Source organism: Hydra vulgaris, chromosome 15, assembly GCF_038396675.1.
Source record: "Hydra vulgaris chromosome 15, alternate assembly HydraT2T_AEP".
Lineage (NCBI taxonomy): Eukaryota > Metazoa > Cnidaria > Hydrozoa > Anthoathecata > Hydridae > Hydra > Hydra vulgaris.
The window spans coordinates 43,209,697-43,342,500 of NC_088934.1; the positions used below are offsets into that span (position 1 = coordinate 43,209,697).

General features: G+C 28.3%; 7 protein-coding genes across 15 annotated transcripts in view; 3 read left to right on the forward strand and 4 right to left on the reverse strand.

The window, feature by feature from the left end:
* The first annotated feature begins 7,538 nt into the window (after window positions 1-7,538).
* On the forward strand, window positions 7,539-13,642 carry LOC105845971 (N-acetyllactosaminide beta-1,3-N-acetylglucosaminyltransferase 4). The gene is made up of 3 exons (XM_065818985.1): window positions 7,539-7,609; window positions 12,114-13,142; window positions 13,405-13,642. The coding sequence occupies exons 2-3, from the start codon at window positions 12,131-12,133 to the stop codon at window positions 13,605-13,607; spliced, it is 1,215 nt and encodes a 404-aa protein (XP_065675057.1). The 5' UTR covers window positions 7,539-7,609; window positions 12,114-12,130; the 3' UTR covers window positions 13,608-13,642.
* Window positions 13,643-18,718: 5,076 nt separating this feature from the next.
* Window positions 18,719-61,042, reverse strand: LOC100202383 (probable tubulin polyglutamylase TTLL9). 6 transcript variants are annotated; one of them, XM_065819294.1, is made up of 22 exons: window positions 60,962-61,042; window positions 59,255-59,292; window positions 59,087-59,179; window positions 55,872-55,983; window positions 55,666-55,751; window positions 55,534-55,567; window positions 53,304-53,369; window positions 53,138-53,206; window positions 48,643-48,669; window positions 48,495-48,564; window positions 45,442-45,482; window positions 45,004-45,091; window positions 39,642-39,697; window positions 39,465-39,527; window positions 36,625-36,719; window positions 35,742-35,780; window positions 35,547-35,660; window positions 34,621-34,748; window positions 29,847-29,941; window positions 29,298-29,331; window positions 18,953-19,047; window positions 18,719-18,840 (listed from the first exon to the last, which is right to left on the reverse strand). In XM_065819294.1, the coding sequence occupies exons 2-21, from the start codon at window positions 59,290-59,292 to the stop codon at window positions 19,031-19,033; spliced, it is 1,365 nt and encodes a 454-aa protein (XP_065675366.1). In that variant the 5' UTR covers window positions 60,962-61,042; the 3' UTR covers window positions 18,719-18,840; window positions 18,953-19,030. The 6 variants fall into 6 exon arrangements, with proteins under 6 accessions (XP_065675366.1, XP_065675365.1, XP_065675362.1 ...); XM_065819293.1 differs by lacking the exons at window positions 18,719-18,840; window positions 18,953-19,047 and adding an exon at window positions 27,593-28,732; XM_065819290.1 differs by lacking the exons at window positions 18,719-18,840; window positions 18,953-19,047 and having other exon boundaries at window positions 29,110-29,331.
* A 129-nt stretch (window positions 61,043-61,171) lies between these two features.
* Window positions 61,172-62,671, forward strand: LOC136073676 (AN1-type zinc finger protein 2B-like). Its single transcript, XM_065819296.1, has 5 exons — window positions 61,172-61,307; window positions 61,410-61,464; window positions 61,651-61,725; window positions 61,799-61,938; window positions 62,143-62,671. Exons 1-5 carry the CDS (start codon window positions 61,189-61,191, stop codon window positions 62,204-62,206), a joined length of 453 nt encoding a protein of 150 aa, XP_065675368.1. The 5' UTR covers window positions 61,172-61,188; the 3' UTR covers window positions 62,207-62,671.
* Window positions 62,672-64,733: 2,062 nt separating this feature from the next.
* LOC136091975 (uncharacterized) lies at window positions 64,734-66,722 on the reverse strand. Its single transcript, XM_065819695.1, has one exon. It carries the CDS (start codon window positions 66,720-66,722, stop codon window positions 64,734-64,736), a length of 1,989 nt encoding a protein of 662 aa, XP_065675767.1.
* A 4,037-nt stretch (window positions 66,723-70,759) lies between these two features.
* Window positions 70,760-80,562, reverse strand: LOC100209560 (protein LSM14 homolog). Of its 2 annotated transcripts, none has more exons than XM_065819297.1 (7): window positions 80,302-80,562; window positions 79,891-80,039; window positions 78,791-79,598; window positions 71,883-72,058; window positions 71,639-71,793; window positions 71,314-71,558; window positions 70,760-71,169 (listed from the first exon to the last, which is right to left on the reverse strand). In XM_065819297.1, exons 1-7 carry the CDS (start codon window positions 80,420-80,422, stop codon window positions 71,162-71,164), a joined length of 1,662 nt encoding a protein of 553 aa, XP_065675369.1. In that variant the 5' UTR covers window positions 80,423-80,562; the 3' UTR covers window positions 70,760-71,161. The 2 variants fall into 2 exon arrangements, with proteins under 2 accessions (XP_065675369.1, XP_065675370.1); XM_065819298.1 differs by having other exon boundaries at window positions 71,031-71,169; window positions 71,309-71,558.
* Window positions 80,563-82,699: 2,137 nt separating this feature from the next.
* LOC136091976 (uncharacterized) lies at window positions 82,700-83,293 on the forward strand. The gene is made up of 2 exons (XM_065819696.1): window positions 82,700-82,871; window positions 82,944-83,293. Exons 1-2 carry the CDS (start codon window positions 82,700-82,702, stop codon window positions 83,291-83,293), a joined length of 522 nt encoding a protein of 173 aa, XP_065675768.1.
* A 22,448-nt stretch (window positions 83,294-105,741) lies between these two features.
* The window catches only part of LOC100208049 (high choriolytic enzyme 1), a 64,955-nt gene continuing 37,892 nt past the window's right edge, over window positions 105,742-132,804 (reverse strand). For all 3 annotated transcript variants that reach the window (XM_065818717.1, XM_065818718.1, XM_065818719.1), the window contains exons 6-10: window positions 131,818-131,924; window positions 118,695-118,857; window positions 114,259-114,409; window positions 106,166-106,224; window positions 105,742-105,963 (exon numbers count right to left, since the gene is read on the reverse strand). In XM_065818717.1, the coding sequence (XP_065674789.1) occupies window positions 105,900-105,963; window positions 106,166-106,224; window positions 114,259-114,409; window positions 118,695-118,857; window positions 131,818-131,924 (544 nt within the window). In that variant the 3' untranslated portion in view covers window positions 105,742-105,899. The remainder of the gene's footprint in view (window positions 105,964-106,165; window positions 106,225-114,258; window positions 114,410-118,694; window positions 118,858-131,817; window positions 131,925-132,804) is intronic.

Genomic DNA, 132,804 nt, shown 5'->3' on the forward strand with positions numbered 1-132,804 from the left:
GCGTTAACTCAATGCTAACTTTTTCATATAACTTTTGACCTTGTTGGTTTGATAAGAAAAGTTTTATTAATAAAAAATACCTTTTCTTTTCACCATTCGCCAGGGTTTAGAATTCGTTCGATGTCCATATAATTTAGCAAATTAATTATGATTGTTCTAAGTTTATCCTTTACATTTTTTTTTTTTTTTTTTTGATAAAACGCCTAAAGTAATTATGATACGTCTTTTCTATCGGTGTGCTTTTTCATTTGTTATGTGCTTTTTTAACTTTCAATCATATGTAACTTTTTTTTAAACTATTTTTTTTTTACTTGTTCCCATGCTTTTTTAGTTATTTTCTTTAATTTTCTTGTTGTTTTTTTAATTTCACTATCAATCCTAATACATTTTCTTTTTTTCTTATTTTCAGGTTTTATGAATTTCTTTTAGAACATCACTTTACTTTTCAATGCCCTATCTATTTTCCAGCTTTCTTGAATTACTTTTAGAACATCACTTTACTTGTTTTTTAATGTATTATCTAATTTAAGATTGTAATTTCTGTATTTAACAATGTTTAGTTTTTAAAACTGCATTAACTCAATATTTTTATTTTTTTCAATGTAAAAAGAAACTTGTCATTAATTGTTATTGCCTCAACATAAATCAGCTAAAACAGAGTTGCAAACGATATTTACATAAACTCGTTTATTTTTATATTGGTTCTCTACAGTGTCTGTTTCCATATTTGCATTATTACATCCTGAAATAGATGCTTATCATTATGTTAAGTAATTGTACTTTATTGCCCTCACTATAAAATAATTCTTTTTTTTTCAACAAGATAATTTTCGATTTTGGCCAGACCTTTTTTTTTTCCACAGTGCTTCGAATTAGGTACATCTCGTGCGAATTTCAACTTTCTAACAACACTTGCATTATGTTTGATCCTAGGACGGCAGTGTGAATTTTATTGAGATCAAACCTTAATTGCTAATTCGTAAGTCTTTGCTTCAGTTTTCAGGTTTTAAAGGGCTGTAGAAATCTTTATTGTTAGTTTAAATAGGTGCAATCATTAGTAATGTTGCACTATGTACAGAATGTTGCACTATGTACAGTGCAGTTAATATCAGAGTATTTTAGTTTACTACTACACCTTATATTAAAGGTGATTAAATGCAAAAAAAAAGCTGTTGAATAAATTACAACAGCTTTTTTTTTGCTAATAAATCAAAAATTATGAAATTTTATAATTTAATAGTGTGTAAGTATGTACACATATTTAACATTGTATGTATATTAATAAAAAACTCTAAATGCTAATTATTGAATACTGTTTGTTGTTAAGTTCAAGGAATGTATATAATTTAAAATGATTAAAAATGATGACAATGCCATTTTAAAATTATGCAGCTAATTGGAAATACACAGTTTACACACTTATATTAAAAGCCATTAAACCTTGCATTCAATATACAGTTTCATATAATGTTAAAAAGAAAAAATAATTTAATTAAAAACTTCATAGATGTAATTCATGTTTTGTCTTTCGTCTGTTAATTCTATAAAAATAAAAAAGCATGCTAGAGAACTTGGGTAATGTTTCTGATGTTAAATAACGTTTAAATAATTTTTAACAAAAAGTTTATGGTCGCATAAAAAGCATTATTGACTATATATAAGAAACCAAAAAACTATCAGGTGTAATAAATATATACAATTTATATCTGGAATGATAAGCTATAAAATTATTAATACAAAGGTTTACTTATTAGCATTATGTTAGAAATAAATCATTAATAAAAACAATAAATCTAGTGGTTCCAATGCTTGCGCCGCGAGCACCAGCTATATAAGCAATAAAAATAGTAATAAGGGTGAGCCCAGCCAACATTGACATAGGGGTACCGTATGGTTTTTGTCTAAACTTACGGGAACGGGATATATAGCATATATTTTATGGCGCGATGGGAGAGGCGGGTAAAGATATTTTTTCTTATTACAATATGTGAGAAGTTTAATGTTGGATGACTTTTAAAATTAAAAGAAAATGAAAAACTTTTTTTTCCTGAAAAGTTTAAAGTAGTAGCTAGTCAGAAAACAAAACATTAATAGTAACAGCTAGCCAATTAAGAAAGCATTTTACCTTATTTAAAAAATGACAGGTTAAACAAAAGAGAGAGATTTTTTAGATATTTTTACAAATTTCGAACCAGTTGAAATTGAGCTAAAATGTTTTTAAACAAAAGATATTTTATAAGTCGTCGCAGACGTTAAAGTTTTCCGCTCAAAATTAGATTTTGAACATGTTTATTTAAACATGTTTTATTTAAGCATGTTTTATTTACAATTATTTTATTTAATCACAAATATTTGTTATTTTTATAACTCAAGTTAAACACTTTTAGGTTTTTAAAATGTTAGATGCTGTGTTTATTTATAAAACATAACATACTCACAGAAAAAACTCTAACAACTCCGCCACGGAGTAGCCGTGGCGCAGTGCACAGTGGGCCAAAATTCACTTTTACTGGACAAAATTCATAACTAATTTAATATTAGGGCTATATTGACTAAAATAAGGATGAGTGATAATATGATGTCTGCGCTACTTATGAAGGTATTTTTTTTTAATTCGTTGCTATGGATACTGAATTTCAGATAGCAAAAATCTAGTTTTGGTATTTGAAATATTTTTACGAGTGCGATGTTTACCAAATTTTACATAAGTACCAATATGAGGTCGCGCTTTTTAAAAAAGTGAATATATTTTTTATTTAGTTGCTATGGATACCTAATTTTGCTTAGCAGCAACTAACTTTTATTAGTTGCATATGTTTTATTTGTGCTATGTACACTATTTACATACACATTTTACATACATATTTACATATATGTACGCTATGTACAGTATCTAGCACGTGTTTTATTATGAGATCCTCGCTCGTGAAAAGCAAAAGTTATTTAAGTTTAATATGATTAACTAGTGTTATTACACATGCTATTACATGTTGCTAGATAAACTTGTTTTCCTGTAGAAAAAAAATATATTCAAGCTTAATTAATTAGTTTTTCTAATTAGCAGATTTTACGAGCGTCTACAGAATTTTTAAAATTTGTATGGTTATATTGTTCCCATGCATTCACAATCACCAAAAATCTTTGACAATGCATGCTACAAGTAGTACAAGCTTGGCAAACAATAACTTAAAAGAATTTGAAGCTGACAAAGTTACAACTTTTCTTTTCTTTGTTTTTAATTATGATTCTTGAAATGGTAATGTAGGTCTGACGTAGGTCTAATGTAGGTCTAATGTGGTATTAAAATCATTTTCTAGTTAAGCTGAATTCTTTCTTATAAACTTTGCACCGGTTAGTTTACTTTGAATCCATCTCTTACCATAATCAAAATAGATAAACGAAATTGACTTTCAAACTTTTCGCTTTGAAACTCCAAATCTAGCTCTTTAATAAAGTCGTATACAAGTATACTGTCTTCTTTTTCATGTATTGACAAACTGTTGAGTCAAATAAATTAGTGAATTTTGTTTAAGCCTTAATAAAAACATTTCAACATCTAAAATGAGTAGCCACAACTAAACCAACCAAAATAGATTATTAAACCCATTCGGTTTGACAAGCGCTAAATTAATAAGAACATAATTTAAATTAGAATATATTTATATATATATATATATATATATATATATATATATATATATATATATATATATATATATATATATATATATATATATATATATTATTGTTCAGTAATACGTTTATTATGAGTGAGACTGTATTATATGTTTTCCGCATTTTTTAAAATTTTGTGCAAATAAAATATTTTGAGTGCAATTTCAGATTTTTTGTTAGCTAAATGAGTTCAAACGTAAAAGAAAACCAAAGTGGCGCTTAGTGGCAGACAGATTTATGAAATTATTAAAGCAAACATATATGAGCTTTAAAATATCTGAGTATAAAAGCAAGATGTAGCAATAAAAAAAAATATATTGTCAATTAAAAGCAAAAGTTAGACATTAAAATATAACATATTAAGCATATTTAAAATTGCTATAAATATGTTAACTACTTACAAATTTTAGTCTAACAACTTTTAAGATCTAGGTAATATATAGAGTTATAATATAATATTTTAAAAAGTGCAATATTTTATGTAAATGTTGTTTATTTCCATTGATTTTTTAAACAACATTTTTCTCTTTCTTATTTTTTTTTCTAATTTACATTCGCGTCTACTTCAACCACAGCATTGGTATATTTATTAAAACTTTAAGTGTATAAAAACGGTTTTAAATTGTTTTATAATATCGGTATAATGGTTTAAAACCATTTAGACATCAAAATTCTGATTTTGGTTTTTATACCTTTGTCCAGTCACTGGCCCACTCTGCAGTGGTTAGAGTTCTGGCTAAGAACCCAGGGTCCGAGGTTCGACGCTGGCTCCAGCCCAATAAGCGACATTAGTAAGGAAGGAGGCGTGAACTTCTAGTTAAATCCTCTGTCGCGGAGCTCTGTGATAAGACCGTAAGGACTTCTGGAAGCACCTAAATAACCTAATAAAAAAAAATAATAATAAAAAAATAACGTGTATAAAATACCATGAAAAACGAACAAAATTTTGGGGGTCGTCCATAAAGTACGTACGCTCATATGAGTGAGGGGGGAGGTCTTTAAAAAGCGTACGAAAGCGTATGGTAGGGGAGGGTTCAATTTAAAAGTACGTACTTCGATTTTCTAATTTATCACAATTAACCAGCTAATCAATAGAAAAGTTAAAATTCTGGCTAAAGATCCTAGCTTGCCGACATAAAAAGATGTATGGTATAAGGAGTAGAGGGTAAAGTTACATATACTACGCACAAACATGCATCGGCGCCAGCAGGATTTTTTGATATTCTAGATAGGACACTTTCACACCTTGTGCAAACTCCAAACTTAAGTATGTTTATACCTATGCCAAATTAGGAGGCCTTGAATAAAAAATAAATATATATATTTATCTGTTATCCTATTTTATCTCCTTATCTTTTATTCTGTTAAACTATTAAAGTTGCCCAAACATAGACAAACTATATTTATATATCTTGGCAAATTGGATCCGCAAAGTTTATAGAAAATGTTTATAATTTTCGTATTCCAGAGGTCTAAGTAAATTACAAACATCAATTATAGTATTTAATTAGTAACAACTTATTTAATTAAAGTTTACCATTAACCATTTCATTAGTTTTTTAGTAAAAACAAACTGTCAATGACTCAGCATGGTTTTGCATTTTTATCATTTAACATTTCCAAATTGAAAATATCAACAGTAATATCAACGTCGTTACTTTTACCAGATTATAAAAACTAAACATAAAAACTAAAATCAATTGAAGTAAAGCCATTAACAAAAAAACTATTTAAAACAAGTTTTAACTTCAAATTTAGTCAACAGTTTAATTTTCTTAAGTTCCAATAGTAAATCGTTATACACTCATTGATCATTTTAAACTTATGTTGTATTTTACCTCGTGGTTGTTATGATAAAATACAACATAAGGTTAAAAGATCCAATAATAGAAAACTCTGACTCTGGCGTGCCGAAATGATTATGAAAGAAATGCTTTCTCAGATAATAAAACACTTTCCTTTGATGATTACACACCTAGAAAGTACAAAGTAGCAATAAAAGTATTATTAGAAAGTATAAAGTAACAATAGTATTTTCAAAGATTGGATTAATACTTTAAAGTAAAATGTAATAATTATTACATTTTATTAGAATTGTAAGAACTAATAAACCAGTATTTATGCTTTATTACATTTAACTAAAATATTAAAAAAATGATGAACTGTAAAGATTAGATTTTTTTTTGTTTGTTGATAAAATTGACACATAGGGTTACTAAAAGCATATAATTCTCCCCCTCTCCTTTACATATAATGCTCCCCTCTCCTTTACATATACAAACTTACATATACAAAATTGCAAAAATTTAATATAATTCATTATCGAGGTTTATAAAATATAAACAAAAACTATTTTCAAGTAATTTTTTTGATTTATTTTTTATTATTCCCGTATGCATAAATGCTGTGGTGCTAGCCCTCTAAAGAAAGATTTGAAAAAGTAGCGAAAGACGTGTTTGTCTAATATTGTAATAACCTTATTAAGAATAGGAGTTATGATTTATGACTTTTAAAATAAGACATAAAATTCATTTTTTAAAATAAAAATTCATTGTTGATAAAGTTAGTCATAATTATAAAATTTTAATCGTAATTACAAATTATAATTAGTTTTTCCAATTTTAAAAACGTTTTAAATATTATGAGAGCAGAAATTACAACTTGACACCTGTTAAACTTGACATCTGCTGTTAATCAAGTTTAGCAATAATGTGCAACAGCTACATATTTATTGAAAAGTTAATCAAAGTTTTTATAATTATTAAACAAGAAATATATCACTGCAAAATGTGATTTACCAAAAAAGAGTTTAAACAAATATCGTTTACAATTGAGTTATTCAAAACTACTCTCGGAAGCTGAACCACTTTAAATTTTGTTCACTAAATCCAATATTTTCCGACTTATTAAATCAGAAAAATGCAATTTTTTTTTTTTGCTTTGCTTTTTCTTTAAATTTGATGTGACACATTTGCAGAACCTCTTTCCCGAATATTATTTTAAAGGGCATTTTTTTTTGAAAACTATGTGATTGTTGTCAAGTTAAATATTTCAAAAAACTTTTATATTATTATTATCATTTTTTAATTTATTTTTTTAACTTGAAATATTAACTTATATAAATTGCATCTTAATCAATTCATATAAATTAACTTTTGCTTTAGTTAAATTAACATAAATTAATTTATACGGTTTAGTCTAGTTTTTTTGGTTAAATGATTTTGATTTTCTACACGTATTATTTTTGACTGTAGTTTCCAAGGTTCCAAGGATTATTGCAAACTTGTTTCTGGAGAAGTATAGTTGGTGAAAAGATATAAGCGTTTGTCTGGTTGCAAAAAATGTCTAACGCGTGAACTTAGTAAGCAACAAGTTATGCAAATTTGCAACCGACTAAAGCTAAGTTTTCGTCCAACGTTTGATAGAGATCATTATCATTATCAAGCGTCCTAACGCTGACTGAGATTTTTTAATCTTTTTTGAAACAGTTAAATTGTTTTACAAAATAGCTGTTACGTAACTTTAATTTAGATATAACTCAAAATAATTAAAAAAATAAATGTAGCAGAATCGTGCTTTAAATTTGAATCACTAATTAATTTAAATATACACTAATAATCTTTTAAAAATTAATGAAAATAAGTATATAAAACTGAAAATAAGTTTATAAAAAGTTTTTTTATCTTTTTTGTTTTTATACCTTTTACCGTTTATACAGGCTTATAGGCTCATTAAACTGTTTTTCTAATTTTGAAGAAAAAAAAGATTTGAATTAGTTAAAAACGGAAACTGCAGACCGAAGTTACAAGCGGATTTGGTTGCGTAACTGAAAACTGTAAAATCGTTCTTTTTGTTTATTAAACTTTTTTTTATTTTATTATTATTTGTTGAAGATCGTTTTTCTTTAAAAGTTACGTCTAAATTATAATAGGTTGTAAGTACTATTTAGTTCAATATATTTTAAAAAGAAAATAATTTTAAAACTAATTGATCAAGTTAAACTTTTAAACTAATCGCACGATTCATCAAAAAAGAATAAGTTAATTTAATTATAAATTAATTAGATTATAAAGATATATATGATTTTTATATATATTATATATCTATATGTTGTTTTTTCATATTTAAATGAATTTGATCATATTAAAAAATTCAAGACTTGTATGAGCTTTTATTACATTAATTATACTTTTTTTTAACAGAGATATATTTATTGAAAGTGAATCTTTGTGTCAAACTATTTTTTATTTAGTGGCGATGTATTTTTTGGGGTTCGGTGATAAGACTAAGTTTGTCTTATTTGAGCCATGGTCATGTACTTATTATTTTTAAATTACGATTGTAAACGATTTTTTTTCTTATTGGTTAAGTATAACTCTATAGAAAAAAAAAGTTAGAATATTATATATATATAATATATATATATATATATATATATATATATATATATATATATATATATATATATATATATATATATTCTTGATTTATACCCTCAATTGATCTAAAAATGCCGCATTCGTTATTGTAATATACGAGTATATTACAATTAGCACAGTAAATAAGATTTTCTCAAAGATTAAGATAAATAAACGTAGATGTCATCATTTCATGAGCACATGAAATGTCGACATTTCATGTGCTCATGAAATGCTCATGACGACATCTACGTTTATTTATAGTTGTTATCACATTATTTTTAATAACCGACTTGACGCTCTCAGACGATAAAATAAATTTAAAAAAGAAAACTATAAAAAAATATTATTTTAGAAAAAATCTTATCTTAAACTTTAATTATGCTTTTGTTAATTAACGTCAAATTTTTCTTTGTTTGCTCTCGCATCATCCAATAGTATTACAAGCAGATGTCTTGTCTGTAACTTAATTTATTTCATAACATTTATATTCAGGGTGCAGATTTACTTAAACAATTTTATGACATGCAAAAACTTAAATAAATCGTAAAATTTATTTAAGTTTTTGCATGTCATAAAACGTTCTAAGCTTTGGAAAAGGTTATCTTAAAATACTGCTCAGCTCAGGCAACTTCTCCAACCTTCCTCTCCACACACACCCACACACACACACACACACACACACACACACACACACACACACACACACACACACACACACACACACACACACACACACACACACACACACGCACGCACACACACACACACGAGGAGAACGAAACTAAAAATCGTTTAAAATTGTAGTACCGTCTTTGTTGTATAATTATTCCAGCGGCAAGTCAAAATAGCGTCTTTGCGTCGAAAAAGGAAAATTTTGAAATGTAGTTTGTAACCTTTGTAAGCTGTAATTAAAATGGATTACTCCCTTAAAAGATGACCTTTTAACAACTGTTCCAACTATCAAGTAGTTTTTTACAACAAAAATCATGATCTACGTAAAGTTATTATTTTTTAAATAACTAAATATTAGGAATAAATATCAAAGTTTTAGACATTAAATTTATCTCTACTACTTGGTTAAACCTTATCTTTGGCTTCCCCGTTTAGCTTAAGGTTTGCTACGTTCTTAAAGAACGTTTTTTTTGGCAAGGAACCTATTATATTTCTCCAGGATTTTATTTTGTATTTTAGTATTTTTACTGGATTTAAAAACAAATTTCTATATTCTAAATGTAGAGATTTATTAATTCTAGAAATTAAAAATAATTAATCTAGAAATTTAATATTAGTCGTTGAAGAAGCACAACATAAAAAAATAACAATTAACTAACTCTAAACATTGTTTACGAATTTTTTAAACTTCCATCTTTTATTTGCAATGCTTCAATTGCTTATGACGTTTTGAAACAATATCGTTGGATAAGTTTTGTTAAAAGTGGAATGTGATTAGCTGACTTTAAATTATGATAATTACGCGGTGTTTAATAGAAAAATATGTTGCTGTTTTTTTAAAATTTAATTTAGGTGCCCCAAGAAGTCTTTACAGTCTTATCACAGAGCACCGCGGAAGAGCATTTGAAAAGAAGCTCACGCCTCCTTCCTTACAGATGTTATAAAACTTGCCCAAAGGTGGCGTTGAACCACGGATCTCCGCAGCACAATGGTTAGCACGGCAAGCGCGCTAACCATTGTGCTGCGGCTGCTCTAAATACTCTAAATACTACGGTTACTACTAAGACTGTTCCTTGAAAAATGACGTATTTTAACTTCGTTCTCCCTCTAGTCTATTATACCTCTTTGGTCTAACCTCCTTAGTTAGATCGATGTAAGTTTAAGCTTTTCTAACAATTTTGTTTTGACATATCTTTAAAAAAGCTTTGGTATTTTTTAAACATTCATTTCAATCCAACAAATGTGAAATCAATTAACTAATGCTATTAAACAGGGATGCGGAGTTCTTAAAAGGACTCCAGCTTTATATTCTTCTCTATTTTTCCTGGTCTCTGGTCTGTATAAGAAAAAATTCATGAGATTTAATTGCTTGGAACTTATTGTTTTTAACCCCAGAGTCCCGGAGCCCTTGCCAGCATTATACCTAAGGACTCCGAGTTCAAAAATGTATTATTCCTCTATCCTTAAAGTCCTAATTTTTTTCTAAATAGAAAAATTCATAAAATTTCATAAAAAAGTTCATAAAATTTTGAAAATTTTTAAAGCTCCTGAATACTAAAAACTAGGAAAAAGTTTTCTAGCTCTTAGTAATATATTTGCTTAATTGTAAAAAAGTTAAGACCATCCTTTTTTGTAAATATATTATTTAAGAAGTTCTTCATGTTCTCTTATACCTTTTGTCTCACAACGGTTATAAAAAACAAAATAAGCATATCTAGCAGTGGATGGTTTTCTAGTTTAAGGTCAATTGTTTTCCCAATTGTATGGACCATAGTGCTTCAAGGTAACCAAAAGCGCATTCTAATTAAATTCTTGGAACTTGAATTATTGTATTAAAATAGTAGTTGTTTGTTTTGGCAATGTATATAGTCTTTCAAAGAGAAAACTAAAAAAAAAGTTTGATCACCAACTTGGCATAAACTGGATCACCTAATATTTAGAAATTTTTGTGACTTTTTTTTTAATTTTTTTTAGGCACCTCTTGAAGTCCTTACGGTCTTAATTGGAAGTTCACGCCGCCTTCTTAATCGATGTCGCAAAACTTGCCCAGAGGTGGGGTTTGAATCAGGGATCCTTTTTTCTTAGGCAAGTGCACTACCACTGCGCCATGACTGCTCCGTAAAAAAACTAGGACTTTTATGTTAGAGGAACAATTACTTTTTGAACTCGGAGCCCTTAGGTATACTTTCAAATCCAGAGTCCTTTATGGGACTCCGCATCCGTGCAATTAATTAATGTTAATCATTTATTAAATAATACTTTTTTCTTTGTTTTACCGAGCTCATGAGTTATTGAAGATTTAATTGTATATAATTAAAAAAATGAACTTTTCCAGGGATGAAACTTAAACTTAAATAACTAAGACCATTAAGCTATTACACTGGGTTTACAACAATAATCTTAATATTATTTGAAAGCCACAGCTTTGAAAATTAAAAAGCTTGAAAATTAAAATTTAGTCCGGAAAATGTGTTTAACTTTGGCAAAAAGCCATTTGTATAACTAACTCTTTTATGTACCTGACCCAGTGTACACGGTACGTTTTTAAAACGTTTTTATAAGGTTTAAACCTAAAAAAAATCTAAACAAACTAATAACATTATCTTCATTTTTTTTTTTTTTTTGGTTTATTAAAAAGTGTCAGGCAAACTTTTTGATTTTCCTTTTTGCTTTGAAGGACGAGGAAATGACATTAAAACATCAGATGTGTTTTCTTTATAATTTACGGACATCTTTTTGTTTAAGAGCGCATTTATGTGCTTCTTTAACATAGCTGCGTTAATGGCTGTTACTTTTTTTAAGTAACAGGTGGTTAAAATCTGCGTTAGTGCGTTAGTAATTAAAAAATACATATCAAATATAATAAAAACACAGACATTTGTCAATAATTTAAAAATTTTCTTTTTAAAATTTGTCTCATTTAAGTTTTTCTTTTCTTACGTGTAAGAAAATTATTCTTTTCTTACGCAAAGGCAATTCTTATCTTTACGCCAACAATTCCCAAACCATAGTAATTTTCCTAGCTTTGAGGGTTTGCATTTAAAACTTATATATATATATATATATATATATATATATATATATATATTTTTAATAATATAAAGTATGTTGTTTAAGTCATAAATTAAACTTCTAATTTCCTCATGGTAATTAATTATGACATAAATGTATAAACTACGTAATCTAAATGTCTAATAACGTTTGACCACATAATAATTACATACTTTTATAAGTTTATGATTTTAGTGAAAACGTTTAACCAAACTAAAAAACAGCGGTTTTTAAGTGTTGTTTACGCTTAGCAAACTAAAATAAAAATCGTTGTCTTTTTGTTTTTAATTTTAGGAACCAAACTTTGAAACATGGATATGAGAAAAAATGCTTTTTTGTCAATGCGTAAAATAAAAATGGTTTGCTCAGTGCTCACAACTTTATTGGTTTTGGCACTCTTTCTAACAAGTACTCAAATAAAAGAACTAAATGTAAAAAGTAAAGCACTATTCATTAATGCGCCAGAAAGCATCATTTATGAGACAAAAGAAATTGAAGATAAAGGTCTAACACAATTAACCAGAATGCATCATAAACATTTTTTGTTAAAAAATGTTTTAGAAAAATTAAACAAAACAAATAATGTAAACACCTATAGAGGTCCAACACTATCGAAAAACGTAATGCATCATAAAAATCATCGAAATAAAAGCAAAATCTCAGAAAAAAACTTAAACAAAGAAAGCGAGGCACTCGAAAAAATAATTTTTGATTTTGTTAAAAAAAACAGTTCAATCATTTATACAACAGTTATTCTGATCTCTTCGCGAGTGAATCATACGGAAAGAAGAAATTTAATTCGAGAATCGTGGGGAAGTTCTTCTTTTTGGAGCACAAATGAAAAATATTTAATCGTATTTGTTGTGGGCATAGTAACAGCAAAAAAAACAGTGAAGAAAATGCTAGAAGAGGCAAAAGTAACAAAAGATATCCTTTATTTAAATGTTGCAGAAGATTTTTACTTGCTCGCTGAAAAAGTTATTATTGGATTAACATGGACTAAGAACAACCTTAAATTTAGATCTATTTTAAAAGGCGATGATGATACTTTCATGAACATAGATAACATTATAAAATTTATAAAACTTAATCACGTGAAAAACGGGTATTTTGGAAATAAAATAACTGGTGCACAAGTTATACGAACTGGTCGGTACATGGTAACTAAAGAAGATTGGAACCGAGACTACTACTACCCATACTGTTCTGGGGGCGGTTTTTTATTGACAAACTCAAGTGTTTTTAAAATGATACCGACATTTGATTTACAAAAAATATTTCGAATAGATGATGCTTTTATTGGTGAGGTTGCATTTCAAGCAGGTATGTGATGTCGCTGTGAATTAAAGTGCGTAATTATAATTTTGTTGCCTTTTAAATTTTATTTAAGTTTTTACAACTTTTTATTATTAGCGTGAATAACAAAAAGATATATAATTAATTAAAGTAGTTATATATATATTTAAAGTAATTTTAAATATATTAAAGTAAATATATTTTTTAAAGTATTTTAATAAAGAAGCTTGTTAAAGCTATGAAAGGTTTTTTTTAAAGAATTTAATACGTTTCGTTTTTTATTTGTTAGGAATAACAGTGCATGGAGTAAACGGTTTTTATATGTTCAACTTTGGGTGTGAGTTCAGAAAAGATATTATGGTTTCACACCCTTCATCAGATCTTGGATGTAACAGCTTTCTTCTGAAGAGGCATTTAATTGACAATAAAAAAATTCCAAGAGATGTAAAACTTGAAAGTATTAAGTGTTACAGAAATGTTTCAGATTGTTAGTATTTGTTAATTCTTTATGTTCGTTACTGTTTAGTTTTATGTTTTTAAAAAAAAGAACTCTGTTTTAAGTATATATAATTTTTAGTAAAATATATATACATATTTATACCTCTTCTTCTTTTCTACAAACACTTTCATCGTTGATGCTCAAACAAGCTATCATTTCTCGTTTCATCAAGGAAAACTCATTCTCGCATCATTCCTGATTCATCAAAGTCGCATCACTTTACTGTATTTTTCCTTTTATGATCTGAGTATTTTTATTCATGTAGCTTCGTTCTCCGCACAACAACGTTTTTTGAATAAAATTTTTTATATCGCCCGACAAACATTCGGAAAACATATGGAGTCAAAATTTTTCAATTCAGCTCCATCGCCTATACTTTATTTGTTCGTCGTGGTCCATGATCTGTCTTTTAGAAAGCAGGAGAGGTTATGAAGTCAAGTATATATATATATATATATAAATATATATTATATACACACATGTATACATATATATATATATATATATATATATATATATATATATATATATATATATATATATATATATATATATATATATATATATATATATATATGAATTATTTTTATACCCGGCTATCCGTCCGGATATGAATAAAATAAGTGGCGCAAAATAAAGTTTTATAAACGAACCGAGCAAAACCACATCAATTGATGTAAAAAACATACAATTTTTTTTAGAGTTTATTTCAAGAGTTTTTTGCGCATTAATTTGAGTTATAGTGACAACGGGCACAATAACTTGAATTCATAACCTCTCCTGCTTTCTGAAAGACATATCATGGACCACGGCGAACAAATAAAGTATAGGCGATGGGGCTGAACTGAAAAGTTTTGATTCCAAAAATGTTTTCCAAATTTTTTTGGGGCGATATAAAAACTTTTGCTGCCCAAATTTGAAAAAACTTCAATTTTGAAATTTCTTTTCAAAGAATATTGTTAAAGAGAAGAAAAACAGTTGACAGAAGGCTTAAGAAACTGTAAACTGAATGAGATGGAAAACATAAAACTGAAGAGAGTTCCATTTTATTCCAAAAAAGTTGTTGTGCGGAGAAAGAAGCTACATGAATAAAAATACTTAGATCATAAAAGGAACAATACAGTAAAGTGATGCGACTTTGATGAATCAGGAATCATGCGAGAATGAGTTTTCCTTAATGAAACGAGAAATGAGAGCTTTTTTGAGCATCAACCATTATAGTGTTCGTAGAAAAGAGGAAGAGATACAACAAGAAGGGAGTAACTCAAATTAGGCAGAAAAAGTCTAAATATGTTTGTAATACTTTTTTGGACTTTGTCAGGAAATAAAATGGTATCATTAGAAGAAACAGCCTAAATATTACAACCATATTCCATACAAGGATAAAGTATGGATTCAGGAGTTAGAAAATGGCGAGCGCAATAAAGAGAAGGTAAACTTTAGCAGATGCTAATTTTATAATTGTTGCATATATGGTTTCTATGAGAGATAAAGATTAAAAACCATATTGATCTTCAGAGAGTCAAGATGGGACATTAAAAATTTGTTAAAAATTAATGACTTTAAGATCTTGCTAGTAATAGAGAGAAGGCTGATTGAACAAAAGTTTGAGGATTGAAAGCTTATTGGACGATAGTTAGAGGGTTGAAGGCTGATTGGATAATAATTAAAGGGATCGGAGTTTTCTCCAGAGTTTTTAAAAACGAAAACCACAGATGCCAATTTCCTGCAGGCAGGAAAACAAGGTTCAGTCAAGCACTTATTAAGTAGTTTAGAGAGAATTAAAGAGAGTCCTTGAGAAGACTTTTATAAGAATACAGGAATGTTGTTAGGACCACAAGACTATGATAGGAATGTTGTCACAAGCAGTAAATGAGTTTAAGAGAGAAATAACTTTAACAATGGAAGTGGAGTGGTTTGGAAGTCTAACAATGGATTAATATATTTCTCTGCAATGACAGGAAGAGTGTGGCCATTAGATTCAAGAGTATAATTATAGGAAAGGTTATTTGTAAACAGTTTTGCCTTATCTATTGGAAGGGTATTAGACCAGATCTATGTATTAGAGGTGGAATGTTTGACTTACTTAATGTAAGTATTAATGACACTAAGTATTAATTGTGTTGACGCTGTTTTAGATTTTGCAAAAGTCTCGAAAACCTAACTTCTTAAATAAAATACACGACTTAAAAAGCTTAGAATATCCAATTTAGAGAATCTTTAGAATGATGAAAGTTTGCTAAATCTGGCCAAAATAAATAGTTAAAGCCTCCATGATACTTGTGAATTAATGAAGTTGTTTTTCTAAACGTTCATTAATATAGATCGATGAATTAATTGCTAAAGCCTTGGAAGTGCAAAACAATGGCTCGGACATACCACGTTTAGATATGACTATCCGCGTTATTAATACTTCTGGAAATTTCTCTTTTCCTATAAAAGGAACACTTTCTGGGCATGTTTTTTTTTGTTTGTGTAGTATTCAGAATTTCCAGGCATGTTAATCCCTGCAAAACAAAAGTAATTTTTGTCATTGATGACCAGAAGCGATTTTGTGTTATAGAGTTGCTTAACTAGTTTCGTACTCCTTTTCTTTACCTTTAAATGTTGTTTTATAGTGTATTTTGGAGTTTTTTCACGTTTTCTATATTTAATATTCTTTTTTTAAAACTGACAACCAATTGTTGATTGATTTGCACCGAATTTAAAACTATTTTTCTCTGACAGACCCCTTTTCGATTGTTGACAAGTCTCCTTAATTCGGCTTTAGTTTCTCTAGTCCAGGATGTTGGATGACCAGAGTGCTCTCTATCAGAAAAGAATTAAACAGTTTCAAGTCTTTTTAGGTTATTATATATTGTACTATGAGCGAATCCTTCCTTTTCAAAATGATTTACGATATCTTCTTTTTTATATATTCGGTTTGTTTACAAAAATACATTATGAGTCGCTTTCGAAAAGATTCTCGTTCAGCTGCATTTAACCTCATTTTAAATTGTGCTTCAAATAATAAAGTTTATATTTTATAGAACTTTTATGCCTACGCATAAAAACACAAAAAAAAATTACTATGCTCAAATAATTAAATTCAGATTTGTCTAATAACTTCCGCATCTACCTTTAAAAAGACGCTTTTAAGAGAGTAATAAAAAAGATGAAAAAGTTAATTAAAATTTCAATTACCAGCTTCACAAGAAAATGAAAACTAAAAGAGAATAAGAATTTATCTGAAACTGACAAAAAAGGAGTAAAACTATCCGTACCTTCCTTTATCCAAGAGATAACTTATGAAACGCATTCATCAGCAGAGAGACAAAAGATATCTCGCAAGGTTTGTCACAAAAAAAATTAAGAAAAGAATCCTATTCAGCTTTAGTACTAATTCCGGTCCGAAAAAGAATTACAAGGATAAATGATTTATAAAAATCATAGTGTAGTCCAACCATTTAAAGTAGAACAAGGATAAACAAATCAAAGAGTGAAAATAAGTGATTAAAGTTGTCTGGAAAACGGCAATATTTTAACTATCCTAGTAAAAATTTAAGAAATACCAAAGTTATAAGTTTTAGCATAGTAGGGTCAGTGGAGCTAGAGCCATTTAGTGTAATAAGCATTAAACTCACCAATAACAACGATATAGGCTAGACTAGACCATTGCTAGGGGCCCCCAAGGATCAAGGACCCAAAAGTTGTATATTTCCAATTTAAACATCTTGTTTTTATAATTGATTAATGTTTAGACAAGTTTTATTATGTGTTAATATTGCAAGTAATTTAGACAATGAGTTAATTATGCAAGTAGTTTTTATGCACTATTTTTAATATATAAAATTTTACTTAGAGTGTTCTCAATAAAAAATGAGACAGAATGATTTTTTCTAAAAAAGCCAAAAAAATTAATTTTTTCTCAAATATTTTTTAACTTTATTTAAAATGTCAAATAATAACTTCTATTACATAATATTTGTCATTAAAAATAAAAAAAAGTCAATAAAACAGTTAGACTATCACAAAACTGTGGAATTAGTAAAAATCAACTGAAATAGGAAAATTCAACTTTTTTAAAAAAAGTATGGTAAAATTGAGTATGTTTTCTAATTTTTTACATCTATGTTTTTTATATATAGAATGCTTAATGCAATTACATTTTCCCTTGATACAACTAAATAGAAATTCAATCATTTTTAAGTATAATATTCATTTTTAATATTTGGTCGCACAACCTTTTGCATCAATTGCTTGGCATCTGTGGGGCATGCTTTCGACTAGTTTTGTTAACAAGCTAACTCCCAGTGAATTTCAACCTTTTAAAAGTGTCAAAAATAATTCATTTTCATTACAAGGCTTTCTGTCTTTTAGTTTAGAATCTAATAAAGACCACAGGTTTTCAATTGGATTAAGATCAGGTGACTGTACCGGCCACTCAAAGGTAGGTGTACCAGTCTTTTTTATACATCTTTTTTTTTTTTTTGCTGTATGCTTTGGGTCATTGTCTTGCTGAAATATGTAGTTTTCATCTGGAAATAGATGTGTTATACTAGGTTTATAAAAAGTCAAATCACAATTTTTAATTGGTGAACTAAAATATAATGGTACTTATGTTGGTCCATAATTCCTTCAACTCTGAACAGGTTTCCCATTCCATTAGCAGCAAATGCACCCCAAACCATGTTTTTTTTTTTCATGTTTTATTGTGGTACCTGTGCACCCTAGATTATATGGTTCACCTTTTTTTTTATTCTTTCTCGATTACCATATTGTAGCACAAAAGGTGACTCAACCGTCCATATGACACGTTTCCATTGATCTGAAGTCCAGCTTTAATGATATTTATACCTTTTTAATCTCTTAACACGATTTTTCTCGTTTATAAACGGCTTTTTTGTTTGCCACCCTGAAGTAAACTCTTCACTTTTCTTTATTCTTGCAACAATTGTATTGTTACATAAGTGTTCAAGATTTAAATTCTGCTTTATCTGACTCACTGATACCCTACGATTCTTCATTACTTCTCTCACAATCAATCAATCTTCTCTTTCTGTCATTTTTCGCTTTCTTCCAGACTCTGACTTTCTTCTAACTGAATTTTGAGAAATAAATCTGGACACAACTCTTTGAACTGTCGATTTACCACATCCAACTTCTTTGGAAATATTACGCAAAGACCAATCTGCATTGTGCATTTGAATTATTCTACCTTTATCAGAGTCTGAAACGTGTTTTTTCCTAAATTAGTAAATATGAATTTTAACTGATAAACAAATGATATAGTTCAAACTAAATGCTAAAATACTATAAGTATGTCTTATAAGAATAAGACTATAAGAATGTCTTATACCTATTTGACGGTTGAATTTTTGTAGTAGTAGAATCAAAAGCATCTAACTTTGCCATTGTTGCCATTTAATTATATTTTCTAATTATATAAAATTGCTAAAAAAATTAATTTAAATTAAATAATAAAATTTTTTTTGAGTCATTAAGATATGAAAAGTTAAAAACAAATTTACTTTGCAAAAAAACAACATAAAATCACATGTAACACTTTACAATGAGGAAAACTTTAATGGGAAATATAAAATATAATGTTAAAGATATCCTTTTTTACCTGTTGTTAATTTGAGGGCCCACCTCCTTTTTTTTCAATTTCTTTTCATTTTAGATATTAAAATAGTGTAAGTATATAAAGTATCTAACATTGAAAACCAAAAATTTTTTTAAATTTTATGGTACAATTAACTTTACTTTATTATAAAAAATAAATTTTTTTATTTATGTTAGTTTTCTATTAATTCTGCAGTTTAGTTGAATTTTAAAAGTTTATTCAATTATTTTCGTTTTTTTATTAAATAGTATAGTTCGCTATTTGTTCTAATTTTATAATTAAAAAAAAATTTTAAATTTTAAATAAGTGATACAAAATTAATTTTTATGCTTAAAACAAAAAAGTCATGCTGTCCCATTTTTTTTGAGGACACTGTAGTTAAAAACAAATAAAATGTAATACATTTTAACATGAAGAAAAATTAAAAATAAAAAAAAAACATAAAAAAAAATGTTTTTAAATGTTTCAATGCTTAGGGCTTCGGTTTTCCTTAATCCGGCACTGACAAGAAGTAAAAAAGAAAAATGTAACTGAGTAAATGGAAGCGAATAAAAGAATGATCAAAGCATTTAAAACTGATTTCAATACAAATAGGTGAATTGATGCGTAGTATACGCCTAAGCCAAGCATGTGACTATTGGAAATGAATCAAAAGATAGTAGCCATCAACACTGAGATCCAAAGATAAAACTCCCGAGTTCAAATTATTTTCAAAAAGAGCAAGAATGTCTGGTGAATTTTACAATTCGAGAAAAGTTACATAATTCAAGTCAACTTAAATTATTAAAAAATTTGACTCAATCATAAATAGTGCATGGTCGTACACTCAATCATAAATAGTGTATGGTCATACACTCAATCATAAATAGTGTATGGTTGTACACTCAATCATAAACCAATCATGCACCTCAAACAACAAATTATGTAGTTGCCTCAGTCGCAGTCTCAATTAATTTAAAGTCCTAACAAAGAGCTTTTTATTTGGTTTTATTTGGAACTGTACCCTCGTTTGGAGATAACAGGAAGTGTTGCACAGCCACTATCATAAAGGCGCAAGCAAATTCTTATGAGTTGAGTCAAAAAGATTCAAAATTCATCATCCTCGGCAAGAAACAATATAACACAGGTTTACATCTGCGCCAACCTAGTAGTTGAAAAAGAAGTATGTGTAAACAGAAAAATTCTGTTTACCCATAAAGTCTTTACATTGGAGATTTTTTACAAAACAGTAGCTGGATGCTGTAATCAAAAAAAGCAACAAATTTTCCCAAAATGGGTATTTTTATTGAGTATTTAAATTCTACAAGGTAGTAGGACATGGGGTAGGTTGTACTAGATTTCATGTTACCAGTAGCAGGGTGATCACGATAATCCTGAACCTGAAGTAGATAAAAAAAAAGGTAATGGTAACTAAGTACTTTTGTAAACAAAGTTCTGAAAAATTGCTCAGAAGATTTTGAATATACATTAGGAAAAAGATAGAGTTTTCATAGCAGTAAATAAACTATACCCAGTAAATGTTTTTGAAAAGGATTTTCAGTGAACCTATATAGACATTTTGAGCAGTTCATTGGAGTTTTGCTCATTGGAAACTTAATGGAGCATTAGTAGCACCCGCTATAAGTGGTTAGTTGATAACCTTCTAATATTATTATATAGTGACAAGTCATCACCATGCCACTTTTTGCGGCTGCTACACATAGTTCAATAAATTACTGATAAGTAAAACTCTATAAATATATACCAGAGCTTCGCAATACAAACTAGGTTACTAATTGCTAGGTAGTCAGTCAATTAGTTAACACCACACAAGAGGTTCAAACAGAACATAAATATGCATATAGTAACTTATAGGTCATTTAACACCCCGCCAGAGGTTCTAAGAGAACACAAACATACAACTAGCCACTTACGGGTGAGTCAATACCACGCCAGATGTTAAAACAAAAAACAAACATAAGTTTAAAATATAAGAACAATATATAAAATATAAACAAATATAATTTAAAATATAACATATAATATAAGTTTTAGTACACAACAACTAAGACATTTTTACCTATATAACTGATCAAAGTAGAATATGTATATTTTTCGGCAATAATTATAGCATATTTCAGCCACAGTTTGCCAATTCGACCCTACCCTCAAATTGAGGACAAAAAAAATGACAATATGTCTAGTAATCTAAAGACACTCGCGGTTTAATTGGCATAAAAGTAATAGTTACACCGTCCAAGAGAGAAAATTGAGTTAGAAATTAGATGGTCTTTGCAACATTTTAAACATAAAAAATATGCCGGTTGAATAAAATATCTGTCAATGTTTCATTTAGAGATTTAAGTATGATTTTTCATAGATTTTATATATTGTTGTTAAAATAAAACCAATGTTTTGTTCCTATTTTAGGCTCAAATATATCAACTAGAAAACAAAATTTTATACGTCATTTTTAGCACTATCAGTTTTTATACAAATAGCATCACAACTTTTAAAACTGTATAAGGACATAAAGTATTCAAAAGGTTTTCAGTAGAAAAAAGAAAGAAGCAATTATCTTTTCATTTGAGTGATTTATAGTGTTTCAAAGTGAGGCTACTAGAAGAACCGCTTTTACTGGTTTTGAAGAAATTTTTCTTAATTCTTTCAGTCTTGGATAGTTTTTGCGCCTGTAATTGTATTTTTTGCTTAATAAAGTTTTTCTGTTTTGATTAAAATAAAATTTTTACTGTGTTGAGAGTTTTTAAAATAGGTTTTTTTTAGTATATACTTAGTATATACCTATAATATAATTTTAAAGTTCCTCAAATCAAACAATTTTCAAAACTTAGTTCTCTACCTTGTGGAAGCAAGATTTTATCAAAAAAAGCACAATTTTAGATTTCCTTACCTTGGTGTTCCTGATGATGTTTGGAAAAATGGTAACCCATTTAAAAAACGCTATTACTTATAATTACTTTGAGTGACTTTTTGGTGTAACTTTTGCAAAATCAATCAATTTTTAAAAACTCGAAAAACTCAATGCATTAAAATTTTATTTGAATACTAGTTACCCAATTGAGTGAATTAATAAAAATATTTGATCACCTTTTAGGAAGAAGTTTGGAAACTTTTACTTATTTTAAAATGCAAGGTATTGAATAGATTTAGTGCTCCATTACAGGAAAAATGTCCAACTTTCCAAAACCTCATGACTGGCTGTAGAAGAACTGTCTACTTTCTGTGCATTAAAAAATGTGACAGATAAGTTACAGATTTCATGAAGGGGAGAATCAAGGCCCTGCTCAAACAACATATTGTATTCACTGATTCCAAGGTTTCATCAGGAATTTCAACTTTTTCAGAACAAACTTGCAAAAACTAGACAGTGACCAAATCAGCGGTAAACTCCCCAGACTGCCCGATTTTCAAAGCATAAAGATCACAAGAAAGTCCCCTAATTGTTCATGCTTCATTTGTCGAGTTGACAAAGTAAAGCATAGCATCAGGCTCCCCCTGACAAAGCAAAGCATCAGGCTCCCCCTGTTCATCATGTGCACCAAGCAGTAGTCCACAAAGTTCTTACCAGGCACAGGAAAAGATGTGCTCTTTTTACCTGACAATGCTCAAAAAGGGGTTTCCTCACCGGTGCACAAAACGTTCAAAATTTAAAAAATTGGAAAAAAGTGGTGCAGACTGACTCTAAAGTGGAAGAAAAACTGGCTGCATCTATCATTGAGCAAAATAATGCCTCGCCTAATGAAACTAAACGACTGATAAGAGCACAAGGTGGAAGACCAATGCTCCTTACTCTTGGACCTTTCAAGCAAAACTTAGAAAGGAAACCCATACTCTCAACAAGCGACATGGTTAAGATTCAAATCAACACTAGTCTTTCCAACAACAAAATTATCAACTTTTTCCAACAACATGCATCAACTCTCAACACGTCATATGTAGCAAGGTTGGTGAAATTAAACTTCAGGGATGAGTTTGCCAGTATCAGAAAGAAGTTAGAGTCCTTATTCGCCACAACAATATTCATGATGCTTCAAAAAAAGACTTATACACCACCAAGGTCATGCTTTGCATCAGTCTGTCTGAGTTTTTTACCTTGGTGTCAGAAGCAAGAGGAGTTTCCAAATCAGGCAGCATCACCGGGATTGTTGGTGGTGGAAACTTTTCGAAGTTTAGCTTGAGCATCATTGACACAAAGAAATTCCACGCACAGACTACAAATTAAAGGACAAAAACCCTCACAATTTCCACATCTCTGGATTCTGGTGTCAAGCAGTAACTAATTGTGGCTATATACAAAAACCTTACAGAAAACTACAAGAACCTCAAATCAATCCTTGTTCTTTTGGGAACTGTGAGCACACCATGCTTCATTGCGTGCGACATGAAAGTTGCTAACATTCTATATGGAATCCAGTCTCATTCCAGTTTACACCCCTCCTGCTGGTGGACATCACCTAAGAAAATTTGCAGTCGAAAAGAAAACCAAGAACAATCGAGGCAATAAAAACTCAACTCACAATTCACATTTAAGAGGAAGAAATTTGCAGACAAAGAAGTACTTGAAAGAATTTATGAGCCTCTCATCCGAGCATAGGATACTTCCAAAGCTGTTGGGGAACTTATTCCTCCAATGGAACTCCACCTTTTGTATTGTTGAGAAGAATTGAATGTTCAAACGGCCTTCAAAAATGCGTTTGAACATTCAATCCTTCTCAACAATACAGATCTTTTTAGTGAGCTTGTGACTAAACATCAAGTTGAACCTGAATTTTGTCAAAGCTTTTTAATAATTAAGAACTTTTTCAAGGCCAAGAACTTTGTCAAGGCTTTTAAATAGTTTTGAAGTGTTGTTTATTCTTGTTTTGGAAACAATCTGTCCCTAGATTTTGAGATTCACATCAACACATTTTAAGAATGCTACGTGACTCCGCCGGTCACAGTGACTCCAAAAGTTCAAGTTGTTTTCCACCAAATCAAAGAGCTTATCAAAATTTACATTACCGGGCTTGGTCGTTTTAGTGGGCATCTGAGACACTTTATTCAGTCTTCAGCTCCCACTGGGAAAAATACAAAAGAAGTTTGGACAACCCCAACATAGAGCAGTTATTTGACTGTATGCTAACTACAACAACAAGCATCTTTAGATTAAAAGCTGAAAAAGATAAATATCTTTGATTCAAATTTTTACAATATAAAATACAGAATATTTTATATGTGAAATTGCAATTATTGTTTTTGTAAAGCGTGTTTTGTTCAAAACAATTTAAAATCAGTTTTGTTGTAAGAAAAACGTTTTTATGTATTTTTAGAATTATTTATGATCAGAAGGAAAAAATAAAACTTTTCATGATGCCTTCGTTACTATGACTCAAGTTTTTATTGTGTACAAGCAAACCTGTTAAACCTGTTACTTAAAAAGCAATGAATAAAGCAGTAGACACCCCAAGTTTTTATTTTCCCGTATTTTTGTATCCTATTAAGCAAAAAATACAATTACAGGCACAAAAACTATCAAAGGCTGAAAGAATTAAGAAAGATTTCTTTAGAAACAGTAAAAACGATTCCTTTAGTAGCCTCACTTTGAAGCCCCGTAAAGCAGCTAAATGAAAAGATAATTGCCGATTCCTTTTTCTACTGAAAACCCTTTAAATACTCTCTGTCCTTGTTGTTGTTTTTACATTGACGAGGCATGATTGTGCCCAAATTTGTAAAAAAATTTTTGCATAAACGGCTGTTTTGTTAACTAATTGATCCCTATTCTCCCTTAAAAAAAACATAAATGATATTAAATTGTTGTATATTCAGCCCTTTTGTTTAGAGGTGAACCTTTGTATCATTTATTTCACAAAGGACACATTGTAATGTGATATATATATATCACATTACAATGTGATATATATATATATATATATATATATATATATATATATATATATATATATATATATATATATATATGTATATATATATATATATATATATGTATATATATATATATATATATATATATATCACATTGTAATATTACAAGTTTAACATCCAAATAACACATGTCAATATCACACATTTAAGATTAATTAATTACTTATTAAGAATTTTTATAACTTATTAATTATAATTTACTAAATAGCAAACAACAAAAATTATTTTGAGTAAAATTTATTCACACGACTCTTAAATATACTTATGTTAAATTTTATCATTACTCTCCAGTAGCGTAGCAAGGGTGGAATCGGGCCGCCCCAAACGGTGCTGTTTTATGGGTGGCAAATTTATTTTTTTTAAATCTAAAATTTATCTGTTATCATCTCAACCCGAATACTATAACACAGTACTTTTGGTTTACTTGACATTTTGGTTTAAAAAGCATCAAACTAGTTATTTTTATCTACAGTTTATTTTTTTAACCTCAACGACTTTGAAAACTTCTTTTTTTCCCCAGCGAAAATTTAAAACAAAAAGTAAAAACTTAAATAGGTAAAAGAAAAGAACAGAACATAGAAAAATTACTCAAAAATCTTAAAAGCAATTTACTTAAGAAGAAGAAAACAGATGTATTAGATACTAAACAGATGTACTAAATATTGAGGTACCCAAGAATTTAGTACATCTGTTTAAAATTTAGTACATCTGTATGCAATCATTTTTATTTTGCGTTTTTTCAGATTGTGGGAGTTGGTCCTTTGAGAAATAAATGATGCAAAGGTCTACCTCTAAACAAAATGATTGAATACACAACAATTTAATTTCATATATATTTTTTAAGAGAGAATAGTAATCTATTAGTTAATAAAGCAGTTGTTTATACAAAAAAATTTGTGATAATCTGGGCACAATCACGGATCGTTAATGTAAAAAAAAAGAAAAGCAGATAGCAGACGAAGAATTACATGATGCATCATTGTCGTATAAAAATGAGCTAAGAAGAGAAATATTTTTTCCTTTACTAGAATGATCTAGGAAACTGTTACAAGGTTTGAACAGCTTTATGTTTTTGCTGAAAAATAAGCCATTCTAATTCTATCAAATCCTAATTTCTGGGTTGCTAGACCATGATTACATTAATAGAGAAGAGTTCCTCTCTGAAAGGAAAAGACTTGAAGGTTTTGATTTTGTCGCCGAGATAAGATCACAAGATAAAACTAACATGGATGGATGGTGGTCCACTTAAACATGGATGGTGGTCCGTTAACTTTTGCAGTTCATTTTAAATTATAATTTTGAAAACTCAGTTCCTAATATAGTTATAATCCCACGAATTATTTCTTAGTTTTTAAAAGCAAAAACAGACAAAATATTACCTTAAATCTGCAATGAGTAGGGGAGACTGGTTCTCCTAGGGACGTTTTTAGGTTAATGAGTGTAATTTTTCATCGGGATTATAACTATATGAATATAATTGAACTTTTGAAAACTGTATATGAAAGTATGGTCCTTTGTGCACTTTTGATGAGAATCTCTGCTTTATAATATAATTTTTTAGTACTTTTTTCAAGCCGCAAAATGAGGTCTGACTTTGTCCCTAGGTAAAACATGGGGTTGTACCTAGGGACATAGGGGGTTGTACCTAGATACGGCGGTTGTACCTAGGGATGCTGGGTAATCGAATACTCAGATTGGCTTCTATTGAGCTAATATTTATAAATAAAAAAGAACCTGTAAAAAATCCTTAAAGGAAACTAAAACAATGATACAGATCGTTAAAAGAACAACTTATTTGTTGTGAAATTCAAAATAGTTATAAAAACTACACTAAAGTATATAAAAAATAGTGAGATCAATTTTTCCAGAACAAACAAATATTTAAATTGTAAATAAACATTATATTTAAAATAGTTAACACTAGTAGATGAAAAAAAGTGATATCAATTTTTCCAGTACAAAAAATGATTGAATTGAGAAGCAGCAATATATTTTGAATAGTTAAAACTTATAGATAAAAATGTAACATCAGCATATCCAGGGCAAAAATATTTTAATTAAGAAACAACAGTGTTTGAAATAAAATAGTTAACAATTATAGGTCAAAAATTTTTCCAGAATAAAAAATACTTTAATTAAGAAGAATCTTAATTAAAAGACTGGTTCGTTGGGTTGTAATCTTCATCTGCAGCACTATCGTCGCTAATAGCATTTAAACATCTTTTACAAATAAATTCAAATGGCACAATACCAGGCCCTGCACATTTTACACAAACTGCATTTCGGCAGACTATGCATTTAATCCATTTATCATCATTTTGTATTATATTGTGACAAACACAGCAAAATACTTATTTCGAGGAACATGAAGATGATCCCACTAAACGGATTGTGTTTTTTGTTTTCGATTTATACTTTTTAAAAAACTTTATTTTTCGGCGGTATTTCCCGTTTTTGTTTTTTCGATTTATCGTTACAAGTTGTTTTCTTTCTTTTCCTCTCCTCTATTTCCTTTTTTTCTGGCGTGTCAGTAACAATACGTGCTTTACCCTTACGGGAAGGTTTATTGTTTGTCCTTGGATCAGCTTTAGGTAATGGCATTATATCGAAAGGAGACACAGATTTTAGATTTGTACAATCAGATTTTGGCGGTGTTGAAAGAAGTGAGCCCTAAGACGACGTAGGTGAGTTATTATCTTCTGATGTTAGTGGTCTATAAATCATACTTGATGGCAAAAGTGAGCCCTGAGACGATGTAGATGGGTTATTATCTTCTGATGTTAGTGGTCTATCAGTCACGCTTGATGGCAAAAAGTCTTCCTCCGAAAATATATCGGGATTCAGTGGATAGAGGCCACAAACTTTGAAACCATTTATTATATTGGATGATGTAAACGCTTTTGTGTATGCCATTCCAGCCAGTTCTGCAATGTGATAAATAGTAATAGGCTTTCCTGCGTTTTCTGATGATATCATAAAATTGGTTACAGCGTTATTGTAATGTGTTTTAAATGGACTAAAGGCGGTTTTATCTAACGGCTGCATCTTATGTGTAGTATGCGGGTAAAATGTCACCAAATGAATGCCATTTTCTTTGGCTTTGCCAATAGCATCAATAGAAATGTGACTCGCGTGATTGTCCATTAATAAAACTACCTGGTTATCCTTACTTGGATGAGCATGCGCTATGAAATGATCCAAAAATTCACTAAATGTCCTTTCGTTCGACCAACCAGAGGGATTTGCTGCCCCAATTGATCCTGGAGGAGCTCCTCTCATCATTGTCATTTGTATATATTTGACTCGAGCTTCTTTGTTGTTAATCCAAAATGAAGTTGAGAAGCTTTTTGAACATACTCAAGCAGTAAACACTCTTCGCTATGAGTAAAAACTTTCCAATGTGTATAATTTGTTTCATACGAGTAATTTTCAGCTCCAGATTCCTTAAATTTTTTGACTTGGCGGCAAAGCATCGATCTTGATATTCCATATTTTTTTGCTGCGCCTCTGACTGTATTTTTATTTGCAATTATTTCCTTCACAGCCTACTCCACAACTTCTTCAGCAAACAAAATAACGTATTCGTATAAACTAGGAAATATTTTGTTAAATATATTATAAGAGCGAAATTAAAAAAGAAAAATGTTAAAAAACTTACGTAAAAAAGTTGTAAAATCAATTTTTAATCACCACTTTGCAACGCTTCAAACCAACACGATGACACTTCGGCTGTCAACTGACCTCAAGAGGTGGAGTGTTGCCAAAAAATGCAAAAAATATTATGCTCTCCTACAAAATTCTCAAAATATTTGAGAGGCCCTAGGTACATGGCGTCCCAAGGAGAACCAGTATCCCCTACCCTGCATTTATTCAAAGTAAATTTTTTACGATTAAAAATCATGTTATAATAATCATATATCTAAATAACTGTTTTGATAAATGTTGTTCTTTTTATGAAGGGCGGCGAAAATCAGACTCCACCTCGAGCGGCATAAACCCTTGTTACGCCACTGTTACTTTCAGAGTTCGCTTATTCGAAATACCTATAATTCTATATATATACATTTAGAATTATTTCTATGTTAATAAAAGTTTAATTTTTTAATACAGGTATATTCAGGTATAGGCAATTTTTTTACTACAGGTGTATTCATACCTATTTTTCCGTTTTCCCCATGCATGAAAGTTATCTAAAACATTAAAAATTGCCACGTATATCCATCAGAAGTTTTAAAAATAACTTTTTAAAAACGAAAAAAATATCACGCAAAATAAATATTAGTCTGAACTTTTATAACAAAATATTATGTATGTATATGAGGAGTGGACTTGCAAAACCTGATAATTCACTTTTTTGTCATTTCGAGATAATTGGCAAAAACAAAAAATAAATTATCAGGTTTTGCATGGACTACTTAATTTTAACCACTGAATTTGTGATAGAAATATTGGATTCTGCATGTCCTGAATTATTTTCCTGATGCAAACTTACAAGAGCTATCCAGTGGTGTGCGCAAGTCCGATTTTTTGAAAAAGTGAATTATCACGTTTTGCAAGTCCATTCCTCATATGTTTAATGTCAAAATATTATTTTTACATAAAACAAATCTTTATTAAAGAAGAAAGAAAAATTTGTATTTTGATAGAACTTTTTATTTCAATAAATAATTATAAGTTAAAAAATCTCAAAAGAAGAAAATCAAACATTTATTTTTTGACAATCTTGGAGCTCAGAATGCTTTACGACTTGTGCATTTTTCCATAATGATTTCAACTGCTCGGTTCTGTTGTTATAGCAACCTGAAATTAAAACAATTTTAAATGAGGTCGGACATAAAATTACGTCACGAACTAGGAGGAGAAGGTATTCGACTTTGTAACGAAACAATTGTTTAATTATTAATTGTAACAAGTTTATGAGCAAAAAAGTTCAGAAGTTCAAAACTTTTTCTATTTACATGCTTAAAAGTTCACAAACAATAAATCAATTTAATTTCCCTAAGTATACATTACCTACAAAAAGAAAGAAAAGAAAGCTACTGCCACGATGGCGACCCGTAGTAATAAACCTAAAAATAAAGCTTTGCATGAGCATTTTTTATATTTGCCTTTTTCAATTTTTTGTTAAAAGTTGCGTTTAATTATGCAATTTTGCTTTCATTGCAAACATTAAATTACAACACTGCAATGCGTTTTCCTATTGGAACTATAATAAAATATTACTTAGTATTAAATTTCTTTCTGATTCCTTTAACTATTGCCCAATCAGACTTTTTATTACTAAACAACGTCATTAAAATTTAATGACAAATTTTTAATATCTCATTTTGAGCATAACAATTCTATTGTGCATTAGATGGAAGTGGTGACGCAAATGTTTGGCATGTTTGACTTCTTCTTAAACTTTTTTTTAAACGGTGTATCTAGGAAAGATTTTGAAACCATTGAATCATTTCCTTTTAATTGTAGTATCAAGGTCGTCCTTATTGGACAACATTTATTTTTAGTAACTTCTAGGGTACAACAACGTTTTATTCTTCGTCCTGCGCTGTTTCTCATTAGTATAGGTAATCATCCTGAAAATCTTATCTCTGAAGTGGTTTATGTCATTTAGCTTTGACAATAAGTCGTCACTTTTTGATTATTTAAAACAGACAGCTAGTTATGAATTTGATCTTTCTTCAGTGACTGGTGAACTTTAACCCAAACAATACTAAGCAGTGAATTGGCATATATATATATATATATATATATATATATATATATATATATATATATATATATATATATATATATATATATATATATATATATATATATATATATATATATATATATATAATTAAATCAAAAAACCATTGACCCTGCAGGTCAATGGTTTTTTGATTTAATTTACGGTCTGTGTCACATTCCTTTGACTTACATCACCTTTGATCCACTTTTCCATCCCTTTAAAAGGAATCTTAGCTACCTTGAACAGGATCCAGTTCTGAAAATCTACGTTCAGTAAGTTCAGTAAAAATAAGTTCAGTAAGCATTTTTGACCTACATATAATAACTGTTAGCTTCGGTCTTCCAATATAAAACTGTTGAGGAACATCATATTTGACCATCTTCTCCAACGTTTTCTTTATCTCCTCTTGAAAATCATTGTCAGCTAGGACCAATATAATTAACTGTTTTGTTAAACACTTAACATAGTGTGCATTGTGTACAAAAGACCTTCTTAGTTTTGGGTAGTATTCCCTAATTTCAAACAATAATTTAAAAGCAGCACAATCCTTTAAAAATTAGACATCATAGCATATAGAAATAAAGAATCCCACCATCTTTACCATCTTTTTCTTTTCCTTATTCATTACTGGGACTATAATCTCAGTTATGCTCGTGTTCGGCGAGTATAGAGCATCTGCCATGAGCCATTAGAATAAACTATTATTAAGTATATAAGAAAAACTAAAAAACAAGTTTTCCCTTAAAACAAAAATTATTGATAATATACTTTAACTGTATCTGGCATGTAAATGGATCTAGCTTCTTGGCAGAATAATGAAAATGAAACCCAAATACACTTACTCTTAAAATGACAACAAGCAGTCAACGACCTCTATCAACGCCCTCTTGCCTAACTACAGTGTATCCCTAGCAAGGTTGTACAAGGATGATCTAATCTGTGGCTCATTCCAATCAAACCTGGTGATTTCCACAAACAACTTTTTTTTAATTGACCTAAGACGTGTTACATTTTGTTATTATTTTAAGCATAAAAACATGATATAAGTACAAGATAAGCATAATGTTTAGTTTTACTCTAAATAATGCATGCTTTTGAGCACAAATCGATTAATACTCCTGAAGGTACTCACTTCATGCATGAAAACCATTTCATTGCGCTGCAAAATAAAAACATGTACATGTTCATTTTGAAAGCTTTAGCCTCCTAAATTTTTTGCATAAGCATACCAAAACCTGTTTCCTAGATTTCATAAGCTTATAAAAAATTAAGCACGAATCACATTAATAATAATATTATAAACTTAGGAATTATCAATATGTTTATTAAAAAGTATAATATAAAACTGTCCATACAAATTAATCAAAAATTGACATTTTGAGCCTCAGATTTTAATTTTGAACCTCAGAGGACTTGAGAGAATGTGAAAAATTTAAGAGCCATCCTAAAGAAAAATGTTTATACATATGACCACATTAAGTATTGTAACTTCAAACAATTTGCGAAAAAAAGAGCTAAACATTTGTTAAAACTTGAAACTATTTTTTTTGTTCTTCGTCTCCCCAATGTCAGGGGATCACTACAGTCAAGAAGGCTACTTTTATTTTTATTCAGTCTTTTTTTATTTTGGTTACTACACTTTCTGAACCATTTAACTCCGGAACAGAATTCCTGCAGAATAACTGCAGAATTTTTTTTAATCAGGATAATTCTTTATTTTTAAATATATTGTTTTAGGTTAATACTAATGGCTAAAAACTTATATGCATCGAGTGACTTGACTAGACCATGAATAGATTATATCTAATAGACAAAAATTCCATTAAATTTTTCTTCGTCACTTTAATACCCTTAATATATCATATTTTTTTTAAATTTAATTTAAAATTGGTTTTTTAAACCAATTCTCATCTTGTGTAAAAATGCATCAAATGAGAAACTTTGTTATCTAAAAGTTTTAATTTTTTTCTTTTTAAATAAATGCCATTAATATGGCTGATCTGATTCTAAATAAATGCCATTGGCTGATCTGATTCTAAATAAATGCCATTGGCTGATCTGGCTGATATGACTGATCTGATTCTAAATTATATCATTTTTTCCTTTTTTGTTGAAAAAACCATTTAGATAATTTCACACCAGATGATGGCCTATAAAGTTTTACCTTACAATCTTTTTTCCTTTTTTTAGCTTCTTAAAAAAAGTTAAAAATCTCTTCTTATTAGTTGGTATTGCAAGTCAGGTTGCCTGCCGATATTTTAATACAGTTTTTCCTGATTTCCCCTGTTATTTCCCTACCTGTTTATCGTGATTTAATTTTAAGCTACCAAAACATAACTCCAGAAAAAACAGAATTAGATCCTTTTAGAAATCGCTCTTCTATTGCAAAAATATAAAATTTTATATTACTTGTATGATATACAACTTACATAAATCACGTAAGTTTGATGATGAGCCATTCTCCCTGATAACTCCATTATATTTCCAAAATTCAACACAATTTCCCTGATTGTTCCCTGGTTTTTTTTGCAGATACCTGAACCTTCTGACTTTTCCCTTTTTTTCCCAGATCTGGCAGACACTGCAAAAAATGCTCTATGTATTTTGCATCCAATGCAAAAAATGTTTTATGTATTTTGCAACCAATACATTGTAGAAGAAACAAATTGTTGTTCATTACATTCGAAATATTTTTTTGGTATTGCTGCTAACAAACATCTACTTGTTTGGCAGCATGTCATCACACTGAGTTTATTTCAATAACTTTGTTTAAGAAAAACAAAGGACACACTGATTGGATAGAAGAAAAAAAACTAAATCTCATGTTCAATTCATGGGAAAATATGCAGAAGAATACCTCTATATTATTTCACACAGTAACATCTGCTTTCCTTGGATTAATAAAAAATAATAGTTTTAATATATAAATTTTATTTCAAAAACTTATTTATACAGAACAAATTAAGGCCATATGTGATCTTAATTCGTTCCATATAAGTAAAATACAAGTAAATAATATCAGGAAGGAGTGAACCGGAAAAAGCTTTACAAGCTGTTACAAGGGAGGAGTGAAAAAAGAAACTGGCAATAATTGGGTGGTGTAATTGCTGGACAACCTCTAATACTTATGAACTTTAAATACCTTTCAAACTATGTATTATTATTTATTATTTTATTTATTAAAAACAATATTTATTAGTTTAAAATATTTCTGCTTACTTTGAATATTACGCATAAAACTTTAGATAGAGTTGTTAGAAATCATAGTAAAATATTTAAGTTAAAGCAAACAAGAATTATCATATTTTTAAAAATTAAAGCTAATAAATTATAGAGTTGTTAATGAATAATAAGTGTCTAAAAGAATAATGGGTGTCAACGTTACCTCATAGGGTGTCACACAAAGGATATAAAATTGGAGTAATTGTAATAACATTTATGTGTGACAAGAGTGAACATAGCTCTATGTAAGAGACAACGATTACAAATTAATATTATTAAGTATAGCACTACATAAAAACAAGTATTTTGATTAGTCTATGTATAGAAATGGAGGTCTATTATAGAAAATATGCCTCATTGGAGATGTCTAACAAAGCAGATGTAAGTGTACTATACCATATATACTAAATATAAATATGGCTCACTTTTGTAATTAAACTACAATTAGGAAAAAAAAAATTTTGAAAATAATGAATTCTTTTTCGGAAAACAATAGTCTTAAAAAATAAAAAAATTTCAATACCTAGAAATGTGTTTGAAATGGGCAACAAAGAAGACCCAAAATCATTTATAGGTAAATCATCAGGAAAAACAGGTCCATCATTCCACATTAGGTCAAATCCACCAACACGCTTCTCTTTTCCAGTAAGTCTAAACACACACATAACAGATCGAATAATGTTAAATGGCCTTACAAACAAAGTGAAATATCAAAATAACTAATGAAATAATATAATAATATCACTATATTATAGTTATAAATGTAAATTAAAATTTTAAAAATAAAATTTAATTGTTAAAGTTTGATACCAGGTCTATCTGTAGTAAAATGTAAGATCAAAATAAGGCGTTAATTATTTCATGCAAAACAACAGCAAAAAAAAAAAAAAAAGATTTAAACTTTTTACAAGCACAAAAAAACTCAAATCCAATGGTGTATTGCTTAAAAAAACTTTTTGTGAAACATTCAAAAAAAAATTTCACAACTGAGTCGCACACAACATTTTTACACTTTCATTTATTGCAGTCACACACAACATTTCTTTAATCATTGTGAAATTGTTCAGTCTAATTAACGTATTCAAATTAGTCATACTTATTGCGTTTTTAAAATTTGATTTATGAATAAACAATTGAAAAATTTAGATTTAAAATTTCCAGTATTATTAAATTGCTCATTAAACTTGTTTTTTATTTGATTAACACTGATTATTTTTAGTTTAAGATAAATTAAGTTAGATAAATTTCATATTTTCTGTTAATATTAACTTTAGTAACTCTGGACCTAAAAAAATAGGTATTCATCCCCAATTACTTTTTTTTTGACATAAATACAATTCATTCAATGTGTATTTTGAATTATACAGCTAATGATCTGCATTTACAATAGAAGCAATGTGAAACACAAACTATTGTTTCACAACTAAAACCAATAAGTATGAAACTAGCCTTCCTTCCATGTCAAGAACATTGAGAACATCAGACAACATGGCTACTTTTATATTATAATCAGTTTGATTACTAGCAGTTAAGGAGGGTGAAGCATTGATTTCACAAAGCCAACTAAAAAAGAAGTAGTAACATTTTAACCATATACTTAAAAAAACAAAAGACAAGTTACAACAAGATTACTAAATGACTTACGGCTTAAGGTCAGCGTCTATTAAAATATCATATCCATACCTTTTTGTACATAGTTAAGATGTTAAGAAAAACTTATAATCAAACCTGCTAAACTAAAAACTATAAAATTATAAATGTTTGTTTATATAAGCAGTGTAACATCATACTGAAATAACCTACTGCCACAGGGCTTTAGTACACAGATCATTTATCTTATAGCTTCTTGCCACTACATTAACTGAGGGTTTGGGATGGGGCAGCATTCTTTCTTTTATTATTCTTTTTTTTTTTCTTTTTCTAAAAAAGGTCTATGCAATAAAGATAAGCAAAGCTAGTAAGCAATTGCTTATTTATACACTTTATAGTAAATGCATGATGATACATTATACTGAAAAAGCCATAAGTTTCTATACATAAATCAAATTAGGGTTTAGGTACAAAAACATCCATTACAAAAAAAAAAATTCATTCTTTTTTAATTTCAAAAAGTGTAGAGATCAAGGTCTGCAATTTGGTTAATTAATAGCCAGCAGGAAATATAAGTATCATGTCAACCTTAATATGCAGAGTAGATATTGCTTAATAAGAAGATAAATCAATTTCATACATAATAAACTTTCATATAACGTGACTATTTAAAATAAATATTTTTGAAAGTAAAATTTGTAAACAAAACAAACACTTAATACCTTAAAATAATTACACTTAACACCGTTCAATAATTACACCTAACACTCTTAAATAATTACTTAAAACAATTTAATTTAACTTGGAATTTTAAATAAGAAGCAATTATTCAAATAAAAATTTTTTTTAAAAGAATCAAATCATATCAAGCACTATAAATCAATGTTTCTCACTCACAAGTTTTTCTTTCTGTTTCATCTTCAATAAAAAAAGATACAACTCAAAGCAATGCTTGTCATTAATCATCACTCGCTGCACACTTTGTAAACTTTTTATAAATATAATATCCATCAAACGAAACAAATCCTTGACCTAAAATTCAAAATCAAAACTTTTACTCAAAAAATTTTTTTATCAGTTTTCAAAAAACATTTTTTGACAATATCTTATATCTTTTAACTTTTTGCAATAACAATAAAATCGTGAATAAATGTTGTTTTTGTAGCATCATTAACAACATCTATGTTATTGATTGATGCAATACATTCTTTTAGAATAATGATTGCTAGATTTTATAACTCTGACCTTATTGGCTGTGCCTTTTTGTTAGTGGCACTTAGCAACTCTTTCTATTATCTCCTAATAAGAGTTCTAAATCTCAGGTAAATGAGTCTAAAGCCAACAGATGGTAAGGTTTTCTAACTCTGTGATAGCTCTTAAAGAAGCTGATTACATCAACAGGTTAAAATACCAGAATATTTACAGTGAAATGTTGCACATGGACCCTGATAGAACTTTTGGTATGCAATGTCAAAACCACAAAAAGAACCATATGTTATGACTTTGAGTTAATTAGCTGGAATGAAGCAAATGCATAGCTTATTGCCTAGGGTGTTATGCACAATCTGTGATTAACTTAAATTCTCTATTAAATAAAAACATGAATAAACTACCTAAAAATATTAAAACAACTAAAACAACATTACCACCAAATTGTTCAAACCTATCTTTTACAAATACTTGTTTTCTTCAAAGTAAATTTTAAAAATTTTACCATCTGCAAAATTCATTAGAGCTACTTGCTTTGTGAAAGTGATTTAAATCTGGCTGTTTTATTGCCTGGGCCATTTAGCAACCTTAAAAGTAATTATTCAAAACAATCGTGATTGCTAATTTTTATATTTCTGAGTAAAAGTTTTTATGAAAAAAATTTTCATCATGTTTTATGACAATGTTTAGACAAAATAACATTGCTAGCCAAATAATAATTTTGGTTATTTGACTGTTAGGTCAGGCAAAGCCAATTTTTAAAATTACAGTGTGTACACTTTTAGACAAGAAATTATCAAGAAATGCTTATCTTTAAAATTTGTCTATTTGTAAACACTTTTGAAGTTGATTAAATAAGTAATGTACTTTATTTACTTCATTTTTATTATTTTTTAAATTTGGCATATAATAAGTGCTTTTATCTTGTATTTGTATTAGTTGAATAAACAACTGTTTTATACAAATAATATACAAAACATGCTAGTTATGAGAATCTTAGTGAACTTTATCACTTTTGTTGCACTAAATTTTATTTCTGCAGAAAATTTTCTTTATCTGGTAAGTCAGAGTTAATTTGCACTGTAGCTTAGAACAGGCAGCCAATAAGAATCTCTCATTTTTGGCAAAAAGATTACACTGGCTGGCAAATTTTAATCCAAACAAAACTCAGTTGCTTACTGTTAATAATTATTGTAATTTTGTTGACACTCCATTGACTCCTATATTGACGAACTGCATTTCTGCCATCTACTTAGATTATCCTTTACTACTAACCTCTCCACCATTTTTAATTGTAACAATTGTAATTGTAATTGTAATATTCAATTGATTGCAAAGTTAACATCTGTTAAAGTTTCTTTATAGCACTCACCATTTTCTTTATGCCAGCTAAGAAACCCCAAAAGTTCAAAAGATAAAAAGAATTCACTGTCTTTGTATTTCATTTGTATCACAGCATTTTCTTGCAGCAGTAGTTTAAAAGATTCTTGTTCAGCTTCATCAACTTTCTTTAAAGAGAAAATATTGAATAAACCGAAATGGCTTTCCATACTGCAATTTCCATCATCTTGGAAGTTTAATGAGACTGCAAGTTAACCAGCGCTTTAAATAATATTCCATACTCAATCAGTTATGCTAGTTTATTATCATAATGAAATTAAGACATAGACCTTTAAGATGACTTGAAATCTCATTTGTTCCTAAAAATACTTAAGTATCTTTCTGTAGATTCCTAGATGTTTTTATATACACCTCCAAATTTGTTATATATATAGGTGTTGTTATGTTATCATTTGGTACACCTCCTTTATTTTTATCTACTAATTAATTGAAAAATTGATGCCAACAAAACAACTTTTGTTTTTAATAACAATCTTATAAAAAGTAATAAAAATTTATGAAATTGTTATTAAATCCTTTATTTTATTAAAAGGATTTTTTTTAACAATCCTTTTATTAAATATGCTGCACAAAACCGCATTTTTGATTAACTTAGTTTATATCTTCTTTGATTAACTTAGTTTATATCTTCTAACTTAGAATAATAAGTTCTTGCTCTAATATTTTATGACTTGGAATGATCAGTTCTGATTCTATCATCCAGAATACCCTGTTTGAAGATCTTATTACAAATGCTAAAAAGTTGATTTAATTCTGTGAGAAAATTTTGTTTAAACACTAACAGCTTATCAGGTATCCCAGTTTAGAAAAACAATTTTTTTAAATATTTTTATATTCTAAATGAAGTTTAATTTTTTCAGTTTTTATGATGTATCCAGAAATTTCTTTCACAATTTTCTTACCAAACCCAGCATTAGCCCAAATTTTTTAAACTTTACATCCCAAATAATGTTATTCCTGTTAACTTCACAAAATGTATAAAAGTCTAAAAACTTCTTATAAACTTACAAAGTAACAATTCTAGTTAAACTGGTAATATTAGAAAACTGGAAAATTATTGTTAACAGGAAAGAAACTTAATGATAGTGTTGTTCACAATAAAAAAATTGGAACACCCTATTTTTTTTTTATAGATAAAAAATATTTAAATAGATTTGTAAATTTTACCGCTTGCACACCATGTTTAGCAGTTAGGTACAAACGAAGCTGATGTATTGACCATTTTGAACCCTATGATGATGTAACGAGGAAATATAAATAAATGTATAAGTAAACTTTATATAAAAAGGAAATTAAAAAAAAAATCACTGTCAGATATAAAAGATTATAAGATAAAAAAAATACCTCAGGATCATAGTCTGGAGCTGTTTTTTGTATAGCTACATTAGTTAAATGAACAACTATAAAAAGTTAAGGAATAAATAACTATTAAACAGAAATATATATATAATCAAGATCAACAATAGAAAGTGCACAAAACAGGTTTCAAACATAACAGTTTTCAGAACTCCATTTTAATGATAAGCTGATTTTTTTTTTAATAAAAAGTTTTCAAAACTGTATAGCAATAAACAATGCATTTGTAAAAACATTAGAGAATGTAACAGTTCTTAAAATTGTATGTAGTAAACATAATAGTTCTTAGAATAGCTTTCTTTACAAACAACTTCAAATGATCTAACCTATAAGTTTCTTGTTGCATTTTTAATAAAAAGCATATGAAAATCATGTTTGCACTCGCCAATCATGTTCAACAAATTTTGAATTTTGTTTGTTGCTTTATTGCTTTTAGATTAAAACATAAATTTATTAAGTAACTTCTGTAATACAACTCCATAAGTAACTTCTGTAATACAACTCCATAAGTAACTTTTGCAATACAACTTTATGTTCAAAACTCATTTTGAAAAGAATATGAAGAAGACAAAGAATGTTGTCCGAGATATATTTATACTTCTTGCAAAACAAATTTACATAATTTGAACAAATTTTTTATTTTTAAAAAAACAAACAATTTTTAGGCATAAATTTTGTTAAGGTTATTAGCATTATTACCATAATTGAGCAGGCAAATTAGAAATGCTCATCATTACCACTAGAGGCTAAAAGAAACGCTCATCATTACCACTAGAGGCTAGAGGAAATGCTCATCGCTACAATTATCAGGTATGGAAACAATAAAAGCATTTAAAACACTATGCAAAACAGCATTAAAAAATTGTTATAGAATTTGCATTAAACAGTTTAAAGTAGTTTTCTCTTCTTTTTTTTTTTTTCAATTTTCATTTCTCTTTTTTTTTTTTCAATTTCTTGTCATTTTATCGTTAGTTTTATTAAAATCAAAACCATCAATTATAAAAATTAATTATTGTTTATAAAATTCTAAGAAATTACAAATTAAAAGTATTTTTTGGTATAGCATTTTAAAAGTTATATTAAAACACTTTCCAAAACTCAAGAAAAAATAATTAACTAAAAAAAGTTAGAGTGAACCCAAAATATCCCTGGCATTTTTAGGAAAGATTTTTTGAAGAAAGTTTGCTTGATCTTGATCTATGTAACTAATTTAAAATTTGTTACATTTCCACCAAGATAAAAAACAACAAGCTGGCAAAGATTTTTATAATCACCTCTTGCAAAAGAATTTTTGAGCAGAGCTTTTAAACAGAAAGTAAGGGCATCTTTTGCAAAAGTGTACAACACTGAATCAACTTCTAGGTTATCCCAACTCATTTTTAGAGTGTATTAACATCCCTTTAACAGGGTTGTTATGCAGGCATCACATATATGAGCTGCATATGTCTCACTTCATGGAAGTACTCACAAGAAAGATAAAAGGTCCCCATAGAGCATTATATAGAGCGTTCACTTCTGTACAAACATTGTTCCACATTTTTTTTAACTATAAATATAATGCTCTATGGGGACCTTTTGTCTTTCCTGTGAGTACTTTCATGAAGTGAGACATGCAGCTCATATATGTGATGTCGGCATAACAACCATGTTAATAGGGATGTTAAGTTTTTCGCTCAGCAATTGAATTGCTCAAGCATATTTCCCTATGTTACTACTGGTTGTATCACAGCAGCAACCAAACAGTTGATTATCACACGCGTAATATTCTTATAATTTTATTAGTTCAAATGCCTGACATGCTCCAGTACCATTTTTAAATTAGACAAGCCCAAGCAATATATCGTCGCAATCTGGAGCATCAGGACAACTAACTCTCACAGCCGATCTGTGATAAAAACAAATATTTATTTTCTGTGAAAAGAAGACCTAGAGATGTTTATTTCTTTAAAATTACCATTAGATTTGGAAAGAATGGCAGACATAATTGCGGTCTGAGGTCGTATTCCAATATTATATCTTGCTGCCACAATTAATGTTGCTTTAATAAGCTCATCAGGAGTAAGCTCGATGATTATTTTAGTCATTTTCTTTAATTTAAAAGTGTTTAATAAATAAATTTTTTATTTAAATTTGTTGTTGAGTTAATATGCTTCTATTAATTATAAAATTGTTCTGGAAATACAATCAATACTTGATTATATACAAAAATTATTTTTAATAACGTAGTAGTTCACTACCTACGTAGTTAATTACCTTTTTTTTTTCTTTATTAGTTTTTCGTCAAAGTCATTATCTGTTGAAATGTCAAATTTGCAGTCGGCTGTTTCAAATCCAATTTTCACTACATATTTATATACTAATATCCAGGCTTCCTTGAACTCTACGAACCTCTTTTTTGTTTTTGTTTTTCTATAAATAAAAACCTCTTTTCAGTTCTAGCGTCACCTCTTTTCAGTTCTAGCTCTTTAAGCTGCATCATCTTGTTCTTCAATGAGCATTTTCCTTTCATTCATTTGGTCTTTTAAAAAATCTAGATCATTTTTAACTACTTTTAGATCATTATTAGATGCTCATATTTTCTGCTCAAAATCCATTTTTGAAATATTCAAAAAGATTTTAATAAACTTCTTTATTTTGTCCCTAAGTAAATAATAATAAAAAATTATTTTATCAATAACAATTACAGTTAAGCAAACAAAAAACGAGTACAAACTGAAAAAATAGTATTTTAAATGTTACTAATTACCTTACTTGAGCTCCCTTCTGAATATAATCTCCAAAACCCGCTTTGATCCATACAAAAATAACTTCGGCAACAACACAATTGATCCCAAAATGATTAACACAAACTCCTTTAAAGCACACAAGTTCAAATCCAAGTTGTTTTTGCAGACACGCAGTGTGAAACTTTGATGGCTTGAACTGTAACTTTTTTCAGCATTTAAAAATAGATAATATCTCAACACATTTCCCACAGAAGGAAATTGGTTTGTTGGCTATTTGTTTATAGGATAATTAAAAAAGTAAACAGTTCTTCTAGGACTAATAGAGCAGTTGAATTTTCTCTTTGCACCTTGCTTTATTTTCATTTTTGAACATTCTATGTTAAAAAAAATAAAAATTGATATTGTGAACACTTCTGCACAAGTTAAAATTATTTAACAAATAAATCTATTGGAAAAATTTATAAACATTCTTAAGCTTATCTAATAAGTCTTTCTGTACGATTTTATCAACAATGCTTTTTTCATGACAATTATTACAAAAGCCAAAGTAATAAAAATACAGAAAAAATTGTTATATCCAAATTTTCAAAATATACATCTTGCAATTGTAGACTAAATGAACCATAACATATGGGTATTTTCTTTTTCTACAGACCAAATCTCAAACACGAGGGTATAGTCTTCTTTTTTTTTTTTGAACACTCTGTTGCATAACTAAATTAAAAAGGCTAGTGAAGATTTAAATTTGTATCACATTGTTTCCTGCTTATGATGATGAATCTCCTTAACTCTTCCTAAAGTTATGTGCTTGTGCCTCTCTGTTAATAGGAAAGCAGCTCAAAGCAAGCTGTGCCCTCATTAGGAGTTAACTCCTAATGAGGGGTGCAGCTCTAAAATTTGTTTTAATTGTTCAGAAGCCAGATTATAGTATAGTTATCTAAACTCTATGGTAGATCTCAGATAAGCTGATTCAACAGCTAAAAAACATCAAAGTATTAACAGTACCATGTTGCACATAAATAATGCCCTTTTTAATGCTTGTATGAAGGGATAGTACCCTTTTTTATGAGGTTTGATAAGAAACATTCCAAAAAAAATCACAACAAGAATTTTAATGAGCCTAAAGATAAAAGTTGATAAAAGAGATGAAAGTTTTGGTGAGATTGTATCATGGTCTGAACCGCCTAAATAAAAAAGAGGAGAACCTGAACACAAACTAGGGTTAGTGAAAAGACACAAATCAAGGAGTAAAAGTGATTTTGGAACAAAAAAAATCTTTCCAGAGGAAAACAGAAAGTTGGCTTGAGATTGAGAGGTAAAAGTTTCAACAACTTTTGAAATCTTTTTCATAAGAACAGCTCTCGGAAGAACAAACATCTATTATTATGGCAAAAATTAATGCATAAAGGTATTGTTTTATAATAAGGTTCAGTATTTTCAGATTTCTAAATCTCAAATAAATCTTAATAAGTTAGGAAAAAAAAAAAAAGACTTTAGGAAAATGTTTAACAATTCTATTAATAAAATCAAATCTAACACTCCACTCATGCATGAATCTGGTCTAACTACTTCTCCCAAAAATTAATCATAGACATTTTCAATGAATTTTTCCTCTAACTCGTCTCTTGAATTTAATGTCAGCACTCTTCCTGTCATTCCAAAGAACAGATTCATCCATGATAGACAGCCAAATAACTGTTTCTTTTGCAGAAATTATTTCCCACTTAAACTCTTCTACTGCTTGTGTTTCAGATGACATTCTTGTTACATATAAAAGTGTCCTCCTTATTACTCTCTTAAATAATTAACAAGTAATTAACTAAATCTTGTTTTTCTTCCCGCTGGAAAATAACATTCTGTGGTTCCAGTTATAAAAAAACCCTGGAGATTATTAAGACCCCTCTAACTATTGTCCAATCAGTCTTGTTACTACTATTAGCAAATACTTTAAATCTTTAATAAACTTTCAATTATTTTTATTAATTATTATACTATTAATTTTATTATTATTTTATTAATTAGTTAATTATCTTGAGTCTAACAACTTACTTTTTAATACCAATATGGATTTCGATGCTTTTGTTCTACTGCTGAATTGTTAACTATTATAACAAAAGTGTGCCATACTAGTCTTTGTTATAGATTAGAACATGCAGTTGCTGATTAATTTTAACCCAAACAAAACTCACGTATTTACTACTAACATTAATGGAAATATTCCTTTATTGGTGAATGGCAACACACTTACTGAGTCCTCTACTTTATGTCTTGTTTCTTCTAAGGGATCCTTCATCAATTATGCAACGCAAAATATATTTTAAAAAAAAGAAGTAGGAGATATTAAACTCTTTTACACGACAGATTTTATTAAACTTTATGGGTTGTTTTGATTTTTCATTTAATTTAAGACTCTGCGTCGGAAAACTTTTGATCTTTTTTGTTTTGTTTATTGCAAAAGTTTGCATTACATAATTTACGGACGATCCCTAATGAACTTCTCTCTCTCTTTTAGACTATTTCTAAAATCTCGTTGTAACTTTTGCTGGAACTGCTATAAAACAATAAATATTTATCTCACACAGAAAAAGTTGGACATATTATAATCATACAAATAGAAAAGATACATTGGTCATCTATTGAGTTTAAATTATACCGGGAATTAGTCAAGCGTGCAAACCCTTCTCTGTATAGCCATGCCTTCATTGGTGTGTACTAAAGAAAAGAGAACTAAAGAAATATAGAAGAAAAAAAGGTAGCCTCTCTGTAAATAAAATGCCTGAAAAAACAGAAATTTATCTCTCTTTAGTTTCTGGTTCCATAAAACTTTCTAATTTTAATAGAAATTTTTAACTTCTCTCTATAATAATAGAAATATATTTCTATAACTACTATTCTTTCTAGTTTCCAAAATATAATATCCTTACATATTTTCATATAATTTTTATACAAATATATATTATTATTACTTTTTTTGTTAATAAAAGCAACTAAAAAATGTTTTGAAGATGATATAAAAAAAGTAGCATAAAACAAGTTTTCTAAAATATTTATTCACAACTTACAGAAGTGACTAAAACATAAACTCTCAGATCAAATTTTCTTCCTAAAAAAATAAATTATTATAGATATTTTTAATGACATAATTATAAAAAAAATTGGGAAAAATTGTTGTTAAAAATCATTATACTTTATTATATAGACATTCTGAGCAGTTAAATTTTATAAAGATATGAATCTCTTGAGAAATTTCATAACAATGTTTATAATAATAATTATGACATTTCATTAGGATACATGTTTTCTGAATATTGAATTAACAACTTTTCATATTAGGGATGACAATGCCGGGATCCCATGCAAAGTATTGTACTCAAGATCCCCAGATCTGAGACCTCCAAACTCTTAAAAATTTTAATTTAAAATTTTTAAAACTTTAATTTTTACTATTTTTTTATTTCATACATTGGAATTGAAATGAAGACAAAAAGTTAAAGTTAATGTATTTCTTCTATTTTTTTTAAATTAATTTTTTAAATTAATTATTTTGCTCTTGCCATCGGCAAACATTACAATTTTATCTACTTTTAATACTATATTTCCTTTTAATATTATAACTTATACATATATTTATATACATATGTTTTATAATAGATATTATGCAGGAAATTTGTTTTTTGTTTTTTTATTTCGATGAAACAGAGAGACAAAAAATGAAGAACATTCCAAAGAGAACTAAATAGCAAAATCAAACAAAAACAGCAAAAAAACTGGTTGTGGCAGCTAACAGATGTGAAACTGAAAACAAAGATGTTGCAAGCAAAAAAAACAAGATAGTTAATGAAGACTTTGAAGTGCTAACAATAACAAAAAGACTTAACAACCTAAATAATTTTGTTGTTTTGTTAATTAACTGTATAGCGCATGTACAAACATGTATCAATTTTATCCAATAACTATTTTATTTAAGAAGCTAATCAAAGTTGAAAAACATTGATTAGCTCTTTAAATAATAAATATAAATTAATAAAATTAAAAAAAAAGAATTAAAAAAATTCAAATTAAAAAAAAATCATATCATAAAATCGCATAAGTTTGGTCACTTAAGCTTCGAATATTTATTACACGTAAATAAAAAATTTTGAATTTTTTTTTCCTGAAACATACAGAAAATTATATTGATAATTGATATTAAAATAAAAAAAAATAAAAAAATGAAAAATAAAAACTAGTACTCAATATTTAATCTATAATAAAAACATCTTTAATTTAAAATGAAAACATACTTTGACCGAACTTTCAATACAATATCTCATAAGTTCGGTCGCTATACAAATACTAATAACAAACTTAACATCACAAATAATGTAAACTAATTTTAAAATTTTGTTTTATTATAAAATTATGATATAAATTCAGATTATACCAGCAAGGAGGGCGTTACCCGGGGCTCAAAAAAAAAGGCTTTTGGGGCACCAAAGAAAACAAGAAGGAATACATAAAAAAAGGCTTTTTTAAATATAAGTAGTAGTATTTTTAATTTTTATTGTAATTAGTCAACTATTTTATTACTTTGACCATTTTCACATTTGCTACAACACTGCTTAATAAAATTAAAAATATACTTTTTAATTAATTTAAAAAGATTTATTCAATTAACAAGAAACACTACTTTACTTTAAATGAGTTTTGTATGTTTATTGGCAATTCTTGAATATCGTTGACCATAGTAGAACAGCAATATCCACACAACCATTCATCACAAAATTCGCAACGCATTCATAATTGTCGTTGAGCTGTAATTTTATCTCCAAAAAAAATATCACAAGCTTGATATTTATTAGAACTCAAAGATCCATTAGTTAATTTTGAAATTATGAACAAATTTTTTATTCAAATAAAATACCATGGTGTGTATCCATTATAAAAATGTCAAAACTTACTGGTAAATTTACAGGTAAAGTTACCTGTAAATTTTACATTTGCAACACTTATCAACATTTCACAATATTACTGCTGTCTTCTTTGTTGTCTATCCATGAATGACCGAAGTTAGAGTATTTCAAAATTTCACTAATTTTTATAGAAAAAGTAGTTAATTTTCAAAAATTAATAATTTTTTTTTGTAAATATAATTAATTTAGTGATTCTTAATAATACTAAGATTAAATTTAATCATTTATTTTAATAATTTGCTTATTTTAGATTTTAAGAGTATGCATTTTTTCAAATTGTTGTTTTGCTAAAAAATTATTTTAGCAGGTTACATATAAACATTAATCTTTTTATAGATTCATATTTACGAAATAATTAGAAATATTATTTAAGAAAAAAAGTTTGTAAAACTTGAATTTTGCATGCTTTTTTAATATTTTTTCTTAAATGACCGAAGTTACATGGTGACCGAACTTAGGTGATTTTAAGGTATTTTAAAAAAAATTAAATAAAAAAAAAAAAAAATTTTACTGAAATAATACTAATTTGAAAAATAAATCATAAGTTTCAACAAAATTTAGATCTGTACAATATAAAGCACTCCAGCTGTATATATTTTTCCAAAAAAGAAAATAAAAGCTGTGGCTAGTGTCCAAACCAGCATAGGTCTTTGAATTAATAAAATTTCCAGCAAGTATATATATATATATATATATATATATATATATATATATATATATATATATATATATATATATATATATATATATATATATATATATACATATATATATATATATATAATATTAATAAACTAAAGCAGTGACAAATAATTAAATAGTAAATAATTGGTTTATTTTTTATCGATTTGATTCAATGTTAGTCATTTGATTCTATTTAATTTCATTTAATGTAAGTGATTTGATTTAATGTTATTAGTTTGATCTAATGTTAGCGATTTAATTTAATGCTAGTGATTTGACACACAATGGAGTTTGTTAAATACTTTTTAACAAAAAGCAATTAAAATAATATGTAAATATAAATTAAGAAATGTTATGATCAAGAAGTTAGTAAATTTTTGAGATGGAGAGAATTAAAAGTTTTTTTAAATGCTCTGCTCTCTTGCATCTCTGATCACAAATGGAAAATCCATAAAAATCTGAACACTTAAAAATTTTACCATTAATTAAATATGGATTATCGATGTATCTTTGTACAATGTATGCTTCTGGTTGTTCTTTTTCTTCTTTCTATAAAAGTTACAAATTATTTTACAATATAAATAAATCGCACAGGAAACTATAAATTTAATATAAATTTCAAACTACCTTGTCATCAACACTATAGTAGTCCTCCTGAAAAAAAAATCAAATAAAAATTACAATAATATAGTATAAATATATAGTATAATATAGTATACAATAAAATAATATAGTATACAATAGCATAGTATAAAGTATGAATAACTAGTCTTTAAATAATAACAAATAAACAAAGCAAACAAAATAAACAAATAAACAAAGAAAAGAAGTAAAAAAAATTTAGTTTAAAGTGTTTTAAAATTTTTATTATTGCAATGACAACTATTATTATAATATGTTATTATCAATTTAATGCCAATTTAAAAAAATCAGCATTTTAAAAAAAAGTCTTTAGGGATGCTGCATGGCCCAGAAACAATTGAAAGGTCCCTATTATTATTGACAACAAAAGATTATAATTTTAGATTTTGTTGCAATAAAATTTTATAGTTTTATAAACTATAAAAAAATTAAAATTGTTTTAACATCTAAATGTTTAAAACATAAGCATAGTGTTTTTGTAAAAAAATGACTTCTGATAACTTTATAAAACTTTTTTCCTTTAAATAAATCTTTTAATTGATTAATTTAATACTACTCCTACAACTTTTTTAAAAATATTTATTTTTGCTTGTGGTTTTATTTTTTTCAGTTACTCCTACAACTTTTTGAAAAATATTCATTTTTTGCTTGTGGTTTTATATTTTTCAGTTACTCCTACAACTTTTTTAAAAATATTTACTTTTAGCTTGTGGTTTTAAATTATTCAGTTACTCGTACAACTTTTTTAAAAACATTTACTTTTAGCTTGTGGTTTTATATTTTTCAGTTACTACAAAAACTTTTTTAAATATATTTACTTTTAGCTAATGGCTATATATTTTTCAGTACTTTAACATGAAGTTTCATTCAAAAATCTGCAATGACTAAACACAAAGGAAAAACTTTTTGTCGTAAATTACTGATGTTTTATGAAGTATTTTTGCAATGAATATTTCAAAAATATTTAAAATAGAAAAAAAAATGTAAGAACATTCTTTTAGTAACAATTTTGATGTACTAGTTAGTAGTTATTAATTAACATTTAAAAAAATCAAACAATTATCAATTTAAGAAGAAATCTAAAAATATATATATAAAAATAAAAATAAATATTTATTTCAAAAATTTATTAGCAATGTCAATAAGAGATATCCATCTTAAGTATGCTTAATTAAGGAATATTCATTTCTATTCCATGACTTTTTTTTATTGAAAACAAAATTGTTACCTGCAAATAAATTGGAGAAAACAAAAATATTTATATAACTATTTTGTTGTTAAAAATAGTAATATAACTATTTTAAGTTGTTATATTATAACAACTTATATTAATATAATATAACATAATATATTTTTTAAAAAAGCTTTGAATAAAGCTTCGTATACAGCTTATGTAATAGATGATCTATATTCAAAAAAAATTATTTCTAAAAATGAGTATTGTTTGAAATCCAAATATTTTGATCTGGTCATCATGATTTTTAACCCTCACAAAGAAGAAGTTTGCAGGTACAAGACAGAAAAATGGTTACTTTAATTATGTTTTTTTTAATTCTTCTTTTATCATTAAACTCAATAACATTTAACTGATTACTAGGTAGTTGTAAACAAATTTTGCAGTTTAGAAAACTTTTTTACTTTAAACAATGATGGAGCATAAATTTTACCAATTTTTAATGGGTTATTTGTAAGATTTATGTCTACTTTATTTTTAAACAAATCACTCCAAACAAGGCTGCAAGCAACTACTAATTAACTTGCAATCAACCACTAATTAAGTTAGGAACAAAAAATAAAAAGGGAGTTAAAAATCTGAAAAAAAATATACAGGAGAATTAAAAAATAGTAAATTGTGTGAGTTAGGAAAAAAAGAAGTGAATTCTAAAGCACTTATGTTTGAGAAAAAAAACTCTATGAACAAAACTTTTTTGAGCATGTAGGAAGAGTTACAGTAAAAGGACTTTAATGAATGAAAAGTTTTGGTAGATGGAACAAGCAATAATTGTTCGCTTAGGCAGCGACCATGGTAGTATTTGTAAAAAAGAGAAAGAGATGCAACCTTACAACAAATGGACGCACTCAAGCTTTTGTATTTACAGTAAAAAATATATATATATATATAAAAAACCTGCTACTATAGTTGAGAAAACATTTTATTTTTTTAATTTTCTCTTCTTGTTTACCAAGCAAGCCCTCTACCATTGCTAAAGCTCTTTTAAGTAATTTAAAATATAACTTTCAATAATTGAAGTTTGAACTACTACTAAATTTATTTGATGTTTAAATTGAATTTCTTTGCAGTTTACCATAAACTTATTTGGAACTTTTTATCTTTTGAGTTTGAAGTTCATTTTGATGAAGACTGCAACCTATTATTTGAAGTTTCCTCAAACATTCTTGATTAACTACCTAACTTTCTCCAACCGTTGTTTGTATTGTCTAAAACAATAACACAAATGCTCTTTACGCTGTGCAATACAGACCTAATCCAGAGAAGTTCTCTTTAAGGATAAGAACATTTAGCCCTGCTGCTACAGACTTTTTGGTTATCATTGATTTATAACAGTGTACTATTCAATTGATCTATCTTGGCTAGATAGATCAATTGAATAGTACACTGTTAGATTTTGAAGAACATCCACCTCCGACCAGCTCCATAATATATCATGGAAACTTTGAAAGACTATAATCAGCATGAGTTTTCTTGCTTGGTTGCCATTTATCATGTCACTTAAATAAAAAAATAACAAATTTAAGAAAAGTTTAAAGATCCTGCTTTTAAATGGTTGTCTTGTATATAAACTCTTTCTTCAATAGGAAATGAGGCTTTAGGGCATATAAAAATTATGTGTATTATAGAAGCAGGTATGTCAAATAGTTTATCAAATTTAAAGTTGAGGCTTTGATTGATATTTGCTTTTATCATTTTACGATTTATTTATTTCAGATTTGCAAATAGATTTTTAACTTTTGTTTCAAATATATTTATTATTAACTAAAGGGAATTGTTTGTTGATTTGCAACTTGGATTTTAAACCATATGAAACACACTTAACAATTGCACAAAAGTTTAGCTAAAAGTTAGAACAGTCTTGGTAGTAATAAAATTAAAACATTGTTAGCAAGAGATTGGATCTTGTGATAACTAAAGTGTTAGTAAAAGATTGGATCTTGTGATAACTAAAGTGTTAGTAAAAGATTGGATCTTGTGATAACTAAAGTGTTAATAAAAGATTGGATCTTGTGATAACTAAATCAAAAGAAATCAGACTAATAGTCATACTTTTCTTCTTCTTTTTCTCTTTTTCTTTCCCCTTTTTCTTATTTTTTTTTAACTTCCTTTTCTTTCCCTCGTTGTTTTTTTTTTGGCAGATTTTTATTTTCTAAATCCAAAAATTTTATTTGCATTATTTTTTTAGCTGATATATAAAACAATCGAAAAAAATTAGCAGCATTTTAATAAAATGTTAAACAATTTAAATTTCAAACAAAATACTAACAAACATTTTTGATAGTCTTTACACAGCCAGTAAAATGTGCTTATTATCAACACAGTCAGCAAAATGTGCTTATTATCAACAGTCAGCAAAATGTGCTTATTTTCAACACAGTCAGCAAAATGTGCTTATTATTAACACATTCAGTAAAATGTGCTTATTATCAACACAGTTAGTAAAATGTGCTTTTATCAACACAGTCAGTAAAATGTGCTTATTATCAACACAGTCAGTAAAATGTGCTTATTATCAAAACAGTCAGCAAAATGTGCTTATTATCAACATAGTCAGCAAAATGTGCTTATCATCAGTAAATTATTAACTACAGCTACTACTTGTAGTAATTATTATTACCAGTAAAACTCATTGTTTACTTGAATCTATTCTAACTACATAATAACATTTTGCAAAAGTAACATTTATAAACCATAACAAGTTAAGCTTGTAAATTCAGTTACAAGCCTGTAACCAGGATTTTTTGATGCACAAGATATGACGCTTGCAAGCATAGCGCAAAACCAAATATTGGGTATGTTGATGCTTATCTCAAATGAGAATGTTTTTATTAAATAATCTATTAGTGTTCAAAAGTTATGAATATGTAAAATTTACAACCTCTCATTTTGGAGAGGGTGGAAACTTCTCATGGTCATAACTTTTGAGTGCTAGAAGATTTAAAAGTGTTGATAAATTTTAATTTAATTTAGTGATTTAAAATATTCTATTAACTCTTTGCCCTCACATTTGGGGAGGGGGTGATTACTTTTATGGGCATTTTTGTTCCTAGGCTCTTTTCAACACGATTTTAGGGAAAACATTCTCATTTGAAATAAGAAACAGCATACTTAAATTTGAAGTTTTTTACTTAAATTTAAAGTTTTTTCTTAACTTTTTTTCTGTTAACTCCCAACTTTGTGGTTTTGTGGTTGCTTACAGCCTTGTTCCAAGTTAGTTTGTTTTTAAAAAAAAGTTTATAGGTGTACCTTTCTCCAATCAGTTATATCTTTTAGTTTTTTAAACAAGAATATTCCTTTTCCTTGAGACTTGGCTATCTAAACCAGAAATAAAATAAATGAAAAGCAGATAAAAAAAATAACTTGGTCATTCTTAGATTTAAAACTATTCAATTTAATTTTTAAAAAATCATACTGGTTTCATTATCCATAACTTTCCTGGATTTCGCTTAAACTCCTCAACAAACATATGGTATTCACCCTAGATAATAAATACATCCATCAAAAATTATTTTAAAAAAAAACTACTTTTTAAAATAACATTTAAAATATATATGTAACACATTCTGTTATTCAAGTTTTATATAAAACAAAGTATGTGTTAATGATTATTATCGCCAACATCATTATCACATTCTCATCAATGCCACCAGATTTTTACCAAACAAATAGTTTCAGTTTAAATAATAATGATTTTCACTAAACAATTGGTTTCAGGTGAGATGATAAAGAAAAAGTCACGTTAATGGTTTAAATGATTCTGTGTCTATCCATTAAGTCACTCTGACGCCAAATGAAAACAATCGCATCAGCAGTCATGTTGAATGAGGTGATAACATTGCAAAAAATAAGAGAAAATCCTTAAAGAATTTTTGATAATTAAGAATGTTATAAGAAAATCATTATGAAGACATGCCAAAAAAATAAGATTTTTATTCCAGTCAAGAAATATGTACTAACATTTACATTATGCATTATTACAGCATAGTTTCTTTTTTTTTTAGAATTGAAAATTGATTTGCAATAGGCTGTTTTTCAGTTAGATGTATGAGAGCTAGAAAGAACGTATCACGTAAAAAAGTTAAGAAAGATTGAATTACGTGAAGAAGTGGTTATTAAAGTATTAAGAAAGATTGTATCACGTGAAAAAGTGCTTATTAAAACATTAAGAAAGATTGTATCACGTGAAGAAGTGGTTACAAAAGAGTTATGAGATCACGCAAAGAAGTGGATATAAAAGAACCAAGAAGTTGATAAGAATTGATAATAAAAATGCTAAAAATCTGTTGTGTTTAAAATTGTTCAAACAACAACATAATGTAAAGCAATGTAAAGATTTATCTTAATCACTTCTTTACTTTTTTTGCCTTTTAAATTTGAATTCTATACAACTTTTTTGCGTAAATTAACCGCCTAACTGTTTATAATAAATTAAAGATATTTTATACAGAAGGTCGTTTATTTTTTATTATTGCTAAATTTTGACATGCTTAAAAATGTACATACAATATAAACATACAATGATATAACAAATTATTCATTGAACAATGCTTAAAACATTTTACTAAAAGAGTTACTTACTAATTTATCATTTACTGAAGCTCAATTAGGTACTTAGAAATAAAAAGCAGCGTAAAAAATGTTAACATTGTTATTATAACTCAAATAGAAAAAAATAATTTAAGCGATTTTTTTAAAAGTTTTTTTAATGTTTACGTTTTCAGAACCATTCACGGCTTCTACCTAACCAACCTCGACCTAATCCATACATTATTAACTTATATCTGTATTACATCTGAATTAGATGATGAGTTTAGGTATGATGGATGATGAGTTTAGGTATTGCACAATTTTATTTTTGCCATAACTTGAGACAAAAAAGATTATACTCTACTATTTCTTTTATAGCCTAAAATTAAATAAAATTTCGGCTGGTTGCTAAGATCCCTTAGCAACATTTTACTTGAGATAAATGTATAATAATGGTCAAATTTTTGGACAATTTTAAAACAATCTTTCAAATAGTCTTAACTCGCTAATGCTATTTTATAGGGAAAACCTTAAGAATTTAAAAAAAAAAACTTTCAATTTTTAGATTTAACAATAACCTTCTTTTATAAACTTTATTTAAAAGGAATTATATAAAAAATTTCTTTTTTAAACTATTTTGTTGATGCATCAACAATAAACAAACAAAAAAAAGATACAAATTAAAAATGAAAGAAAAAACAGAGAAAAAATTAAAATTAAAAGAAATAAATTTTTAAATTGAGAAATGATAGAGCACTTGTGACAAGAATAACAGGTTATAGGAATAAGAAGTAATAGGAAAATTTTCCACCATCTATTGGGTTGTGTAGAAAAAAACTTGTTTCTTCCTGATCTATCTAAAACATATTTTAACACAAAAAGGGATCGATATTGAACACTTCTATATCTCCCAAATGTGTGTTAGAGACATAAAAAAGTATCAGCTCTTGAAAAAACAATTTATTATGAAATAAAAATTTTATTTTTGAATATTTTTAATTAATACAATTTTTGTTTTCAAAAATCTCGTTTAAAAAACATTTAAAATAACAAAAAATATTTTGAAAAAAAAAACAATTAATTATTATAAAAACATAAAAACATTTGAAACTTACAGGAAGTTCAAAGGTAGCAGGGAAAAAATCACAACTAAAAAAAACATTAGTAATACGTTAACATAAGATGTATATTTAATTTCTATTTGTAAATCATATAGACATACCTATTTGTAAATCATATATACATACCTATTTGCTTCCATTTTCCCTTGCTCTCGCTCTATATGTTTTTTTAGTCGTTTCAAATTTTTTGCCATTAAATTTTTTCTTGTCAGCTAAAAAATGATAACAAATTTAAGAAATTAGAAGAACTTTCTAAAGTAAAGAAAATTATCTTCTGTAATTTTAATGCTGATTTCTGATGCTGATAATAAAAATTGTAAAAAAATTTTTACCTCATAGTGGTTTCGAAAGTGATTCAGTTTTACATGTTCATCTAAATATTGATTGTCATATATTTCATGAATGCCACACTTGTCACTCCAAATAAAATCCCAGTCTCCGTCACTAGAAAAAAGTACCCAAAATTACAAAAAAATACCCAAATTATTTTTGATAGAAATCTTAGTACTAAAAAATTCTTATTAAAAAAAAAACGTCAGCAAAATAGAAAAAAAATGGAAAGAAAATAACTAGACAAAAAAATGTGGACTTTAAAACATACAGTTTTCTAGAAAAACATAAACTAATCTTGCAAAGAGTAACTTTGGCAACCTAAACAATAAGCTTATTGCAGTTGCCTTACAAGTTTAATAATGCCAAAGTTGTAATGAGAGGGTTCACGTGTAACTACAACAATTAAAACCAAAAAGCACAAACAGTAACACAATCCATGCGCACCATCACAATTTAATACTCAAATATTTTACAGCTGCTGATGGAGTCAGCTTAAGCGCTAACACAGCGTTCAATAAAACTACTGAATAAACTAATCAATGGAAAATAATTCTGATAATTTATTTCTATTATTTGTTATTTAATGCATTAGCTTTCAGATGTGAATTTTTAAACTGCGATGAAATGTTTGAAGCAAACAATATTAAATTTAAAATATTAAAAAGTACTAAAATGTAAACTTAGTTATGAAAATAAATAATTAGAAATTAAAAGTTTGTTCAGACAAAGACATTTGTCTCTTTGAAAAAGAGAAAACTCAAAATAAAAAGGTTTTTACAGTATTTAGAAGTTTTAAAATGATTTCAGAAAAACTTTTAAAAAAACTCTTTGAGTTTACATAAGAAAAGGATTTAAAGATTTCTTTAAAACTCAAAACCTCAAACTTTCTATTTTTTTTTTAAACTAAATTTACCTCTCTGAGAAATTTCTACAAAATTATTTAATATAAAAAATTATCTTAGAACTTAAGATTATCAATAATTTTTTTAAGACCCTATTCCCACAAACAATAATTGTTTTTACTATTTTCATTCAACATAAACTTGGGTGGAAAAAAAAATGAAAACAGATTGAGGTATAAAATTTTTGGTATGTATATACTATTTAGGAGACATGATTGGATCCAGGGTTGTTATCTGTCAAATATGTCTGAGACATATTTTCTGCCGACATAAAATATGTCCCACATATTTTCTATCGACATATTTTGACATATTTTTATGTCTGAATTATTTTCTGCTGACATAAAATATGTCAGACATATTTTCTGTCGACATATTTTGACATAATTTTATGTCTGAATTATTTTCTGCTGACATAAAATATGTCAGACATATTTTCTGTCGACATATTTTGACATAATTTTATGTCTGAATTATTTTCTGCTGACATAAAATATGTCAGACATATTTTCTATCGACATATTTTGACATAATTTTATGTCTGAATTATTTTCTGCTGACATAAAATATGTCAGACATATTTTCTATCGACATATTTTGACATAATTTTATATCTGAATTATTTGCTGTTTGATATTCTTGAAGAAAAAATTAATCTAACAAATTTATTGCGCATTTCAACTTAATTTACAGAGTTAAGTGAAAATAGTTTAACAAATTTGTTGCTTTTTTGCAATCAATTATGCTTCATAAAACTTTTACTTTAAACCCTATAAGCAAACATCAGTTGTTTCATAAAGGTCTTTTTCTGCCCTTTTTAGCGATGTATCATTTGATAGTATTGACTAATATTGGCATTTATTGACTTATTTATTGATTACAATTTATTTATTGATTATGACTAATATTGACATTGATAGTATTGACTAATATTGACATTTGATAGTATTGACTAATATTGACTAGTTTTGAGGCATCATTTGATAGTATTTGATAGTATTGATTAGTATTGATTAGTATTGGCGCTTTTCCTTATTAGAATGTAAAAGCCATCTCAAGCTGAGTTTTTATTACTGAAAGTGGTTTTTATTAGTATGACAAAACTTAAAACTATTTCTTTGATTAAAATAATAATAAAAAAAAAACTTTTTCAGTTATTTTTAATTACTAGTTGACCCTGAAAAAGATCTCATTATGAAAAATTGAAAAATAATTCAGACATAAAATTATGTCAAAATATGTCGACAGAAAATATGTCTGACATATTTTGTCAGCAGAAAATAATTCAGACATAAAATTATGTCAAAATATATCGACAGAAAATATGTCTGACATATTTTATGTCAGCAGAAAATAATTCAGACATAAAATTATGTCAAAATATGTCGATCGAAAATATGTCTGACATATTTTATGTCAGCAGAAAATAATTCAGACATAAAAATATGTCAAAATATGTCGATAGAAAATATGTCTGACATATTTTATGTCAGCAGAAAATAATTCAGACATAAAATTATGTCAAAATATGTCGATAGAAAATATGTCTGACATATTTAATGTCAGCAAAAAATAATTCAGACATAAAATTATGTCAAAATATGTCAATCGAAAATATGTGGGACATATTTTATGTCGGCAGAAAATATGTCTGAAAATATGTCGACAGATCTGCCAGACATATTATGTCGTGACAACTCTGATTGGATCAATTTGTGGAGTAAATTATAAATCATAAAATCAGGAAAGTGGTTTTTGGCATAGAGGAAAATACAGGTAATTGGGTATCAACATTTTTTTCTGGAGATTAGCTGTATAACAAACAAAATGGTAAACTAGATAAGAAAAATAAAACAAGATGGAGAGTATTAAAGAAATGGAATAAATGGAATAGCTCGAAACCACCTAACAAAAAAGAAGTGCTAAAAAATTTTTTTTTAAATAATGATGGATAGTGATGATGACAACGAGGATGACAACGACGACGACGACGACGATGATGATGATGATGATGATGATGATGATGATGATGATGATGATGATGATGATGATGATGATGATGATGATGATGATGATGATGATGATGATGATGATGATGATGATGATGATGATGATGATGATAAATTTATTCATAAATTTGTTTCCATAATAAATCCCAAAAACATTAATTTTAATCAGCCACAGCAACAAAACCTGGCTATAAATTGAACTATATTTTTCTTTGATTTACTAGTTTAAGTTTATATATAGAAATTGATTAACTAAAAGAAAAAGAAAATGATTACTAAACAATTATTCACTTAATAAATTACCTAGAAGCTTCTACCCAGCCTTTTCTATTTTTGAGAACATCATAAATTGTATTTTGCATAGCACAGCGAAATCGTATAGGTTGGCCATCAGCACTAAAAGTTTTTAAAATCACAAAAACATGAAAGTAACTTTTAAAAAATATATTTACTCACTTTTTATCAACTTACAACTTATTTATCTTTTGAGATGACTTCTGTGCTGGCATCTATAAAAAAAAATTATATTTTGTTTAAATTTGAAGTTTAAATTTTATTAATTATGTTTATTTTTTATTTACTACTTAAAAATAAATATAATTTTAACTTTAAAGAAAAAAAATTCTACAACTATACAAATAACCAAGCAGCAATATCTTACTTTTTAATTCAATTAAATCATAGACAAAATTACTACATATTACATTTACAATGCAAAGTACTGAGATACTTAAATAGTTAAAAGTTAATCACCCTAAAATGAACATAAAAAGTAACAAGCTAAAAAAAACAAAAAAAGAGCCAAATTTATTTCAAAAACAAAAAAATAAGATTTACAAACGAAAAAACAAAAACAATAAAAAATTAAAAAGGAAAATCATAAATGGTTAACAAAAAAGTGTCGAACATATATCTTGAAGTAATGACTAACAGAATACAGCCTTAACAGAAAAAAAAAAATTAAGATAAGGAACCTTGTCTAATTTTTTTAATTTAAAAACTAAATTTTCAAAAATCAGGTTTACTTGTGTTTTTAGCAATTAAGCTCTTCTTATTTTTAACTTTAATTTTTCAATGCTAAATTTGATTTTTTTTTTTTTTCTTACTTTTATTTTTATATAATTTTCAAAAGAGCACCTGTTAAAAAAACTTTTTTGAATTAAAAACCTGTCAATAAAATTTCAAAAAGTATAGGAATATTGAACAAAAGAAGAAATGGTTTTAAATAATATTAGTGAGCAGGGAACGTAAAAAAGACACCTTTTGAACATTTAAAAGATGTCTTTTTAAAGTTTCGTGCCCACTGGGAACACGCTTTAGTTTAACTGCATAACTATTTTATTAACAAAAACATTTAGCACATCTTATACATTTTAAAGACAATTATATTTGTGCCATGACTTAATTAGTTGAAATAAAAATACTTTACATATGTGAACTTTATATTTTAAACATTATATTTTAAACATTTTTCGTTTTGTGTTTGAATGTAAAATTAATTTGTCCTGCTTTCCTGTTGTCCAAAAACTTCAAAAAATGTTGAGAGACTTATATATAAAAGAAAAATTGATATTCTTTTTAAAAACTGTATAAGCAATTTGATTTTACAATAATTGATTCATATAATTTTACAAATTATAAAAATCAATTATTTAAATAATTTTAATATCTAAATTTCATTTTTTATGTCAATTTTCTTATTTCGCAACATTATAAAGTTTACAAATTTTATTTGAAAGCAGTAAACGTAGTTTGATTATAGCTGGAATTTGTAACATGTATTTAAATATTTGAAAAGTAGTCCATTAAGTCTTAATTTACTGATTCAAAAAGAAAATTTTTTAATTCTATATAGTTTATATATATATATATATATATATATATATATATATATATATATATATATATATATATATATATATATATATATATATATATATATATATATACTAATTTTTAAATTTTTTTTTTTACTTCTTAATTGCTCTAACATACCTTAGAGTCTAAGGTATGTTTTTCTTATTATTTCTCGTGAGAAGATAAGACAAAAAAGTTTACAAGTTTATGTTAAAAACATAAAATAAATATGTTCTGTCTTTGACTCTGTTCTGACAATTAGTTTAAAGATATTGATAATATATAATAATAATAAAGCAATAAAAATATTATTAGTGTTACTTTTTTATTGCTTTGTTTATAGTTTTCTCGCTTTACTTTGTTTTTACTAGCAATCGAGCAAAGTTTCTGAAGTGTTCTAGAAGCGATTGAAAAATTAGCACTGCGTAGTCATCGTGACGATGAATTACGTCTTCAATGACGTACTGCATCGTCACGATGATCCATGCTATTACGAAAGGATATAAATGTCATGAAAGTTTGTTCTTTTTAATGTTTTATAGTTTAAAATGATGGCAAACTCTTTAAAAAGTGACCTTATGTCGTTTGGAATGCATTGCTCTTACCCATTTTGTAGAAGACTTGACTTTCTCCCATTTAAATGCGATACTTGTGAAGTATTTTATTGGTAGGTAACTAATCAATATCATTTTTCATTTTTGAACTTGAAAAGTTTAAAACTTGCCCAATTAAATGTTTACTTACTAACATTGTTTTCCATTTGTTATAGCGTGAATCATTTCAGACCCGTGCAGCATAATTGTCAAAAGCAGCAAATAAGAGAAGTATATATTTGTCTTGTAACATAATCAGTTTCAAATCAAATTTCTTTTAAAAATTAGATGCATATATATATATATATATATATATATATATATATATATATATATATATATATATATATATATATATATATATATATATATATATATATATATAACTTTAAAACTATTTATTTAAATATAATTTAGAATTATTTACCACAATGTCCATTGTGTTTCCAATACGTTGTCAAAGGAATTAATGGAAACAATGACAATACACAAGTAAAAATTTATTTATTTATTTTTGAAGATTTGATTTAACGTTTTAAAATTAGTTTTCTACAAATATTTTTAGGTAGAGCGCCATATTGAAAGTGGGTGTAAAACTCTTATACAAGAAAAAAGAAAGAAAAACAAATGCAGTCGAAACGGCTGCAAATTAACAAGTTTAATCCCTATTCAGTGCAATAATTGTTATCAAAGCTATTGCGTGGGGTAAAACAACTTTTTATATCTTCTTCTATACATTTTGTTTGTTATTTCCTTCATAAAGAATTAAAGTTCATGACAAGTTATTAGTAGTCACTTCATAATTTTTACTAAGGTCCTGCAACTTTTTAACAACGTAAACTTTTTCCCAAGAGGTATTCAGGGAGTTTATCAAACCAATAAATTATTTTTTAAACAATTCTTATTTAGACATCGGCACCCAGCCGATCATCGATGTGTTGGTCTAAAGAATTTACAACTAGTAGGAGCTTAAAACAATATTTAGTAAAACTACAATACAATGGCTATTTGGTTCAGAAAAATTTAAAACAAAATGTTTAAAGACGTTGGATCCATTTCCAGACTAAGCGCCAAAACAAAGTTCGTTTACTCGGTAATGGTAAACAACGTTCTTGAAAACTACAAAAATTCGACAAAATTTGGTTTTATGATTCACAACGTAGTAAATTCGATTTGGTGACCGGTGATATTGACCGGTGTCTACAAGTCTACAAGTTATGAAATTAAAAGTCATCACCCAGCGGGGTTGTTTAACACTGGACGAAGAATGTCTATGCTGGACGAGCCAGAGCATAAATTTAAAAAAAATTATGCTCAATATTTAAATCAAACTTTGGATAGTCTTCTTTCTAAAACAATCAAAAAAAAAAAGGGTTTTTAATTTTGATATTTCCATAATATACATTATATTACACTTTATTAAAATTTATTTATGTAATTCTGGAGTATTTATTCTTTTTTTTTTTTTTTTTTTTTTTTTACATTGGTTGGTCGTATAACATTTATATATTGTTAAAAGTAAAAATAACTAACTTCCACAAACTTTTGATAAACGATATAACAAATATAAAAAGGTATTTGAAAGAAGATCAAAGGATCTTGTCGTCAGAAGAATAGATAAAAAAAACATTATATTGTTTGACATAAATAAAATATATTGAAACCTCCAAGTAATGAGATAAATATAGACTTAAAAGATAATATATTTTTTGTTTTATTTTGTTTGGTGCTTGACTAAATCAAATTACAGATTCTGGAGATTATCATTGAATAGTTTAATCATTTGTATTTAGTGTTAATAGTGTTGTTATATTTTGTCTATGGCTACAATTACCTTATAAAATCCTCTCAGGGTCTCGGTTTTTTTTGTAGGACAAGAGAAGCACTGCTAATATAAATAGTATTGTTTATATGAGAAATTTAACCAAGTTAACATATTTGGTTATTTCAATCAAATATGTTTTGAAATAACATCCAACATTTGAACGAAATTAACAAAAGTACAAACACAAAAGTACTTTAATTTATATTAGTTCACTAGCCAGCTCTGGGCTTATATGCATCACTGATAAGGAAAGAGGCTTAAACTTGGTTTTCCCTGATAAGGTTTGAACTGGCCATATATGGAGCACTGATAAGGAAAGAATACCTGATTATTCCACGGTGCTCAGTGATAAATATGTTAGGACTTCTCAGAGCTGCTAAATAACTAAAAAAAACAAAGATATGAACATATAAAATATTTCTTCTTGAATCCCGAATAAAGCGAAATTATTACCGAATTTATCTCTTAATGGAGATAACTTTGACTTTGCTAATTTATACAGTTACCAATAACTCAAAAATATAGTGCAAAGAAGTATAATCTTTAATCTAAAACTAAAAGTAGATTATTTTGATTTTACTGCGTCCCTACTCAGCATCAATATCAGAATCCCTACTGCGTCCCTACTTGCACTTCACCTTTTTGTTAGTTGACAATTCACTCGACTATGCATTACACTACAATTATTTATCAAAATAGGCTAATAAATAAAGAAGCATTCAAGATATTGAAGTGGTTTTCTTACAAGACATCGAGTTTTGTTTTTATTTCTAAATTTATAACAAAAATATTTGATTTTTTCAAAAAACACGTTCTGATGTTAATATATATTTTAAATAGCTTGTGGCTATTTAAATTCAACGCAAAACAGTTTATCAGTATGGTTCTTCATTTTGGTTCATGATATAAGTCTTTTTTTTTTACTTTCCTGAATAGTAAATTGCTTGTGCAACGTTTCATTTCCTTTTCTGCAAAGGAAGTTAAACGTGCATGACCAACTTTTTTGCTATTGGCTTTAATCGCACTCTAAAACAAAGAGCTTATTGGATACTTTTTTTTTTCTATATAAATATATATATATATTTTTCTATATATTTATATTTTACCGTTTAAAAGTATTACAATAACCAGATATTTTTTACAACTTTTACATTAGTAACGACAGGACTTCTAGAAAATCATGAGGATCTTGTCATGGAGCCCTTTACAATATTTTTTTATTATTATTATTCAGTGATCAAATACAAATACAGTAATCTATTTATATTTTGATGAAGAGGTGCTACACCAGGCCCCCCTATGCTGACGAACATGGAGATACAGAAGCTACAGACAAAGCAGCAATTGTATCTATAAAGTTACTTTCTTATGTTGTTTTTGAAAGCGTTGATGGATTGAGCGTTCACTGCTTCTTGCGAAAGCGCATTCCATGGGGCGACAATTCTATTTCAAAAAAGTTATACCGCTCCTCGCAGTTTTTTACCATCTGACGTTCTAGTTTATGCGGCTGATGCGGCTGACCGGTCTAACGTTAAGGTCATTCGAGACCATCACACCAAGGTCTCTTTTGACTGCGGTTTCTTCGAGAGGACGACGGGGGCCGTCGACGTTTGACATTGAGTATTTGTATGTTGACTTGTTACATCCGCGTCCAACATGCATTACTTTGCATTTCTCAACGTTGAAATGCAAGAGCCAAATATGTGACCATTTCACTGCCATGCTGATTTGGAGAAATTAGACCATTAGCAACGCAGTGTTCCATTATTCTTTTTTGTAAAATACTTTCCATAATTTTGCAAGGTATGGAAGTGAGCGAGACTGGCCGGTAGTTGGATGCTTTAAGCCTACTCCCCTTCTTGAAAATAGGAGTTACATTCGATTTTTTCCATAATTCAGGAACTACACCAGTTGCAAACGAGCACTTATAGATAAGCGAAAGAGGCTTGGCAAAGGTAGCTGAATATTTACTAAGGACCCTTGGATGTAATCCATCGTAGCCGGTTGATTTTCTTTCATCAAGGTTGTTTAGGCATTTTTGTACTATATCGATAGAGAAACTTGCTGGATCGATGACACAAACTGGTTCAGTACGAATTTCAAAGCCTGGCACTGAACCTTCGGGCTCTAAAACAAAGACTGATTGAAAATAGTTATTTAACGATGCGCTTATATCGCCGGTATCGGTTGTGATGTTGCTATTGACTGTTTCAAGCGATGTAATGTTGTTACTGACGTTCTGCTTGCTTCTTACATATGCATGTAAGCGTTTAGGGTTGCTTTCGGAATCCCTGACGAGTAGCTCTTCGTACTTTTGCCTACCAGCTTTGACCATTTTTTTAACTTTTTTGCAGGCAGTGCGATGCGATATTTTGAGAAATTTGTGCGTATATCGGCCTGCATTAATGTATTTGGCCCAAGAGGTGCGTTTAGCTTTGACTGCCTCAATAAGTTCTGGTGTTACCCATTGCTCCTGTTTTTCTGTAAAGGGAGTGGTAGTTGATGGAATGTGTAGGTTAGTGGCTTCATTATACACGTTTGCTAGAAGTTGGTACTCATCGTTTGCATTTAGTCCAGTGAATACTGTTTCCCATTCAACAGCTGCAATATGTGCTGATATTGCTGCGTAGTTTGCTCGAATCCAAATGAGTCGAGGTTTTAGTGGCAAAGTAGGCGAGTTGTTGAGGCATGCAACAGCAAATTGACCTTCGATGAAGCAATGTGCTTGGCCCATTGGAGTGTCATCAAGAGAATCGCCTTGTTTAATGATGATTACACGGTCTGGCTCATTTGTTATAATAAGATCGAGTGTGCTAGTAGGCTCGACGTGTCGACTACAACGATAGGTTGGGAATGTGATAAGCTGAGTTAAGTGAAATTCATCAAGGCACTTCTGGAACCTGATGTCGCCTTGACGCTCACCTCTCACGTGAGCAACAGTTGCAATTCCGCCGTTAACTTCGATAGACTCATAAGACGTATGGCTAAAATTGAAGTCGCCATACACTAGCATTGCAGAGCAATTTATATTAGGCAGTATCTGTTGAGCGGTAGTGATTGATGGGATACACTGAGTAAGAACTTGATCATTTTCGTCGTGTGGACGATATAAGCAGCCGAGGAGAAATGATTCTTGACCAAGTTTTATTTTTCGCCAGATTTGCTCAATTGATGTTGAGTTGAGCTGAGTAGAACTAACTTCGCTGACTATGATATCGTCTCTTGTGTAAATTGCAACTCCATCGCCCCTCTTGTCTCTGTCTTTGCGATGTGGTTGGTAGCCGGGTACGGTAACGTCTGATAAATCTGTGAACCAAGTTTCCGCAAAAAATATGACGTGTGGCCGGCTGAATATATGTAGAGCTGATAGTCTAGCAAAGAGCTCTTGGCGTTTTTCATTGTTGAGTGAACATGGGTTGTTTGCCCAGTAACTTAGATGGCTAGGTGAGACTGTAAAAGCGTCGGCTTGTATCGGTTTTATTTTTGCTTTAGTTATTGGTCTAGGACGTCTAGTTGGCAGTGGAGATTTCTGAGTTAGGAGCGGCTGTGTGGTTAGCGTAGTCTGACAGAGCTCTCGCTGGGGATGAAAATACGTAGCACTGATTGGACGTTGATTCGATGACATAGATGCAACAGATGCGACCTGTTCTTCGATGTATAACATTCCGAAACGGATTATCGAGAATGTTAGCAGCGGCAAGTTTGTCGTTAAGCTTTTTGAGTTGGATGCGTGTGGTGTATGGTTATATGGTTAATTTTTGTATGTGGTATATGGTTAATATTTGATAAAAATACAATGTCTGTAGTGAAATAATAATACACCTTTATGCAAAAATATTTAAATACCTAGATAAGAGGTTAAAAAGCCAAGATAAAATGTTAAATCAAATAATATACAAAAAAAAAAAAAAAAAAAAAAACAATTAAAAATAAATCTTAAAAAACCTTAGAAAAGAAATACCAAGAATTATCGTTCTTTCAATTCAAAAAGATTGTGACATGTATTTAAAAACGTATTAGTTGCGCAAGTAGATGTTCAGACTCACTTTAAAATTTTTTATAGTGGTTGTGCAAACTGCATAGATCTTGCAATGACAATGTTAAACAATATAAAATACCCTTGATCAGTTTAAAACAAAAACAAAACACAACAGTGACAAAAATGTCAAATTTAGAACATGTCTTGTTTGTTAATTTTTAAAAGCTGTTTACGCAACCGGTTTGGGATAAAATCTACTACAGTTGGATTGATTTTCTAGTATGCTAAATTATGTTAATTTATGCTAACAACTCATTATGCTTATACAGAAGTAGCGCATTATTTAACTCATAAAAGTTTTAATTTTAGCAGGAAAATTTGAAGCAAATAAAAAACTAACTCTGTTGAAACATTGTCTAATCAATAATCATTATAGAGACTAAAACATTAAAAAAGGAAGACCCAATGTTTTTTTTATTTCGGTTTTTAGTTTTAAAATTAACTTGATATATAAAAATAATCCAATAAGTTAAAAATATAATATGCAGTTTAAAAACTTAGCGAAAGCCTAGGCATTGAAAAACCAGCATAATTAAGGTGATTGATCCCCATTAATTTTGAAATTTTCTTAGAAAAGATCAATTTTTTAAATATTGATATTTTTAGTTCATAGAACATATGAACGATTTTTTTTAATCAAATAAATATGTAAAAATATGTGCACTTAATAGTGTGGCCATAATAAGTTATTGAGGTCCTTTTCAATGCTATAGCGGATTTAAAAAAAAAAAAATTTCAACTTGTTCAAGCTTTTAAAAACAATATCTTATTTGTACTAAAGCTTCTTGTTTATTATGTGCTTCATGTTTAGTGGAGGTTTTTAATGGGATCATGCTTGATTTTGTAATATAACGAACCTTTTCTTTGTTTTTTTTGTATTTATCTCAAAACGTCATTTTTAACAAACGTGTAAATTTTAAAACACGATATTTTCAGATAAGGACCTATGTTAACTTGAAATTTTAAGGGTGCTTTTGTTGTTTAAGTTAAGTATTGAATCAGAATTAAGAATAATTAATGTCAAAGTATGTTTAATACCTTTTTTTCTTGCCTTTTATAAAAACTAAGTAGTAATAACTAGATCTACTATAAAATATTTATAGTAAAAAAATTATTTATAAATGTGGATGTTGTTATAGCCAAGTGGACTAACCTTAATTTTCGAAATTGTTCTAAAGAGATTTTTTTTAATGAATTATAAATTATAATTATATTTAATAATAATAATATTAAAAAAGATATAATTTTTAAAAATGATCTGTGTTGTTGATGGGTTAGTACACTTGGTTATAAATAAAACATAGTCTTTTTAACGCAGAATCACAATAATAAAAATACCCTGAAAACTGAAGGGTTAGTCTACTTTTACACCATGCATTTAATATTTTGTTTCAGCTTGTGACGCAACCAATATTATTTTCGACACAAAATGCAACGTCAAAAATAAGATCGGTTGCGCCACAAAACTATGCGTCGCTCTAATACAACATGAGGAAATAAGCTTATATATAAAGAAAGATTCAACAGTATGTTGAAAGATTTGATTTTTACACAAGACATCGAATTTTTGTTTATATTTCTATATTTGATATAAAAATATTCGGCTTTAATAAAAAAAACAATTTAATGTATTTTTTTTTCGGTTTATCCGGACCAATTCCATACTAATCCGGTAAACTACATAAGTCCGAATAATTTGAATTTAAAAACATAAAAAAACGCCAACATTTTATAAAGTTTTACAAACTATATCTCAAACACGATTTAATAAATAAACAATTTGGCATAAACTTTCTATGATTATAAACAAATCATAGAAAGTTTATAATAAATTGTTTAATTAATAGAAAGTTTATACTAAATTGCTATCATCTGATTCTTCGCTCCGTGGTTTCTTACAAAGTTTCTTAACGTTCTATTCTAATAGATGTTTTTAACAACTTGTGGCGATGAAAATAACCGTTTTTTAAAAATTCAACACAAAACACCTCATTGCAATAGAGGTACATATCATTAGCCATAAACAAATAATTAGCTGTATCCCTAAGGTTTTTTGCCGAGAAAGTTATAGGTGCATGACCAACTTGTGCAGATTTGTTTACGTTGTTTCTGGCTTCAATAGCACTCTCAGACAAAAAACCTATTGGAAGATAATAAAATACCTGATAAAAGAAGCACTTTATGCACACTCTACGCACATTTTGTGACTAAGGCATGGTTTTTTAAATGTATTATTAGTAATGAATGCATATAGATATTCAGATTTCTGATTGAAAATCTATACACATTCGATCTTGTAGTCATATCAATGAGTAAGTCTCGGAGCAGCTTAATCGTTTACTTGTCTCAAAACAACTTATTTATCACTGATTTAGGTGCTATCCATGGCACACTAATAGTAATAAAAAATACTTATAAATATATACTACACCAACAAAAATGTCAAACTTTGAGGAGGTTTTGTGAAACAACATGTGTATATATATATATATATATATATATATATATATATATATATATATATATATATATATTTATAACGTAAAACATCTGTCTCTTTTTAAAGAGACTTTTAGTTCCATACCCTATACTTTGTACACAAACCACAAGTGTTAAAGAGCTGATTTTTTTGTCAGGTTTTAACCAACACACATGTTAAGAGTTTTTGACATTCTCCATAACCCAAAAAATCTATTTTTTTTTTTAAATAAAAAAATAGATTTACAACGGGGCTCCAAGTGCGATCAGTAGCGCAAAGTGCTATAAAACTTTAAATGTGTTTTTCTTCTTTGACTATATAGATTAGATTTTAGTTTTTTCATCTGGTGATATCTGAGACCTTGCAGATTAACGCCCCCATCAGCCGTTTTTTTTTTGTTCTAAAAGATGAGTTAAAATGAGGACCATTTTTGAATAGGTGTGAATACGTTTTAGCTTAAGAAAATGTGCCTTTGAGGAAAACCATCCAACAGAAGTTTGATAAGATTGAAAGTAACCATTTTAAAACATTAAACCTTAGAAAATTTAACTTCAAAACGGGAACTTTAATAGTATCCACTAAAGTTGACCTGATGACTAAAGAGGTAGCTAGAATCACGAAAGTCAATTTATTGCAGAAAATTTAAAACAAATAAAAAACTAGCTAACTCAATGGTAACATGATCCAAACAATTTATCTTTACGGATACACAAATACAATTATCCAAACATTTTTTTCTTGTTTTTTAATTCACTAAATGTATCATATTTATTTGATATGCAAAAAAAGAATTATTTTAATCAAATGTAATGTAAATATAAAAATTTATTGAAAACCCGGGTTTTGTTAACCCCTTTAAATAAAGAATCCAATTGCCTACCTATGCAAAACAACACGCTAGGCCGACGTTGGCCCCAGGGACAGTCGCTCGTAAAGAATAAAGGAAATTAAACTACGAAAGTACAAAAAAGCTACATCAACAACAATGTAATTTGCTAAATCCATTTCTTTAAAAAAAATCTATGTAAACCTGTACAAAAACACAAGCATAAGTTAAATTAAAGACATTAAGTTATACGGTCCTTAAATTAAACTTTATAGAATTTATCTAATCACAACTTGGTATAACCTAGTTACCAGAGAGATCATCCACGCGTTAAGAAATAAACAAAAACAAACAAAGGAGATATTTCTATGAAAACTCGAAAGCAGAACCAAAAATTAATACATTTTAATATATATATATATATTTATATACTTATATATGCAATATAAATACTTTTTAATTTATAAAATTCGTATATTTTTGTAATAGAAGAAAGTTATAATCTGGTTTAAAGACTTGAATGTCTATTTGATTTGTATACCTATCACATATTAGTTTACAGCAAATCGAACAAAAATACTATAAGCAATGCTTAAAAGTACGGGAATAAATAAATTTAACACCTGAATACAGCGACTACATTACTGTCTAAAAAACTACAAGTGTTCAGCTATTTTCATAAAAAAATTGCACTATCAAGTTTCATTTAAGAATCTGAAATCCTGAACATAATATATACAAAACTTTGTAGGATTCAAATCAGCTCTCTAAAGATAAAAAATAAATAAATAATAGAACTAATATTGAACTCTTTAATTTTTAAAATGTTTCAAAGTAAAAAATTTGGAAATAATATACTTATTATTTTACTTATGTTTGCCAATGTTTTTACAAATTATTTTTTACCTAACCTGCTGTTAACTGGTTCTGTCTATTCTGACTTCTAATGCCAGCGGCTTCATAATCAAATTCATAATCAACCCATGGTCTATTCGAATTACCGCGAAAATTTCCATTACCACGTCCTCGATAATAAGATCCTCTTCCACGTCCCCTACCTCTACCACGCCCCCTACCTCTGTATCCACGATAACTTCCAGCACTGCTTCCAAATGTTTCTTGATTTAATGTTCGCTCTTGTCTACGACTCATTACACTACAAAAAAACAACATAAGAATAAAAATATTACGTAAAACATTTTTTACTCTAAAAAAAATGTACAAAATTAAACTTACTCTTGAGGATCACCGCCACTCGGTTGCATCGCTTCACAAGAGATATTGTCGAAAAAAGATTTTGAGCTATCATAAAATTTTTCAGGAGATGAAAGTGGTTCTAAGTCATCAATACTTTTGTCATTTTCACCATCGTGAGTCTGTTCCACAATAACCTGTATTAAAAATAATTAAATTGGTGAAATCATTTTTATTTTTTAAAAACTTTAAATAATTTCAATGAAACTAAAAAGTTTAAACGCACATCATCATCTTTGATTTTTACTTTTTGTAAAAATTTTAAAAGCTCTTTTTGAATTTCATCTTTGTGAAATTTAGCATTAGCAGATTCAAAGTCAAAATCTTCATTAAACTTTGTGGTATTAATTGAGGTATTTCGAAACCCTGTTCTATAGTCACCTCTACGACCACGGAAGCCACCTAAAACATTAAGAAAATAAATAAAAATATATAACATAATGAAACTATTATGTATTTATTATTACGATCAATCAAATTTTTAAATCAGGATAGAACATTTCATACTAAATACATTAAAAAAAAAGTTGATAAAATTTTAAAAAATAAAAATAATTGTATTAAATATATCCGAAGGGCAAATTAAGCAATCACAAATTGCAAATTGATAAAACCATTTATCGAGCTTGAAAGTATATTATCGAAAGCAATTGTGATCACTAAATTTTATATTCCTGGGTAAAAGTTTATATGAAAAAAGGTTTTACATTTTAAAACCATTTTGATACAAAATAACCTGGTCAGACAAATATTACTTTTGGTAATTTGTACGCCATGTCAGGCAAAGCTAATTTAAAAATCAATGTGTACTTTTCAGACCACAAGTATCACCGAGAAATGCCTGTGTTTTAAGTTTGTCTATTCATATATGCTTTAAAAGTTGATTAAAGTAGTAACGAGCTTTAAATTAATTAAAATTAATTAAAAGTAGTAATGAGCTTTAAATTCTATCAAAAACATTGTCATATTACTATAAGAATTTTTATCCTGTATTTGTATTATCAGGGTTAACATCTGTTTTATACAAATAATATCAAGAACATAATAGTTTTGAGCCTAATGAAAGAATCTACTATTTTTGTAACAGTTAATTTGTTTTTTCTGCAAAAATTTTGCTAGCTAACAAATTTGAGTTGATAAACCCTTTGATATTAAGATTTAAAATAAAATGTAATTATATACAATTTATGTCTTTTAAGAATAAAAGAAATAAATTATCTAATAATTTATTTCACCCACATCCGACATGTTTAGCGCATAGGAGCAAAAAACACTTTAATATGGGATTTTTAACCATACTGACTGCATATCATAAAACTTATTAACAAAAGTGCATGTCATTATATAAAATCTAAATCTTTTAAAAGTAAAAAGAACTAAATTAATCTATTTAATAATTTATTTCACCCACATCCGACATGTTTAGCGCATAAAAGCAATAACACTTTAATATGGGATTATACTGACTAATCATACATATTCCAGTATGAATCAAAATTAATGAAAAGTGTAACAAACATGTAATTACATACAAATCTAATTCTTTAAGAGTTCAAGAACTATAATGATTTATTTAATAATCTATTTCACCCAAATCCGACATGTTTAGCGCATAGGAGCAAAAAACACTTTAATATGGGATTTTTAACCATACTGACTGCATATCATAAAACTTATTAACAAAAGCGCATGTCATTATATGAAATCTAAATCTTTTTAAAGTAAAAAGAACTAAATTAATCTATTTAATAATTTATTTCACCCACATCCGACATGTTTAGCGCATAAAAGCAATAACACTTTAATATGGGATTATACTGACTAATCATACATATTCCAGTATGAATCAAAATTAATGAAAAGTGTAACAAACATGTAATTACATACAAATCTAATTCTTTAAGAGTTCAAGAACTATAATGATTTATTTAATAATCTATTTCACCCAAATCCGACATGTTTAGCGCATAGGAGCAAAAAACACTTTAATATGGGATTTTTAACCATACTGACTGCATATCATAAAACTTATTAACAAAAGCGCATGTCATTATATGAAATCTAAATCTTTTTAAAGTAAAAAGAACTAAATTAATCTATTTAATAATTTATTTCACCCACATCCGACATGTTTAGCGCATAAAAGCAATAACACTTTAATATGGGATTATACTGACTAATCATACATATTCCAGAATATATCAAAATTAATGAAAAGTGTAACAAACATGTAATTACATACAAATCTAATTCTTTTAGAGTTCAAGAACTAAAATGATTTATTTAATAATCTATTTCACCCAAATCCGACATGTTTAGCGCATAGGAGCAAAAAAAACTTTAATATGGGATTGTTACCTATATCGACTGCATATTAAAAAATGTATCAGAAAGTTTAACAAAAAGGCATGTCTTTACGCAAATCTAAATCTTTTAAAAGCAAAGAGTTAAATTGATCTGTTTAATAATTTATTTTCACCTACATCCGACATGTCTAGCGCATAGGAGCAAAAAACACTTTAATATGGGATTGTTTACCATGTTAATTGCACATTATAAAATTTATTATAATGGTAATAAAATTGAATGTCATCACATAAAATTTAAATCTTTTAGAAATAAATTGCAACTTTATAGAAGAAATTTATATACATATTAACTAAATATATTTTGAATATTTTTATTTTTAAAATATTATTTCAACAGTTAATGTTTAGAGAGCTGGTTAATATTTTTCTTACACTGTCAAACTCTTTTTGTTAAAGAGTTTACTCTTAGGTGCCTAATACGAAGGAGGGATCAGTTAACTTTTGGAAAAAATACCCACCCTGAGCATAAGATTCATTAAATTCATTTGTAAATTAAATTTTACTTATTGCCAAGAAAATTATCAACCGACAAAAATAAAAAATTGGAGTAATCGGAATTTTAAATGTCAAATTTAAAATAACTGATCAAAATGAAAACTATCATTGTAATCAGCTCTTAAAAATTCATAAACACTAAACAAGAATTCAAAAAGTTATTGAGAGTTTGTAGTGAACACTGAATAACTTGTATTGTTTTTGTTATACATTTTTGAGTTGTTTATCCACATTTTAATCCCAGAATCCTTAGTTTTAATTTATTCAATATTTGCGTGACGAAGCAAAGCATTATCTAATTGAAGAAAACATTTACATTTTTTCTTTTGATTTTCTGTTTAGCATTGTTCAACATAATAGAACCTTTTTTAAAGCACCAAAAAATTAACTAATATTGAGTTTTAATTTATATGGAATTGTATATATTGCTATTACTGCTAGTGCTACTTTAACACTGCAAGGATAAGCAAAAGAAGATCTATATTATCCATAAGCGAAAATGTTAGACAACTATTATGAATACACTTTTAGATATGGATTTTTTGTGTATGAATTTATGTATTCCAGGTTTGACTTTCTATTGCAAAGTTATTGCAAATTGCCATATCTGGAATATTATCTGGTCTTCAAAATTTTAGTTTATGCAAAACCATTACTTTGTTTTGATGGGGCAAATTAAATTGAATTTGTTAGCAAAAAATTATAAAATACAAAACACTACAATAACCATTATATAAGTAATAACAAAACACAAGTAACAGTTTAACGTGCAAAATTAACCCTGGCACTCCGCATATTTTTTTAAGCCCTTGAATTTTTAGTTATAAAAAGTGTTGAGGTTATATTTTAGAATTTTTTTAAAAACACTCATTTTTATAATAATATAAACTCATTTACTCATAATGACACTATTATATTTTATGGCAATAATAAATATAATAACACATTAAAGTTTATAGTAATAACATATTATAGCAGTAATATTATAATATAGCAATAAATATAATAACACAATATAGTTTATAGTAATAACATACTATAGCAGTCCTCAAAAAATTGCTGACCTAAGAACATTTTAGGTCGACATCAAGTTGGCAGAAAATTTCAAAACAATGACTGACAAATCAATAAATATGCGAAAATTTTAGCAAAAAACCACCAAACTTGCCAACATTTTGACTTTTGCTAAAAAATGAAAGTTTTGTTGATTTCATTTTAATTATTTAACTTTTGTTTTTTCACTTTATTTTAATTGTTATATTTACAAAAATTAACATTTAAATTAAATTAAAAAAAAAAAAGGTTTGTACATGGAACTATATAAATATAGATATAACTATATATAACAATAGAATGTTTGTTTTGCCACTTTATTTTATATACTTTATTAGGAATTTATGTTACCTTTTATTTGAAATAAAAATATGCAGAAAAAATAAAATGGATATTTAAATTTGTAGTCATAAGTTTATTGTTTTGTTTTTGTATGACTTTTTTGCTATAAAAAAAAAAAAAAAAAAAAAGGTTAACTAATCCAATAAAAACAAAAAACATGGTGGATTTGCATAAACTTAAGTTTTTCAGACCAGATATTTTTCCAGATATTGTAATTTGCCATCACTTAATTTAACCTTCGTGTATGCATGTATATACATATATGTATGTGTGTATGTATACACACATACACACACAGGGATCAAAGACATCAGCACCCCCTGACATGTTTTTGAGTTGGCAACCTGTTGGAGTGTGGCAACCAACCATTGTTTTTACTGAAAAAATGATTAATGGTTTGTGGCCCTCCTCTTACAGGTTTCAAGAATGGCTCGAGGGGCAGTGATGCCCAACCCCTACTTCGATCCTTGTATGTGTGTGTGTATATTCATTTTTTTGAAAGTTTAAAAATTTTTAGACAATTTTTCAGTTAGTCTTTAAAATCTACTTTTGCTACATTCAACATTTCATAATATATTTCATAAATGTACTTAATGCAGAGTCTTTTAAACGATTTACACAACTACACAATTAGTTTGAGTTTTCCCTTTGAGACAAATAAAATTGTAATTAAACAAAGATTACAGCTTTTTCACTTTTTTTTTCCAAATATTTTTGGTATTAAGTTTTTATTAGCAGAATTTGTTTTTAACAAATATCAGTATAATTTTTAAATTTGCATATCTTATATTTATAACACTAATATTAGGCTTGTTTTTAAAATAAAATAAATAAGTTAGACTTTTAAAGTGTTTACTGTGTTATTTTTATTCCAATATAAAAGTTTGTTTAATAAAAGATTTTTTTATGAAGGAATTCTTTAAAATAAAAATTAATTGCAAAAGGAAAAGACCAAACATATTGACTACAAAAGCACATCCATCGAAGTTAAAAATTAAAGTTTTTTGCTAATATCTTGATAAATAATTTGTTCGGGAAAGTTTAATTAAAGTAAAACATACTTTTTAAGAATTATTAATTATATGAACGCAACTTTTCTCACCACTTAGGGATCACTTTAATAATAATAGTAATAATAATAATAATAATAATAATAATAACAACAACAATAATAAAACGATTTTAGAATACATTAAAATTTGTGTCAAATACTGAAAACAGTGTTGATTTCAAACACTGAAAACACGAGCAAAAGAAATTATTGTTATCCATAAGCGAAAATAATAGTTAACTTTTATAACTACACTTTTAGATATGGATTATAATATTTAATTAAAAAAATGTCAATAAATAAAGACAAGCCAGGGATTCTGACAGATTACTTTTAGTTATGAAACTTTTATAAATTTAAGTTTATAATTTTAAAACAAGAAAAATATAATACATCAATATAAAAAGAAAATGAAAATTTAAAAAGAATAAAATTCATTATAATGTGATACATTTTTCATCAACAACAAAATACATTTTTGCAAGCTTTGTCTTTAACCTATATGTAAACAAATTACAAAATTTTCTGATATTTTTTTATAGTTAGCCCTTTAAATTCAAGACATTTTTAAAGATGTCTAACTCTATTAGTGCAATGAGCCATGATCATAGCTTTCTTAGTGATATTTAAAACTATGACTTTAATCACTAAAATATCCGCTTTAGTAATTAATAAGTGGTACCACTGAATACTGTATAAAACTTCATTCTTTTAATGTATTATTTATGTATGTATTACTAAACATCTTTTAGTTTTATCATGCAGCCAAAATCTCCACACAAGTTACTAAATTATTTCTTATTGATTAAATAAATTATAAATTATGCAAAAACTACCACAAGAATTTGAAGATCATTGTATTTATATAATTTTCACCAGGAAATAATAACTATATATTTAAAACAGATTTCAGGAAATAAAACTATTGCATAACATTTTTTGAATGATTATCTTGAGCTAACAGAAAGATACCTTTACACAAAGATGAAAAGAGTTTAAAAAACCTTTTTAACTATTTTAGAAATGAAGCTTTTTAATGATCTAATTTTTAACTTTTTAAAAATTAGATCGTTATTTCTAAAAAAGGATTACAAAGTGCCATAACATTTGAGATTTTTTGTTTTTTCATTATTATATTCCAGGTATGAATTGTAAACAGTTTTCTTTTTGAAAAAATACCTGTTATTTTGGGAATAATAAATGCATGCGCTAAAACCAAATTTTTTTTTTTAATGATTTAGTTTAAACAAACTGGTTTAGTTTTCTTTTTGGTTAGTATTTAAAAAGTTATCTGTGCATTTCAGTTTATAATTCTTGACAAAGTTAAAAACCTTATATTAGTTATTTTTTCAAGTATTTTTATTCAAGACTTTTGAAGATCTTATAATTTTTTTTAATATTTACTACTATTAAATCAAATTTTTTTTTTAAATTAATTTTTTTAATATTGCTAAAATTGACAACAGGGAAAACCTAAAAATAACAGAACATTTTTTAAAATATTATGACTATACCTTAATTTATAATTTGATTACACTTAAAAACTCTTAGCAATATTTAAAGATATTCTGTGCATTATTGATTAGAATTGATTTTTTATCATAAAATTTAGATATCAATTTATGAATGTAATAGTAATTATTAATAGTAACAAAATAGGGTTTGCACATTTAAACAAAAATTATTTTTAAATACTTATTTATCTAAAATTTTCTGTTGCAGCCCCTCCAAAAAACAGACAGTAATTAAAAATAAAACAAAATCTTATAGGCTGTTAAATTAATATTTAAAAACTTGAGTATAAATTTCAACATTAACCCCTACCTCTTCTTTTATCATCAACCGAAACTTTTTTTTCTTCAACTCCATTAGTAACTTTACTCTTGCTGTTAGGATCCTGATTGTCTTTTTTAATCACTTGCTTGTTGGAATCTCTCTCGTTTACTTGAGCTTCTCTTTTAAAATCCTTTTGATTGTTTGATTGATCCTTACTACGATTTTCTTTGTGAACATGTTCTTTTTGTTTATTATCTTTAGCATCTTTGCTATGTTTAATGTCTTTATTTTCTTTATATTCTTTGTCATCTTTAGTGTAACGCTCATTTTGCTCTGATTTACTTTTACGATCTCTGTAATCATTTTTCCTATCATGAGAATGACGATCATTGCGATTGTCTTGAGAATAGCGATCGTTGCGATTGTCTCGGGAATAACGATCATTTCTATTGTCTTGAGAATAGCGATCATTTCTATTGTCTTGGGAATAGCGTTCATTACGGTTATCTTGGGTGTAGCGTTCATTACGATTGTCATAAGTGTAACGATCATTACGATTATCTTGAGAGTAACGATCATTACGATTATCTTGAGAGTAACGATCATTACGATGTTCCCTATCTCGTCTATCACCGTCTCTATTTACTTTAGACTGAATTCTATCATCTTTGTTTAAAACATTAACTAATTCAGGTGTTGGTGTACGAGGTAAACTAGGAGTTTTCTGAGGTTTTTGATTGTAAAACTGGGAAGTATAGCCAAATGGAGGCATACCAGCAGCAAAAGGACTATAAGTCTGATGTTGAGTCGGAGCATGATAATGCTGTGAATGATGAGGTGTTTGAATAGGGCCATTCTAAAGTATTAGATATTATGATAGTCTAACAAATATGTTCATACATAAGGTCAACTGCTAATATTAAACTGCACACTGAGAAAATAGATTTCTTAAACAAAACATTTGTAGACCACAAACTAAACTTAATCATGTCAACTATAATTATATTATTTTGAATTAAATTCATTTTTTAATTGATATTTTGTCTTAACTTTACCATGTTTAAACCTAATTTAGTTATAAATCATAGTTATAAAACTACTTTTTTAAAATAATGAACAAATTAACTTAGTGAAATCAACATAGTTACATGAACAATTGCAGGATCTTGTGGTTTTGGAGCTTCACATACATGCAAATCATCAATATCAGTGCCCCGAAAGACTATATACTCAAACACTTCTTCTCTAGCAGGAACTGGATTATCTGGCACACGATCTTCAGTGCCAAGGGAAATCACTAAAAAACCAAGACATTCTTAATTTAAATCTACTTATAAGTAAGCATTATAATTTTATGACAATGCGTCATCTCAAAATAAATTTTTATATATATTGACTTAAATTAAGACAATTAAGTGTCTTAACAACCATTAGTTTAAAGTAGATATTTTTTTAAAAACACATATCTTACAGGTAAAGTTATGTTGGAAAACCAGTAAAACAAAAAAAAAATCTTATTTTACTAAAGATTTTATGTTTATAGGTGTTTCTTAGTTTACCTTTGGCGAGTGTGACTGTAGAGTCCTTTGCGTCAATCGTATACAGAAAACCTTCATAACGAATCTTTGCCTTGGAAATAAGGCTAATTTTACTACCGATATATGGAGTTCCAGTACTCATGGCGCTATACAAGTTCACTAAACATGTAAATTAAATTTGATGCCAGAGGTAAAAACAGATATTAAATTCTCAGATTAAATTTAACGACGCCTCTCATTGCATTGCTTTCTACAGTGTTTATAAAGTGTTAATGAAGGCCGACGAAAACGGCCCAAAATACCACAATCTAAAATTCGTAAATGTTAAGTCTACCGACGAACGAAATCAGCTCCCGAGATGTTTGTTTGTTCCAATTTCCTCATTACTCAACTGGTTAATAAGATTGCCAATATGATTTAGAAATTTTTTGCAAATATTCAGGTAAACCTTGAAAACTAAACACTAATTTCAGTTTCAACACTGCATGTATTAATAAAAAGTTAAAATATAAGGGAGTAAAAACAAGACAATTATTGCTTCAAAAAATTAAAACCCGTCGCAATTACTCATATTGCAGAAAATGTCGCGTTTAAAGCGAGTCTTTACTTGCATTTAGCTGATGAAGAAAATAGGTTTTTTTGGGTAAAAATAATAGAAAAAGGAATCAGAAAGTAAACCGATTAAATCGATTTTTCGATCACTGATTGTAACATTTAAACAGGAAATAAAAAAAGAAAGGAAAAGATAACTATTCCTATTATCAGAATATTTAAAATGTTAGATTCTGGTATGTTTTTTTTTAAAAGAAGTTTTTTAAGAGGGTAGTAAATTTTTAGTTTGCAAACTTAAAAAAATTTACGAACTTAAACCCAAGTAAAAGCAACTTTAATGATTGTATTAAATCTAATTTAAGATGATTTTTTTTTTATATAAAACTGATTATTTAAATAAAAATGATTTTAAATACTTCATAAATAATTAGGAACCAGATCCAGACCATCTATTAAGAGAAGCAGGGGCGATTTTTAGTTTTTTTTGTTTTGCTGGATCCAGACCACCTGGTAAGGGTGTGGGGAAGGGGGCAAAGCCAATTTTAAGAGAGCAAAAATTCGCATTTTCTAATTTTATTAAATTTTCATATCATTTTTAAATACCTTTTGTTAAATCTAAGGAAGGGGGAGGACAATTGCCTCCATTGCCCCCTTGATCAGTCTTTGGAACCAACGTAACTTTAACTAGTGGATTGAATTAATAAAAAGTTCTCGATAAATTATGCTCTTAGGATATAGGCTCATAAGATCATAGTCTCACAAAACGCTATAAAATCAAATTTTCATTTTATAGTGTTCATAACACTATAAAATAACGGACTAAATTCATAACACTGATCGAAATTATCATTCCGCACACTGATCGAAATTATCAAATAAAAAGTAAACGGATATGGCGATGAAAAAAATAAAAATAGATTTAAATACAGAACAATCTTCTCTAATCGAATTGATAAAATTATATACCGGTTCAACTCCATTTTATTCTTTTTTTATACAACTTTTACGGGAAGTCAAAATTTTTTATACATTTTTTATCTTTGCGAACAAAATTGCGCTTGAACCAAAACCAAAAATAATTTTAGCACAATATTGTTGAAAATTTAATTTTAATTCTGATAGTATAATTTTTTGCAGCAAGAACAAAAATTTAAATAAAAAATCAAAAGAAGTTAAAAAAAAATTTTTTCTGATAAAACCGCACACTCGATTAATTACTTAGTTTAGTTTTTCGCAAGTGGCTAAGCACTATCTTTATCTAATTAATTAAAAATGAACTATAATGTTATTTGCTAATATAATCATCTCTTACTCATTGAAAACTAATTATTATCTTATTTCTCAATATAATCATCACTTACTAAATTCAATTTAACTCACTCACTTTTACCTGTCAAGTAAAAAAACAAAGGCATCCAAAAAAGATGATATACTAGCCGCATTAACTGATATGAAAGAAATAAAGCATCACTGAGAAAAGCTGCATTTAAGCATGGCGTTTCAGTCTCAAGGCTTAAAGATTGCAAAAATAACAACAACAAAGACTTCCATGGCTCAGGTGCAACAACGGTACACTTTAATAAAACAGAAAGATTGATGGTGTATGCGCTCCACCCAGTGGGCACAGTACGTTTTTAAAACGTTCTGTGGACGTTTTTATTAGGTTCAAACCTTATAAAAACGTCTAAAAAACGTTTTAAAAACGTTTTAAAAACGTACCGTGCCCACTGGGCAATTACTTGGTGACAGGGGTTATGTTTTAACGCAAAATGAAATCCTAGAATTTGTATCTGGCTACCTTAAACGCGAAGATCAATTGCACTTATTCAAAAATGGCAAGCTTGGTAAAGACTGGTTTTATACCTTTATGAAGAGATGGTCAAAAGAAATTTCAGCAAGAAAAGCGGATAACTTAGTATCTAGAAGAGCCGCTTTTTGTACGCCAGAAATAATTGATCGTTATTTTGAATGCGTCGTCAAGCAATATCAACAAACTGATATAACTTCTGGGTCCCATATCTGGAATTGTAATGAAACAGGTTTTTTGGGTGATTAAGGCAAAGCAGCCGTAGTGTGTCGAAAAGGGACAAGACGTGCATTTAAACTTACAGGCAACAATGAAAAAATTCATTATATTGTAAACAATTGTTGCAACGCTGATGGGTATTTTGCACCACCATTTGTGATATACAAAGCCAAAAGAAGCTTTCGTCCTGAATGGGAAAGAGGTAGTTCAGTTGGCACCAAATATTCAATTTCAAAATCAGGTTGGATGGAGCACGATACGTTTATTGAATGGGTCAAGGAAGTATTTATACCCGAAATAGAGCAAATTGGTGGTATTCATATTTTAGTATTAGATGGGCATACAACTCACATAACTTTGGAAGCGGTGTTGCTGTGCAAAAAATACAATATAATCTTGATTTATCTACTAGAGCATTCTTCACATATTCTATAATCATTGGATAGAGGTGTCTATTGTAATGTCAAACAAGCATGGAAAGAAATTTTTACAATGTATAACAAAGACTCAAAATGTAAGAATTTAGATAAACAAAGTTTTCGACCGTTTCTCAAACTGCTGTACGAGAGTGGTAACTGTTTTACACACTTGCATGCAATCGCTGGTTTTCAGTACACTGGCTTACTTCCACTTAATAAAAAACAACATACTGTATCGGACAAAACGAGTGCAACCAAATAATGCTAGTTTAGTTTCTTTTTATAAAAGTGCTGCATTTTTTAAATTCAGAGAAATAACTATGTAACTGTTTAAAGACAAAGTTCTTCAAGTTTTATTCATCACAAAGTTCATTATTTGTACACGAAAATTAATAAATTAATCAAAATTATTAAAAAAAAGTTGATTTCCTTCTGGACAAAACAAGTGCAACTTGACAAAATGTTGACCAAGCTGTATTTCGATATCAATATTTCGTGGCGAATCATTTGTTGTCGATCACAGCCTTGCATCTTTGAGGCATAGATTCGATCAGGTGATCAATGAAACTTTGTGGAATCGCTCCCCGTGGCCTTTTGGATTTGTTCAAACAGTTGATCCTTATTACGAACACCTTCACGATTAATTCTGCGATTGACGATCTCCCACAGGTTCTCGATAGGGTTGAGATCCGGAGCCCATCCATCACCGATAAGTGGTTGTCTTGAAACCACTGCTTGACTACTTTTGCAGTGTGCTTCGGATCGTTGTCTTGCTGAAAATCCCATTTTATTGGCATATTCCATTCAGCATGAAGTAAGACAACATCTTTCAGGATATTTTTATACATGAAACGGTCCATTATTCCAGTTTCGATGTATTGGACCTAAACCGTTAGCAGAAAAACACCCCCAGACCATTACATTTTCTCCACAATGCTTAACGGTTTTATGGCAGTAACGTAAATCGAGGCGTTTTCCAGCCGGTCGACGTACACGGCAAATGCCATCGCTCCCAATGATGTTGAACTTCGATTCGTCACTGAACAGGACAGTTCGCTATTTCTGCACGTTCTATTCAATATGAGATGTAGCAAACAGGAGTCTTTTCTTCTGGTTTTTTAGTGAAATCAGCGGTTTCTTTGCAGGGCGTCGAGAAAACAATCCGGCTTCAACAGCACGTCGTCTGATTGTTCGGTCCGATACAGGCAGGTCTAATTGCTTTTGTATCTCGACTGATGATATCCAGGGATCCTTCTTGACGGATCTGACGATCATAGAATCCTCTCTAGAAGTGGTGGAACGCGGTCTTCCATCTTTGGTATCTGCTGCCAACTTCCCCGTAGAACGATATTTGGAGCATAGTCATGATACGGTCCATTTTTTCACGCGATATTTATCACAAATGCTTTTTTGTGACATTCCACTTACGTAATCGCTAATAATTTTCTTTCTTAGTTCCAATCCAAGACTGTGGGGAGCCATTTTTGCACTTGAAGTAATAAAAATAATAAAAAAAAATAATCACGCTTCTCAAGGCTTACCGTGTTACATTTACCTTGTGATGATACAATAATGCTCTGTGGAACACAACGTCTTGGTTGGATGTGAACTGTATTGATGTAATGAAACACTTGTTGTATTTCACTTCTTGTATTGATGTTCTTCGATAAAACACTTTGATAAATCTCACTTCGATAAACTGTCTTGATAATACTGACTAATTGACTTCCATATACTGACTGAATTACATGTCGATTTACATGTCTCTTATATAGTAAAATGAACCTGTGTGAACCTGTTCTGGAAGATTCTAGATGCTTCTTTTCGATGCTTCTGGAAGTTTCTGGATGTGTCTGGATGCTTCTGAATTTTTCTGGATACTTCTGGATGCTTCCAGATGCTTCTTCTGGAAACATCTGGAAGCTTCTGCATGCTTCTGGAAACCCCCGGGAAACTTCTGGATGCTTCCTTTAATTATTAAAAAACTTCCGTGACGTTGACAGGACCAGACTTAAGAGAATGAAACAAACCAAAAAAGTTGCACCTGTTTTGTCCACTGCAAAATGGCACTTGTCAACGAAATTCTGCCTGTGTGCTGTCACCTGTCAGCTGATTGCTCATGTCATGGCATGCTATGACTCCAGACTCCTGAACTGTTTGCTGTGGTAGTATAGTTCGTTTCGTTTTTAAGACATGTAAAGTTATGAACACTTTTTAGCATTGTTCGATGTTGGTTGCAAATGTTTTGTCCAATACTGTAAATCATAAGGCATTAGCAATCACACAAACGTTTAATCCACCTTCATCAACTTTAGCAGCCTCTGCAGCACTGACACCATCGTGCTTAGACACAGTTTCATCATCTTCAACAGCCGCCGCAGCACCTATTTTAACTACACACTGATCACCATCTTCCTCAACTACACCAGCTTCAAGTTTTGATAGGTTTCAAGGATGTGTTGAGCGTTGCAAAAACAGTATCGAGATAAAGTTGAAGCAGTTTTTTTAAGCTAGAAATCAATCGCATGTTAAGAAATCGAAGCAGTGCAACACGTCAAATCTTGGCGAAAAATGTATTACCAAAGATTATGTGATCGAGCTCCTCAAACAAAAAGATGAAGAAAAAGCAACAAAGAAAGCCGTGAAAGTTGCTAAACTTAACGCAAAGCGTAGACTCTCTATGCCAAGAATGTCTGAGCATAACAATGCTGAGCAACCTCAGCAAAACAATAATGAAGAACAAGTACTAGCAGCCAAACGATTAAAAATTGCAAAATGTAAAAAGTGTAGAGTACAGTTACACACAGAAATGCTGCAATGCGAAAATTCGATGTGTCGGGAACAGTTGTGCAAAAAAACATGTTTACCAAAGAAATATGTAGTTGGAACTAAATTTCTTTGTTGCAAAAAATGTAAAAACTTTAATATAGTTTCTTAAATATAAGTTGTGTTAAAAAAAATAATTAAAAAAAGTTAAAATTTAAAAATTTCAATGTTTTCTTAAGTGTGCGGTTTTATCAGAATGTCGCCTAAAACCGCACGATTTTTTTTCTTTACATTTAATATTTTCGATGATTTTATTATTATTATTATTTTTTTTCATATATTTATATTATCTTATGTAGTTTTTTATTACCTATCTAATAAAAAAAAATGAAAAAAAAAATGAAAAATAAAAAAGTTATTTAATTTTTATTGATAAGTGTGCAGTTTGACCCAGTTTTACTTTATACCTTTATATATATAAGCTTTTTCTATTTATAAGTAAATTTTTTTTTTTAAAGAACAGTATTTAAGATTCTATAGAAACACCCAAAACAACGTCGACGTCCTGTCTCCATAGTCAATTTTATTTATGAAGAACCAAATTAATTTTTCTTTATTCAGTACCAAATAACATATTATATAAATTTATTCAGTAATTAACTTTTGTAACATATTTTATTAATATATGCTTTTAGATGTGTTTTTTAAAGAACTGTTTTTTTGATTAAAAAAAACAAACAGTTTTTTAAAAAAACTTAGAATGGATTTTCTTATAAACAATAAAAAGCAGTTAACCTGAAGTTTTCAGGGTGTACTTCTAACAATAAATAGAGGGACTGTAGTAAAATTAGATGAAACTCATGATAATATATACAGTTTTTAGTAATTATCTTATATACGGTTTTAATTTATTTATTTTTTGCTTTCATCCACTTTTCATAAAAAAAAATTTATCAAAAAATTTTGCTACAGTTATTTAGAAACATTTGTTATTAAAATGTAAAAGTTATTTTTTCAACCTGTTGTATGTATTGTTATAGTGGCGACAAAGAAAAAATTTCATTAGTTTATTTTTTGGATGCTGACTTTTTTTCTAACAATTAAAGGCAAACTCTAAATTCAAAAGCGCGTTTGCCTCAGAAGCTCGAGCTCCGTAGTTTAACGCCATCTCTGGGAAAGTTCTAAAAAATCGGTAAAGAAAGAGGCATGAACTTCCTTTCAAATGTTCTTCCGTGGTGCTCTGTGATAAGACTGTTAGGACTTCCAGGGGCACCTAAAATTAAAATAATAATAAAAAAATTGATTAAGCCCGCAGAATTTATAATTTCTATAGAGTGGTACTGTGACCAATTCTGCTTTTTTTTTTTTTTTTTTTTTGTGATTATTTATTTTGCCGTTTAAAAATGTTTAGATTGCAAATACTATATAAACTATTGGCTGGAGCAAGAAAAAGGCGTATTCAGCCTTATCGCCGAGTCCCATTAAAAAAAAAAGAATAGCAATAAATTCTACATTACCGTAACGTAAAAAAATATATAAAATAACAAATAGAAATGAAAACCGAAAATAACTAATGTAATTAGAAATAAAAAATAGTTTTTTTTTTTGTTTTTTTTAAAGAAGTGTTGAAAACAATTGCTAAAATGCTTATCAAATATATTTATAAAAAAAAAAAAAGTCAAAAAAAAAAATTTATTGAGGATAAAAGACAACAAGAAATGAAATTTCATAATTAATATAATCACTAGATAAATTATTAACATCATCAGTGATATTTTATATATATATTTTTTTATTTTAAATATTTTCTATTAATTTATATTAATCACTGATACAATTAAATCTATTTTTTATATGATTGTTTTTAGTTTAGAATAAACATTTAAAGATGGATATATCCATAAATAATAATAATCGTTTTGATTCGTTCTTAAATTGCTCTAATGGAGTCTGTTTATTGTTAACAATATCTGGAAACTTTTTCAACAGATTAGGTCCGCGGTATTTAATTGAGTAAGAAGTTAATTTTAATTTATATTTTGGAGCAATAAAATTGTTATCTGAAAACTTTGTTGAGTATTTATGGTTAATTTTATTAAAATAAGATTAAAATATTTTTGGAGATAATCCATTTTATGTTTTAAACATAAATAATAAAACTTGGTGTAAATTAAGTTTATACACATTTAAAACAACGAGCACACGTAGAAGTGGTTCGCAAGGAACACTTCTGTCGGCTCCAAATACTACTCTGCACGCATGTTTTTGTTTGTTGTAGAGTTTCTTTAGTTTTGTATGGTTAGTACCACCCCACACAATACAATAAGACAAATATCTATGGATAAAGGCAAAATACAATTTTTTCAGGGATGATATATTTAAAAAAGGTTTAGCCCTAAACATCATTTCAATATTTAAAAATTTTTTTTTTTCAATACTATTTATATGTGAATACCACTGTAAGTTTTCATCCAATTTTACTCCTAAAAAATTGATGAATGATTCTCTTTTAATAAAAGTTTTATTAATTTTAAGATCTGGTAATTTAAGAGGAATATTTTCAGATTTACTTACTTTATGAAAAAGTATATATTTTATCCACATTTAGTGAAAGTTTATTACTTTCAAACCACTCACTAACTTTACATAGCTGTTCGTTAACTATTTTAAAAAGTGATTTAACATCTCTGTGAGAAAAAAAAAGATTAGAATCATCAGCAAACAAAATTAGGTCTAAAAGATTTGTTGATAAGTATAAGTGTTTATGTACAACAGGAATAAAAGGGGTCCTAAGATAGATCCCTGAGGAACCCCGCAAGTTATGGAGAATGGAATTGTATTTGTTTGATCATAGTATAAAAATTGCTTTCTGTTTGTCAGATAATTTTTGAACCAAAGTAAGTTTTTTTTTTTTACTCCGTAGTTTTCGAGTTTTGTTATTAGAATATAGTGATTTACGGTATCAAAAGCTTTGGACAGATCAATGAAAACTCCTAATGTAAAACAGTCATTATCTAAGGCGTTAGATATTTGATTGGAAATTTGTTCAGTAGAATGCTTATTTTTAAAGCCAAAATGTTTGCAATACAACATATCATTCTCAGTTAGATAATTATAAAGTCTGTGATACATTATTCTCTCTAGCAATTTTGAGAAACATGGTAATATTGATATAGGCCTGTAATTTAAAATATTTGCCTCATCTCCAGATTTAAAAATTGGTGTAATACGGGCAATTTTTAACTTATCAGGAACAATACCTGACTTCAATGAGAGATTGAAAATGTGAAATAAAGAAGGTTCAATGACGTCAAATACTGATTTTACAATATCGACACTAGTTTTATCAAAACCTTCACTTTTTTTAGTTTAGAGACTGCTAAAAGCAGTTCTCAGCTCACTCAGTTTTAAATCAGTTTCATCCATAAATTTATCAAAAGTTTTTAAGTATGAATCGAATGGAATGGAATTATTAGGAATTTTAGAGGCCAAATTTGGACCAATATTAACAAAGTAGTTGTTCAGTTCTTCAGCTATAATTGATTTTTCATAAACTAACTTTTCATTAATTAAAAGATTTTTTGGCAGCGTGCTTTTGTTGTAATTATTTTTTCCAATTAAATCCTTAATTACATTCCATATTTTTTTAGTGTTTCCTTTGGTTTTTTCTAATAACTGTGCATAATAAAGTTTTTTTGAGTATTTTTTGGTTTTTTTAAATATACATTTATAATTTTTTAAATTATTTCATTTTTATAAGTGTTTTTTTTTTAAGATATTTTATATATAATTTTTCTTTCTTTTTTGAAGATTTTAGTAAACCTTTAGACATCCAGGGAGTTTGAAGCGACTTATTATTTATAATTTTTTTTATTTCTGGAAACGCTATTTCATTTTGTTTGCAAAATTGATTAAGAAACAATCTATATGCATTATTAGCATCATTTGATTGCCGTACTAGATCCCAATTAACGCAACTTTGTGAACAGTTTTTAAATTTTTTTAAGGAGTTTTTATTGATCTGTCGCCAAATTAAGGTGGATTTTGTGGAAATATTGTTTATTAAAAGGTTATTTGTAGCTAAGAATGTAGGAAAATGATCCGAAATATTGGTCTGTATTATACCTGTGTAAAGAGGGTTATTATGAAAGTTGTTAGTTATGATGTTATCTAGGAGAGTTGAAGACCTATTTGTTATTCTTGTAGATTTGTTTATTGTTGGGATAAGGTTATTTTGTAGAAGAGTGTTTATAAAATTCTTAGCATTAATATTTGAGGCATAGTTAATCAGGTTGATGTTAAAATCTCCGATCATATAAATATGTTTTTTTTTTAATTTATAATTTTGTTTAGAAATGTTTTAAGATGAGTTTTAAATTTTTTTAAGTTTCCAGATGGCAGTCTATAAGTAGTATTTATAATTGTGTTTCTTTTTGCATTATTTACTAATTCAATGCACAAAGACTCACAATCTGTTTCATTGACGCAGAGATCGTTTTGTAAGACAAAATTTATTGAATTGCGGATATAAATACAAACGCCCCCACCTGCATTTACTTCACGTGCTTGATGAATTGATGTGTAATTAATTAGTTCAAATTCATAATTTGTTCCACCGCATTTACACCAAGTTTCTGTCAGACAAATAATTTTAAAATCGTGTTTAATTGTATCCAATAATATTTTTAAATTTTCAAAGTTTTTATTTAAAATTCGAATATTGATATTTAAAATTGAAAAAGTGTTTTTAGTTTTTCTTAGATATTGTGATGATTCAGAAACTTAATAGTATTGACTTTCTAGCATTTTGTGACTAAAATAATTTGAATCAGTGCCGTTATCATTGATGATGTCAATTTCATTTGAAGATTTAAATATGAAATTTTCCTCCATTCTTAAAAACAGTTTAAATTAAGTATGCATAGTAATAATGAAAATAAAATTGCGTTAATTAATGACAAATATTATAAAACTTATTTCTTTTTTTTTTGTATCCCAATCGCAAATTATCAATCTATCGTAAGATATGAAGGCAAACTTACCAGCCGCTCTTTCGATTTTCATTTTTCCCTTAATTCTTTCCGGATTTGTGTCGTTTCGAAACAGAAGTCTTCGTTTATATAAACATTTTTCCCTTTTAGTTTACTCGATTTCCTCAAAATTTCGACTTTATCTTTATAATCTAAAAGTTTTATTACTATTGTTTTTGGATTTTTAAATTTTTTGCTGCCAGTTCTATGGGCCCGTTCAATTTTTTTCAAAATTCGTTTTGACATTATTAACAGATAAGATATCTTCAAAAACTTTTTTTACCTTTAATTCACTTTCCTCCCAGCTTTCACCTTCATTTTCATAAATTCCATCTACTCTTAAATTATTACGTCTCGACCGATCTTCTATCTCCCTTAATTTTTTTTGTATGCGTATACTTTCTGAATTGTTTTCTTTACTGCAAACTTTTGCTTTCATAACATTTTCATCAATTAGTTGTTCTTGAAAATTCAAACTAAGTTTTAAATCGTCGATGTCTTTTTCTACTTTTTCTAATCTGTCATTAAATATTTTTAAGTTTCCACTAATTATACTAATAAAAACTTTTTCTTGTTGCTTTAACATCAGTTCAAATTCTTTTTTGTAATCTTTAAACAATTTTGTTATTTCTAATAATGTAACTGCCATATTATATAAAAAATTATTTATTTTCTTTAGAAAATAAATATAAACAAATTTAGCTTTAACAAAGTCGTTTGAAAAAAAAAAACAAGTCCGCTCGCGATGTCACTGCAATGCGATAAAAAAAAAAGATTGATAAACAATGGATGCATGCAGCAGGTCTTTTCTGACCTATTATTTTAAGACATGGTAATTGGCTGACTTGTCTATTTATGTTATAGCTTTGAACTTTTTTTGTGCTTTAACTAAATTTAAAGTGTGCAATAACAAGCTAGCAACAAGATAACAAGCTACCATCTTTAGATTAGTTATAATAAAATTTCTGAGCCGAAATTGTACACATATCACAAGTTATAGATTCTGTAATAAAAAATGTGTTAAAAAGAGCACATATTAGTCAGCTCTATTGTGATTATTTTCAAAGCTAAAAAAAATTTAAAGAATACTCATTTTTTATTTGTTGTCAACACTTTGTATATTAGTAAATTACAAAACTAAAAAATTACAAGCATAAAAAATCAAATTACTGTAACATTATTAAATTAAAAAAAATAAATTCTTATTTGTTGTTAACCTTTTGTTAAATTCAATAAAAAATTACAAGCAAACAAAATTACTAGCAAAAAAAAATTACATAAGTAAAAAAATTGCAAGCAAAAAAATTACAAGCAAAACATACCGTAACATATTTTAGGCTTAAAGTATGTTTAACACAATTAAGGTAACATATTCAAGGTCCTTCTATAAACCATAACAAAAAATTTGAGCTTTCTGCTTGTTCTGTTAAAAACGTTTCAAAACGCGTTTTATGATGTTGCTTAATTTATATATGTAAAACACAGTAAAAACACCATATTGGGCTTGCGGCACACTAAACAATAATTATCAGTTAAATGCTTAAAGTGGCTAAACTTGCTAGTTAAATTCACTTTGCCAAATTTGTAGGTGATTTCAACTTATCTGGAATGGAATAGTAAATTGTACTGTTATTAAAGAAAAAACTTTTTCATTAAGGTTACTCTTCAAGACTCAAAATCTTCAGTCTAGAATCTCTTGATTGCCGTAGAATAAAATTTGAGCTTGTAATGACCTATAAAATTATACACAAGCTTGTCGATCTCCTTCTTACTATCCTACAAGATGTCATGTCCAAAAACTTAATTCACCTATCAAATGTAAAAATGATACACGAAGATTTTTCTATTGTGAATAAATCATAAGGATATGGAATTCTCTTTCTCATTATATTGATTATTCGTCCGCTTTGTCTTTATTTAAATCAAATATAAAAAATTACATTGTTCATCACACTATTTTAACTTTATTTTTTTTTTGGTATTACGTAAGAGTAATTTTGATATTGTATCAACCTGAATTATCTTTTTGTATTTTTTATTTTTAAATGCAATTAAATCAGATAATAACTATGTTTATGAAACATTATATAAATTTTTTTTTAAATTTGCACTTTTGTTTTGCTTTTTTTAAGAGTATTTTTGCGCTTTTTCCAAAAATTATAGAAAAAATATAACGCTGATATTTTAAAGGAGCAATACTTGTAATATGGTTGGATTATAATAATAAAAATTTGGATTTAATTAAACTAAATGCGCTTAAACATTTTATTCATTACCCTGATATTTCGAAATCGTTTTATCATCGACGAAAAACCAATTTAAATCTGTCTTTTTCATATCAAAATCCGCAATAACTTCCAGGTTTTTATTATTTTTATATAGATAAAGGTTTTAAACACAATTAAGTATTTGTATATTTTATTTATTATTAATAGGTAACAAATAGTAATATATGTTTAGCCGTTGTAGGATGCGAAAGTGCAGCCAACGAGTAGATATCATCGCAAAATTCTTTACATAGCACACATCTTTGAATCTGATTGCGTAATACCCGGAACAAGCCTCCGTCTGAAACACAAGGTTCAATTTTTGACGATCAAGCATCTCGTTTCATCTTTTGAAAGAAAACCGTATTTTCTCTCATACAATAAATGCTACTTAACTATTTGGATAAAATTTCTTTTTAATAATATTAACACTCATCAGTAAATTTTTTATTATAATTAAAAAAATGTGCTTAGTTATTTTTTTTTTAAGACGGAAAAAGTTGCTGAGCGCTTACTTATTAATTGACTGTTCCATCTGTTGATAAGGTTGAAATTTTTTCCATTTATTAATGAACGAAATATAGTGCTAATATATTATTTGATCGAAAAAAGTTGCTTAACGCTTATTTATAATAAGTAATATTAACACCAAAAGTAATATTAATACCAAATTTTTATTATCCCTCTTTTACATGTTCTTGTTAATTTTTTGACATGTGGAATAATGTTAAGAAGAACATGTAAACATTATTTATTGTTTTATTATATTTTTATTTTTAAAATGTCAAATCACAGACCCAAGTGAATAGATACCAGTATTAAATAATTGAATATTGATTATGTGAAATTTTATGTTTATTTGAAGGATTTGGAATAATAAATTTTCTCCATATTTTAAAGCAAAAACATTAGCAGTTTTTGCTTCAAAATATGGAGAAAATTTATTATAAAAGGAGAAAGAAAAACAATAAAAACATAGATAAAATTTTTTTTTTTTTCATAAAAATGTTTTTTTTTTTAGTTACTTTATGAAACCCAAAAAAAAGATGTGTATTTGAAGAAGATTATCATATATATATAAATATATATATATATATATATATATATATATATATATATATATATATATATATATATATATATATATATATATATATATATATATATATATATATATATATATATATATATATATATATATACAGTGCTTGAAGTGATGCGGGATGCAACCCGTCACCTTTTTATAAATCTCTATAAATAACAATGATTAGGCAAATTGGTATTTTTAATATACCGAAAACCATCCCGCACTGTATATATTTATATATATATATATAATAACAATAATAAAAATAATAAAAAGCAAGGCATAAAGTACAAAAAGTATAACCAGAAAAATTAACAAAAGTATTATGGTTAAAATACTGTATTACTTATATATGAACTTAATCTGTGCCAGTTAATCTCTCTCTATTTTTTTCATCAGCTTCTAGCATATCGCTGTCACAAGGCAAATTATTATAAAGCATTTTGAGGATTTTTTATAAATGGTTTTATAAATTTTATAAATTTTTATAAATTTAATAAAACTATTAATATTTAATAGTTTTATAAAACCATATAGGAATCAAACAGTTTGTCGTAGATTGTTGTCAGTAAACTGTTTTTTTTTTAAGTATTTTAAATCTTTTCCAAGATCCAGGAAAGCTATTTTTTTTAGCTATAACTTCAGCAAAATTTTATCTTTGTCTATTAATACATTTTGATTTGTCATAGTTTAAAATGTGTAATTTGCAGATTGTAGTAATTTGTAGATGCATATTATTAACTATTTTGGATCACATCGTAGACGTCGAATCTCAAATGATGATTAATTTAATTTTTTTAGTCTTTTGCAATACTGAAGATGTCTCAAGCTGGAAGCCCATTTTGTTGCTTTCCATTTATCAAGGCTATTTCACTTTTTAAATAGGAGCCCAAATAGACACCGCATATTTAAGGTGAGGTCTTATAAACAATTTATACAACTTGATAGCAATGTTTTCATAAATGAAAGTGAATTTCTTTTTTTAGCATAGCACGAATTTGTATGGGCTTAGGACAACTGTTTGAAATGTGTGCTTCACTCAACGTTAGATGAAAAAACTACTCCCAAACAACGTCCTTTAGGAGAGCATTTGTTTAAATCATTTTATTTTATTTACCGTTTATTTTAAGCGATCTCAATTTTATCATAAGTCTGTTGTGAGGTACAAAATCTAATGCTTTGGCGAAACCGAGATCGATTACATAAATAAACTTAATTTATTTAACGATGGAAAATATACAGAGTTTTCAAGAGTAAACATAGGTTTGAACCGAGAGCTTAGAAGATCAACAACTAGAAGATTGCGATGACGTATTGTCATTTTCATCTTCTTTGAGCCCCTGTCTGTTTAACTCTTTATTTTATAAAGATCATTGTAAAAAAGAACAGTTTTTATTTTTTATTGTATATATAAAAACGGTGCTTGTTGACAAGATTTTACTGTCTTCTTTGTATCTACGGACATATTTTTATTTTTTTCTTGTATATATATGATGATTATTTATTGTTAAACAGCAAAAAAAAAAAAAAAAAAAACTTAGGAAGAGCTTCAATAATTCTCCCTAATGTATCTTTGAGAGAACAAACTCTATCTTTAATTTTTAGTTATTCGTTAAGATATATGTAGATAAGTTTTGGTTTGTTCTGAGACTTTAACTTTTTTTTTCTCTATGCTCATTTTGCTTTAAATATTTCAGCTTTAACAGAACGATTAAGACGACTGCAGTTTATTTTAGAATTATTATTCTTTCATTTAGTTGAGCATTTGATCAACAATCAGATTTGTTTACTCAGATTAGGTTTTAAACATACTGAGTAACCCAAAAACAGTGACGGATCCAGAGGGGTATGGGGGGTGCGCTACGATGGGATGTTTTAAATATCCCGCCCCCCTCCCAGAAAAAAATTCCTGGATCCGTCACCAAGAGTCATACTTATTTTTTATTTTGTTAATCTAGGGGATAAAATATTCGCAAACAATACAAATGTTAGAAATTAATAAATTGAACATTTAATTCTTGTTTTTAGTAAGTTTTATTAGAAATAATAGATCTCAGTTGATTGATGAAATAAATTTTGATATTGAATTGTAATCACCTTTGTTGTCAGGGCCGACGACACGGGTTTCGAATTGGAGGGGCACAATCGTCAATTTTTAAAAAATGTCTAGTTTTTTCCACAAAAAAAAAGAAAGGTCTTTTTTTTGAATAAAATTAAATTTTTTATTTAAAACATATTTGAGGAATAATTGGATGTCTAAAGTTAGAAAATATGATATGTTATGTAAAGAGGCTGTTTTGGTGAATATTCCCTAAACCATACTTGGTAGAGTTTTTTTAGGTTGAAAGGATTTATACCATTATTAGAACACTTTATATTCGGAAAATTAATATAAAATATCAAGGAGTCATCGTAGGGCTTCCTAGCTATGAGCTAAATAAATTAGCATCATTCGGTTTGTATATACACCCGATAAGTATATATTTATTTATTTTATTAATTTGAATTTTCATGCTATATTTTTCTATACAAAATTATATCCGAAGATATTGTTGGCTTAGCATAGAAACAGCCACAAATAGTCATTAATACTAATCCAAAGTAGCGTCATTATTGACCAACATTTTTGCGTACAGAAGTACTACTCAAGCGCTGAGTTGGCGATGGCAGGATTTGAACCCGTATCATACCCGTATCAGTTTCAATGAAAGTTTTGGGAGTTTCAATGAAATTTTTGGGAAAAAAAGGCAAAAATACTAAATAAATAAAACGCAGAAAAATCCTGAAAAAAAATTGAAGTAAAGAACGCAGAGAAAAGAAAAAGAATTAAGAAAAATTTTAAAAACTTTAAATAAATCGAAAAGCAACATCAACAAAGAAAGTAAGAAATTGAAAAGTTAAAGTAACGCAAAAAAGAACGTAAGTGAAGAAAAAAACTATAGATTGAATAAAGTAAAAATTCGAGTGAGAAAAAGAGCTAAAGGAAACGTTAATTTATTAAACTTGTTTATACAGTATTGAAATTTTTTAAACTGTGTATGTTACATACACAGTATATATTTGTATGTGCGTGTGTATGTGAATATGTATGTGTGCGTGTGTACTTCTATATGCATATGTATATGTGTGTATGTATATATGTATGCATGTGTGTATGTTTTTTTTTATATTCAATTTTTGTTAGTTTCCTTTATTTACACTAATGAATGTTTTAACTTTTGTTAACATTAATTTTAATTATAATTATATTAATTTTAAATATAATTATAATTATTATTATTATATTTTCCTTGTAATGTTTTTAAGTTTGTTGTAAGTTTTTTATTTTGTCTTTTACAGTGTTTTTTTTCTATTTATATTTTATTTATTTCTTTATTATATTTTCAATATATTTTCGTTATTATATTATAACAATTATGATTATTACGTTTACTAAATCTTTATCGTTTTTTAACAATAGTCGTTTAAATGTCATCGTTGTTACGTTTGTCAGTTTGTTAATGTTTGTAACTGTAACTGTGTATGTATAAACGATTGTTGTATGCAGGGTAATATTGATTAAATTTTATTATTATAATTACTTTTTTATTATTATTCTTACTATTAGCAATTTATTTAATATTGCCATTATGAATGTATTGTAGTTGTTATTATCATATGTATGCATTGAAGTTATTGTTGTCGGGTGTTCACTTGAAATTAGTTTATACTATTTGTGGATGACTTTGTCTTTTATTATTATTACCTGCAAATTATGATTTTTACATGTTTATTTTTTTAATGTTTGTTATATGTCTATATGCTTATTATTGGTCATATTATATTTAGAAATTGGTGCCACTCCTTTGATCAGACTTCTGTATGAGTGACACCATCCATATAAATCATTAGCTTATTATAAAATAATATTATACTTATAACCATTATTATAATATTTATTGCTATTTAATTTTTTTATTTATTGTTATTGTTGTCATTCGTTATAATTATAAATTTGTATTACTCTTAATTATTTTGTTATCTTATTACATTTTTATAATTATTATTATAATTGTTGTTATTATTATTAGTATTTTTATTACTATTGCAATAATGATTATAATTGGAAAATAAATAGCTTGTTGTTGTTGTTGTTGTTGTTGTTGTTGTTGTACGACAGTCCGGGTTTTAACTTATCGCAAACTTTTACAGATACCCAAACTTGTTCGAGAAGATTTTGTATAAAACTAATTAAATTCATGAGAATTAAATACGTCAATAATGTAGATAGCTACGCCGCCATCTCGACGTCGTCTTAACATTTTTTTTAAAAGTGAGTTATTGTTTTACTATAAAAACTCGATTTAAAAAAATCAATAATAAAGTTAAATAAATTAGCTTTATTATTGTACTTTGCTTTAAAGCGTTACGGCATTATTCTTGCCAATTTTTTTAATTTTTGAGATTAATAAAAAGTTGCTCACTGTTCGAAGTCTTAGTCAAGAAAATTGTTAAAGCTAAAGAAATAAAAAAAAGTTTTAAATTCTCAGCTACAAAAAAATAGTACGAATTGTTAATGTTGATATGTTTATAAACATGGATATTATTTTTTAGTGTCAATTACAAAAAATTTTTTTTTAAGTAATTGCTTGTAGGTCACAGCAAGATTTTTGGTGTTTTTCCGTTATCTAATTATTTTCCACAATCTAATCGTTTATCTTACAGACAAGATATTATAAGGAAATATTTTGATTGTTTAAACTAATAATAACCGACTGACGGCGATTTTTTAAAAAACATTTCACAACAATGAGAAAGATGATTTTTTTTTTAAAATAATTTATATTTTCCCTTTATATTGCTTGGTTTTGTAGTTTATTTTGAGTCGCTTTTAAGAGCGATAGCGGACTTTTTCTAAAAAAGTTTGTACTCGCATTGTTTTAAACAGTTTGAATGTTATTTATGCATTTCTAAGTTTAAACTAAATTAAAAAAAGGGGTATCATTGTTGTAGTAAGGTTACATAACAATATTTTTGTTGATTGGCTTCAGTGATATGTCTTTAAAGTGGAAAATGTCTGGTGCAGAAAGGAGGTGTCTTAAATGACTAAAAAAGGATTGGAAGTGGCAGATACAAATCGCACTAATACTTCTTTTTATGCAAAAACTGTTGTCTCGTCAAAGCATTGCCTTTACTAACGACCAAAGAAACACCAATATTAAACAACAAGAAATAATAGCGCTGTGCAGTAGTAAAAACGCAAACTAATAGACATCGTTGTTTTAAAACAAAAACCGAGGTGACTATTGCTGTTTTTACAAAAGCGCCTTTTTTTGACAGTCAATTTAAAGGAAAGTATTTTAAGAAGAGTTGTTGCATGGATTCAAACAACCGAAAAAAAACATAAAAAGTTTTTCTCAACAGCGGAGGATTACATTCCGAGGTCTTCAATTGCACTCTTTTGGTTTCCATAATAACAGCCCACAAGTTTGTCGTAAATTTCGTAAATGCATTTTCGTAAATTAGGATATTTACACAGCAAAATCCAAGATTCTAGGTCTAGAATTTTTGTTCTTACTTTAAGAACTTTTGTTCTTATTTTAAGAACTTGATTCTTGTTTTAAGAACTTGATTCTTATTTTAAGAACTTGATTCTTGTTTTAAAAACTTGATTCTTGTTTTAAGAACTTGATTCTTATTTTAAAAACTTGATTCTTGTTTTAAGAACTTGATTCTTGTTTTAAGAACTTGATTCTTGTTTTAAGAACTTGATTCTTGTTTTAAGAACTTGATTCTTATTTTAAGAACTTGATTCTTATTTTAAGAACTTGATTCTTATTTTAGGAATTCATTCTTATTTTAAGAACTTCATTCTTATTTAAGGATATTTCAATAAAAAACATTATTCCTAATTTTATAATATCATAATGGTATTATAAAATTAGGAATAATAATAAGTCCTGCGTAATTGGGGTGGGGGAGGGGGGAAGAAGTGTGACACCTCTCTATCAATGATTTATTCACTCATTTAGTCGGCGAATTTAACCATTTTTGACAAGTCAGTCAGCAAATGCAGACCTTTTAGACAAGTTTGTCGGTAAATTTAGACAGTCAGTCGGCAAGTGTCGATAAGGCAATCGGCAAGGACATTATTTAAAATAAAACAAAAAATTAAAAAACAAGGACATTATTTATTTATTTATTTTCATTTTCAGTCAGCAAAAGCTGTTATGGAACCCCCCCCCCCTCCACGTGACACCTACTCGCGCCGGCCCTATATATATATATATATATATATATATATATATATATATATATATATATATATATATCAAAGGCCCTTCCTTTTTACAGGCATACTTAAAAAAATCATTTAATTTTGAATGGGACCCCTAAATTCAGTGAAACTAAAGCCACTAAAACTCCCCTCCAGTTCCCCCTCCTCCACTATCTGATAGACTCTGCGTTCATGATTTTATGTAATCAAATAGTCTAATCCATTTGATTGCCATTAAGACTAAAATACCAACCAGAAGGAGTCATATACTACAAGAATTCTATAGAGTTCACATTTAATAAGTGCGATTTTCATATCTGTGAATCTGCATAAATCTAATCTAGTATAAATGTGAAACTTTTGTAAGGGCGAAGAAGTTGCAAAATAATATAAGTGTTAAGTGCAAGCATAAGTGCAAACATGCGTAAGTGCAATTTGGTTTGAAGAGCTTCAAAGCTGTGCACTTTTTTATAATAAATAAATAAAGCAAAAATGAATGTACTGCCAAGCGACGTATTAATGAATTATTGTAGGACAGTGTGTGGCTAAAGATCTGCCCCCTCCAACCTTTTAGGGCCCAAAAATCTCAAAAACCTTTAATTAGGCACGGTGGATGCGTTATGGTGCACATATGCCAGAAGTTTTTAGAAATATCAGAGATTTTAAAATGGCTGCGGTTCTTAGCTACATAATCTTTTTTTATATGGCAACTGTTTTTTTAAGTTTATCTTTGTAAAAATTTATGTTGCAACCATATTATTGATCTGACTCAATAAATAAATGTCTTTTTTTTATTAATAAATAAATAAAATTAAGGCTAAAGAGAATGAACAATCCAAAATGTGGACTGTACATATTTTTTTTTTTAACTTAATAACATGGCATGTTATACATAAGCATGTTTTACATAAGCATGATACAAGATGTTTTACATAAGCATGTTACATGCTTATGTAAAACTTGACTATTTTTAGTTGTTGCTTAAATTAAATTTTGCTGTAAAAATGTATTTTAAAATTAGGTGTATAAAAATGTAATCAAGATCAAAAGAGCTTTCTGTTTATATATATATATATTTCTGTTTATATATATATTTCTTTTAACATATATAAAATAACAATAGCCATCAAAACCTAACCATATATATGGTTAGGTTTTGATGGCTATTGTTATTTTTTTGATTTCTTAATACTTTTTAAACCCTTTTTTTGGAGAAAGAATCGATATATGGTAAATAATTTATTATACTCATTATTAATGGATTCGCCTCCTTGTTTTTAGTATGCCTTGTTGTTTGTACCTTGTTTGTATTAATATATATATATATATATATATATATATATATATATATATATATATATATATATATATATATATATATATATATATATATATATATATATATATATATCAAAGTAAGGATTTCTAAAATTTTAACATATGAAAAGATGGTAATGTTAAATTTTAGATTTGAGTTTGTTAAATTTATTTTTAGATAAAATAAATCTTTATCATAACAGATGATAAAGACGAGGCAATCGTTATGCATGGCGAAAAAATTATTTTACGAAGTATTTCATTTTATGACGCCGTGATTGGACTTATTGGAATACACTAATTTAATTTAAAAACTTTATTTTTTGTTGATGGTTACAATAGTTTTAACAAGAATAAACTAATTAAAATCAACACATTTAACAATTATCGACAATACACACTCACATGAATCTTTAAAAACAATAAATAATAAATAAATCAAAAAAAACAAAAAACAAAAAAAAAACAAAAAAAAAAACTACAATTTATAAAATTATAATATAAGTTACAAATAACATTAAAAATATTCAAATTACAACCGTTTCATTACAGAAAAATGAGTAAATATTGTATTATAATGTCAAGATAAATAAAAATAGTAATTAAAAACAACAGATTTTACAATAACAATTTTTTGCATACCAATTTTTAATATGTTTTTTGAACACCTCAGAACTTTTAGAGGACATGGTCTTGTTATCTAGAATGTTCCATAACGAGATGGCTCTAAATATAGTACAACATGTATCCTTATATTTGGAGCCATTTGAAGGTAGAATCATTTTTTTACTACAACGAAGTTTAAAAGGAAGGTTTTTTGTATTGAATAAATCCTTCATAAATTGTGGATTTAGACAATTAATTGATTTAAAAACTTGATCATAAGAAAGCGCAAATTTCTTAAGTGGATCCTCGGACTATTATCAAAACCTAACAATTCATCAAGAGATAAGTCAAACCTTTTATGGACAATACAAAGAGCTTTTTTATGAATTTTATTTATAAGGTTGTCATAGTATTTAGAACAAAACATCCATATTAGGGGACAATAAGAAAAATTTGACATTATGAAGGCGTTAAACAACAATGTAGCTTTATTACGGGATAAAAAACTTCTTATGCGTGAAAGAGCAAAACATTTATCATTAGCTTTACTGCATAAGTATTTAATGTGTTCTCCAAAATTAGATTCTTATCAATTGTAACACCAAGTAGTTTCACCCTATCAGAGGCAAAAACAGTTATATTACCTATTTTTAGGTATTGATTTTTTGTGTTTTTTAAACCAACTAAAAGTAATTGGAATTTATCAGGGTTGGCAACCATCGAGTTAAACTTAAAACAGGCAATGGTATTAATTGCTTCTTTTTGCAATCGAAAAATAACCTTTTCTTAGCTGTAATCACAGGCATACAGCGTATTATCATCTGCAAAGTTGCACAATTCAGTATCTTTAATAAAGAAGAATATATCATTTATAAAGATATTAAAGAGGATGGGGCCAAGAATGGAACCTTGAGGCATTCCGGACAAAATATCAACCCAATTAGAAACAGAAGGTCCTATCCTTACCCTTTGTTTACGACCACTAATATACGATATAATAAATTTAAGACTTTCTTTAGAGAAACCATACGCCTCTAATTTAGCAATATGTAGGTTATGCGGAATGAAATCATACGCTTTAGATAGATCCATTAATAATGTTCCAACAATACCTCCATTGTTAATGCATTCATGCCACTTATTAAGTAAAAAAATAAGTGTATGCTGAGTACTATAACCTCTACGAAAACCACACAAAAGTTTGTCAAATTTTGGCTCCATAAATAACAAAATCTGTTCATAAATGATCATTTCAAAAACTTTGGAGAGAGCGGGTAGGATACTTATAGGGCGATAGTTAGCCTTATCTGTTGGGTCATTTTTTTTAAGACACGGTAAAACATCCGCCATTTTTAGAAATGACGGGAATGTTCCATCTAAGATGCTATTATTGATACAATCTGTAAGACTATCCCTAAAGTATATTAAGTAAGATTTTAACATAAAAGTTGGTATTTCACCACTTGCTTTTTTTTTCTCATTCATAGACCCTATAATTTTTGGAATGTCATCAGGAGTAATACAATGAAACTTGAAATTATGTGTATTCATTTTAAATTTATTTTTAATGTTTCTTATACTAGGATGGTCAACATACTTTTTTATAGCTGACTCAACTGGGTCTGAAGTGCAAGTTGAAAAAGACCAATTAATATGGTCGGCCATACTTGATGGCAATGCAACATTTATGAAATATTTATTAAAAATATTAGTCAACAAAGAACTGTCTGAGATAATGTTGCCATTTTCAGTCAAAGTGATACGCTCGTTAGAATTTGTAGATTTGTCCGAAAAAAAAGGCTTAGTTAGCTTCCAGAGAGATGTATTTAAAGTCGAAAGTGTATTGATTTGCTCAAAGTACTTCTTATTTTTTCGGTTAAGCTTAACCACCAAATTCCTTTGTTTTTTGTATATTAGAGCTGAAAAATCTGATTTATCAACTAAAAATTTTTTATATAATGAAGAGCGGAACATAATTGCTTTTTGTAAGTCTTTAGTTATAAAGGGTTTATTGCTACCTCTTAGGATTTTTGATTTAAGAGGGGCATGAATATTAAGCAAATTGCTGAATATCTCATTAAAAGTACTAATATCATAACAAGATTTTAAGTTGAAACGGAGTATTTTTGCAAAAATCTCACTTGAGAAATTTTTGAACGATCTATATATGAGTTTTTTAGGTGGTAACTTACAAAAAGTGGATCTTAGCATGGTGTATATTAAATGGTGATGATCACCCACACCCGTACCAAAGGTATTTGAATGTTGGAAGCTCAGCTTTCTGTTAGTAAGGATAAGGTCTATACAGGAAGGGTTATTGACCGATTTAAAACAAGTCGGTTGTTTAATTAAATTACTACATTGATAAAGTTGAAGGAACTCCTTCATTTTTTTTCCTGAAGGTTGTATATTAAAGTCTCCTATTAGAATAAAATCAAGATATGATTGCAAATAAAAGTCAAGCACACCTTTAAGGTGATTATGTAATGGACATGGATTATGACGCCCATGTCATGACGGCATACACAATTTACATTATATTTTACACCTAAATTCTATTTTATTTAAAAATAAAAACTCAACAGAAACTCGTTTGAGTCAGATGAGTAGCCTGTGGGAGGAGTATTGCCGTTTCAAGAAAAAAAGTTCTTATTTTAAGAATATAAATACTTGAAACAAGAAAAAAAAATCTTGTTTTAAGAATAAAAATTCTTGAAACAAAAAAAAATTCTTGTTTTATGAATAAAAATTCTTGAAACAAGAAAAAAAAATATTTAAGAAAAAAAATTTCTTAAAACAAGAAAAAAAAGTTCTTATTTTAAGAATAAACATTCTTAAATTAAAAAAAAAAGTTCTTACATGGCGGCAAAAAAAGTCTTAAAAAAAGAAAAAAAAAAAGACTTTTTTTTCTAGTTTTAAGACTTTTTTTGCTTAAAACAAGAATCACGGATTTTGCTGTGTACTAAATAACTCAATAAAAGCGTATTAGAAATAATGCGCATTTATAATAATGCACAGCGCTTCAAAAGAATAAAGTTTTTGATTTGATGCAATTAATTCGCCCAGTACTGTATAATAGTTATGTATTATTACTATTTAAAACATTAACTGCGATAACTCAATATAAATATTAAATTTGAATGAAAAGTAAACAAAAATTGATATTTTCAAAAAATTATTGTTTACAAATCAGGCTACATTAGACATACGAACGCGTATTAAGGCAAACCATTTAACTCCACTTTTTGCAAACTCCTTTCAATAATTTCTAAATCGACACTTATAAACTCATTTTAACTGCATGAAAATTTTCCCTCTTTAATCGTAGCTTCAGCAGGTGCATAAACGTTTCTGCTTCTATAAAAAGATTATATATATATATATATATATATATTATATATATATATATATATATATATATATATATATATATATATATATATATATATATATATATATATAAAATACACATGTTTCCATTTTTTCATGCTAAAGATTTACAAAAAAAAACTTATATATTTATAACCATGTTGTGGCAAAAGTAAAAAAAAACACTCACATAACTTTCTTGCTCTTTTTAACCATATTATTGTATTTTGAAATGTTTTCCTTAGTACACTAAATAAAATAAAATTCACAATACAATATCTATTTACGGGTGACAGGAATAGTGTCGAAAATGAACTTTGAAATTGTTTCGAATATATGAGGAGTGGACTTGCAAAACCTGATAATTCACTTTTTTGTCATTTCGAGATAATTGGCAAAAACTGTTTTCAGAAAATCTGTTTGTTATGCAGTTGTAATTGAAACACTATTGTATGCATATTAATTTGTGATGGAAATATTGGATTCTGCATGTCCTGAATTATTTTCCTAATGCAAAATTACAAGAGCTATCCAGTGGTGTGCGCAAGTCAGATTTTTTGAAAAAGTGAATTATCAGGTTTTGCAAGACCATTCCTCATATTAAAACAGTCTAACATTGCAAAAAAAAAAAAAAAAAAGAATAGTGTCGCAAATAAATAGTGTTGGAAACCAAAAAATTTTCTTTTTTCTGATGAGTCTTTTGTTAAGTGATTTGCTACTAATTTGTTATTACTCCGTTCTTTTAAGAACATGGAGCACTCTATTTTGTAGAATACATTTTTAAATTATTTGTATATATGCTGAATTTGATAAAGTAGGCTGCGTATAAACTTTTTAAATATATTATATAAAATATATTATTTTTAAATACATACATACATACATACATACATACATATATATATATATACATATATATAAATATATATATATATATGTATGTATATATATAATATACATATAGTATATATTGTATACATATATATATATATATATATATATATATATTTATATATATATATATATATATATATATATATATGTATATATATATATATATATATATATATATATATATATATGTATATATATATATATATATATATGTATATATATATATATATATATATATATATATATATATATATATATATATATATATATATATATATATATATATATATATATATGTATATATATATAACCGCGGAAGATAAAAAAGATGTACTGGAAGTCGAGCGTGTGTTATTAGCGGCGTTTTCTGTAGATGCCTATACTGCATATGAACTGTTTACAAAACGAAAATTATGTGACGGAGAAAAAGCCGACGTGTTTTTGGCTGATGTAAGACGATTAGCCTATCTTGCTAAATTACCAGAGGAGTCTGTGCGTTTGGCGTTTGTTGTGGGTTTGCCAGAAGTCTTATCATCAAGATTTCGAGCCGTAATGGACCCGATTGATATAATGTTACCGAGAGTGAGAGCTGCTTTGAACTGTGCAAATGTGATTGACAGTGATGCTGTTGGCGCTGTATCTAGACGCCATGCTACAAAAACCGCGTTAGTGTGTTACAACTGCAAAGGTTTGAATCAAAGAATTGTTTGCTTGCGAAGAACTTGTCACCGAAGACTGTTAGATGTTTTAAATGTGGTGAGGAAGGACACATTGCATCGAAGTGCTGGAAGCTGCAGGGAAACGATTGCAGGAACAAGGAATCTGAGCTACCTCGCTCCTGAACAACGGTGGAATGAGCACATTATATGTTATTCGTTTGAAAGTTAAAGGTATGGTTGCGACAGCTTTAGTAGACACAGGGTGTTCGAAGACAATTTTGAATAAAAATTTCCTGCCTAAAAGTCAATATAGGTACTCAAACTCTCAAAAGGTAGTAACGTTTGAAGGAAAGGTTCATCAGTGCACTGGGTCAGCGGTCGTGATTCTTGAGGTTGATGGCATTAAAGCATGTGATGAAGTTATTTTAGTGGATTTCCAACTTTTTGGAGTTGATATGATGCTCGGAATGAGTTCCATTAAATTACTAGGAGGAGTGTCCATTTCTCCTTTGGGAAAAGCGAAGTTCGGATTAAGTTACTGTGGAGCATCGGCTTTAAACAAGGACAAAGTCAAGAAAATCGAAATAAAAAAGAAAGATCATGAAGCAGTTTTTAATGGTGTTGAATGGAGAGTCAAGCGGAAATGGAGAGATGGAGAAAGCCCCAACCGATTGCATAATAAAGTGGCACAGTACGGAATTCCATAATACGCTAGAGCAGACTATGAAAACGAACTACATGATTGGATTGATCGGAAGTGGCTGTTAGAGTATGACGAAAATGAATTGGGGCCGCCCAAAGGGCAAATTCCTTTAATGGCTGTCATTCAGAGAAACAAAGACAACAAAATCTGACCTGTTCTGGACTGGAGAGAAGCTAACAATTTCATTGAGACATACACGAGAGATGCAGATGTGTGTGTTGAAAAGCTTAGAGAATGGAGAAGAATGCATAATAAACCAGCAATTATTGATTTACGCAAGACTTATCTTCAACTAAAAACTGATAAATCTCTTTGGCCCTTCTAAACAGTGGTGTTTCGAAATAAAAGGTATTGTTTAACACGACTTGGTTTCGGATTGAATGTTGCGCCAATGATCATGAAATCTGTTGTGAGTGCCGTCATTGATCAAAACGAATTAGTGAAGAGTGGAACGTCCGCTTATGTAGACGACATTTTAATAGACGAAAGTGTGATGAGTCTTGATTATGTCAAAAGGCACTTTTTAAAATATGGTTTAAAAAGTAAAGAAGGTGAGCAGATTGGTGATAATGGAGTTCGTGTGTTAGGATTATGTGTGCGCAAGGTTGGTAACAAACTGATGTGGTCCAGAGGGAATCGAGTTGATGCTATCTCGCAAAAGTTAACCAGGAGAGTTGTGTTTTCAATCTGTGGACAGTTGGTAGGACATTTACCCGTGTGTGGTTAGCTGCGAGTGATTTGTAGTCTCTTAAAGAGGAAAGCTGTTGGTCTGACGAAGGGTTGGGACGATGAAATTTGTGATGAGAACATTAAGTGGGTGCTTAAAGAAATATTTGCTGAGGTGGAACGTTGCGAGCCTGCTTGTGGTAATTGGGCTGTGTGTGGTGATGAGGGAAAAGTGTGGTTGATACTCAGTCCTGCATTATCCCTGATGTGGAAATAGAGATGAATACTGAAACTGGTCAAGAGAACGCTAAAAATCAAAGAGAGCAAGTTAAAGATGTATTAGAGACAAACGAGGAAAATGTCGAAGCTGAAGCTAGACCCCAAGAAATCGACATGCTTTTGCGACGGATTGGTCGGGAACGAAGCATGCCTTCGAAATACTTTGATTGCTATTTGGATGATCCGTAAGGATCAAGGAGGAGTGTAATTCCGGAAAGTTCTAGAACATTTAATGACGTTAGGGATTTAATAGCTTTAATAGTTTTTACCAATAATAATTGTAAATATGTGTTTGCGGTGATTTATGACGGTGTTTGGAAGGATATTTTAGGAAAAGCATAGGGTATATATATGGAGGAAAAAATTTGTAAAAAGAGTTTTTTAGTTAGAAGAAAAGATTATTGCTGTTTATTGATTTGTTAATTACAAGAAAAAACTACAATATATGTACATACAAACATACATACATACATACAAACATACATACATACATACATATATATATATATATATATATATATATATATATATATATATATATATTATATATATATATATATATATATATATATATATATATATATATATATATATATGTATATATATATATATATATATATATATATATATATATATATATATATATATATATATATATATACTTTTAATTACTCGTTTTATTTAGTTTTGTAGCATACAGCTTTGACAGAATAAAAAAAGAAAAAAATAAAGAATAACGAAATAAAAGATTGCTACCCTATCCCAAACCCTCTGTCAATGGAGCAGAACTCCTTTGCAACAAATAACTCTTATCTTTTGATCATATTTTTTGGTAAACTATAAAAAATTTTTTTAACACTTTTATACTATTGAAGGCCAAAAACAAATCTGCAAATTATGAAGAACCATGAATAGATTAAAATCAATAATAGATATGAATCATGAATGGATTAAAAATTTGTGCACTACATGGAAAAAAATTTGTTGAAATTAAGTCACAGCAGTTTGCTATAACAATAAATAATGAAAATAAATAAACAAATATAAGCACGCATAAATTCACATTTTGACAAAGTAGGCAACAAATATAATAATAATAAAATATATTAGCAAATAAAAATGCACATAAATTCACATTTTGATAAAGTAGGCAGCAAATATTATATCAGCATATGTGGTACCGACCAAATAATGCTGAATGAGCATGACAAAAATATTAAAAATAAAAAATTGCCAAAATATGAAGCCATTGATGAAATATAACAGAGCAGATGAGATTAGCAATCCAATTGCTATATATATATATTAGCAAGGCATTTAGGTCATCAACCCCGAGGACAATGATTTACTTGTATGCTAATTACTCATTACTCAAGGTAGAAAATCACAAAGACTCAAGTAAAAAAAACAAAACATCTGCTTGGAACTTTATTTAAAAAGCCAGATACAAATCTCAAGTTGTTTTAAAACCTGATAATCGAAAATAATCAAATTTTAAGTGAAAGCTTGAACTATCTTCATTGAAATATCTTCAAATGTCATGAAGAAATTAGTAACTTAATTAGATCCTATTATAGGTAAAAAGGCTACTCCTGCATATTGCAGAGAAATAAACATCAGAAAAATCTGAATTTTTGAAGAGTTTATATCATATTACAGAAGATATTTTTGATGTAGAGGGTGAATCTAATAAGAAGAAAAAAATAATATATTTGTTGGAAAAATTTACAAGAAACTGTGGATGCAGTAACGAACACTAGAGAGACTAATAAAAAAATAGAGATTTAAGTATCATTGTTTTGTTTATGTTTCATTTTTATACTTTAATTTATTCTGAAACTTGTAATACAATTTCTCAGAAGTAAAACTGTTTACTTTTAATGACAGCAAACAAGGTCAGGTCTTTCTAAAAAATTGTGCAACAATTTCACCAGAAGGTTATCATCCAGAGTTAAATCGTGAATTGATCAAAGATGAAACTGAAGATATTAAGCCCTCAAAGAAGCTGCACATTGCTAAAATAAAATAAAAAAATTAGAACTTATTCTGAATGTTTGCAGCTAGCAGAAAAGGAAATTTAACAGGAGTTCATGGATAGATAATGCTTTGTATAGTACTTCAAATTAAACAATCTTAGAAAACATAAAACTACTGTTTAACCTAATAAGACTAGACCTTTTGTTTTTGTAGTAAGTTTTAAACTTATTTCGGTAGTAAATGGTCTACAGACAACCACTTCAACAATTCTATATCTATACTCCTATATTAAATGGTCTGCAGACAACCACTTCAACAATTCCCTATCTATACTGCTGTATTAAATGGTTTGCAGAAAACCACTTCAACAATTCCCTACCTATACAGCTATATTAAAAGCACTTAAAGGATTAGGATATAAGAGGAAGAGAATATGTAAACTATAATTTCAATATACTTTCTGAATCTTTGAACAATAATGTGCAGATTTGCAAAAATAGATCTGAGAAATTGTTACTGCAGGTTCAATTAAACAATATTTTATTTTAAATAAATTTTTGTTATCTATATATTTACCCATTTAATAATTAACATATTTAATATAAATTAAAAAAAAATTTCATTCTGCATGGAGGAATAAAAGAAGAGATGACCATGAGCACAGTGAATCTTCCAGATTTTTATAAACCGAATTGTATGTTGGTTATAATTAATTGTTCTCTACCGGAATTACATTTGATACGAGGATTTGTCAATCATGTTTTCTGAAAAGAAATTTTACTAATTTTAGGCAGAGAAAAGGCCATGTCACGGGCATTAAAGTTGAAACTGATTTCAAAAAAATTACTAAGTCAACTTTAAAACAACTTACAAAGTATTTTTTACCGAAAAACATCATAAATTAAGTTAAATCATACACTGTTTAGGGCGAAATATTTGAAGGAAATGGAAACTACTTCAACATGCAGATAAGCTTCTTGGAGCTGATATCCTTGGTAAAATTATCCTGCTTTTGTTTCTATGTTTAATACCATTATTATAAGTAATGTATGATGTTGCCAAAGGTCTGGAAATAAAAAAAGTTTTTCAAAAATTATATAAGTGCAAGTTTTAAAGACAATGTTCCAGGGTACAGTTCTATCAGAGACTCTCAAAATCCAAATAACTTTTGAAGACGTTGAACAATGTCTTAATGAACTAAAATCAGATTATGGACAAGGAGATGTTTCAAAACAAAGGAGATGTTTCTAAACAAGCAAGAGAGTCATAAAGAAACTTTTAAGAATTGGTCATGATATCAAACTAATACAATCACTGGTGTGTTTTATCTGGAGCATTTAATGAAAGCTGTTGTGAAATTTAGTTCAAGACATTTAAAATGTATTTTTTTTCTTTTTCTTTTTTGTTGCTGTTTGAAATCCAGTTTTTTTTAAACATTTAACATTAAAAATATTCATTAAAACAATATTTTACTTCTTTTAATTGTAATACACTAAGCAAGCGGATCACTAATCACTGAGATTTGAATCGCTGATATTTAAACTGTGTAGATGTGTGATTCTATTGTTCATTGTAGAATTATTATAACTTTTTAAATATTGCAACTAACTGTAGTAATTTTTAATTGGTAACAACATTATAACTTTTACAAAATTGTAGAGTTTTGGCCTTTAATTTTTAATTAATTTAAAAATATATTTTTTAATTTAATGACTGAAGTAAAAATTGATTAATAATCTCAGACAAGCAGCTCGAATTTTATTTAAACAGATTTGTAATGTATAAATAAAGTTCTAATAGGATCCACAAACAGTTTCCATTTTTTGCAACCCCAAATTTTTATCAATTTTGAGTTTGTTGAGGACCACTGTAAATAGACATACAACAGATCAAAAAAGTGTCAACAAGTGATAAAGAAGCATTAAAAAGTTGATTGCATAAAAAAGCATTAAAAAAGTCTAAAAATTAAGCAAAAAAAGTGTCAAAAACATTTTAGTCGTTGCATTTTTATAAATGTAAAAAACAATACATTTTTTCAATTTTTATTTAATGCAAAATACATTAACATAAGTTTCTGAATCGAGCTAATTTAGTAAAAAAGTGTTGAAAAGCTTTTTTTTTTTTCATATACTGTAAACATTTTTAACAAAAGAAACCATGACATAAAATAAATGCAGTGTAAAATTTTTTTGAAAATGCTTTTTTAACAAACCATCTGAGGTTATTACTTTTTTAATGTCAATTTAAAAAAAATAAGTTTTAAATCTGTTTTAAAAAAAAATCATTGAAAAAAATAAATCCATATAACTTATGATATAACATATGATCATATGATCCATATAACATATGATCCACAAATTTGTCAGTCAAGTTAAATGAATAAATATTGCACACAAGTTGAATGAATAAACATTGCATACAAGTTGAGTGAACAAAAATTGCACACAAATTGAATGAACTAATACTGCACCTGGATACATAATTTCTGTCAAAAAAATGTTTTAAAATGAAATTTTTCAGTTCAATGCAGAAAAATTTTGCTTTATATGCTGAAAACTACTAAAGTATTCAGTTTAATAGTAGTAAACCTCTGAAACTTCTTCCTATGATATATAAACTTATTCAGTTTAATAGTAGCAAACCTCTGAAACGTCTTCCTATGATATATAAACTTACTTATTTTAATAGTAGCAAACCTCTGAAACTTCTTCTAATAATATATAAACTTATTCAGTTTAATAGTAGTATCAGTTAAACACAATGAAATTCAGCACCCTTTAATTGTTAGTTATTTATAGTTAGTTAGCATTAGAATTTCAATTCAGATAAAACATAATAATAATTAAATACATTTTCAATGAGCTTATCTTTTTATACAGAAAATTTTGACAATATATTTTAAAGTTTGTGTGTAAAGTTTAATTATTTGTATATTTATACATATAAATATGTAAAAAGTTTATGAACAACTTTATAAGAGATTAAATTTAACATAAAATGAAAGATTGCATGTTGAATATTATTAAAAGTTTTTTCTTGTTTATTCAACAAATAAAAAATATAAAATATAGTAGAAAAATTTTCAAAAATAAAATTTTTACTTACATATAATCGATTTAACTGCAATTTATCAATTGTACTTAACTGCTGCCTATTACCAATGTACTTTTTTGGATCGCTAATAACATCTATTGTATTTTGCCCATTTTTTGAAAAATACTTTTTACCATAATGCATTACTGAATCAAAATCGTACCTATAAGTTTAAAATGAAGATTGTATCTAAGAGTTTAAAATCAAGGTTTTTTTATATCTTTTTTTTTTTTTTAGCATCTTTGCTTCCAACAAGACTGCAAGCAACCACTAATTAGAGTTACTGGAAGAGAAAAGATAAAGATTGTAAAGCAAGATAACAATTGACAGACAACTTAAAGGATCGCAAATTAAATGAATTAGGAAAGCAAGATGAAAAAAGCAAATTCCAAAGAACTAATGCTTGAGGAAAAAAACGAGACAAATAAGAGTTTTTGGAGCATTTAGGAACAGTCATTAAAAAAAGATGAGACTTAATTGAATGACAAGTGACACGAGAATGAATTTTAGTAGATGGCACAAGAGATGCTAACTCTTTAGAGCAGTGCCCATTATAGTATTTGTAGAAAAGAGAAAGAGAAGCAATATTATGACGATGTGATAATGGTTAGAGTTGGCTGCAAAAGCAGGTCCAATATGTCTACAATGCGTTTTTGCACCTTGTCTAAAAGAGAAAGGACATCATTAGAAGACCCGCACCAGATATGGCAACAGTATTCCATACAAGGCTAGATTTGAGATTTATAGAGATAGAGAATAGAATCCGGAGAAAGAAAGTGTCGAGCTCAATAAAGAGATGCAACCTTAGCAGATGCTAATTTTGCAACAGATTTGATATAAGGTTTCCAAAAAGGATTGGAAGTAAGAGTTAATCCTAAAAGATGAAGAGCAGATGACTCATCGAGTACATCACCATTCATAAATGTATATAGTTTTATCTGAATTAAAGTTCACCAGCCACAATGAGCCCCATGCTGTAGCAGAAGTGAGATCCTTTTCAAGCTCAAATGCCCCCTCCAAGCAATCAGAGAGTGTTGGCTTCTTATCATGACAAGAATAAATGGTAGTACCATCAGTAAACAATGCCACCTTAGATGTGAGAATATCTGGAAGATTGTTAACATAAATTAAAAAGAGTATAGGGCCAAGGATAGAACCTTGAGGAAACCGTGAAGTTACAGAATAAGAAAAGAGTGCTGTCCATCGAAGACAACTTTTATACTTCGATTGGAAAGAAAGGACTCAATAATCTTAAAGATGTTACCAGATACACAATAAGAAGAAAGCTTATGGAGAAGACCAGCATGCCAAACTTTATCAAAAGCTTTAGAAATGTCAAGAGCGATGGCCTTAACCTCTCCATCTTTATCTAATGCACGATAAAACCTATTGGTTATTACTGTTAGCAAATCAGCTGTAGAACGAGAAGATCAATATCCATATTGATGACCAGAAAGTAAGTTATTAGATTCAAGATGAGAAATTAAGTGTTTGTTAATTAAAGATTCAAAAACCTTGCTTATGATAGGAAGAAGACTAATGAGACGACAGTTAGACAACTCAGATCGCTCTACAAAATTTTTGAAAATAGGGATAACAGATGCTGCTTTCCAGCAGGCTGGAAAACAAGACTCTGATAAGCACTTGTTGAACACTTCTGAAAGACTATAACAAGTATGTTGTCCGGGCCACAAGCTGCAGAATAGTCTAAGCAGAAAATCACTTTAGATACAGATGCTGGAGTGATACGTATGTCAAGCAATGGATTACCCTGTTTGACGGCTATATCAGGTAGAACGCAACTATTGGAATCAAGAGATGATATTGTTGAAAAGTTCTTAGCAAACAATTCAGTTTTGTTTTTAGGTGAGGTGACAAAGTCTAAACCATACAAGAGAGGTGGAATTACAGATTTGCTCTTATTATTGATACTATTAAAAATTCTCCAGAAGTCACGAGAGCCGAATTTTTGTGATGAAATACGAGATTTCATGACCTGAAAATAGCGGGCTTTAGCATTAGACAAAACCTTTTTACAATGGTTTCAAGCAGTAATAAACAGGCGTCTGTTTATTACTGCTTGAAACCATCAGTCTGGAGAACTGTTTTGCTGATAGATATGGAAGTAATGGTTTCGATTGGCAATTGCAGCAGTACAATGTGAGGAAAACTATGGAGAAGAGTGAGGCTTGACCTGGAATCGTCAAGAGGGAATAAAAGATTCCATGCCATGCCATGCCATACACGAAGTTATATAAGAAGCAGATTTATTGACAGGAAGACGAAAGATTTCTACCCAAGGGCCATCACAAAGAAAATCACAGAAAGAGTCTCAGCCAGCTTTAAGGTAGTTGTAAGATGATAGGGGATTCAGATGATGAAGATGAGTGAGATAATAGTTTTGGTGAGATCAAACTGTGATCAGAAGTACCTAAGGGTAATGTGGAGAAACTGAGCACTGACTAGGATCAGAAACAAGACATAAGTCGAGTAGAGAAGGTAAATGATTTAAGTCTCTGCAAAGCAGTTGTAAAGCTGCCTATTTGAGTAAGAGATTGAGAAAGGTAAAAGTTGTGGGCTTTAATGCCTGCAGAGTCGCTAAAACTAGAGCCAACCCATTCAGTGTGGTGAGCATTAAAGTCTCGACAACAACAATATTAGCTGATGGATAAAGAGAGAGGGCTTGGTCAATGTGATTAGAAATAACATCAAAAAGAGTGCAGCCTTGAGATGAAGGAGAGCAATATAAAACAAAGAGAAAGGTGATAGAGTGAAGTGGTGCTAAACAAAAGCACATAAAAGAACAGTCTTTGGATTCAAACCTAGTTTTCCAACAAATGGGTGAATTCTTACGAATGTAAATGCCCAGACCAAGCATGTGACTATTGAAATCTTTACGAATTAAAGGAAGATAACCATTAACACTAAGATCACTAGATGAGACAGCTGAACTCAAATTGGTCTCACAAAGAGCAAGTAGGTCTGGTGAACTTTGCAAGAGATAAGACTCAACAGAAGAGAAGTTACTTTGAAGACCACGAAAATTAGTGAATGATTTTCTTTGAAGATCACGAATATTAATGAATGAGGTTTAGAGAATTTGGTGATAACAATGGTTTTTTGTGTTTTATAGTTTTTGGTACTTTATTCATTTTTAAATTTGTTAAAGAACTTGGCTCAAAGCGTATATACATAGTACTCAGTACACTGTTCAAAAGCCCAAGCAATTGCCTCATGACTATTAATAAACCCCAAACTGTAACAAAGGGCTCCAAATGTGGCCTTGACAATGCACATCAAAAGTACAAACAAGAACACCATCCATGCGCAACATGGCACTGTTAATACTTTGATATTTTTCAGCTGTTTATGGAATCAGCTTCTCTGAGAGTTACCACAGAATTCGGGAAACCTGACTACCAGCCAGACTCAGAACCATAAAACTGAGTTTTAGTGCTGTACCCTCATTAGGAGATAATAGAATGAGTTGCCTAGTCATAAAAACAGAGACACAAGCAAAACCCATGCATTGAGTCAAGAAGATCTAGCATTTAATATCCTAAACTGGAAACAATGTATTAAAAATATATCTGCGCCAGCCTAATAGAAAGAAGGGGTGCGAGGCTGTTCAACAGATAGAATCTGTTTACCCCTTAAGTCTTTGCCAAGGAGGCTTCCTACAAGACAGTAGTCAGATGCATTTAACATGCCTTTACTTGACAAAGAGCCCCAAGGCAGGGGGTGTTTTTAGTCAGAGTTGGCATCTCCTAGCCTTTTCCTAAAAAGGCGTATCCTACAAGGCAGCAGGACATAAAGCAGATTGTACAGGGTTACATGTTACAAGTAGCAGGATAACCTGACCTGACAAATTGTATCTAGTTTAAAATCAATAACCTGACTAAATGACCTGAAAATGAACCTGAAAAAAAAGGGACCTGACAATGAACCTGAAAAAAAAGACCTGACAATGAACCTGACAAAAAAAATGACCTGACGAAAAAAAAAATGACCTGACAAAAAAAAAACCTGACAATGACCTGAAAAAAAAACCTGACCTGACAGTTTAAAATCCAGATTGTCTCTATGAGTTAAAATCAAGATTGTATCTATGAGTTTAAAATCAAGATTGTATCTTAAACAGAAAAGAGTTGATAGAATAAATTAAAAACAGCAGATGTAATTAAAAAATTGAACCTAAAAAATATATGTTGTTAGTAATGAAGATTTAAAATCTCTATATAATAATGCTGAACTTAACAGTGTTGGTAAAAGTGCCCACTTAGGCATTTTGACACTAATAATAAAGAACCACAATTTAAGATTTTTACCCAACATATGTTAACTATCCTCTCAAACATATGTTAAAACCATGTAACTATTTTTAAAAAATGGTTAAACTTGACTTAACTGAAACTAGTGAATATTCAGTAAATATAGATATAACATACCCAAATCCTAAAGTCTCTGCTTGCTCGTGACTATACATACCAAAATTATATTTCTCAGCATCTTCAATATTATTCCAGTTAATTTTGATATAACTATCTCTATCTCTTCGAGTATGTTCGTGAAGAAATCCAAGTGCATGCATAATTTCATGAAGAACAGTACCTGAAAAACACAAATATATTATTACTTGTCTATTAACCCAGCACTACCACACTACCATTTCATATTAACTACAGAAAAATATTTCAAAAAGATTTTATCACTAAATGCAAAGTCAACTTTCACTAATAGTCAACTTTCCAAGCTTTCTAGACAATCCAAATCATTTACTTTTTCTACTCGACTTATGTCTTGTTTCTGATCCAAGTCAGTGTTCAGTTTGTCAACATTCACCCTTAGGTGCTTCTGATCTCTTTAAAACTATTATCTTATTCTTCCTTTTCATCAGAATCCCCCTGTTATTGTATCTCTTACAACTATCTTAAAGTTGAGTAGGATACTATCCATGATTTTTTATTGCAATGGCACTTGAGTAGACATTTTTTATTTTCCTGCTAACAAATACGCTTCTTATGTAACTTCTTGGATTCAGGCTGGCAAGGAATCTTTTATTCTCTCTCCGCAATTCTAAGACAAGCCTCACTCTTCTCCATGGTTTACCTCTCAATGTGCTGCTACAATTTCCAACTGTAAATATTACTTCCATATCTATCACCAAAACAAATCTCTAGAAAACAGTTGCCTGTTTACTATTGCTAGAAACCAATGCATAAAGGTTTTATTTACTGCAAAAGCACGCTATTTTCAGGTCACACAATCTTGTATTTCATCTTAAAAATTAGGGTCTAGAGACTTTTGGAGAATTTTTAACAGTGTCTATTAAAAGGGCCAATCTGTCATTTTTGTTATTCTTGCAAGGTTCAGATTTTGTTACCTTATCTAAAGGCAAAGCTGAATTGTTTGTTAAGAACTTTTCATTCTTGATTCCACTAATTACATCTTTCCTGATATAGCTGATAAAACAGGAGGATCCATTGTTTGACATTTATATCACTCCAGCTTCTGTATCTAAATTGATTTCCTGTTTAGACTCTTTTACAGCTTGTTGTTCGAACAACACACCTGTTAAAGCCTTGCAGAGGTGTTCTCCAGAGCTGTTGTCCATACTCTCAAAATCAAACAAGTGCTTATCAGAGTCTATTTAACAAGTAATTATTACATCTTTGGGATGTCTGGAAGTCCATGAGACATCTGACAGATGTCCCCCAGATGACGTGTGTTAGCTGGGCTGAAGCAGATCTTTGAATGATACCCTTTGTCTTTTAGACAAGTTGCAGAAACGCATTGTAAACATAGTTGGACCTTCTCTTGCAGCCAACCTCCAACAATTATCACATCGTTGTAATGTTGCTTCTCTTTCTCTTTTCTAAAAATACTATAATGGGCACTGCTCTAAAGAACTAGCGCCTCTTGTTCCATCTACTAAAATTCATTCTCATGTTACTCGTGATTCAATTAAGTCTCATCCTTTTACTGTGACTGTTTCTAAATGTTCCAAAAATTCTTTTTCGTCTAGATTTTTTCTTCAAACATTAGTTCTTTGGAATTTGCTCCCTTTATCTTGTTTTCTGATTCACTTGCAAACTTTATAAACTTCATTTTTTCTCTTCAAGTAACTTCCAACTCTAATAGTGGTTGCTTGCAGTCTTGTTGGAAGTAAAGATATTTTGGACATATACAATCTAAATATGAAGGGCATTTATTATAAGTTTTTTTCATTAAATTTTGAATTTTTTATTTATAAATCAGCTTTATGTCACCAGGATATATATTAGAGTGCAAATTAAAACAAATTATTTTGAAAATGTTTGCACACATCCTCTTTTTGTGTTCTGTATAATAAAATGTTACTGAGTTTAATAAAATGTTACTGGATTTCAAAAACTAGGTTATGAAAGTTCTATTTAAAGGTAGCTCAAAATTTTAAACATTAGGTCCCAAAAAGGGAAATTCCAACTTTGGTCTTTCTCTTTTTGGGAAATTAATATAAAAAATTATTTGCAAATTTTAAACTCTTAGTCAATGTAGCAGCACTCCCTGCATGTACTACCTTAATAGTCAGTAGATGTTTGAACTAGTGGAATCTTATGCTCACAACAATGCTTAAATTGAATCCTGTGGTCACACACACACATATTTATTTTTTATTGGGCTGTTTATAGCAAATATTGTTACAATAATTTTATTTACATGCGGTAAATCACAACTTCTGAACTATAAGGGTTTTTCGGAATTATTATTTTATAACTTAATGTGTGTACTGAGTCTTACAAGCTTCTAGGAAATGTGAAAGATTGTGAAAGGTGAAGGGTTGAAATGTATATACATTTATAAAAGTTTGTCCATAGTTTTGCAGTGAGGCAGTAAAATAATAGTTAAGAGAGATTTAATTAGTGTCTTAAGAAAACCTAAAATAAATTCCACACTTTCAAAATTTGAAACATTTTATCTTTCTAATTGTGTTAGTTAGCCTAAAAGTCCACAAAAAAAGAAAAGAAAAAGAAAACTACAATAAATAATTAAGTCTTTTGTGGTAAGCTTTGAAACAAGTATCTGAGTGAAGCTCTAGTTCAGATGGACAAAATTGAAAAACATGTAGTTTTCAGTGGTTAACATTTATAAATATACTGCATGCAGGAGAAATAGTAAAGACTGTTTGTTGGCAGCAGTTCTATCAAATCATCAAGACACTTAACCAACTGTTAAATAAACTTCTCTAAAATTCTGGGTGAAACTATCCAGACTTAACAAACTGATAAATGCAAGATAAAATATGCCCTTCTCAGAAACTTAGGATGTAAATCTGAAGTTGCAAATCCAGACAACTTAATATCGTTCAGTGGTGGATCAACATCCATTGCAATGCATTCCCTGAAAACATTGTTGCAACCAATGGATTTCTAGTGGATTCTTCTTTCACAGGAATCAGTAGACGACAATTTTATAGAAACTGTGAAATTAGCTTTGTTGAAGCAAAAAGATTTAAAGAAGAGATCAGGACTCTAAAACTACTAAAACTGTGCAAAGGGCATGGTAGACCACTAACAGTAGGCCCAAATGGCAAAGTTGTGGAAATAAAACCATAACCAATGATTGAGAACCCATAGAAACCATTTTGAGGACTTCTTGGAAGGATATTTTTTTGCTCTTTATAAGAAAAAATGATTTTTTTACATTTAAATAACTTTACAAATTTTTTACTAATTGGTGCTTTTTGATAAATATTTCAAGTAATAATTTATTTTAGATAAAAGTAAAAAAATAGTTTATCAGATATACTTGAAGAAAATTCAAAGATTTTCTTATTTTGGGGGTCTTGTTCCTAATGTTTATTGATTAGAAACTTTGATTAGATTTGATTAAATTTGGATTTTCAATGTTGATATTATGCAATCCTTGGAATAAGGAAAAATTAGGTCGGCAATAACTTGCTGACCTTTATCTTTTAGAAGTCATCATTAGGTTGGCAAAAAGTTTTGATACAAAGGTATTACCATAAGTAATTGAAACGAAGTCAACAAAAAATTGCCAACCTCAAACATTTTGAGGTTGGCAGGTCGGCACTCAACATAATTCCAAGAGCTGTATTATGATATAATTAACTAAGGCTTTTAAAGGTCAAAATGCAAATTTTCAGCTCATCTCCAAATTAAAAATAACTCAAAAAAAAAAAAAGACTTATTTCATAACTTCAAAATTTTTAATTTATTCAAAAATATATTCAATATCAAATTAAAAACAACTTTTACATTAGCTGTTTAGGAATTTTCATGGGGGTAACTTAATTTTAAATGAAAACCATTTGATATTACTGACTTTGTATAGGTACTTGAAAATGTTGGATGTTTGCCAATTTTAAAATTACACATTATTACTTAATAATTAGCTAGAAACATAATTTTGTTTTTATTTATTATAAATCTATCTGGCTGTCGGAATAAATAATTTTTATAGTCTTTATTAAAAAAATATTTTTTATCTACCTCCACCTCTGGGCCTTTGATAAAAAATGAAGTGAAATTAGAAAGTGATATCATTTTCAGTGTAGATAAACTGTTGGTGAACAACGTCTGACAATTAATTGTTGGTGGACAGCGTCTAACAATTAATTGTTGATGACAGCGTCTAACAAATAAAGCAGCAGTGTTCATATTTACGATTTTAGTGTGTTTAACTTTTGAAAAAGTTTGTTATACTCATTTTGAATTGGATTTTCTAAATGCACAACTTGGGTCTTTGTTGTATATATATTGGCATGTATCAGTTTTATTATACTTTATGTAATGTGTTTATTATATATATATATATATATATATATATATATATATATATATATATATATATATATATATATATATATATATATATATATATAACAATATATTCTATTGCAAATTAAAACACATAACATATTTAATATGTTATGTGTTTTGATATGCAAATATTACTTACATTTGTTACAAATATCATATAAAAGTGCCGTTTTGAATAAGTTTGGTATAACCAACCCTGAATGCTAACTAGGAATTTTAAAGTATGATTCAGCATCCTTAAGATCACAAGATTTTACCAGGCATTTAACACTACCAATAAGAATATATTTTATATTTCTATATACAATAATATTATGCATAATTCAATCATTATTATCTGAAAGTATGGTTACAACATTAATTACTAAATGTGTCAGACATGTTTTCTTTCATTTAAAGTTGCACTTAAAAGTTGTAAACCTTCTAATGAAAGATGACAAGTCTGAACTAATGCTGCACATTTGAAACTACCTATGACAAGTGTTCATGATATCATTCACTCTCATTCACTGCATTAAGTCAACAATTAGCACCAGGTCAGGAAAATCCTTTGAAATGAAATAAAATTACAACTTCAAAAACCAACAGCATGATACAGTAGCTGTAAAGGAAATATAGTTTTTAAGATTTAGCCATTTCAATGGCTTGAGAACAGTTGAGTTAGTTTTACAAACTTTTACAAGAAAGTGATTATCAGTTTTGCAAATTAGTAGGATATTTTCATGCACAATATGGCAACTTGCCGTCAGGCAAAATTTTTCAAGACTTGGCTCCAAGAAAATTTATTTAATGTTTTTTTATTAAAATTTTTATTAAAATTTAATGAAATTTCAATAAAAATTCTGCTTTCAGCAGTGTTCAATAGAGTTTAAATTTGGGGGCCAGGCAATGCCCCCAAATTTAAACTCTATTGAAAAGTTTTTTTTTAATCAATATACATATAATTGCTTATCTTACTTTTTTGATAAAGTTTAGTTTATATTATTCAATTTTGAAGATAAAGATTTGTTTAGGGCAAACCTTAATAAGGGATTGGTTAGGGCAAAATCAGGGCTAGCCCTTAGTTAACTTAATTTTACAGAATTTTAAAACTCGGAAGAAAAACATTTTACAAAATGATTTTTGTAAAAATGCGCTGTTTTAATAAGCATGGTTTTTGTCTATCAAGGCATGGTAATTGTCAAAAAGCTTTAATTCAATAATAAAAAAATAATTTAATAAAAAAGATGTAATTTGTCAATCGTAGCATGGTAATTGTTTATCCTTATCCTTCCACTTAAATTGGTATAGGTATCTATACTCTGTCTAATACCATTATAACTGATGTGAAGATTGTAAATAAATGTATTTGTTTTAATAATGGCAATGAGTACATTATTATACCATTTGCAAATAAGATATTCAAGGGTTGACTCTCAATGACTTTGTTTAATGAGTCAATCATTTTAATGTTATTATAATTTTGTTTTCATGTCATAGTAGATTTTATGTTGTAAATATTTTAATATAATAATACTTAAACAATTTGAATTTTTGTTTAACAAAGTATGTTAAAGAACCAGTACTGTTTTAATATTTTGCACTAAAATTAAATAATGGGTGATGCGGAAGTTATCTGACAAAATAAAAACGTGAATAACTTGTTTATAAATAAAAAAACAAACTACTATTTTTAAATAAAGCATTTATCTTTTAATAAAAATATATTATTTTTTATATGAAAAAACACCACCATTTGCAATTGATCTCAATTTTGCTCTGACGCCTTTCACATGCGACTGTAAAAAGTTTAAATCAATTTCTTGTAGTTTTAGTTTAATGCGATCAATCAAAACTTGTTCTGTTGAAGCTTGCTAATCTCCCTCGTAAACTTTCTGTGCCAAATGTCCCGAAAAATTTTCAATTGGTCGTGCTTGAGGCACATTTGGGGGATTGGATTCTTTTTTTTTTTTTTTTTTTTTTTTTTTTTTTTTAAACATCTTCGCTTCCAACAAGGCTGCAAGCAGCCACTAATTAAAGTTGGAAGTTACTGTAAGAGAAAAGATGAAGGTTGTAGAGCAAGATAACGATTGACAGATGATTTAAAAGATTGCAAATTATATGAATCAGGAAAGCAAGATGAAGGAAGCGAATTCCAAAGAGCTGATGTTCGAGGAAAAAAACTAGACGAATAAGCGTTTTTGGAGCACTTAGGAACAGTCACAGAAAAAGGATGACACTTAATTGAATGACGAGTAACACGAGAATGAATTTTAGTAGATGGCACAAGAGACGCTAGCTCTTTAGAGCAGTGCCCATTATAGTATTTGTAGAAAAGAGAAAGAGAAGCAACATTACGACGATGTGATAATGGTTGGAGGTTGGCTGCAAGAGCAGGTCCAACTATGTTTACAATGCGTTTTTGCACCTTGTCTAAAAGACAATAGGGCATCATTAGAAGATCTGCCCCAGATATGGCAACAGTATTCCATACAAGGCCGGATTTGAGATTTATAGAGATAGAGAATAGAATCCAGAGTAAGAAAGTGGCGAGCTCGATAAAGAGATGCAACCTTAGCAGATGCTAATTTTGCAACTGATTTGATATATGGTTTCCAAGAAAGATTGGAAGTAAGAGTTAATCCTAGAAGATGAAGAGTAGGTGACTCATCGAGTACATCACCGTTCATAAATATAGGAAGATCTAAATTATCTTTATCAACGTAATAGACATATTGGTCCATCCAATTTAGAGAATCTTTAGAATAATCAGAACTTGCTAAATCTGGCCAAAATAAATAGTTAAAATCTACATGATACTTGTGAATAAATGAAAGAAGTCGTTTTTCTAAACATTCATTAATATGGATTGATGAATTGATCGCTCAGCCTTGGAAATGTGAAACAATGGCTCGGACATACCACGGTCAGATATGGCTATCCAGATTATTAATTTTTTTGGAAATTTCTCTTTTCCTATAAAACGAACACTTTCTAGGCATGTCTTTTTGTTGTTTGTGTAGAATCCGGAATTTCCAGGCATGTTGTCCCCTGCAAAACAAAAGTATTTTTCATCATCGATGACTAGAAGCGATTTTGTGTTATAGAGTTGGTTAACTAGTTTCCTGCTTCTATTCTTTGCCTTTATTTGTTGTTCTATAGTGTATTTTGGAGTCTTTTCTATATTTAATATTCATTTTTTTTAACTGACGACCAATTGTCGAGTGATTTACACCGAATTTAATACCTATTTTTTTCTGACTGACCCCTTTTCAATTGTTGACAAGTCTTGTTGATTCGGCTTTCTTTTCTCTAGTCCAGGATGTGGGACAACCAGGGTGCTTTTTATCAGAAAACGATTGAACAGTTTCAAGTCTTTTTAGGTTATCATATATTGTACTTTGAGCAAATCCTTCCTTTTCAAAATGATTTACGATTTTTTTTATTTTTTTTATTAGGTTTATTTACAAAAAACATTTTTAGTCGCTTTAGAAAAAATTCTCGTTCAGCTGCATTTAACCTCATTTAAATTATTGTGTTTCAAATATAAAAGTTTATATTTTATAGAACATTTATGCCTACGCATAAAACAACAAAAACTAATTATTATGCTCAAATAATGAAATTAGGATTTGTCCGATAACTTCCGCATCACCCGTTATTACTAATATAATGCTACAGTAAATATTTCAAGCATTTAAAAATTACAGTAAATATTTAAAGCGTTTTTTTCTTTCAACTTCAATTTTTTTTTATTGTATCATCAAAATTAGTTGATAATAATTTTGAACTGTTACTGATTTTTATTTTACATAATTTAGTAATAATTTAAATATCTGATGGAGTGCATCAGTCAAAAATATGTTTTAATTTATTGTTTATCTGATAAATCAATATCAATTGTTCATGCTGATGATGTTGTTGGATGGAATCCTGAAGGATTCGAAAGACTAAAAAAATAATTACAATACAAAGATTTATGTTGTGAATATATATATATATATATATTTAGGTTTTAGTTTTGTAGTATGTGACAAGTTATGATACCCCGAAAGAAACTTTAAAGTTAGTTTATGAAATGAAAAAACAATCAATAAATTTTATACAAAATTATTTCAACCCGGTCCATGGCTTAGATAGACAACAACTGCCTCCAGTTTATGTAAATATAAAATACAAAACTATGTTTATAGATATTTTTATATCTTCTGTTTATTTAGTTTTTTATGGTTTTTTTATATTTTTTTTTTTTAAATTTTTATCCAAACTTTTTTTAATCCATCCACTTCATACAGCAGCAGAAGACTCAAATTTTGATACAGATTTTTGTTCTGAGTCAACGGTAATGTCTTATTTATTGGAACAGTTTAGATAGTTTGTTTAGTAATTTTTATCTATAAAATATTTAGATATTTTAGGCACAACATAACCCGGATACTGCTGTTAAATCAGCTTTAAAGCCCCTTCCACCGCTAAAAACTAATTATGCCTATGTTATTTAAATGACTTTTGTATCAAGTTTCTACACATTTTTAGAGTACAAAAGAAACAAATATCCAAACATCATCAAGTGCAGGGCTTGTGATAAAGCGGGCGCAATCGCACCGCGCTCATGAAACACGCCTGTAAAAGGTATTTTTAAACCTTCTAGGCACGATAAACAATGCTTGAAGGAGGGTTGACTGTCCTTGACCATATTTCAAGAGTGCTTAATAAGTTGCTGACACATGACATGCAAAAAAAGATCAACAGGCCTGGAACACATGGCAAAATCAAGTTTTTTGATCACCTAGTAAAATCTGCTTAAAAGTGAGCGAAATATATTGATATAAAAAATATATTGATATTAAATTTTAAATAGCAGTATTGTGAGTAACCCATTTGACTTACAACCATTTGACCATTCATTTTATTGTTTTAAACAATAAAATGAAGTGACAAAAGTTGTTATTAACAATTTACTTAAATTTATACGCAATTTATATTTTCGATGTGATTATATGTAACAGTCTCTTAAATAAATAGTAATTATTATGTGATTATTTTGTTATGATGTATTTATAAAAAAGGAAATTGAGTTAAAAGTTAAACAATTTTTCAATATCGCCAGAGATTGCTCTGTTTGTCGGCTGCTTGACCCTTGAAAATATATACATATATATATATATATATATATATATATATATATATATATATATATATATATATATATATACTCAGATATACATGTACTATACTTCAAAATTTAATTAGAAATTTAATTTGAAAACCAAATGAAACCTCTATTTTCAAATGTCTATCTTGAACACTATACCCTTGAAACCTGTACCTACTCAATTATTTCCAAAAGATGCCCACTATGCACATATAAAAAATTTACATTTATATCATACCCAAAACCTGAAGAACTTCTAAATAAATGAAAGGAAACTATATCTAGGTGTATGTAAATAAATTTTTATTGAGAAATTACAAAAGTTGCTAAAAACCCAACTAATCTTTAACAATTAATCATTTTATTATTATTATTTTTTAAGTCTTTTTTACTTCCAATGAGGCTGCAAGCAACCATTATTATAGTTACAAGTTACTCGAAAAAAAAAATGAAGTTTATAAAGCAAGATAATGATAAACAGACAACTTAAAAGATTCTAAATTATATGAAACAGGAAAACAAGATGAAAGGAGCGTATTCCAAAGAACTGATGAGGAAAAAATCTAGACAAATAAGAATTTTCGGAGTAAAAGGTTTGAATAACAAGTGACACAAAAATGAATTTTAGTTGAGATGCTAGCAATGCACAAGAGATGCTAGCTCTTTAGAGTAGCGCCCATTATAGTATTTATAGGAAAGAGAAAGAGAGGCAATATTATGATTATGTGACTATGATTGAAGGTTGATTGAAAGAGCAGGTTCAACAAACTTAAAATGCATCTTTGCACCATCATTTTGCATCATTCAAAAATCTGCTCCAGATAGGGCAACAATTGGTAAATATTTCAAACAAGAACAGATTTGAGATTTATATAGATAAAGAATAGAATCTGGAATAAGAATGTGGCAAGCAATATAAAGAGATGCAATTTTAGCAGATGGTAATTTTACATTAGTTTTGATATACGGTTTCCAAGAAAGATCAAGCATAAAAGTTAATTCTAAGAGACAAAGATTAGTTGACTTATTGAGTACATTACCATTAATAAATAAAGGAACATCTAGATTGTGGCGATAACGATTAGCTAAAAAAAATTGAGTTTCATCTGAGTTAAAATTTACCAGCATCTGAGAGCCCAATGCTGTAGCAGAAGTGAGATCCTTTTCAAGCTGAAATGTCGCTCCAAGCAATCAAAGAGTGTTGCATTCTTACAAGACAAGAATAAATTATAGTATCATCAGTAAACAATGCCACTGTAGATGTAAGATAAAAGATTTAATAAAATTAAACAGTAAGAAGAGAGCTTAAGGAGAAGATCACCATACCAAACTTTATCGAAGGATTTAGAAATGTTGAGAGCAATAGCCCTAACCTCTTTACCTTTATCTAATGCAAAATAAAACCTATCAATTAATACCATTAATAAATCAGTAGTAGAACAAGAAGATCGAAATCTATATTGATGATCAGAAAGTAAGTTATTAGATTCAGGATGAGAGACTAAGGGTTTGTTGATTAAAGACTCAAAAAACTTGCTTATGATAGGAAGAAGACTATTGGAACGGTGGAATCAAAAGATTAGATTGATGAAAAGTTCTTAGCAGACAATCAGCTTTGTCTTTAGGTGAGGTAACAAACATGCAAGAGAGGTGGACTGACAGATTTGACCTTATTACAGACACTGTTAAAGGTTCTCCAGAAGTTTCTTGAGCCTAATTTTTGAGATGAAATACAAGATTTTGTTACCTAAAATTGCGTGCTTTGGCAGTAGATAAAACCTTTTTACAATAGTTTCTAGCAATATTAAACAGACATCTGTCTTCTGTATATTTGTTTTGGTGATCAGAAGCACTTAAGGGTGAATGTGGAGAAACTGAGCACTGTCTAGGATCAGAAACAAGACATCAGTGGAGTAGAGAAAGTAAATGATTTGGATTGTCTAGAAAGTGTTATGGAGAGTTAACTATTTGTGATAAAAAGAAAGAGATTGAGAAAGACAAAAGTTAAGGACCTTAACACCTGCAGAGTCACGGACACTAGAACCAAGCCATTTAATGTGATGACCATTAAAATCACCAACAACAACAATATTGGCTGATGGACAAAGAGCAAGGGCATGTTCAGTTTGATCAGAAATAACATTGAAAAGAGTGCAGTCTTGAGATGAAGGAGAGCGATATAGAATGAAGAGAAAGGTGATAAAATGAAGTGTTGGTAAACAAAGACACATAAAAAAATATTTTGTGGATTTAAAGCTAGTTTCGGACAAATGGATGAAATCTTACAAATGTAAATGCTCAGGCCAAGCATGTGACTACTGGAGTCTTTACAAACTAAAGCAGGATAATCATCAACAGTAAGATTACAAGATGAGACAGCTGAACTCAAATTAGTCTCGCAGAGAGCAAGTAGGTCTAGTGAACTTTGCCACCGATAAGACTCAACAGAAGAAAAGTTTCTTTGAATATTAGTGAATCATAGGTTTAGAGAACTTGATGATGACGATCGTTTTTTGTGTTTTATAGTTTATGATACTTTAGTCATTTTTGGATTTGTTAAAGAACTTGACACAAAGTACAGATAGTACTCAGTACACTATCTTTTAGTCCAAGGATTTGTCTCATTACTATTAATAAACCCTAAGCTGTAACAAAGGGCTCCAAATGTGGCCTCGACAAGGCTTATCAAAAGTATGAGCAGGGACACCATCTTTATGCAATATGGCACTACTAGTACTATGACATTTTACAGCTGTTGATAGAATCAGCCTCGCTATTAGCTACCACGGAGTTTGGGAAACCAGCTGGCTTCAGAATAATAAAACTTAGCAAGCTTCAGAATATAAAGATTTAGAGCTGTAACCTCATTTAGAGATGATAAAATGAGTTACCTAGTTATTAAAATAGATACACAAGCAAAAGCTATGCAATGAGCAAGAAGATTCAGCATTTAACATCCTAAACTGTAAACTATGCAATTATGTCATACTGATATCCCAACAGTTCAAGTTTTTTTGTGCCACACAAAGTTATTAAAATTTCTTATCACTTCCTCCCCAATTTACTCCCATTTTTAAATAACATGCTTTGTTAAATATATAAATTACCAAACAAAAAAAATTATTAACAAAATATCTAAAGGAGAAGAGGGGAGGACCCCCCTATTTATCCGCCCTTAGCCTGAGAGGAGCATTTTTATCAAGCCTATCTCTAGCCTTTACTCAACCAAGAGCTCCAAGTCAGGGTGTGAGTTAAGTCAAAATTGACATCTCCTAGCCTTTGCCTAAAAAAGCGTATACTTCAAGTTAGTTATTTAAATAAAAATTCTACAAGTTTGATGTCCTGCAGTCTTACAAGGCATATTGTATATACATATACATTATATATATATATACATATATATATATATATATATATATATATATATATATATATATGTATATATATATATATATATATATATATATATTCATATTAAATAACTATAATTAATTTATCATAATTAAATTTAATACAATTATGTAATAAAATTTAATTTAATAATTCATAAATTATTATTACAACTATTAAGAATTTCTTTAATTTATCTATAAAATTAAAATTTATCGTTAAAACCTTTGTATTCACAACCATGTCCAATAGAAACTGGTTGACTTCTTTCTGTAACACCTGTTTTCACATTTAAAGTGAAAATGACTTTTTTTCCAGGGTACGAGTAACAACTAAACAAAAAAAAGTTTCTTTAAGACATTTACATTTACTTAACAAGTTCACATATATACATAATATATATATATATAACATTAGAACTTTTTTTTTTAATTTACTACTAACAAAGATTCTAGTAACTACTGTTAAGAATACATAATTCAAATTTTAAAAAGATGATATTAATAATTTACTGTTAAGTTTGCAAATTAACAGAAAACAAAAAGGAGAATAAAAGGGCATGAAATTGAAGACTATAAATTGTGTATGTTAGGAAAATATGAAGACATATCAGAAACCAACCATTAGGATTTAATTTTAGATTACCCAAAAAACTTTTGTAGATTCTATTTATGATAGCTTTAGATACACAAAATTTTATTCCTGTAGGTGGATTTATTTTGCCTTAAGTGATCTTCCCTATGTATTGTGATATATCACTTTATAAATGAGTGAAGTATTATCCAAAGCTCTAAGTTAATCGGTATAATTTTTTTTATGCCTTGAAGATCTAGATAATATCATGAATAGCACATGCAATATAACTTTTTTAGGGAAATTTTTCTGTGTTTTTTTATCTAAACATTCCACTTTCATCTTAACATTTTAGCTCACTGTACTTTTAAATTTTATATCCTTAGCACCGTACTCATTTTTACATTGTTGAATTACCTGTTTTGTTTCTTATCTACATTAATGATCTTCCTGACAACCTTACATCTAAAGTAGCTCCTTTTGCTGAAGTCTCAACTTTATACTCCTGTCTTGACAAAAAGCCTTCTCTTTTCGATTGCTTAGAACAGGTAGTCGATTTTGAATCTGATCTCACTTATGTAACATATTGGGGCTCATAGTGGCTTGTAAATTTTAACTCCAACAAAACTCAGTTATTTA

Excerpts from the sequence above, each read along its gene's own strand:
- LOC105845971 (XM_065818985.1), top strand. The coding sequence starts at position 12,131 with ATGGATATGAGAAAAAATGCTTTTTTGTCAATGCGTAAAATAAAAATG. Across the intron at positions 13,143-13,404 it reads TGAGGTTGCATTTCAAGCAG|GAATAACAGTGCATGGAGTA; the intron begins GTATGTGATGTC and ends TTTATTTGTTAG.
- LOC100202383 (XM_065819290.1), bottom strand. The coding sequence starts at position 59,292 with ATGCCAGCACAGAAGTCATCTCAAAAGATAAATAAGTT. Across the intron at positions 55,984-59,086 it reads GGCTGGGTAGAAGCTTCTAG|TGACGGAGACTGGGATTTTA; the intron begins GTAATTTATTAA and ends ACTTTTTTCTAG. Across the intron at positions 36,720-39,464 it reads CTAAACATGGTGTGCAAGCG|GTCAAGGATTTGTTTCGTTT; the intron begins GTAAAATTTACA and ends TTTGAATTTTAG.
- LOC136073676 (XM_065819296.1), top strand. The coding sequence starts at position 61,189 with ATGATGGCAAACTCTTTAAAAAGTGACCTTATGTCGTTTGGAATGCAT. Across the intron at positions 61,465-61,650 it reads AAAAGCAGCAAATAAGAGAA|AATTATTTACCACAATGTCC; the intron begins GTATATATTTGT and ends AATATAATTTAG. Across the intron at positions 61,726-61,798 it reads GAAACAATGACAATACACAA|GTAGAGCGCCATATTGAAAG; the intron begins GTAAAAATTTAT and ends AAATATTTTTAG.
- LOC136091975 (XM_065819695.1), bottom strand. The coding sequence starts at position 66,722 with ATGTTATACATCGAAGAACAGGTCGCATCTGTTGCATCTATGTCATCG.
- LOC100209560 (XM_065819297.1), bottom strand. The coding sequence starts at position 80,422 with ATGAGTACTGGAACTCCATATATCGGTAGTAAAATTAGCCTTATTTCC. Across the intron at positions 80,040-80,301 it reads TACAGTCACACTCGCCAAAG|TGATTTCCCTTGGCACTGAA; the intron begins GTAAACTAAGAA and ends TTGGTTTTTTAG. Across the intron at positions 71,794-71,882 it reads TAAAAATCAAAGATGATGAT|GTTATTGTGGAACAGACTCA; the intron begins GTGCGTTTAAAC and ends TTTTTAATACAG.
- LOC136091976 (XM_065819696.1), top strand. The coding sequence starts at position 82,700 with ATGAAGAGATGGTCAAAAGAAATTTCAGCAAGAAAAGCGGATAACTTA. Across the intron at positions 82,872-82,943 it reads CTGGAATTGTAATGAAACAG|GCAACAATGAAAAAATTCAT; the intron begins GTTTTTTGGGTG and ends TTAAACTTACAG.